The 106,359-nt window shown below is 41.8% G+C and overlaps 1 protein-coding gene across 1 annotated transcript; it reads left to right on the top strand.

Annotated features, from left to right (window-relative positions):
- Window positions 1–26,324: 26,324 nt before the first annotated feature.
- Usp31 (ubiquitin specific peptidase 31) lies at window positions 26,325–90,717 on the top strand. The gene is made up of 16 exons (XM_021168785.2): window positions 26,325–27,111; window positions 57,828–57,965; window positions 58,991–59,076; window positions 59,170–59,262; window positions 59,979–60,114; window positions 62,344–62,488; window positions 64,093–64,270; window positions 66,761–66,872; window positions 67,336–67,430; window positions 69,180–69,257; window positions 70,117–70,246; window positions 74,781–74,900; window positions 77,085–77,310; window positions 83,354–83,512; window positions 85,002–85,154; window positions 86,870–90,717. Exons 1-16 carry the CDS (start codon window positions 26,494–26,496, stop codon window positions 88,441–88,443), a joined length of 4,041 nt encoding a protein of 1,346 aa, XP_021024444.1. The 5' UTR covers window positions 26,325–26,493; the 3' UTR covers window positions 88,444–90,717.
- Window positions 90,718–106,359: the final 15,642 nt, after the last annotated feature.

The following is a 106,359-nucleotide window of genomic DNA, read 5'->3' as shown; positions in this document are numbered from 1 at the left end:
AAAAAAAAAAAAAAAAAAAAAAAAAAAGCACTCCTCCATGGCCTCTGCTGCAGTTCTTGGCTCCACGTTCCTTCTCTGCTTGAGTTCCTGCCCTGATATCCCTTAGTGATGAACTGTTATCTGGTGGTGTAAGCTTAAATAAACCCTTTCCTCTCCAAGTTGCTTTTGGTTGTGGTAGTTTATCATACTAGAAAACCCTACCTGACAATTATTATTTGGAATATATACATATATACATGCACATGTATCAACTATATATTAAATATGATGAGGGTTTTATTTTTAAATTTATTTTTCAAATTGTGTGTGTGTGTCAGAGAGAGAGAGAGAGAGAGAGAGGAAGAGAGAGAGAGAGAGAGAGAGAGAGAGAATATTCACATGAGTTCAGGTTCCTGCAGAAGCCAGAAAAGGCATAGAATCCCTTGTAGTTATAAGTGGTAGGAAACTACCTGATATGGGTGCTGGGAATCAAACTTGGGTGGTCTACATGTACACTGTTTCTAAATATATCGAGGTTTTTTTTTATAAAATGACATTACATGGTCTGCTCTCATATTACAGAAGAGCCCTGTCTTCCATCTCCTGAGGTGTGGGGGCATCTTTCTAAGCCCCTAGGCACATGTACTTAAGCCCATCAAATTATTTACTTGCTCAGTTCATTGCTATGTAAATGGTCTCTAAGTATTTACTAATATAAATTATTCCTTATATAAAATCTTGTGTATATCTCTAATTAGGTCCTCAGAAAAAATTTCTGCTAATGGAATTTTCCCATGTTAATGTACTCGGTCAGTGTAGTTCACATACCAAAAGGGATAGTTAAAAGGTAGAGGTATAAAATAGTATATACACCATAATAATAGTAGATTCTGTATAACTGTCATGTAAGTATGTGTTAAAACATACATGTATTTAAGAATATATGTATTCAAAAGAGGTTACTTCTCAATATAGGTTTTCAAGTGTTTTTACCCATTTTTGTTATTTTGTTTTGTATATGGATAAGTGTTAGCAAGGCAGAATGGGTCACACCTATAGTCAGTGTTTTGGAGGAGGCTAAGGCAAGAGAACCACCATGAATCTAAGGCCACCTGGAACTACAGAGCAAGTTCCAGGCCAGAAACACAACAACAAAAAAATAAACTATTTTAAAAACTAAAGGCTACAATGAAAGGATGTCTGTACTACTTTCTTTCTTTCTTTTTTTTTTTTAAAGATTTATTTATTTATTATATGTAAGTACACTGTAGCTGTCTTCAGACACTCCAGAAGAGGGCGCCAGATCTCATTACGGATGGTTGTTAGCCACCATGTGGTTTCTGGAATTTGAACTCTGGACCTTTGGAAGAGCAGTCGGGTGCTCTCACCCACTGAGCCATCTCACCAGCCCTCTGTATTACTTTCTTATTGCTGGGATAAAGCACCATAGCCCAGGCAACTTACAGAAAAAAAGTAGTTTATTGGGGCTTATACCTTCAGAGGCAAGTCCATGACCATCATAGTGGAGAGCCAACGTCGGCAGGAAAGCATGTAGTAGCTGAGAACTCACATCTTGAGACAATCACCACCAGGAGGCAGAGATAGCTACTTGGGAATGGCATGGGCCTTTGAAACCTCAACGCCCACCCTGTAACACAGCTCTACCAACAAGGTCACACCTCCTAATCCTTTCCAAATTCTGGGGACCAAGTATTCAAATATATAAACCTGTGGACATGCGCACACAGGCAGGCAGGCAGGCATGTGCTAGCCAAAGTGCACAGTGGGAGTCAGAGGACAGCTTTCAGAAATAGGTTTTCTCCTTCCACCATGTGGATCCTGGGAACTGAACTCAGATGATCAGGTTTGGTAGCACATGCCCTTAGTTGCTGAGCCCAGTTTCCTTTGGTACTCACCAATATCAACAGTCTCACGGAGGTCCTCCATTCCCCTGGCTTCTCTGATCTCATGGGTCACCTTCCCTAAAATCAATACCACCTGAAACTCTTTTCTACAATAGGTATAGAGGTTTGAGGTAAGTGTCAGGGTCTCAAGAGATTACAGGAACTACCAGGAGAGCCAACGCTTCTGGCGAATCAGAAGCAACACAAAGATGTGTACGGTTGCTTAGACAAGGATTTCGACATGAGTGTGGAAACTCTGTTGGATAAGGAAGCTTGCTCCCAAGCTGGCTTCTTCCTTGCTCTAGAACAATGAATGGCCTTTGGTTCTTGTGAACACCGTCTTGTGTCCGAAGGATGAGAGCAAGTTTATCTGTTCAGTCTTGTTCTTTGACGACGTCTCTTTTAGAAACTGATTACTGGGGAGTCAGGATCAGGGTCTTTGATTTTTAAAGTATGTTCTTATTTATTCTATTTCATGGGCATGAAAGTGTTGCCTGCAACTATGTCTGTAACCACATGTGTAGCTGTACTACGGAGGTCAGATGAGGAGGGTATCAGATCCTCTGGAACTAAAGTTACAGAAAGTTGGAAGCCACCATATGAGTGCTTGGGACTGAAACCCAGGTCCTCTGGAAGAGCAACGACTTCTCTTAGCCACTGAGACATCTCTCTAGTCCCTTATTTATTTTGTGTATGTGGACACTTAAGTGCTATCTGGAACATTTGGGGAGGTCATATTACAATTTTCAGAATGGGTTCTCTTCTTCTGCCATGTGGACCCCAGGGAACAAACTCAGGTTATCAGGGTTGGCTGTAGGTGCCTTCACATGCTGAGCCATCTCACCAGCTCTGGACTGGGGCCTTCAGATTCATCGTGTGGATGCTGCTTCACCCGCAGGAGGCGGGCTTTAGGCAATCAGCACCGTGGACAGCAACCAGGCAGCTTCCAGCTTCTCGGGACTTTTATGCGGGGGGGGGGGGGGGGGGGGCTCTAAACAGTTGCCAGTCACCACAAAATGGCATTCACAATCTGAACACGGATTCGATGAGAAGGATGAAGGGGCTGAGCTGACACCCTCCAGTCAGCCTATCAAGTCAATATAGATAAAGTCAACCACAGCTAAGCTGCCTATATAACTAGAAATATGTGATCATATTTCTTTCGCTTGGGTTGTCTGTCTGTCTGTCTGTCTGTCTGTTTTGAGACAGGGTTTCTCTGTGTAGCCCTCAATGTCCTAGGACCCACACACTGTCCTCAAACTCAGAGATCAGTCTGCATCTGTTTCCTGAATGCTAGGGTTAAAGGTGTGTGCCGCCACCACCTGGCTGTGCCATCAGTTCTTAACTCTCCGTGCTATTTAATGACCTATAGAGTTGCCACACATCGATTGCCAATACTGAATGATCTCCCCAAGGTAAAAATGTAGAGCTTTGTTGCTGAAAGTCTCTGGTGCAACATTCTCATCAACTAATCCATACATGACTATATACAGTTGATTTGCTTACACTGAACTCAAAAGGACCTGGAGCACAGCTCACTCCTGAATAAAGTTTACATAATATATTTTATTGGCAAGCAATATCGTTATCTTATAGATGCACTTTAGTGCCATCTTTTCATAGGGGTAGGCATTGCAAGCAGCGAGTGCATGGATAAAAAATAAACAAAACAGCAGCAGCAGCAACAACAACAAAAACCCCAGTGGTGATAGTGAGACTATAAAAGGAACATTTGCATATAGTATGAGAGTTGATGACAAGATGACCCCCTTTTGCCCTCTGTCAGGAGAATGCATGCTGCTCTGTGCATCTCCCTATGAGTACCTCAGTACTGGTTTTAGAGTTACACTTCAGTGGTTAAAAGAATTTGCAAATATGGAAGTTGTGGGTAATGAGAATTGATTTTATTGTCTAGTCCCTTCCTAAACACTTATTTATTTTGTGTCTGTGTTTGTGCTGGGGTGTCCATAACAGCATGGTGGTCTTTTTTTTTTTTAAAGATTTATTTATTAATTATATGTAAGTACACTGTAGCTGTCTTCAGACACACCAGAAGAGGGAGTCAGATCTTGTTACGGATGGTTGTGAGCCACCATATGGTTGCTGGGATTTGAACTAAGGACCTTTGGAAGAGCAGTCGAGTGCTCTTACCTGCTGAGCCATCTCACCAGCCCCCAGCATGGTGGTCTTACGTGGTGCATCCGTGGAGGTCAGAGAGTGACTTGGAGGGGTAGGCTCTCTTTTTGCACCATGTGGGTTCCAGAGACCAAACCCAGTTCCTCAGGCTTGGTGGCAATGAGCCACCTTTCTGATTCTTGTTTACTTTCCTTTAAACCAGCAGCCCTCAACCTTCCTAATGCTGTGGCTTTTCAGTGTGGTTCCTCACGGTGATCCTCAACCATGAACTAGTTCGTTGCTACTGCACAACTGTGATTTTGCTACTGTTACGAACCATCATGTAAATATCTGATATGCAGGATATCTGATATATGACCCCTGTGAAAGAAAGGGTCTTTCAAACCCCCTGCAGTGGTAGAGACACACAGGTTGAGAACCACTGCCTTAAACCAGCTGGACTTGTTCCTCTTCTCTTAGATTTTTTTCCACTTTAGGTGTGAGAAGAAAGAAGATAGGGTTTACAAAAGCCACAGTCCTTACAATGGCCCACACAGCCCTATACATCTTGTGGGGCCTTCCTTTCTCCTTGTGTTTAGGGTAGACAACTACATTATTCATTTGCAGTCTTTATTTGCTTTAGTGTAAATGCTCACAGCGGTAAGTCTTCTAATAACTGAGCTACATCTCATTACACCTGATGTTTTGTGTATTCACTTTCACCTGTCTCTAAGTATTTTCTAATTTCCCACGTGGTTTCCCCTTTGATCTAGATTGTTTGGGAAAAGCTTCTTTATTCTATATTTGTGCCATTTCTGGATTTACTTCTTTGAATTTCCACTTTTATTCCCTTGTGATTGGAGAACTCCTCCTGTGGTTTGGGTCAGTGCCAACAAAGACCTGACTGTTAAAGACTAGGTCTGGCTATGTAGCTAATTTGAGGCCATACTGCACTGCATTAGACTGTAGTTACAGTTTGGAGAGAAAAGGCACAGCTGAATAGAGAGAGGTGGGTACTGTGGGAAGGAGGATGAAGCAGGGGGCAAGTAGGGTCAGCAGAGTGGGGGAACAAGAAAGAGGGACAGGAGGATGGAGAAGATGATGGTTAAGGAAAAGGTTGTGGTTGGAAGAGAGTTGGGAGGGTGGAGGATGTGGGGAGATGCAGGCATTCAGGAGGTGGGACTGGGAGGTTCATTTTAATGGAAAGAAAAGTGGCTAATTGCTCTAAAAAGCACTAACAGAGGCTACTGGGCTCAGGCCTTCTTAACAAGGAAGGATCAGAGCGAGACTGTGGCCTAGAAAGTTCTAGCCCTGGAGGAAAAACAGTGTCAGAGAACACTCATTCCATTGCAAGTGATTTGGTTGGTTGGTGCTGGGGTGGGGAGAGGGGTGTTGACTAGTTGGCCACATATATGTCATATCGACATACATAGTGTGCACATGTGTAACATAAATGGCATATATGAAATCCCTGGATTGTTATTTATCTCCTCATGAAGCTGATGGAACTCAATGGTTTGACCAACAGTTCATTTCGCAATAGCTTCACCAAGTTTTGTCACGTTTTGAGGTGATCTCTTAAAGAGATATTAATTCAGATTATCAAAAGAGAGTTTTGCTATTCTAATCAATATTGATGTTTTTTTCAACCATCTCTTTTTTAGGCTTAGATTTTTCATTTTAATTTGTGAGGAGGGGCACACACCACAGGATATGTGTAGATGTCAACTTTGTGTAGTCAAGTCTTTCTTTCTACCTTAATGTGGATTCTAAAGGCCAACGATCTCAGGCTGTGCATCAGACATTTTTAACCACTAAAACATATTGCTGGCTTCCATGTTTTAAAACATTGAAACACACTTGAATTTTTAAAATATTTCCCCAAATCTTCTTCTCTACAGATATTCATTTATTTATATTTTATGTATGTGGGTGTTCTGATTATATTTGTGTCTGTGCACCTGATGCATGCAGTATCCATGGGGGCCAGAAGAGGGCGTCAGAGCCTCAGGAATTGGAGTTACAGGTGGTTGTTCTGTCATGTAGGTGCTGGGAGTCAAACCCAGGTCCTCTGCAAGAATAGCAAGTGTTATTGAGTTTAAGTCATCTATCTTTCCATCCTCTGTACTTGAATTCTTTAATAATATTAATCATAAAATTCCTAACAATTAAGACAAAATCAAAGTATTGCTTAATTAGTATATGCCCCAATACAAATGACCTTACTAACAATTTTATCTCTTATTTTAGACCTTAAAAGTTGTTATGTAAATAATATTTTTATTACCTAAGCAAGCTCATATTTTTCTGAAATTTTTAAATTTATTTACAAACTATGTGGTCGTTCTATGGAAGTCTGTGAATGTACTTTATTCTTTGTTTGTGTGTGTGGTGTATGTCTGTATGCATGAGCACATGTGTGTGAATATGTGTGCACCTACATGTGGAGACAAGAGGTTGATTTCAAATGTCTTCCTCAGTCATCCCTGCTTTAATGTTGAGGCAAGGCAGAACCAGACCATTGAGCCTCAGGGACCCTTCTCTCTCGTCCCACTCCTCAGGGCTGGGGTTATAAATGTCTTGTTCTTTTTAACAGTCATGTAACATTTCCAATATTTCTTTCTTTATGAAAAATTTTTGAGCTGGTTATGGTGGTGCATACCTTTAATTCCAGCACTTGGGAAACAGGCAGGTGGATCTCTGAGTTCAGCCTGCTTTATAGAGTGAGTTCCAGAAAAGTCAGGGCTACACAGAGAAATCCTGTCTTGAAAAATTGTTTTTGAGATTATGTCTCCTGGAAATGTCAGAGATGCTACCTGGAAGTCCTACCAGCATGCCTGCCTAAACGTGGACTGAACAACTGCACCATCAATGGACATGCTAAATGGAAGGAGGAAAGCTCAGGCCTGGAGAGATGGCTCCGTGGTTAAGAGTACAGGCTGCCCTTCCAGGGGACTCAGCACCCACACAGCAGCTCACACCTGGCTGCAACTCCAGTTCCAGTGGATCTGACACCTCTGACACCCAGGGGTCTGACACCCAGACATGTATTCAGGCAAAACACCATCGTATATAAAATAAAACTAAACAAGGCTTCAGTCCCAGAGAAAGAACTACAGGCAACAAAGGCAAGCTGAGAGTGGGAGAAATAGCCTTTCCCAGGGAAAAACACACAGTTCTTGTTTATCTACAGATACTTCCCTTCTCCCATTCAGCTAGTAATTTCCCATGAGAACATGATATAAATGAAATTATGTTGTTAAAGTGAAACTTCCCAGGTTTCCTTCAGGTCATCCTTGTTAACTTCTTTTCCCCTCTAACTAAGTTCAGATAGTTAACAGGGGCTCTCGTGTTTTCTCTTAAGATTCTACACCACAGTGCTTTTATTGGTGCCCCCTCCATGTTGCACAGGATACAATTAAGACACATTTAAGCCTCGTATGGCAGTGTACACCTTTAATCTCAGCACTTGAGAGACAGAGGCAGGCAGATCTCTGAGCTCAAGGCTAGCCTGGTTTGCAAAGCTAGTTCCAGGACAGTCAGGGATACATAGAGAAACCCACTCTTGAAAAACAAAACAACAACAAAAGACTCCATTTGTCTCTGGTTAGTTGTATCTAAGTTAAAAATGCACCTGGGAGATGCCACTAAGGCTTTGTGTAGTGGAAATTTATAGCACTGATGGACATATTTTAAAAGACTATTTCCAGGCAAAGATGCAGAAAGACTGTACCTGCTACACATTGCTGATTGCAATACAACATGATACAACCTTCCTGGAAAAGAGTTTGGCATTTTCTTATGAAACTACACATGTGCCTGTACAAAATCCAGCAGTCATATCCCTGGGCAGAAAAGTGTACATGTATATTCAGGCAAATGTCTGAATGTCAATGTTACCAACATCTTTAATAACAGTAAATCATGGATATTTCAGGCATCTTTCAGTAGGTAATAATTAACCAAATTTCAGTATGATAATGGGTGTGTGCTGGCTGATTTTGTGTGTCAACTTGACACAGGGTGGAGTTATCACAGAGAAAGGAGCTTCAGTTGGGGAAGTGCATCTGTGAGATCCAGCTTTGGGGCATTTTCTCTGTTGGTGATCAAGGGAGTAGGGACCTTAGTAGGTGGTGCCATTCCTGGGCTGGTAGTCTAGGGTTCTATAAGAGAGCAAGCTGAGCAAGACAGGGGAAGCAAGCCAGTAAAGAACATCCCTCCATGGCCTCTGCATCAGCTCCTGCTTCCTGACCGGCTTGAGTTCCAGTCCTGACTTCCTTTGGTGATGTACAGCAACATGGAAATGTAAGGGGAATAAACCCTTTCCTCTCTGGCTTGCTTCTTGGTCATGATGTTTGTGCAGGAATAGAAACCCTGACTAAGACAATGAGATACTAAGTCAACAACAAAAAGTACGGAATATGGAAGTAAAACATGTAATGACTTGGATAGACTTCAAGAATACGTGCTTGGTGGGGGTGGGGTACAACTCCAAATGTTATCTAATCACATCTTCATTTATATAACATTCATTTTGGTATGTATATTTGTGTGTGTGTGTATTCACTTGTGGGGGAAGCACACGTGAGTTCACATGCTCATGTACATATATGTCAGAGGTTGGTCTCAGGAGTCTTCCTCAATTGAGCTCCATCTTATATACTGAGGCAGCATCTCACTTGAACCCAGAACTCTACAAGTAAGCTACTTTAGCTAGACACTATTATGTGGGGATTGCCCATCTCTGCCTCCTGGGTTCTGGGACTTCAGGCAGGCACCATGCCTGCCCGCCTGGCACTTATGTGGGTGCTGGAGATCCCAATTCTGGTCAAACCTCTGACAAAACCACAGAGATTGGTGGCTATAAGGTCCCGGAATGGAGTCCAGAAGGGAATGGGCGAGATAGGAGAGAACTTTTTTGTAGAGACAAGCCTGTTTTGTGTTTGGCTGTGGAATGATTACAGAAATCTCCACATATTTACAAAGTGTGCACACTAACACTGTAGAATGACTACAGAAGTCTCTACATAGTTAGAAAGTGTGCACACTAACACTGGTGAAAACCAGGGATGAAAAGATGGCTCAGCAGTCAGGGGCACCTATTGTTCATGCAGAGGACCCAAGTTCGGTTTCCAGCACCCATACCAGATAGCACAAGGGTACCTGCACTAATGTGTGTACGTACACACACACACACACACACACACACACACACACACACACGCAGACACATGCATACATACATATACAACTAAAATAATTCTTTTTTTTAAGATTTATTTATTATTATATCTAAGTACACTGCAGCTGTCTTCAGATGCACCAGAAGAGGGCATCAGCTCTCATTACGGATGGTTGTGAGCCACCATGTGGTTGCTGGGATTTGAACTCAGGACCTTCGGAAGAGCAGTCGGTGCTCTTAACCACTGAGCCATCTTTCCAGCCCCTAAAATAATTCTTAAAAAGAAAACTGTCGTAGTCAAATAGGACCTGAGTTTGGTCAACAGTATTGGCCAACATGAATTTCCTGGTTAAGAGGTTTTGCTTTACTTGTGGGAGGTGTTGCTGTGGCTGGAAGATGAGAGAAAGCTCAAGACGCTCTATGTGCTAGTTTTATAACTGTCTTTCTAACCACGAACGTGGGATGTCCCTCTAGCTACTTAGGTTTCCTTCATTTCTCTCTGCGGTGTTCTTAGTTTTCAGTGCAGACCTTATCTCTGTCTTTTCATATCTATTTCTAGTTATCTGACAGATCTGGGATGATGTCTGGCCTGGGAAAATATGGCCTATAGGTCAAAAGTGACACAAAGGTGGTAGTGGCCAACCACTCTCTGATTGTATTTTAAAGTCTTTCATTTTTATCTTACTACTGCCTAGAAGTCAGTGCGATTGTTCAAAAGTGTTACAGAGAACCTGTCTCCTGTTTTTGTTGACTCTGATGCTCTTAGCATGTGATTGTCATCTTCGGGATCACAAGATGGCTATTGTATTACCAGGTCTCAAAAAGGAAAGGAAGAGGAAGAAGGAAAGGAAGAGGAGGAAGAGGAGGAGGAAGAAAGAGATGAGGAGGAGGAGAAGGAAGAGAAGGAGGAGGAGAAAAAGGGAGAAGAGGAAAAGAAAGAGGAAGAGGAGGAAGAAAAGGAGGAGGAGGGAGAAGAGGAGGAAGAAGAGAAGGGGAGGAGGAGGAAGAGAAGGAGGAAGAGAAGAGGAAATAGGGTAGAGGAAAGGTAGTATGTATAGTGCGTGAACCAAAATCAGAGAAAGAAAACCCTCAGTTGATGACATGACATACTTTAGAGGCAGAGGCAGGCGTATCTCTGTGAGTCTAAGGCCAGCCTGGTTTATATAGAGAGCTCCAAGACAGCCAAGGCTACATAGACAGACTGTGTCTCAAAAACAAGAATGCTTTCCTAGAATCCCAGAATTTTTTGTGTACTTGCATTCCATGTCAGTCACTAGTACTGGGTCTGGCTATTCCTGTAAGTGAGGAATATGAAAAAAAAAGACTCTCTGCTGGGTACGTTGCTCTTTCAAGCACAATCAATACTCTCCTGGCAAGCCATGAAGAGGAACTGGCACCAAGGAGGACCGAGTACCAGCAGGCTGGCGTAGAAAGCAGTGCATCTCTTTCACAGAGCTGTTTAAGGTGGTGTCTGATGTAACTGACCATGTAAACATTCTACCACATTGATCTGTGTCGTGTGCTATAATCACATTTTTGTCTCTTGTTAAGCTCCTGCACTTTCCTTAGGGTTACAATGGATTGCTTTTGTTTGCATGGTTTTCTGTCACTGTACTCAATTCTCTCCAATCTGTTCAACAGTATTTAAAAATTCTGCTAGTTTCTTTTTTGTGTGGCCAGACGCACTGTTCCCTCCTTCCCTACCTGATCCATCCCTCTTACCATCTTCTGGACTTGCACACAGTCTACACTGGTGATTCCTCAGGCATTCTGCACTTCTCTTCAGCCACTCTGTTGGATTTTCTGTATCCTGGCTTTCTGGGTAGACTTAAAAATTAAGCCTTTCAGTTCAGTCAACTCTGTTTTTCAATAGCATTTTGATCAAGAGGTCATGTAAAAACATGTGTGTTGTATGCATGTAGTGCACATGTGTGTGTTGATTTTTTGGGGGGGGGTCAGAGATAAGTATTGAGTGTCTTCCTCTGTACTTCATTTTCTGGAACAGTCTCTCGTTGAATCTAGAGCTCATGGCTTTTGTGAGATTAGATGAACAGCAAGTTCCCAGGCCCCACCTGTCCCTGCTCCCTAGAACTTGAGTTTCAAATGTGTGCCATAATACTTAACTTTCATGTGGTCCCTGGGGACCCAAGCTTGTGTCCCCACACATGAGCACGTTCTCCACTGGACCATCTGGGTAGCCACAAGAACTACATCTTTTGAGTCATCGCACACAAATAACTTTATTTTAGCCTATGCTTAGTTGCTTGCTTGGAAATAGTTTTGTTTCTTTTGTCTTGTTTATTTGTTTGGGGGTTTGTTTTTGTTTTTTGGCTTTTTGTTTGTTTTAGTTTTGAGACAGAGTTTCTCTGTGTAGCCCTGGCTGCCCTGGAAGTCACTCTATAGTCCAGGCTGGCCTTGAACTACAGAGATCCACCTGTCTCTCCTGAATGCTGGGATTAAAGGTGTGCACCACCACTACCCAGCTGGAAATAGTATTCCTTTTTATTTTGAGGGCATGGTTTCATTGTGTTTAACTTTCTGTTTTGTTTTTAATGTTGATGGAATTCTGATTTTTCATTTTGTATGTGACTCTTTGGCCTCCTTTTTATTGTAGAGGTGTGTGTGTGTGTGTGTATGTGTACTGGTGCATATGTATTGGTGTGCATGTACCCATGTACATGAGCATGTGTAGGCCACAGGACGTCCTTGGGTGTCATAAATGCCACCACTTCCTTTAAGACAGTCTCTCAGTGGTTTGGAGCTCAACAATTAGGCAAAACTGGCTGGCCTGTGAGCTACAGGACCCACCTGTCTGTGCCACCCTAGCACTGGGGCTCCATGAGCATGGCCACCTCCAGCATGGGCATGGGTCCTGGGGATGGAACTCAGGTCCCATGCCTCTGAGGCAAGCACTTCACTGACTAAACCATCCATCTACCCCATCTGCCTTCTGCTTCCGATGATCCCTTGTAGAATCTCTTAGTCACTGGTCTCATTTCTTTTTATGATTCTTTGTGGCTTTCTATCTTCTTTCTAGTTTTCCCTCTCATCCTGGTAAAATGGTGTGGAGGAGAAGAAAAGGCATGTGTTGGATTTGTGTTACTAGCACTGTTCTCCAATCTTACTTCTTTTTTTTTTTTTTTTTTTTTTGGTTTTTTGAGACAGGGTTTCTTTTTATAGCTCTGGCTGTCCTGGAGCTCACTTTGTAGACTAGACAATTACCCATAGCCCTTTACATCAGGCCTGAATGGCGACAGGCAGTCCCTTCTCTGTGTCTGCTGGCTTTTTGGTTTTCTGTGCTTCTTACAAACCTGCTGTACCTGACACCCCAGGTGCCCCCTGCTCCTTGTCTCAGGCTATCTTCTACTTTGACCACACCGGTTAGCTGGCTTCACTTGATGATGCCAAACTCATTCCCAACATAGTCCTTTTGTATTTCCTCCTGCCTCTGTTGGTAGTGGTGGTTTAGGTACCCACAGCAGTTTCTGGTCCAAGTGTGCCCCTCACAGAGATCTTTTCAATGCTTGATGCTACTATTTATTTTTAGTATCTTTAGTATCCCACAGTCACATCTCTGACCCATAATTGTTCCTATCTGAAAGAATTACAGGGATGGAAATGGAGAGGAGCCTGAGGAAAAGAAAGTCCAGCAACAGACCCAAAGTGGGATCTAGCTCAAGGGGAGGTCTCAAGGCCTGACACTATTACTGAGGCTATGGAGCGCTCACAAAAAGGGATCTATCATGACTGCCCTCTGAAAGACCCAACAAGCAGCTGAAAGAGTCAGATGCAAATATTTGCACACTACCAATGGACAGAAGGAAGATGGTCCCTGTTGTTGAATTAGGGAAGGCTGAAAGAAGCTGAGGAGAAGGCCGATCCTGTAGGAGGACCAGCAGTCTCAATTAATCTGGACCCCCAAGATCGCTCAAACACTGGACCACCAAACAGACAGCATACACCAGCTGATATGAGGCCCCCAACACACATACAGCAGAGGACTTCTGGGTCTGTGTTCATTCAGAGATGATGCACCTAACCCTCAAGAGACTGGAGGCCCCAAGGAATTTAGAGGTCAAGTGGGGTGAGGAGTGGGGACAGCCTTGTGGAGACAGGGAGTGGGGAGGAGGTATGGGATGTGGAACAGTTGGAGGGTGGATGGGAGGCAGGGAATAAAATATGGAATGTAAAAAGAAAACTTACATTGTGTTACACGATCTAAGGTGGTTGAAGGGTTGTAAGATGAGGCAGCCCAGCTCATTACAGTAGTACAACTCAGGTATAATGCGGTTCGGACATATTGTTTAAGGTTCATTAAGTGGGAACTCCGGGGGACTTGCAGGATTTGAAACGTGGACTGTTCCTAGAAGCCATAGATTTTATTAAACAAAAATTTCAGGGGGCTGGCGAGATGGCTCAGCGGTTAAGAACGCAGCCTGCTCTTCTGAAGGTCCCGAGTTCAAATCCCAGCAACCACATGGTGGCTCACAACCATCCGTAATGAAATCTGATGCCCTCTTCTGGAGTGTCTGAGGACAGCTACAGTGTACTTACATATAATAAATAAATAAATCTTTAAAAAATAATCTCAGTGCCAAAATTTTTTTTTTACTGACTTTGCTCAAGACCTGTTTATTTGCTTGCATGTGTCTATGTGAGTATACATGCAGGTGCAGATACCTGTATGCAGGTGCAGAAACCAGAAAAGATACCAGGTATCTCCCTCATACACTCTCCCACCTATTCTTCTGAGGCGGGGTCTCTCCCTGAACACGGAGCTGATGTTTTCTTGGCTAGGCTGGAAGCCAGCAAACCCTAATGATTCTTCTGTCTCCTCTTCCCCCTCAGAGCTGGTGCTAAGGATGTGCCCAGGGTAGCTGGCTTGTTATGGGGATGCTGAGATTGGTACTCCAGTCCTTATGATTGGGTAGCAAGCAATGCTAACTGACGAGCCATCTCCCCAGCCCTTCATTTATTTTTCCTCCAAACAGTTATCAGTAGCTAAAATGAACACTATTTATTTGCTTATATTCTGCTGTTTATCATTAAAAAGGAAAATACTTTGTATTTTCATGGCTGCACATTGGAATCTTGAGCAGGTACTGAGGCGAATACTTCAGTGTCTGCTGAGAGCTTGCATGTGAATGATTCTCACAGTTTTCTTATTTGTGCAGAATCTTTATGTTTCCTCTTCACGTGAGGTTTCAGTGTCTCTCAGGCAGATAGAATTCTGTCTGACCTTTGGAAGATTCTAGAAGAGCAGTTCTCAACCTGTGGGTCACAACTCTTTGGAGATGGAACAACCCTTTCACAGAGGTCGCCTAAAACCATTGGAAAACACAGATATTTACCTTGTAATTCTTCAGAGTAGCAAAAGCACAGTTATGACATAGCAACGAAAATAATTTCACAGTCAAGGCTCGCCACAACAGGAGAGTTGAGAACTGATAGTCTAGAAGTTTCAGGTGTGTAGCATGTTATTCCTGACTCCTGAGATGGTCTCTGGAGTACCAGGAGGAATCCATCCTTTATGACTTCTTCTTACCACCGTCCTCTTCCTTTCTGACCCGTGTGCTCTCAGAGACCTTGGTATCCTCTCACACCCAATAAACATATCAATTATCTCTGCAAATGCCGAGCGGTGATGCTGCCCCTCCTCCCCCCAGGAATAAATGCTACCCGAGTCTTTCTCACGGTGTTTCGCTTATTACATTAGTTAACAGTATTTTGGAATTTACCATTCTTTTAAACATTAAATGTTTTCTTTTAATGTTTTGTTTCATTTAGTTATTTTTTGTTGTTGTTTTAAACAGGGCCCCATGTAGCCAGGACTGAACTCAAAGCTGCTTCATAGCTAAGGCTACCCTGTAATTTCCGATCCTCCTGCTTCTAACTCTCATGTACTGGGAGGAACAAGCAGTGCTTCTTCTATGCCTGGCAACTAATGTATCTCTTTTCTAGCCAAACAGTCTGCTACTAAGTTGCATCCTTGACCCTGTTTTCACTTTGACTTTTGAGTCAGAGTGTCAACAAGATACCCACGCTGGCTTCAACTCCATCTGCATCTGCAGCGGTGGCTGGCCTTGAATTTGTGATCCTCCTATCTCAGCCTCCTGAGTATTTGAGATTACAGGCAGGCAACAGCAGGCCAGCTTAAGTGCATCATAACGGACTTTTTATGTTGCAGTCATTTTATATTTGCAAAAAAGAACACAGCAAATTCTTATATTCTCATTTCATCTTCTTCTAGTATTAATCTCATATAACTATATGTCCTAATGGCTTTAACTGTCAACTTGAGAGCATAGAAATCACTTGAGAAAAGCCTCAATGGGGAATTTCTTAGATCAGAATGGCCTGTGGGCATGTCTGTGGGGAACTTTCTTGATTGATGATGAATGAATGAGGTCTCAACCCACTGCGGGTGGCACCGTTTCTTTGGCAGGTGGGCCTGGTCCCTATATAAAAGCTAGCTAAACATTAGCCTATGGGTCAGCCAAGAAGGATTTCTCTATGGTTTCTGCTTTAAGGTCCTGCTTGAGTTGTGGTTCTGACTTCTGTTATCAATAGACTGAAACAAACCTCTTTCCTCCTTATATTAGTCAGGGTTCTCTAGAGGAACAGAACTTATAGTAAAATATATATATATATATATATATATATATATATATATATATATATATACACACACACACACACACACAAGATAGGGATTTCTTTGAGTGGCTTACAGGCTGTGGTCCAGCTAGTTCAACAATGGCTGTCTACAAATAGGAGTTTCAAGAATGCAGTAGCTGTTCAGTCCACAAGGTTGGATGTCTCAGTTGGTCTTCAGTATACACTGGAATCCTGAAGAAGGAGGTTCTAATGCCAAGGAAGGAATAGATTTGCTATCAAGGGCCAAAGCAAGCAAGCAAGCAAGCAAGCAAGCAAGCAAGCAAGCAGAGAGAGAGAGAGAGAGAGAGAGAGAACCCTTCTCCTCTCTTCTTTATAGAGACTGCCAGCAGAATGTGTCATCTAGATTAAATGTGGATCTTCCCACTGCAAAAGATCTGGATGAGAAGTGGGTCTTTCCACTGCAAATGATTTAACTTAAAATCCCTCACCGGTGGTCCAGCCATTTGGGCTTTAGTTAATTCCAAATGTAGTCAAGCTGACAACCAAGAATAGCCACCACGCTCCTGCAAGTTGCTTTTGGTGAGAGCATTTCACTGGAGCCTCAGGAATATGACTAAAATACCACTGTACCATGGTCCACTTGTTAAACTATGAAATTCACACTCGTCTAACATTTATAGTTTGTTTTGTGTTGCCATAGAGAATATACGATGTTGGGCAATGACTATGCACACAGAAGGGGTTTAGTTAGCCCACAATTCTGGCGGCTGGAAAGTTCTAGCAGTATAGCGGCTGATGGCAGACCGTGTCACAACATGGCAGGAAAGCAAGAAGCGAATCATGCCATGTGTGGAGCCTGCTCTTGTGAGAACTATTCCAATCACACAAGCCACAACCCAGCATTTCCAGAGAGGCATTGATTCATTAAGCCCAGGTAACCTCCAATGACCTCCATAAGGCGCCTCCTCCTAAGGGTTCTACCCCCTCAACACTGCCACACTTGGAACCAAGTTTCCCTAACAAGAACCTTTAAGGGATAAATCAGACTCAAAGCATCACAACACAAATAGCTACATCCTAGATTTTTATTTATATTTCATTCAGTTTTCACTAATGCCCCTTTCTGTTCTAGAATATAAGTCTGAAAAATGTGGTGTATTGAGTTCTTCTGTTTCCTGGTCTTCTCAGACAGCCCTGTGATGGTTTTTCAGGCTTTCTTTGATTTTCCTAACCTTAGCAGGTATTTTGAAGAGTGTCTCCAGATATAGATTTTCCTCTTATCTGCCCGGGCTTATGGTTTGGGGAAGAGAGCATCACTAAGGTGAAGCAGCATCTCTATCATTTCCTGCAGGGGTCCTTTGATATCACGGTCCCTTTGGCTATTCATGTGAATGTTGCTCTCTTGGCTCAGGCAGGGTCTGCCAGGGCTCTATTATCAAGCTGTTCTGTCTCCCTTTTCACTGTTAGTTCTTTGGTAGTGAGTCATCAACTGTAGCCCACATCTCAGGAATAAAATAAATATATTTTAAGAGAAAACTTCCCAAGATGACAGCAAGCAGAAAACTGGTGTTACTATAAATAGAGGGCAAATGTAAAAGTGGGTAGAGAAAGACAAAAGAATGCAATTAAAATCTCTTATAACACCTGACTGCCATGCATAAGGCCCTGGGTTCATCCATAGCATTGCAAAACAACAACATAGTATTGGGGAGATGGCTCAGTAGTTAAGAACACCTGTTATGGGTTGGAGAGATGGCTTAGTGATTAAGAGCACTGGCTGCCCTTCTAGAAAACTCCACTTGGGGTTCCACTCCCAACAGCCACATGGTGGCTTACAACTCCAGTTCCAGGGGATCCAACACCCTCTACTGGCTTCCAAGGGTTCTGAATGGACATGGTTCACAGAGATACATGCAGACAAAGTAAAATGAAAACCAATAATAGCTACATAGATACCTGTAGTGTTTCGAATAGGCATGCCCCCCATAGACTCTTGTGTTTGAATGCTTGGCTCGTGGGGAGTTGCACTATTAGGAGGTATAGCCTTGTTGGAGTAGGTGTGGCCTTGTTGGAGGAAGTGTGGCACTATTGGGGAGGGCTTTGAGGTCTCCTATGCTCAAGCTCTACTCAGTGTGGAATATAGTCATCTTCTGCTGCTTTCAGATTAAGACTTAGAATTCTCAGCTGCTTCTCCAATACCATGTCTGCTTGGATGCTGCCATGCTTCCCACCATGATGATAACAGACTAAACCTCTGAAACTGTAAGCCAGCCTTAATACAATGTTTTCCTTTATAAGAGTTGCAGTGGTCATGGTGTCTATAAGACTCCCCAGACAAGGGAACTAGAGCAAGGTCCTGGAAAGAGTTCCTGCATCTTAACTATGCAGAGAGCTCTGGAATATGAGTCACCCATCTGAACTTGTCTCAACTGGAGAAAATGAAGATGTCGTCCACACTCCTGTATCCAACATCCAGTGGCTGGGAACCCTCAGGTGAACAGGCCTCTTTTTGGCTCCCCATGCAACCCTTCCTTAGCTTGCCAGTAGCCTACAGGCAGCACTCAGAAGAGACATGTTTGGTTATCAAAAGGAAGCAAAGTATGCAGGAGCTGGAGGATGGATCTGAGGGAAAGTGAGAAGGCTCTCAGAGGAAGATGGGCACAGCTGTCACATCGGCTGCAACGTGAGGCACAGGACATAACTTGGAAGGAGAGGCGCATGAACTGGGGACACCAGTGAGAGTTCCAATTGAGGAATGCGTTTAACTCAGTTCTGTGGTCTTGAGCCAAAAGAGATGACAGAATAATAATAATCATTCTTTACATGATTTCACTAATGAATTAGAAAATCTAGGACATTTTCTAGAAAAAAAATTAGAAGGACTAAAATTAACCTAAAAGGAGAAGGTGGAAATTTAGATATGATAGTATCTTAGACTTAGAAAACGTTTCGGAGAACTGCCACGCTGTTCAAATAAGTTGGGTGAATTCTCAAAATCTTTGAAGATATACTGTTTCAATGATTCTCAGTCAAAGAAAATAGGGATACTTCACAGTTGGGTTTTTAAAGAACTAGCAAAATTGAATAAAACTTGCCAAGGATAGTAGACCAACAAGCAGACAGTCCGCCATAGACACGCACCAACAAGAAATAGGCTCCCCTCCTCCACCATGTGCATGCATGCGTGTGTGTGTGTGTGTGTGTGTGTGTGTGTGTGTGCGTGCGTGCATGCATGCATGCTTTACCAACTGATCTGGAGAGATATTCCCAGCCTAAGCTGGCTTTTTTATATGGATATAAAATTATGATTAAAAAGATAAATATATTTAATGTTATCAATAAGGCATCCTACACTAAATTTGCCAATTTTGGTTTTCCAGCAATGAGTAGTCTGCCTTTAGGGAAGCTTCACTGGAGGTGGGGGACACTATTTTCTCTATTGTGACGGCTGGGGGGAGGTGAGGCTCTCCTCTTCAAGTCCCAGCTGCTAGGGACCAGACCTAAGATTTCCTATCCAAAGTGTTGCTTCCTCTTTGGGTTATACTGAAGAGGCTGCAAGAGTTCAGAGACAATGGCAGATCCTTCAAGGGTATTTACAGAGGCTTCAGAATCCACAGTAGGACTACACTCTATGACAGTGCATCTTGGTGGCATCAATTTCCTTTACAGTCCAACAATGGCATCTTAAGCAGCAATTCTGAGTCCTGCCTGTGCTTTCTTCTTTGGATTTGCAAGTCAGATTTTCAAGCTTTTCTAACAGTTTTATACATTCTTCCAGTGAAGTCCTAAATCCAAATTAGTAAAAGCAACTTAAAATGTTTCTGTGTTAGCTACTGATTTTATTGCTGGGACTCAACACCTGACAGAAGAAACTTAAAGGAGGAGGGGTTTGTTTAGGTTTGTGGGATGTAGTTTGTCACGGCATGGGAGGCATGGTGCCTGGGCTGTGGCTCCAACTGTTGCATCTGGAGCTTATGGCTTGGCTTCTTCTCATTCTGGCAAATGAAGAAGTGGAAAACTGGATTAGAAGTGGGGCTAAGCTGTAACTGTCAAGGTGGGGCCCTACAGTCCTACAGCACTAGCTACTTCCCAAAACAATGTCTCCAGCAGGGGATCAGGTATTGGAACACACACAAGAGCCCACACAAGAGCCATTGGGAGACCTTTCTTGTTAATCCTATCTGCTGTTTGTACCTCTGATGGCTATATAATGTCAAAGGAAATGGGAGTGCAAACTCGGGTTTTATGAACACACAGAAGGCGTTTGATAAAGTTTAAGATCATTTCTGATAATGATCCATTCTGAGTAGAAATAAATGGATACCACTTTAAGGCAATAAATAATATATATCAGCCCCAAACCAGCAGGAGCTTAATGGTGAAGTCCTGGGAGCACGGCCATTAATGCAGGCTCTTTTTTTTTTTTTTTTTTTTTTTTTTTATTGTTACAAACAGAGCCCTGGAAGGACAATTAGGCAAGAGAAAGGGATGGATGGGCTTTAAGAAGAGGTAAGATTATTAGCTCATGCATTCATGTGAACTCCTGAAAAACTCATGAGTCAACTGAAAATTATGAAAAAGAACTCAAGTTTACCAAAGGTGGCTGTTTAAATGTTGATAAACATCACAAAATGTCCAGTTTATGATAGTGACAAACAGCTGTCATATTGTGTGGGACCTATAAAGACACTGTGTCTCTAAGAGAAAGGTCCCTGTAATGGTTTTCTTTTTTCTTTTCTTTTTTTTCTTTTCCTAATTGTTTGGCAGCGCTGGGGCTGGCACTCGGGGCTGGGCTGAGGAGATGGTTGAGAAGGCAGAACACTGCTGTGCACATGTGAGGATCAGAACTCAGATCTTCAGAACCTACGTGGATGCTGGGTGGACACAGCAGCCTGCTTCCAGTTCCAATGCATGGAAGGTGGAGCTGAGGAATTTCAGGTGCAAGCTAGCTAGGTAGACTAGCCATGCCATGAGCTCTGGTTCAGTTTAGAGATGCTACCTCAGTGAACCTGGGGGAGAGTGACTGAAGAGAATACCAACATCAGCCTTCACATGCACAAGCATGTGTGACTGCACACACATGTGTCCACATTCATGTAAAAATGTATACACATGTGTATACCACAAACACATATATAGTGCTGGGCAATGTTCTACCACAGAGCCACATCCTCCCCTCCTTCCTCTATGGTTTTAAAAAGACATACGTCTTTCTCAGATAGGTTAGAAACTGTGATGACATGACTTCTTCCTAAATTTATCTATGTAACTTAGGCCCCAAATGATTAAATTGATCTAAGAGGCTGAGTAGACTGATAACTAAGGGAGGATGGCCTAGTAAATATTTCAATATATCCTAAATCAATCTTACTCTGGAATATAGACACATACTGATAGCATAAAGCATTTCCCCAAAGACAACAACAACAACAACAACAACTAGTGTTTAAGTGAGATGAAAGTGGAGTTTTAAAGCAATGGGGAGAGCTGTGTTATTTTAAAAAAATGATGCTGGGCCATGTGGAACAGAGCAAAAGGAAGATTCTGTCTTAGAATTTTTCTTTTGTTATAACAGAATATTCGAGTCTGGGTAAATTGCAAAGAAAAGGGATTTATTTGGTTTGTTTTGGAACAGCGGCTACCCTAGTCTGCCTTTGAACTTGCTCTGTAGTGGAGGATGATCCTGAACTTTTGGCACTCCTGACTCCACCTACCCGGTTCTGGGATTACAGGAGTGTACTGCTTCATGTCCCTGGTTTATAAGGCATTGGGATGGAACCCAGGGCTTCATGGATGCTAGGTATGCACTATATAAACTGAGCTGCATCCTTAGGGCTCTCCTGGGACCTGGAATGTCTGAGATACGTTGTCAGTCTCTGGTGGGGTTCCCATGCTGCTTCAGCTTGAAGTAGAAGGGTGAGTGGGTTGTGGAAGAGAAGCACATGGAAGCCAGAGAGTCCACACTTGGTTCAGGGCAGCCTGCTGTCATGGGAACTAATCCAGTCTTATAAGAACAAGCAGGAGCTCACCCGAGAATGTACTCAATCCCCGTGTGGGCTCCATGCTTAGGATCCACACCCTTCCCACTGCCCTCCCAACACAACCATGCTGATACCAAACTTCAACACACAGCTTACCATTCTTGCCATCTCAGGGCAGGGAAAAGCTGTTTGTCTAAGCATGACAAGTAACCGTCTTTATAGAAGAGATGGATCAATTTAAATACATAAAATAGTATATGTGATATGGAAACACTGAAACGTGGTCGTAAGGTAACTAAATGATTCAACATAGACAAAGCGGGTGGTGACACATGCCTATAATTTCCGTATGTAGTTGAGGCAGGAGGATCACCATGAAGACCAGGCTATCCTCAAAAATTGAAATATCAACAACATTTCATATGCAAATTACTATTGTCTACCAGCTCATATAGAAGGAAAGGAAAATGCAAATGCCTGTAGGTAGCTCACCCCAGTATACATTTAAAAAGTGCTAATTAAAAGGCTTGATTACAGACAAAAGAAACTGACACCAGCTAGTTTCAGCAATAAAGGAGTTTATAGGAAGCCTATCAGGTTAGCTCACAATGAAAACAGAGCTGGAGAAACAGGCTTGGGCAGAAACTCAGGGAGGCAGATACCAGTAAGAACTTGCCAGCAATGTGGCCAGCAGGACACTGGCTGCAGCTGTGCCTGGCATTATCCCTCACTGATGCTATACTGCTGAATGCATAGCTATGGGGTTTCATGATCTAAAGCATTACCTCCAACTCACATGGTTTCTACACGTTCAAAGTCTGAGACGGGGGGAGACCCCTGACTGGGCTTCATTAGGTCCCTGTCCTGGGTTCTAGTTGACAGGGGTGGGAAGGGGAACAGATGCTCCCTAACCCCTGCTCTGTTTCATTTCCCACAGTGGAAGCTTGAGATCTCTTCCCTAATTTGTATCCCTTCCAAACTGGAAGTTGGTTTAGGACCTAAAAGCCCAGCTTGTATTCAAGATCATTCATCTCAAAGCTCAGTAATATGCCAGCTATAATCACCCCACTTCTTTTCCTGTTTGTTAAAATATATTGCTATCTACCTGGTGACTCAGTAAAGTATGAGACACTTTAATACACTACCAGATATGTGACTATCCACCCAATGTGAAGATAGGCATCAACAATCCTTTCCAGAGGCGGGAAGCTCATTCTTAAAGGAACAGAATTCCCCCAAATCTCTCCAGTTGCTCAAACCTGGCCTTGTGACGCCTAAGAATGGGGAGGCCATCTGGTTTGTTCTCTCCCTCTCCTGCTCCCCATTCCCCCTCCTTCCTCTCCCCCTTCCCCTCCCCCCTTTTGTTAAGTCAGCACCATCTCCTCGGTGGGAACTGTGTTCTCTACTCATTGTTTGCCAGGTAAACCTGTCCTGAGATAGACTTGACAGTATGTAAAATGCACAAGCTCCCTGACCTGGGTTTCAGCCCAAGGATAGTTACAAGATTAATGAGAGTATAGACGAGGATGCTCCTTACTGTGCTCTTGTTTCTCATTTGTGTTTCCCTTGGCAAGTGCAAGGGTGGGGCAGTGTGATATTTATTGTGGAATGCTTCAGATAAGTCTTAAGAATGAACATACTGGGCTGAGACTGGAGTCATAGGCATTGGCTGCCCTGTGGGTGCTGGGAATTGAACCAAGGTTCTCTCAATGCACCAGTGTTTATAAAGACTTCCAGTACACTGCACATATATGATGCATAGATATACATTCAGGCAAAACATATTTATACACATAAAAATAAATAAAATCACTGGCAGTGGTGTCACACACCTTTAATCCCAGCACTTGGGAGGCAGAGGCAGGTGGATTTCTGAGTTTGAGACCAGCCTGGTCTACAGAGTGAGCTCCAGGACAGCCAGAGTTACATAGAGAAAACCCTGTGTTGACCAATAAACAAACAAACAAACAAATAAAATCATAGTAGTAGTAGAAGTAGAAGAAGAAGAAGAAGAACAACAACAACAACAACAACATATTAGTGCTCCAACAAGGGACTCTTCAAAGCCTGTTCTTGATAAGCCAGGATTGGATGGTTTGGGTGTTCCTAAAGACCAATAAGTCTAAACTAGTAGGAGAAGCTTGGAAAGGCAGTTCTCAGATATTCCTCCAGAAACTCAAATGTAATTTAGATGTTTTCTTGTAAAATAAGCAATCTTAACTGAGTATCCTGAAACAGTAAAATGGGAGAGGGTCTTGTAGATCAAGCCTGCAGTTTACTGAAGTCTGTGGTGGCTTGAATGAAGGTGACCCCATAAGCTCACGTATCTGAATGCTTGGTCCTTAATTAGTGGAACTGCTTTGGGTTTGGGGAAGAAGTAGGAAGTGTTGCCTTGTGTGTCACTGAGGGTGAGCTTTGAGTTTTTGAAAGCTCACACTAAGCCCAGACTGGCTCTGTCTTTGTTTTTGTCTCTGTCTTTCTCTTTCTCTCTCTGTCTCTCTGTCTCTGTCTCTCTCTCTTGCATGCATGCACACACACATTCTTGTTCTTGCTCTCATTCTCTCTGCCTCCAACCTTTGGGTGAGATGTAAACTCTCAGTTACGGCTTCAGCATCATCTCTGCCCACTTGCTATCCACAATGATGATAATGGACTAACTCTGAAGCTGTAAGCAAGCCCCTAATTAAATACTTTCTCTTACCAGTTGCCTTAGTCGTGGTAACTTTTCAGCAATAGAAAACAACTAAGACGGTGGCTCATTGTCTGTTGAATTCCAAAAGGGTCAAGTTAATGGTATGGCCAAGAGGTTCTAAGAGAGTCTGCAGGAATGATGCAATTAATGAAGGCAAGATTTTAGAGATGAAGAGAGGCAAACTAAATGAGGAAGTTCAAGGAAAGATACCTGGAGCAGATGGGTCAGCTTGGGTAAAGGTTCACAGCTGGGATCAAATCGCTAGAAGCAGCAAGCATGTGTGCAAAGGTGGAGGGCCACAGGCTTCAGTTTCTATTGTGATCAAGTGGCATTCTTTCTGATGCTACAAAGAGCCCAAGGTACAGCTAAGATAGATGTTTTAATTAGGAGGTAGAAGTGGAGGGGATTTGAGCCTATTCAGAGCAAACCAAGAGCATCATTACAGGATACCATATTTAGTATTGAGTAGAAATCTAGAGGCCAAAACTATTTGCTTTGAGATGGGTGTAGGGTGGCCTTTCTATCTTTAAAATGTTATGGGCTTTCCCCCCCCCCCGTTATCTGTTTTTTGCAGTAACGAGGGCGCAGGCTCATCTCTTAGCAAAGAGAACATACAAAGAGAAGGTCAGAAACCAGTGGATTTTGAGTAGAAGGCAGACTTAATGCACACTGTTCTCCCATGCAGTTTTTTTTTCCTTTTTAAAAAATTGAACCAACATTTAAAAATAGAATTTCCACCTTTTCTCTAAAAATCAGCTGATCTGGCAACACTAAGCCCTCATTCTCACATAGGAACAACTGACTGGAGGTGAGCGAAAGCCATCTCTTTAGAAGAATGTTAATTAGCAGGTTGCCGCTGTCCACAACATTTCTTCTATTCCCAAGACATGTGAAGTATGACCTGATCAGCAGATGACCGACCCTTCACCAGGATTCTTTGTTCATTGTTATGACCTCTCTAGCCTCTGTGATAGTAGTGCATCTGTGACCCTGTTTAAAGGTTAAGTCTTTGAGCCAAACTTGGGTTTAAATGAGATGTCAAAGGCACTGAACTGAAGACCAAGGAAGGTATTCCATGATTGGCATAGTGTGTGGAATACAGAGGTAATCATGAATGAATACCTATTGAGAGTGTACACTGTAGGAAGGCAAGCAGAAACTCAGTTTCAGTCTTGTCGTATCCTTAGAGTTTAGTACAGTATTTGGCAAACAGCAAGTGTTCAGTTGCTATTTACTGAATGAATGGATGGATGAATGAATGATTGAATGAATGAATGAGTAAATGCTCAGTGTATTGAGTGATTAAAGGGAGAGCTCAGAGGATTTAAAGGCTGTATTTTACAAAACTTTTCAGCAAGGCAATGCTAATAATATTACTTTGCTGAGACCTCAAGGTACATCCTGAAAGAAAAGCCCACCAGAATGTGCCAGCTCCGTGACCACGTTTGGGTGGGTACGCGGCAGTCCCTCGGGAGCCAGGCTGAGTTAACTCGCCTGGGACAAGACAAAGCTGTATCTATCAGCTCCTCTGCCACCTGGTACGTGGCATCTTGATTTCAGTACTTTCTCTAGATCTTTTCTATTTGACAAGCAAAGACGGAGACCCACCCCTAAAATCCACCATCCAGCGCCTCCTCCAGCGTGCAGGACCGTGCCCATACTAAACATGGCCAGTCTTGAGCTTCAACACGCAGAACCACGCCCTGAGCCGAGGGAGTCCTTGAATCAGGGTTCAGGGAGAGAGCTGTTCCCACAGTCAATATGGCGGCCTCGCAGCTTCAGTGCGGGGCGGGGCTGCGATGCCAGCGGGTCACGTGAGCTGCCCACTTGGGCGGCCGCGCGACGCACGCGCGCCCCTCGGTCGCCGCTCTCTTGCTCGCTCTCTCCGCGGCGCTCTGAGGTGGTGTAGGGCGCGAAGCCCCCCGGGCCGGGTGAGGCGCAGGCGGCGGGATGCGGCGGCGGCCGTGGCGGAGTCGCGGTCCGGGCGGACTGGCGCGGTGATGAGCGTCGGCAACCGTCGCCATGTCCAAGGTAACGGCGCCCGGGCCCGGGCCGCCGGTGGCGGCGGGCGGGAAGGAGAAGCGCTCGTTCAGCAAGCGGCTGTTCCGGAGTGGCCGCGCTGGGGGCGGCGGCGGCGCTGGCGGCCCCGGGCCGGCCGCGCCCTCGTCGCCCTCGTCGGCGCGCTCGGTGGGCAGTTTCATGAGCCGCGTCCTCAAGACGCTGTCCACGCTCTCGCACCTCAGCTCCGAGGGCGCCGCCCCGGACCGCGGCGGCCTCCGCAGCTGCTTCCCGCCCGGGCCGGCCTCCGCGCCCACGCCGCCGCCGTGCCCGCCGCCGCCCGCCTCGCCCGCGCCTCCCGCCTGCGCCTCGGAGCCGGTGCCCGGCGTGGCGGGGCTCCGCAACCACGGCAACACGTGCTTCATGAACGCCACGCTGCAGTGCCTCAGTAACACCGAGCTCTTCGCCGAGTACCTGGCACTGGGCCAGTACCGGGCGGGCCGACCCGAGCCAGAGCCGGAGTCGGAGCAGCCGGCGGGCCGCGGGCCGCACGGCCAGGGCGAGGTCACCGAGCAGCTGGCGCATCTGGTGCGGGCGCTCTGGACGCTGGAGTACACCCCGCAGCACAGCCGCGACTTCAAGGTGAGCCCGGGGCGGGGGGCCTTGGAGCTCGGGCGCTTCGTGGGCTCCTCCTCTTCGGGCCGGGAGGATTTCTGCGCTGGGTGCTCAGAGAGTTCTGGAAGATAACCCAGATGACAAAGGAACGCATTCCTCCCACCATTCATCCAGCCAGCTTGGCTTCCGAGCGCCAGAACATGGGCGCCAGGTCCTGTGATCCGCCTTGGGGATGGATGTTGCCAGGAGCAAGACCCTGCCTTCATGGAACTTCAATCTTTGGAGCGGGCATTGGTGGGAGAGTATCTATCCATCTGGGTTTGAATCCGGCTTCTGCTTCTTAAGTAGTAAACCACTGAGCCTCTTTATGCTCCCGTTTACCTGGTACTTACTCATAGCAAGTTGACAGGTTACGTTGGACAGCGAGGTTACCCAGTTTGGGCACTTTTAGGGGGTTCAGTGTGATACATAAAGTGCATCAGCTATGTTTAGTGCCGTACATGCGTAGTGCTTTTTTTCTGTTCTTAAGTACAATGAACCAGGTGTTATGAGATAGTACTTTGAAGAAGGCAGAACCTGATGATGTAATAGATGTGGTCCTGGCCCTTGGCTTGCAGCTGCTGGTGGAGCTGCCCGTGTACTGAGAGGATGAGATTGGGGAGCAGAGGAGTTTGCTGGGTCCAGATGGTAAGGGTCATTTAGGCCATCCTAAGGAGTTGGCTTCTTATTGTAAGCTGAGCAGAGAGGTGATTGGAGATTGTATGAGGGCAGGTATGATATTAGCGAGAATGGAGTCGGACAGTGAAAAATAAGTCTTTCCATTCCTTCCCTCATTTACTCATGCTTAGAACTCCACACTTTGATAGTTACCCCCATTTTTTGACAGCTTTCTCACCTTGATTTTCTACCAGCCTTCTCTATTTTTTTTTTTTTTTTTTGGAGACAGGGTCCCACTATGTAGCCCAAGGCTGACTTTCAACTCGAGATCTTCCTGATAGCCTTCTGTGTGCTGGGATCAACCTATCCCTCTCCACTGCTCTTTTAAAGAAAACAAGTTTCAAGTTTAAAGACGTTGGTAGACAACATTAAAAAATATTTACATAGGCGTGGAGTATGTGTGTGTGTGTGTGTGGGGGCTCTTGTGTAGAGGTCAGAGGACGATTTGTGGAGTCGGTTCTCTTATACATTTATGTGGGTTCTGGGGATTGAACTCAGTTTGTCATGTTTACCTGATGGTCCATCTTGTCAGCCCAACAGTAGCTAAATTTAATAAGGTTATTATGCTTTTATTGAGTTTTTTTTTTTTTTTTCATTTGTCTTCTATTTATGGCAAGTGGTACTGGTTTTCCACTGTGCTATCAAGTTTCTCTCTAAAATACCTTTCTCTAAGTCCTGATTGGATGGCAGGCCTGAATGATGATGTAGCTGAGCAGTCTGCTTTGGCTAGGTCCTGCCTTCTTGCTGAAGAGCAGCACTGCCACTGCCTACCACTGCCTTTTTAGTTGTTTTTGCTTATAATGTGATAATATTGCTTAAAAAGAAAAAGCGCTAGCTGTTTGATCTCGACATTTTGAATGGAAGTATTAGTCTGGAACGAGGACTGGAGAAACAAAGATTAATGTTAGAGGTCTCCAAGTAAGGAACCAGGAGAACTGCATTTGTGTAGGACCCCTCTCCTTGGTTTATAGTTACCCACAGGTAGCCTCAGTGGAGGGGAGGTTTTCCAGGCAGGATCCTAGTGTGAAGTTTGCAGTTTCTTGGCGTGCCAGCTTCTTAGCATGTGAACATTGCAGTTGTTGTTAGGAGGTGCTGCTCCCTTCTGTATCTCTACACTGTGAGAGCAGAAATAGGTTAGGAATTCTAGGCGTGCAGGATGATTGCTAAGCATACTTGAGCAAAGTTGAATGCATTCTTCGATGTCGTTCCCATTGCTTTTTATGAGGCCGTGCTCACTTTTACATCCATTACGACCATTAAGTGGGTCGATACTTTTAGAAGAATTGAGATTTTTAGAGGCATATTTGGCAGTGTTGTGCTGGTTCTTGGGAGCCCTCATGTTTGAAACACTGTAATCTTTTGAAACTTCAGTACAGTTCAGTGTGTATTCATTAATTCACCTTCCTTTTAGTGACAGTTTACTCAGATAGGAATGCATTCAACATCAGGAGGAAGATTCCTTAATGAGAGCCTTGTGAAGTAGAAATGTTGAACAGGCTGGCACAGTAGTCTGGTGGTTCTCCAGAGAGTTCATGGACTCACTGCTGACGCAGACCGTTCTGTTTCCTCTCTGTTGTCCTTAGCTGTTATTGGGATTTTCATCTGTGTTTGTTACCTCATGGTTGTCTGACAGAGGCACCTGCGGCACCCTGTATTCCAGTAGGAAGACAGGAAGTCACAAGAGAAATAAATGTTCTCCTAGGAACCCCCAGCAGACTTCTGCTGACATCACAGGTGACATACCTGTCAGTTGGCTGCCATGAGGACTTAGAAGCAGGTGTTTTGGTTTCTGCTTTAATATAGCAGATGAGTAGGGTTTTGTCTCTTAGGCAGCCCACCCAAATGACCTCATCTACAATGGGCCAGACACTTGCTATGAGGGGTAGATTCCAATGGGACTTAGGTTCCCTGAGAGCTCATCTTGCACTTGAACTTGTACATGACTCACATTTATAGTTCACTTGAGTATCTTGTGATTAAAGTAAATTCTGATTAGCTGGAGTGGGGCCTCACAGTTTGCTTTTCCAACAAACTCCCAGGTGATACCGCTGCTGCTTATCTAAGGATTATACTTCGAGTAATAGTGGGCTTCAAGGAGCCGAAGATAGGACATAACTGAACAGGAGGCACAAAAGTTTCCTGGGCCAGGAAGTGATAAGGGGTAGTGTGAAATCACATATGCTTTGAGGAAACAGACATTAGGTAGTTTTGCACCATGACAGCCATCGTGGTGCAGACCTTCTTTGGGGAATGATGTTGTGAAGAAATTGTGAAGGGCTTTGTAGGATGCTTTGGACTTTCTCTTGGGAAGTTGGGAGCCTGAGTTGGTAAAGCAGGAGAGTGTAGGACTTCTCTCTTTCTGTCTTCCTCCCTCTCCCTCCTTTTGCTTTCCCTTTCTCCCTGTCTTCTGTCTCTTGCTCTGTGGAGGGTTGGTTGGAGACGGATGTGAGGCGTGTCTGTCCCTGATCCCCTGTCTGTGGCCCTCATGGAAACTTATTGTGTGCTTTCCATATTCAGGTAGCTCATTGACTCTCAGAGTCCTCCTTAGTTCTTGGCTCCAGGCAGCCATCACCCGATTGGAGTTGGCAGAGGAGATAGAACCAATTGGCCTTCTTGGTTTTACCTTTTAGTCTAGAAGAGCACTCACTAGATTTGAGTGCGATCTTATCGTGTTAAGCCTTCCAGGTAACTCATGTTTCTCTGTGTAAGTTTTCAGTTAGAATTCTTCCTTCTAACCATACTGATTTGAGCTTAAAGAACTTGCCAGGTAGATGTGGTTTTTGTTTTCTTCAGTTTTATTATTTTGTTTTATTTTGTTTCTGGTTGCACTATGGTTGCAAACTGAGTTTTATTGACTAGAATGGCAAATTGGCTCTACTTTGATATGCTTCAAGAAAGTTCTCTAGCTGCAGCCTATATATATATTTTTTTTAAATAAAAAGTATCTTTTAATGCTCTGATACTGTTCATGTACTGGCTTTTGATGAGAGCATTTTTACCTTTTCCTGTGCCACATACCTCTCACCCCCTGGGACATTTGTCTATCTTAGAAGATATTCTTGGCTGTTACACATGAGATGAGACTGCTATTGCATCTAGTGGGCATATTTCAGGGAATCTGTATGCCACAATGTGAACTCTCCTCCCCCCATCATTCAGCCCAAGATATCAGGAGTGCAGAGATGGAGAAGCAGTTTGTTCTCAGCTTCCCTAACTTTCCCAACCTCTAGCTTGTTTACCTTGTAGATTTGGTACATGTGTGTGCACACAGACTCTGTGTGTGTGTGTGTGTGTGTGTGTATTCACATGTGCGTGTGCACAAGCATGCTCACTAGGGTAAAACTTGGGTGCAACCCTTGTGTTAGCCACTTTCTTTATAAAACAGTAAGGTAAATAAATGATTTTGAAATCAGAATACTCATTCTGGTGTTATAAGGGGAATCAACATATTGCTTTAATTTTACAAGGAGCATGAATGTTCAGGTTCTTAGGATACCTTTTGTTATACTCCGTCCTCCTTGTAACAAGTGTAAAAAAGACAGATGGGCCACTTTCATCCAAGAGAGGTAAGTTTTATACGCTCAGTTTTCAAACCGTGGTCCCAAAGAACAACTGCAGCAGAGTGATCTACTGATAGAAGTGATCTGGAGACTCCAAGTTTGCAGTAATCAAAAACACTTGGCCTGTAGTGGCCTTATCAGCACAGCCTCTGACATGACAGGGCTCAGTGGAGTGCTTGAGCAGGCCTAGCGGACATGCTGAGACGAGCAGCATTTTTTCACTCTGAGACGGTGGTGCTGAATTGTAGTGAAAATAAGGTCATCTGCAGCCAGCTTTGAATGTATGCCATTCCTCCTGAGGATCAGGTACTTTCAGAAATCGTGCTTAAAAACAACCCTTTCCGACTCTTTAGATGCATGAGCTCATGTATATCACTTCTTATCAGGCACAGGAGGAAGGAAAGACGTTGCCTAAGTAGGCTTCTTGGGGAATGAAATACATAGACACTTATTGAACTCAGTGTTTGTTGATGTTCTGGTTCTTTTTGCTAGGATAATACATACACTGGCTGACTTCTAAAGAAATGTATGTACTTTAGAAGTTCTGGAGATGGGGAATCCCAATGTTGAGAGGCCCACATCTGTCAAAGAGGATTGATTCTTCCTCTAGCATCCTATGGCAGAAGAGGTCAGGAGATAGAGCTTGTGAGTTTGCAGGGGGTGAGGAAAGAGAGTATAATGGAGTATAAACTTGTTCTTTTATCAGGAACCTACTCCTGTGATAATGACATCTATCCATTCTTAAGGGCAGAGCCCTTATGCCTAATTGCTTTTTAAAGGTCTCAGGGTTTGTATTGGGGATTACATTTCAAGAACAAGAGCTTTGGGAGTCATGTTTAAAACATGGCATCTGGCTTAAACCACACCAATTATTCTGCAGTATTGTGTTTAAAGGAGCTAGTTTAGGTGAAAGGTTGGGAATAGAGGATTTAGTGTGCAGATTATGGAGCAAAGTTCTTGCTGTCAGAGGACCTATCTGTTAGAGGGAAGCAATCTTGAACTATTAATTGTAGGTTCAATAGGAGTTCAGAAAAGGACCAGATTGTAAGCAGAAATATAAGCAGAAGACTGATTCATCTTTTAATTCACTGTCAGGAATTAACACTTCTACAAATTGGAGTTCCTGACACTAGCTACTCTTTGGGTATATAGTGTTTAAATAAAATGATACAGCAGTGGTAAAATAAAGAAAGCAGTAAGCAACATGGTTCCTTCTCAGAACTTGTCACAGAAGAGGCAGATATTAGTCACCACTGACTGACAAGTAAGAAATTTTAAATCCTAAGACCTAAGAAAAAGATAAGGTATATGCGTGAGAATAATAAATTTGCCAGAAGGATTTGGGAGCAAAATGGACTCAAAAAGACTATATTGTGGGAAAGACCTGGAGGTATATTTAGAAGTCTGACAGATCTTGTTTGCAGTGCAAGGAGGCACACGAGGGGGGCAGATGAGGCTGGAAAGGGACAGGCCTCATTGGACCTTATAGGCCAAGATGAAATATTTAAGTTTCATTCTGAGCAAAAGCTGGTTGTTACTGGTTTCAAGCAGTGTTCTGGCGTGATTATGTTCAAACATGAACTGTTCATCCTGGTGCTGAATAGTGAGCAGAAACCAAGCTTGAGACCAGGCAGTAGGCTTTTATAATGGACCTGCTGAGCACACTGCGGGAAGGAGATAGATTTGAGACACATGTAGAGACAGACTATCTTTTCCTCATCATTGCCAACAATTTGACTCTTTATGTGTATGTGCAGTATATGCTCTATATGTTTGTCTTACTGTCTGTGCCACACTGTTTTGATGACTATGACTGTGTAGTAAGTTAGAAAATCTGGTGTAGTACCTTCTTACCTTTATCCTTTTCAGGATCCTTTTATCTTCAGCGTCTCTTGATATTCTGTATGGACTTAAGGACTTTTATTTCTGGAAAAAAAAATGCTGTTGAAATTTTGACAGGGATTATATTCATCCCATAGACTGCCTTGGGTAGCAGTATCATTATAGTGATACTGAATCTTGCAGTTCATAAAAATGGGACAGCTTCAATCATGCCACTTCTTATTTCTTTCAGCTGTGTTTTGAATTTTAGTACAGTTTTTTTCTGCCTTATTAAAACTGACGTTTTATTCTCAATGATGCTATTGTGAAAAGAATAGCTCTTTTTGGTTTGGGAATGGGATCCAAGGCCTGCACATATCAAACAGGTTTTCTGCTGCTGAATTGAGAGCTACACTCTCAGCTGCATAAGTTGACTTGCTAATTTCTTTTTTGGATTGTTTATTAATAGTGTATAAAAGTATGTAATTGATATAACTTTTGTCATGTTGATTCTGTATTCTGCAACTTTGCTATTTAACTTATTCTAGCAGATTTTCCTAGTATCTATAGTTTTCTACATAAAAGGTGATATCATTCATAAATAGTGATAGGCTTCTTTCCAATTTTGATATTTTTAGTCCCCCCCCCCCTTAATTGTAAACTGGGTATCCTTGTCTCATTTCTTGGTCTTAGAGCGATGCTTTCAGACTTCCACCATTGAGAGTGCTCACCCCTGTCCTGAGGCAGTATCCTTTCCTTTCTGGTTTGTTGACCCTCCCCCCTCCCCAACCCTCTTAATTCATTGAAAGAGTTTTGGTTTTGTTAAGTGTTTCTTTTCTGTATCAGTTTGAGATATTCCTGCCCCCACCCAGAATTTTGTTAATGTGTGGCATTTTTACATTGCTTAATGTTTAGTATGTTGAAACCACATTTCACAGCAGGAATAAATTCCACTTGGTTATGCTGTCTACTCTGATTTTGATCATTTTTCCTGTTCTGTTATGTTCTTTAGTAATTTGGAGTTGACTGTGCTCATGTGATGTGGATTTACACTGAGGCTTGTGTACTTTGGTAAGCCGTAAGGTAGTGGCCTCTCTTCTAGCCCCACTCCTCTAATTACGGTGAGACCTTGAGGCTTACATCTCTGGGCTTTACTCCCTCATCTGCAGAGGAGATGACAGTATATCTATTTCCTAAGCTTGTTTTGGAATAAATGAGAGAAGAACCTGGCAGAGGGCCTGCACACAGTATTCAGCAAGTGCTAATGGATGCTGTTCTCATCCAACCTTATGATCACCCTGCTTTTGTTCAGAAGGCTTCTTTAGCATTTGATGATGTACTTGTGAATTTTGCATTCTGTTTCACCAGTTCTATTGATATCAAATATTGCTTATTCTCTTTCATGCTCTTCTTTAGAGTTTCTCATTTTGTCAAGTTAAAAAAAGCAGTTATTCTCTGTGAATTTTACCCTTAAATATCTGTATTAATTTGGGATAGAGAACTATCCCTACTGAATACTTCTATGCCATTGACAAATATCAGTAGCCTTCAACAAAATGTCAAATACACGATATAGTGAGAAAGCCTGCATCAGCGAATAACTGAGAAGAAGTGGGATAGTAAAGAACCACCTGCTCCTCAGAGGATAACAGGACTGCGTGCACTGATGCATACATTCTTCCTAGGCCCAGATACTCCCTACGTTGTATGAACTGTTGAAAAACAGAGAACTTATCCAGAGACACGGGGATTCAGATTTCTTAACCCATTGTTTTTTTTTTTTTTTTTACCCAGTTCCCTGTATGCAGTGGGCAGCAATTAAGTCTTATTCAGTATCACGTTCTTGATCCTGGCTTGTGGAATGTGCACACTACTGGTTAATCTGAACTGAGGAAGCCGTAGCTAAGGACAGCTTGCAGACTAGACTGTTAGCAATGTGGATATGCTGTTGTAGACTTGGAGCAGACCTCATTTGCGGCTTTGAACTTTCAGAGAGCAGGGAAGAAATCAGAGATGGCGTGGCAGGCCTCAGTACTCAGGACTTATGAGCAAATAAAGCCAGAGAATGAGTTGCTGTGTAGAAGGGTGCACTTCCTGTCACCAGGCTCCCTTAAGCAGTCTGGTGACAAGGGGCTGCATGTCCTGTCCTGTCCTGTCTCTTGCCTCTTTCCTTAGGTAAATGTGGGAAGACTATGCACTGCAAGGTGAGTTGACAGCATTTGGCAGCTATACAGGGAAAGGATGAGGTAGGAAGAGTTGAAAATAATATGGAGGGTTCTTGAGACAGGGTATCTTGGGGTGGCACTTTTCAAGACTGGTAAAGTGGAAAATGGTTTTGGAGGTGAGGGAGAATTTAGTTGTATTTGAACTTTAGAAACCTAGGCAAAAACCATTTTTAATGCTGTCTTTCTTCATTGTTGCATTTTCAGGAGCTGTACAAAGTGGGTCATATAAGTCAGCAGTTCTCAACCTGTGAATTGAGACATCCTTTGAGGGGGTTGTCAAATGACTCAACAGGTGTTGCCAAGGACCATCAGGAGACATGACTCATATCAGCAAAATTACAGTTATGAAGTAGCAACAAAAATAATTTTATGGTTGGGGTCACCACAACATGAGGAATTGTATTAAAGGGCTGCAGCGTTAGGAAAGCTGAGAACTGGCCTGTCTGGTCTGTCCATAGAACAAACACCTTAACCCAAACATAGTTGACATAACATAGATGCTTGTTCCCAATGAATTGTTTTACATTTTCCTTTGTGTGCTTCAGAATTTTGCTTTGACTCGGCCACTTCTGTTTGATATGTGTGGTTTGATGAATTTTTCCTGTCCCTTTATACCCTTGTCACAAAGAGAGGTAACTAAATGGGGCAGTGTTTTCTGTTTGTATAGTTCCCCACAGCTGTTTCCTATAGTAAAACTCTGGAAAACAATGACCTCATAGTTTCCACATACTCAAAACAAAACAAAAAAATCCAAGGTTTTTTTTTTTTTTAATTTTTTTTATAGTAGTGGGAGAGAAGTCATTAAAAACTTGAGTAAAACCTGTCATCTGTTGCCTCTTCTTCCAAAAATTATTTGCTCTGTTATTAATTGTTCATTCTCTGTTCTTCAAATGATCTTTTTTCTTTTCTGTATAACAAACATTTTTGCAGGGAGCACATGGGGTTATCTTGAGTCTTTTGTGTTATGATTGTTCCTTGTCTGTGTAGAACCATTGTTCTGTGCCTGCACTGAGGCAGTGCCTAGAGGAACTGGCTAGTCACTGAACATCTGTTGCTTCTTCCCTCCAGTTGTCAAGCTCAGATGGAGCAAATAGTACATCCACAAACAAATAATTCATGCTTTAGAAGATTCCATGGGGCTAGTCAGACAATGACCTTGTTGGTATCTGCTCCTACTAAAAGAATGTTGATGCTTATCATCAGATCAGTACATTTTAACTCTTGACATTCTTCTAATCTTTAAGAACAAGGCATAGATATTTGGTTTTTGAGAGCATTAAGAAACAATCATGGGACTGGAGAGATGGCTCAGGGGCTAAGAGCACTAACTGCTCTTCTGAAAACCAAACCAAACCAAACCAAAACCAAAAACAAAAAACCCAGAAAAACCTGGTTTAATTTCTTGCACCTACACGGTGCCTCACACTTTTTGCAACTCCAGTCCCAGGGGATTCTGGCTTTGTGGATATCAGGCATGCATGTGTACATGTGGGGAAGACACCTATACACATAAGTACAGATTAAAACAAAAACAGAATCATAAGAATTCTCTCTCTCTCTCTCACTCTCTCTCTCTCTTTCTCTCTGTGTGTGTCTGTGTTAAGCCAGCTTATTTACAAAGTGATTTTATACTTGATTTAAAAATTTTTACAGCAGCTCTGAAAAAGAGGGGTTATTGTTCTTTTGTCTTAAATTTTGTTTTGGGTATTGGGATTCTGTGCTAGTGAGTAGCAGAGCTGGATTGCAGTTCTACATGTATTTTTTTTTGAGCATTAAAGGAGAAAGTATAAGGAGGGTTTCGTGAAGGACAGTGGTTCTCAACCTGTGGGTTGTAACTCCTTTGGCAAAACCTCTATCTCTAAAATACTTACATTATGATTAATAACAGTAGCAAAATTACACTTAGGAAGTTGCAATGAAAATAAATTTATGGTTGGAGGTCTCCACAACACATAAAGTGGTGTGTTTAGTACACTTTAGTATAGAAAGTGTACTGAAGGGCTGCAGCATTAGGAAGCTTGAGAACTGTAGGTCTAGAAACTAGTATCCTGTACATGTCCCAGAAATGATGGCTGGGATAATACAGGTCCTTGCTGTCAACTAAAGCCACCTGAGTACCTTCTTTGAATCCAAATACCCAGAGTGCAGAGATCAAACAGGCTGTTGGAGCCATTCTCCATACTCTGTGTGGTTTGAGAGTTCTTGGGCATCAGATGTGCTACCCTTCACTGCTGCACTTGGTCACTGAGCAGCTCTTTCAGGTCAAGTTCTGAAGTGAACTTGGAGGTTTCCAGGTGTCATCCTAGTCGAAATGTTTATATTAGTGGGTCAGATAAGGTTCCAGTAGGGATACTGGTCAAATTTGTAAAATTCTGAAATGTATTCCTTCAAGTTATATAAGATAAAACTATCTGTAAGATTATAGTAGAAATGGAATAGAATGTTGTAGCTATATTTTGTATTTGGGTCTTTAGCAAGCTGCCCATGGGTCATATGTGAAGGACCCTGATTTATTGTGTGTCATTGGCATGAAGCTTAGGCTGATCCGATTGTCAAATAGGTATATAGTGTTTTGCTGTCAAGTGAGTATCATATCATAATATGGAGAGGTAATTATTCTATTCTCAGTAGACCATACCTAAGGGTTAGTGTTTCATTGTGGGATCCTTAGGCTAGGACATTGTGTAATCTTGACTGAAAAACTGCCACTTCTGCAGTCGATGAAGAAGCAGAGAAAAGAGATATGGCCTAGGAGAAGTGACTTCAAGTAAGGTAAGGGAGTTTACTTTGAGGGAAGGCATTTGGTAGCTCTTCTGCACACAATTCCAGCTCCTAGTTCTGGCCACCTTACATTTTAGTTATATAATTGCTATAGTCATCCTACCTTCCTCATTTGTAAACTCTGCCACTTCCAATTTAAGTTTGTAATGCTGCCAGATTAGACTTCTTAGAGTTTACTTTCCATTACATCTCAAAAATCACTATTGCCTTTCCTGTCACATACAGAATGCTGTATGTGTTTCTTAGCATTTAAGCTTCTTCATGATGTAGTCCCTTTTAGCCGAAGGGCTGAATAAAGACTAAGAGACTTTGGTTCAGATCCTGAGGTCTGTGGCAAGGGACTTTTCCTCTTAGTTGAGTTTTATTTTATGATACTGGTATAATAGTAATACTTTTCTTGCTTGGCATGGTGGCTTATTCCTATAATTCCAGGCTTTGAGAGGTTGTGATAGGAGGATCACTAAACTTGAGGCCAGCCTGGGCAAAGGGGCCTATCCATCCAGGTCAGCCTGGGATATAGCTAGATCTTGCCTCAAAGGAGGGAAAAAAGCTTTCTTTATAGAGTCAATACCATGAATAAGTGAGAAATATCTATAAAGTGCTTAATACAGTGCCTGAAAAGAGACCTGGTAGCCTTGTTCTCCTCAGCCACTTGCCCCCACTGGCCTTCCCTACTTTCTCTTCTTTGTGGGTCCAGGGAATATAATTCCTCAAGACCCACTTTAAAATCCAGTCCTCTATTAAAGCGTCCCCAATCCCTGTGAATGATAGTACTAGCCCCTTCATTGAAAGCAGGTAGGTAGCAGTTTTCATGGAACTCTTTAGGCGCTAACGTTCTCTTAGTTATGTTTAAATAACAAATCTAGCTTGTGAGGGGAGAATGTTGAGCCCACATGTGCCTGATTCTCAGCTTTGCTAGTTACCACTTGGTGACTGTTCTTATTTAATAACCATTGCCTTTCTTTGACTGGCTTTTGAAGTGAATTCCAAGCCATTACTAGTTCAGTATCTGTCCTGTGTTTTAAAAATCACTGTTCCATCATCCACCTAAGAAAACGAACATGGATTTTGTAACATCATCATTCTATACTATGTGTGTTTCTTTTCACACACACACACACACACACACAGACACACTCACTTTTCTTTTTCTTTTTTTACAGTTTATATATATTAGGATTAAATATGGTCCTAAATTGTTAGTGGATTAAGTCATTTAGTTCTCTCATAATTTATTTATTTTTTTCTTCTTGTAATTTCTGTGCTGTGTGAACTGTTCATGTTATTATCAGTGTTTTTCAGATTATTTGTGTTTGAGGACAAAGTTTTAAAAATTTCAAGCTGGATTTGGCAAGATGGCTTAGTGGGTAAAATTATCTGCAGCAAAGCCTGATAATGTGAGTTTAATCTCCAGAACTCACTGTACAAGTAGAGAACTGACTTAAATGTTGTCCTTAGACTTCCACACACATCTCATGCAATAAACACAGACACAGACACACACACACACAAATAAAATTTCAAATTGTTTTGAGCTGATGTGTAATGTGGTGCATATTAAGTACTAGAAAAATGAATCTAGCCGGGCGGTGGTGGCACAAGCCTTTAATCCCAGCACTCGGGAGGCAAAGGCAGGCAGATTTCTGAGTTCGAGGCCAGCCTGGTCTACAAAGTGAGTTCCAGGACAGCCAGGGCTATACAGAGAAACCCTGTCTGGAAAAAACAAAACAAAACCAAAAAAATTATGAAAAATGAATCTAAAACAGCTTGTAAGACATTTTGGGCTGGTGAGATGGTTCAGTGGGTAAAGGCACTAGCTGTCGGTTTAAGTTTTATTCCTGAAAACTACATGGTAAAGGAGATAATTGGCTCTGTATCACATGTGTGTACACATGTACACATACAATAAATAAATAATTGTAAGATTTTTAAATGCTTTCATCTTAAAGAAACAGTTCAATTAAAAGAGTATTAAGTTTAGCAGTTATTGTTCATTTATCCATGCTTTTTGTAAGTGCTTATTGCTGGTTTCTGCATCTCATGGTCATGATTTGAGAGTTCTATTCTGGAGGTTTCTATAGTCTTTTTTCATGTATTCATGGAGCTTCAGCTGAAATCTTTCTCTGTCCATATTTCTTGTAAAATGTTGTTAGGTCTACAGTTTAAGAAGATTAAAGTTCCCCTTTTTGGTGATCCCTTGTGTCAGTGGTGCTGTTAGCCTCCCTCAGGGTATCTGTCTCTTTGGCTGTGTCTTTTGTAATATTGGCAGTTGTTTGTAATTATTCCCTGTTCCGTTAATTCATTAAGGGCTGAAGAATGGTGAGTTTAGTTCTGGCATTCATTTTTTATGTTTCAGTTGTGAATACTTCTACAGAGACACTTGTCCTCTTTGGTTATCCTAATGTATATTTTGTAAAATAAAGACAACATGCTTAATGCCTTTGCTTTATCTTCCAATTTTAAAAATAATTGATTTCCTCATAATGGTTTTTATAACTATGAACTCAAAGGCTTATTATTTTCTCTTAGTCATAATGTCATAATTACTCATCCCATCTCCTGCCATTCTAGAGTTTCCCCTTATTCGTTGGCTCAAGGGGGTCTCTCTGACCTGTCTTCCCAGGTGCTAGGACATAAGCCACTAAATTTGCCTACTGGTAGCCTTGTAGATACATAAATTTTTGGTTATTTTTGGCCAATAGGATGAGTCCTTTTGACACAGTACTTGTAGTTGGTGATGTCAAACTAGAGTGTAAGGAAGTTAGGATGTTCCTGGCTTATTGTAAATATTTCTTGTACCAGGTCTGGATTCATCCAGGTTGTTTAAGGAGTCCTGGCTCTTCAGTTCAAATGATACTGAGATACCACACTGTAGGAATGTATTGTTTTAAAGCTAGATCATGAATTGAAATTCTAGTTGAGGGTTTCAGGGGCTTTTGCCTCTGTTGGACTTAACCTTTGTGTCTCCTTTCTCCTTCGATGGAGATCCTCTTTACAGCATGTGGATTCTTGTTGCTTCGTCACACTGTGCACTTATTACAGTAACAATCCAGTGTTGTGCTAACAAGGGGCATTTGAATCGCTTTCTGATGTCTACACCATAAATCCTTCTGGGTTCTGGGTCCCTACTGTGATTGAAAGTCACTTGGAATCATTTCCTGTGTGGTTCTGTTGTCAACTGGCTACAAAGTTAAAATCTTGCTGTCTGAAGTTTACTTTTGCATTATTATGTGAAAAGTATAATTTATGACTTGAAGTCAACTCTGCAAAGTAGATCTGTTTAAAAGTTGATCTTTTTGTCTGATCCTTATATCCTGTCCTTTCTCTCTAAATTTTATGATTTATTCATCCACTGTTCAAATACAAGTAGATGTGTGTGTATGGTTTGCATTGCTCTCTCTCTCTGGCTTGGGTAGTAGTTGCATGGGGGTGTGTTCGTCCTTGTGTTCTTATGTGAGGAGCACACAAATGTCTACAGTGTCTGCTGTACAGGGGATTGTTTTATATTCCTTACAATATTGTAAGACAGATTTGCACAGTATTACTTGCTTTATAGATTATGCAAAGAACACTTTCTGTACAGACTTCTCATTCCATGACTCTGCTGCCACATGGTAACTAGTTCTGCTCTTTGCTCTGAGTACCACTGGGACAGAAAGATCCTCTTTTAAACTATAGGGAAGGGCGTTCATCCTTTCCTCGAGAGCCATCCTTCTAGCAGGAGAGTGGTAATGGAAGACTATTTCCTGTGTATATTTGATCTTAGTAGTTATAAAGACACATTAAGTTGGACTAGCCTTCAATCTGCCCTAAAGTAAGAGTCCCCTTTTAAAAGTTCAGTGACAATTTGGTAAATTTCCCTGTGTTAGTCTTTATTTACTGGACGTCAGTAATTAAAAGACAGATTCCTTTGAAGTCAACCACTAATCATGGGAAATACCTGTGAGTAGATAATTTGGGAATTTTAATAGTTCAGGAAAGAATGGAAAGAGGCCTCACTTTCTGGTTGAGCAGTGGGTGCTCTTTCTCTTCATGTGAGAGGACTCAGCTGCCCTTTTCACACTTGTGAACTTAGAGAGTGGTTGGGTGTTGTAGCTGTGACTTCTTCCTGGATCCTCCTTGTTTATGTGGTCATCATCAGATACCATGCTGGGTTGAGGGGAAGGAAGGCCACAGTTGAAGGCTACTCCTTTTCTTTAGAAAATGCTGTGAACCTATGCATTTGACTCATCAGAATGCTGGAGCAGCTGAGATCTTGGCAGGCCATTGAGCCCCAGTTTTCTTAGCTTTTCTTTCCTTACCATACATATGTAATTAAACTCATAGATTGTGGGTATTGGATGACTTAATATGGCTAATTCTTAGTGTGATATATTCTGTGCCATTGACTTGTCAATATATGATCTTTAAACACCAACTGTCCTGAAGATTTTAAACTTTTTTCTTTAAATGGATGGCTGAATCACATGCTGTGCATATTTTCCTAGATACTTTGTGCTGTTTTTGATCAGAGTTCTCTGATATGAACATTAGTTGCTGAGACCCCTCATCTTTGACATGAAGTGTTTGTTTGGGGCCATACAGGTGAAAGGTTCTAGATCGCTGTCTTGTGGTGCTTGCTCCCATTGATCTGCACCAGTGCCGTTCATGGTTCATATTCTCTTTCTGTGTTCTGTTCCTGGTAGCCTGTCACTTGCTGCTTCACATCTGTATTTGACAGTTCCTGATCTGCTCCTAGTTAAGTATCTGGGTGAGTAGAATCTGTAAGAAGTACATATAGCTAGAGCCCTATAGCTGGAATGAGGTGTGTGTGTGTGTGTTTGTTTGTGTGTGTGTTTCTTTTTGAAGGTAACATTAAAGCTTTTATAGAATATTGCATACGTGCAAAAAATGCACAGGTCATTAGTGTACAGATTGATGGATTATCCTAAAGTAATGAATTGTCACCTGGGTACAAAAATAAGTTACCAGCACCCTGGAGGCTTCTGCTCTCCCTTTAGTGGCCTTATCCTTTACAAAGGCAGTGTATCCTTTACTCATTTTGTCTCTCCTTCATCGTTATTTCAAATTAGATACTAAGTATTTATTGGTTTAAAAATCAATTTTATTGAGATACAATACTTACACTAAATCATGTATTTTATGTGTATAGGGACATAAACAAGATTTGAGATTTTTCGGGAGTTTTGCAACCACCACAATTCCAGAAACCTACATTCCCTTAAGACTAGTGGTCACAAGCTGGGCGTGGTGGCGCACGCCTTTAATCCCAGCACTCCGGAGGCAGAGGCAGGCGGATTTCTGAGTTCGAGGCCAGCCTGGTCTACAAAGTGAGTTCCAGGACAGCCAGGGTAACACAGAGAAACCTGTCTCGAAAAACCAAAAAAGCCCAAAAAACTAGTGGTCACTCTACTTCCTCAGCTTTATAGCCTTACTTATCTGCTTTCTGTCCCCATAGCCATACTTGTTCTGGATACTTCACATAAACTTGTGATATGTGGCCTTTGTTTTCTGGCTTCTTTCATTTAGCATGTTGCTTTAAAAGCTCAGTGCTTTGTAGCATGCATGCACTTTATTTCTTTGCACAACAGAAATAATTATATATGAACAGTCCATTTTGTTTATTTGTTTGGTTTGGCTTCTTGTGATAGTTTATGTAACCTAGTCTGACCAGGAACTCATTAGGTAGCCTGGTTCAGACCTTGCCTTTTCTATTTAGCCTTTCAAATGCTGGTATTTCAGGTGTGTCCCTTCTGTCCTCACCTGTATTTATGTTGTCTTTTCTTTTTGGTCCTTTGAAAGACAGACTGCATACATGGTGCTACTAGGAACATTGTATTCAGGTTTTTGAGTGGATGTATGTTTTTATTTCTTCCGGATATGTACTAAGAGTAGAATTGCTGGGTTGTATAGTAACTGCATAACTGGCCCAGGAGTGTCAAACTCCTCTCCAACATATCTACACTATAATTGATATTAATCCATTGATGTATTTATTTATGTTTGTATGTATAATTTTGCATTATGCAATTTCTGTTTCATATTGTATTTTGAGTAGTTTTGTCCAATAAAATTTTTGTAGCTCATTCCATGAACATGTAGTATCTATCTGGGGACATTTAAGTGACTTCTAGTCATGATGAACTTTTTTACGTACATCTTTTATTCATTTCTTCAGGCTAGTAATGGTGACATTCCTGTCAGAAGTTACCTTAAATCATGTTGTTACCCAGTTTTACAGGGTTGACTGTCCTCTAGCAGTTGGAAAGAATGCTTTTTTGAAATTTAAAAAGGAATCTTTTATGTTACTAAGTGGAAACCATTTTACAGATTTAGTGCAGATCTGGGGATCAGTGTCAGAACATCATACATAGGAGGCAGGTGTCCTGATACCAACAAAGTCTAGAAAGTGCAAGTGGATCTGTGTGATACTAACATTTTGCCATTAGGTATCACTCTATTTTGACTCCACAGGCTTCCCTTTGCTAAGTATCCACAGACTTTCTTTTGGAAAATGACCAAGACATAATCAAAATAAAATTGGTCAAGATTGGGCCACACCAGATTTAGGCTGTGGGAAGATTCTAAATTGTCTTTTGATAGGAAAAAAACTTGGAGGCTCTTCATCTGGGCTGGTTTTAATGAGATCACATTGTAAAGTTCAACAAGCAGAGAGAGACTTTGTCTCCCTGAGCCTGAGGAAGTTGGCCTGGTTTGACTGACAAGCATGCAGTGTGGGGGGTGGAGAGAGATGCGTAACCTGTAACTTAAAAGCCGATTAAGATTTATTGGGTTTACCGTGGGTTTATGGCATTATAAATGTATGATGTATTGTGAAACTTTATGGATTTACTTAGGAATACCATCTCTTGGTGACTCCTAATAAATGTTTCAGCTGTAAAGAGGCAGTAGAAGCAAAAGGATTCAAAGCAAGAGTCTTTTTTTACAATAGTTTGGATTCCTTGTTTAAAAAGGTTAGTCAGAAATACAGGTCAGGTATCAAATGTCAGCGTCTCCAGAATCAGGAGGGTATATGCTGTGTGTGTGTGTGCATGCATCTGTCTGTCTGTCTGTTTGTTTTTCTTTCCTCTTGTATGAAATAGTCTATTGTCTGGTAGTCTGCGTTCTCCAGAAAGGAGAAAAGCACATGTGTAGCCAATGTGTACGAACCCCCTACTCCCAATTATTGTTCCCGAGACAATACAGTTCTATACCAATGATGTACATTGTATTATATCTCATGGTAATTTAGAGATTAATTTATATTAGGATGTCCATAGGCTAAATGGAAGTACTAAGCCATTTATTTTATAAGGTACTTGAACATCTGTAGTTTAACTATCCACAGATGCTGTGGAACCAGTCTCCAGAGGGATAATTATATGTGCATGTTTGTACCGATGGGTAGTTAAGCAAGGTTAGCCTTGCCTATTTCTTCCACTCTTTGCCTTTTCCACTTACTCAGCTTCCTAAGTGGAATAGGTTGCTTCTACCTCAGGAAGCACTGACAGGGTTATGCTTCTCTCTGGCTTCCTTCTGTCTGATCGGGAAGCTGACACTGCTGTGCTATTTCTCTTCCTGGGACACTTAGCTGTATTCCTAGCCTCTGGAAGCCAGTGAGTAGATGGAATTCTCTTTCTCTTTCCCTCCTAAGTTGCTCTATACTGGCAGCTGTCACTTTGCCCCAGAAAATTTTAGTTTTAGGCTTTGTAAGTCTTTTTTTTTTTTTTTTTTTTTGAAGTTAAATGCTTTATTAAAGTACCAGTTCTTTTAAACTGTATAAACTTAAATTGTACATTTTGATGCTTTTAAAATAAAACATTTTTATATTCTGTGGTAGCAATATGTACTAGTTCCTTAAATATTTAGATGACTTTTTCAGTTTTCTTCTTTGATGCTTAGATGGTTATGACTAATATGCTTCCCTTATGATTACCATTTTGTTGTGTCAGGTTTAGGCGTTTGCTTTTAAATTCCAAGCCAAAATTTCTCACCTTCCTTTAAAAAAAGAAAAAGGCCTTGTTTTGCTATTGTTGGGAGGAATTGTACATTGTATTGGGAAATACCAAGGAGGAGAAAAGAAGACACTTTTGAATTACTTGTTACTTAATTGGGATATATAAATATATTGTGGTGAGCTGAGCTGACTAGACCTGGAGTCAGCTCCCTCCGTATGCAGAGGTCAGCAAGCATGAATCTGTTGAGGCAGAGCAGCTTGAACAGTATGAAGTGCAGAGCCCCTGCCTTTACTTGGCCTGATGAAAGAAGAGGGAGGTGTCTGGTTGCTCTCTAGAATCTTAGGATGCTGGGCAGAGAAGTAGTCACATGCTGCCACTTGGTTCTCCTAAATATTCTGAATGCCTCCTTACTTTTTTCTTTTTGTTTGTTTTGCTTTTTTTTTTTTTTTGGAGCATCTTTGGATTTAATAAGACATGAAATGATTTTCCTATACTTATTTTTTTCTTGAAAATATATTTTGATTTCACTTTCCCTTACCACCAATTCCTTACAGATTTTTCCAATGACCTATTCACCCAACTTTATGTTCTCTTTCTCTTTCTCAAAATGAAGAAAACCAAACCAAACCCCCCAAACCCCAAGAAACAGCCCTCAAAGAAGTCAAAATAAACAAGCAAAAGGTCAGTACGACAAAAATGTCAAAAAAAACCAAACTAAGACAAAACATTGGAAACATATAATTGATCATGGGGCCTGTGCTGAAGTATCCTTAACATACCCAGCATGGCTGCCCTGTAGAAAATGATTTTCCCTCTGTCAGCAGGCCTCACATGCACATAGCTTCTCGATTAGGGGTGGAGCATGTGACCATTTCCCTTCACAGTGCTGAGACTCCCCATCTGGCTTAATATGTGCACATGCATGCTGCCACAGTCTCTGAGAGTTCATATATACATTAAGTCTTGCTGTCCTGGAAGATACTCTTTCCTTGGTGTCATCACTTCTGGCTCTTACAGTCTTTCTGCCTCCTCTTCTTTCAGACTTCTGAGCCTTGAGGGAAGGGATTTCACGAAGTCACCACATTTAGGCCTGAGTATGCCAAAGCCTTCCACTCTCTACACATCATTCAGGTGTGGGTCTCTGTGTTAGTTCTCATCTACTTCAAGAGGTAACTTCTCTGATGAGGGCTGGGCAAGGCACTGATCTCGGAATGACTTTTTCTAACTCTATCTATTTACTTGTGAAGTTCATCATTTCAATTCTTTCCTTTTCTCTCTCTCTCTCTCTCTCTCTCTCTCTCTCTCTCTCTCTCTCTCTCTCTCTCTCTCAGAGAGGGAAGAGTTTATTTCATCTTATATCTTACAGTACATTATGAGTGGTAGTCAAGACAGGAAATCAAACATGAACCTGTAGGCAGGCACTGAAGAAGAGGTCATGAAGGAATAGAATTACTATCTTGTGCAGTCTGATTTCTTATTCCAGCTATTCAGGGATGGCACAGTCAAGAAAATAATGACCTTTTGCCTATTAGACAGTCTGATGGAGACTTTTTCTCAACTGAAGTTTCCTTTTTCAGTTTGATTCCTGTTAGATTATATTTGATAAAAAACAAAGAACAAAAGGAAGAAGGAACAAGAAGAAGAAAGAACAAAAGAAAGAAGGAAGTAAGGAGAGAGAGAGAGAGAGAGAGAGAGAGAGAGAGAGAGAGAGAGAAAGAGATTGAGAGAGAGAGATTGATTGATTTTTCTGGATTCTTTGTATATTCTTTTTGTTTCTACTTGGTTGATTTCAGCCCTGAGTTTGATTATTTCCTGCCATCTACTACTCTTAGGTGTGTTTGCTTCTTTTTGTTCTAGACCTTTCAGGTGTGCTGTTAAGCTGCTAGTATATGCTCTCTTCAGTTTCTTTTTGGAGGCCCTCAGAGCTATGAGTTTTCCTCTTAGCACTGCTTTCATTGTCCCATAAGCTTGGGTATGTTGTGCCTTTATTTTCATTAAATTCTCAAAAGTCTTTAATTTCTTTCTTTATTTCTTCATTGACCAAGTTTCATTGAGTAGAGAGTTGTTCAGCTTCCATGTGTACATGGACTTTCTGTTGTCTTTGTTGTTATTGAAGCCCAGCCTTAGTCCGTGGTGATCAGATAGGATGCATGGGATTATTTCAGTCTTCTTGTATCTGTTGAGGTCTGTTTTGTGACGGATTATATGGTCAGTTTTGGAGAAGGTACTATGAGGTGCTGAGAAGAAGGTATATTCTTTTGTTTTAGGATGAAATGTTCTATAGATACCTGTTAAATCCATTTGGTTCATAACTTCTGTTAGTTTCACTGTGTCTCTGTTTAGTCTCTGTTTCCATGATCTGTCTATTGATGAGAGTGGGGTGTTGAAGTCTTTTACTACTATTGTATGCGGTGCAATGTGTGTTTTGGAATTTAGTAAAATTTCTTTTATGAATGTGGCTGCCCTTGCATTTGGAGCATAGATGTTCAGAATTGAGAGTTTATCTTGGTAGATTTTTCCTTTGATGAGTATGTTATCCTTCCTTGTTTTTTTTTTTTTTTTTTGATAACTTTTGGTTGAAAGTCGATTTTATTCAATATTAGAATGGCTACTCCAGCTTGTTTTGTGGGACCATTTGTTTGGAAAATTGTTTTCCAGCCCTTTACTCTGAGGTAGTGTCTGTTTTGACATTGAGGTACGTTTCCTGTATGCAGCAAAATTCTGGGTCCTGTTTACAGATCCAGTCTGTTAGTCTATGTCTTTTTATTGGGGAATTGAGTCCATTGATGTTAAGAGGTATTAAGGAATAGTGATGTTGCTTCCTGTTATTTTTGTTAGAAGTGGAATTATGTTTGTGTGGCTATCTTCTTTTGGGTTTGTTGAAAGAAGATTACTTTCTTGCTTTTTCTAGGGTGTAGTTTCCCTCCTTGTGTTGGTGGTTTCCATCTGTTATCCTTTGTAGGGCTGGATTTGTGGAAAGATACTGTATAAATTTGTTTTTGTCATGGAATATCTTGGTTTCTCCATCTATGGTAATTGAGAGTTTTGTTGGGTATTGTAGCCTGGGCTGGCATTTGTGTTGTCTTAGGGTCAGTACGACACCTGTCCAGGACCTTCTAGTTTTCATACTCTCTAGTGAGAAGTCTGGTGTAATTCTGATAGGTCTGCCTTTATATGTTAATTGTCCTTTTTCCCTTACTGCTTTTAATATTCTATTTTTGTACATTTGGTGTTTTGATTATTATGTGACAGGAGGAATTTCTTTTCTGGTCCAGTTTATTTGGAGTTCTGTAGGCTTTTTGTTTATGGCATCTCTTTCTTTAGGTTAGGGGAGTTTTCTTCTATAATTTTGTTGAAGATACTTACTGGCTCTTTAAGTTGGGAATCTTTTCTCTCTTCTAAATCTATTATCTTTAGGTTTGGTCTTCTCATTGTGTCCTGGATTTCCTGGATGTTTTGGGTTAGGAGCCTTTTGCATTTTGCATTTTCTATGACTGTTGTGTCAATGTTTTCTATAGTATCTTCTGTACCTGATATTCTCTCTTCTATCTCTTGTATTCTGTTGGTGATGTTTGCATCTATGACTCCTGATCTCTTTCCTAGGTCTTCCATCTCCAGAGTTGTCTCCCTTTGTGATTTCTTTATTGATTCTATTTCCATTTTTAGATCCTGGGTGATTTTGTTCAATTCCTTCACCTGTTTGGTTGTGTTTTCCTGTAATTCTTTAAGGGATTTTTGTGTTTCTTCTTTAAGGGCCTCTACCATTTACCTTTGTTCTCCTGTATTTCTTTAAGGGACTTATTTCTTCTTAAAGTCCTCTATCATCATCATGAGATATGATTGATTTTAAAATCACAATCTTGCTTTTCTCATGTGTTGGGGTATCCAGGGCTTGCTGTGGTGGGAGAACTGGGTTCTGATGATGCCAAGTAGCCTTGGTTTCTGTTGTTTATGTTTTTACCCTTGCCTCTCGGCAGCTGGATATCTCTGGTGTTAGATGGTATTGGTGTCTATGACTGTGGCTTGGGAGACCAGTTTTCTCCAAGATGAATTTGGGTATTGAGAGCTGTGGCACAGGGTCAGCTCCAGGTTGCAGACGGAAACCTGAAGGATCCTGTCTCTGGGCTGGTCCCTCTTGGGCCAGGAATTTGAGCAGAAGTGCTGGTGTTACTTGTGTTCACAGGTGTGCCCGCCTCCTTACTGTTAAAATACTATCCCCATTAGATAAACTGCATTTTTGTTTCAGGCTATATTTTGTTTGTTTTGGGTTATATTTTGCTTGTTTGTTTATTAGTGTGAGCATTCCCATATGCCTAAGTGCCTATTTTTTGGTAAGTATTCTTCTTACCTTTAGTAAGTTCTAGGACTTGAACTCAGGTTATTAGTCTTGTACAGCTATTATTGTCTTTACCTGCTGAGCCTTCTCACTGGCCCTCTAGGCTACATTTATTATAGGAAGAATACACTTAAAATAAAATGGAAACAGATGAACAAAGGTTTACTTAAAATTAGCAAATAAACTTCTAGAAGCCTCCTGGTGAGTGTAGCTGTTCAGTCTCTAAACATATTGTTGACTACACAGACGATTGACATTCAGTGTGAGAGAATTTTAAGTCCTGTGTCAGCCTCAGTTGACACACCGGGCTACGATTGTTGCAAGATGCTTTGCTTTATTTGTCAGTGGAAAGTCATGGTCAGAAATGTCTAAAGGCTGAGTGTTTGCTTTGGACAAGCTACTTCATAGTTCTTTCAAATTTTATTTTTGCTGTTGATTTTGTTTTTGTTTTGAAACAAGGACTCTGCATAGCCCTAGCTGACCTGAAAATCACCTGTAGATCAGTTTGCCCTGAAACTCAGAGATTTTTTTTTTTTTTTATGAGGTGGCTAGCTGTATACACACTTCTTCTTTTTTTTTTTTTAATGACGATTTTTTTTCTTTTTTTTTTAATTAGGTATTTTCTTCATTTACATTTCCAGTGCTATCCCAAAAGTCCCCCATACCCTCCCACCCCACTCCCCTACCCACCCACTCCCACTTCTTGGCCCTGGTGTTCCCCTATACTGAGGTACACAAAGTTTGCACGACCAATGGGCCTCTCTTTCCACTGATGGCCGACTTCTTACACATGTCTCTGCCTCCTAAGTGTTGGGATTAAAGTGTGAACCACCACATCATTTGTGACTACTAATACTGTAACGTGGAATTTTTCTCAGGATGGATTTTGTAGGGAATGACACCCATAGTTACTTTGAGCCCAATACAGTATATGCACTCAGTAAATCTTAACAGTTAATATTGTCTTAAGTGATACACAGTTATGAAGGGGCCTCTGGAGCTTCTCATAAGATTTGGTGATTTAAAAGTGAAATCAGAGCTTTTCCAGCCTGTTCCCATTTGGTCTGAGTCTCTTTTCACTTTAGATGTAGAGTCACTAGAAATATTACAGTTGACAAAGACTTGGAGTGCTCAGGTTGTGCCATAGACTAATGATGTTATATCTCTGCTCTTGTCAGGAGATGAGCTTTGTTTGTCTGGCTTGATTTGGCAGTTTCCCAGATGACTGTGATGTGTAGCCAGGCTTGGTAAGCTGTGATTCAGATCCTTCTAAGGAAGGAGAGTAAAGGTTAGAGGTTGCAGTGGAGACTTAGTATGCCAGAATGTACAGACCTTAGAGTTTGTCTTCCAGGGTCTGTTGCCAGATTTGTATTGGTAGGCTAAAGGGCGGCCTCCACAGAGGAGGTGAGGGTGAGGGAGTAGATGAAGGACACAGTACTGTTTGATCACAGCCCCATTCTGTACCCTGTGTGACATACTGCTATGTAAGTACTTTGCCTTTTTCACTGTTTCCTTGCCCTTCTGATGTGTAGCACTCACCCATTCTCACAAAGATCAACCCCTAAGGCTTAGATAACTTAGTAGTTATCCCAAAAATTAGATTAAAAACAGACAAATGCTTAGTTATTTCTAGCATTAGTTTAGAAAACTAATTTTACTTTAGATACTATCTGTGCATTTAGATGCTCATATTTCATATATTTCTTTAAAATAGTAGATACAAGTTGAATATCCTTTATCTGAAATACCTAGAATGAGAAGTGTTTAGAGTTTCAGATTTGGTTTTGGATTTAGAAATATTTGTGTATATAATGAGATGTCCTGGGGTTGTATGCTATGTAGGGTAGACACAGAAGGATCTCTAGGGCTTGCAGGCTCCTATCCTAATTCTAGGTTGAGTCAGAAACCCTAACTCAAAAGAAGAAGGAGGATGCCAGAAGGATGGTGGTGAGTGCCTTTAGTCCCAGCACTGGGGAGGCAGAGGCAGGCAGATCTCTGAGTTTGAGGTCCAATACAGTCTACATAGTAATTTCAGGACCAGGCAGGGCTATCATTAGGCCCTGTTTTGACAAAGAGAGGGAGTAGGAGGGAGGGCAGGACCTTGGACATCTCGTTGCCTCTGCACCTGCACAGGCATGCACATTGCGCATTTATGCATATATACTACACTACACACATACTATACCACCACCACCACCACCACACACACAGAGACATACAAAATTTTTATTTTGGAACATTTTAGACTAGGAATCCTCAATCTATGTACTTGTCCTTCTGAATTCTGTGACTGTTTTCAACATTCTATTCACTAATTTTGTGTGTATATGGATGTCAGAGGACATCTAGTGAGAGTTAGTTCTCTCCTTCTATCATGTAGATCCTAGGGATCAAACTCAGATTTATCAGGCTTGGTGGCAAGTATCTTTACCTGCTGAGCCATATTACTGGGCCAGCTCCCCAAACCCTTAGGAAATAAATTCCATTTTCTTTTCTGGCAAAGAAAGTAGATAGTGATTGTTTGATGAATCTTACAAAAACACTGTCCCCAGGTGAGTAGCTCAACTCCTGATCAGTCAGTCATGTCAGATCAATATTATGTTATCTGTTTCCCATGAAATGAAACCGACATCATTACTGTGTTTATTGTTTTTGTCTTGCAGTCAGATAATGAATGTCTGTGACCAGTCAGTGTTTTCCCTCGGGCATGAGATGTTGCTGCCTGTTTAGGGGGCTCTATGAGGATCTCTCCTCATAGAGCCTCATGTCTGCAGGTTTATAGTTCTAACTGTGTAGACTTTACTTTGAGCTATGTTCCTAATTCATTCTGTTTGTTTTGAGGGGGAAAAGAATGTTACTTGGTTAAAAGATATTATGAAGCTTAAGGGTCTTGCAAATGTTTTGACTTTTATTTGGTGTCTGTAAGGATCATCAAGTTAGGAGACAATTGGTCTAATTATAGTAGGAAATATAGGTCTTAAACCAATAGACTCTGTTTAATATTTTCCAAGCAGAAATACCCAGGTTCTACAAAGCAGACACAAGTGTGTGAAGTTAAGTTTAGGGAGGTTCATGTTTTACTTTTCACAGAAGCAATGTATTGTGTAATTTTAATGCTTCAACATATGCTGTCATTCAGCAGAAGCTAGTGATAATAAGCTACTAAAAACTTCAAGGGCTGGAGAGATGGCTTAGCAGTTAAGAGCACTGACTGCTTTTTCAGAGGCCCTGAGTTTAATTCGCAGTAACCACATGGTGGCTCATAACCATCTGTAATGGGATCTGATGCCCTCTTCTGGTGTGTCTGAAGACAGCAACAGTGTATTCACATACATAAAATAAACATCTTTAAAAAAAAACCTAAAAAAATATAGTGACTAAATTTAGGACATTAAATAAATTGAGACTTAATAGTGAAAAAAAAATCTTAAAAGACAAATGAAGGTAGGATTAGATATGACTTAGAACATGATGAAATCACTTGCCAGGGCTGTGGGCGTTGAGACAGTTAAAGACTTTGACCACCAGGTTCTCTCTTACTTGCTTATTCAGTGAATCAGACATATCTGGTAGCTGGTGGCACTTAGGTGACTTGCTTTTTTTCTGAGGCACACACTCAATAATTATTTTTTCTATTTTGTTTTGTCTAGGGAAGAGGTAAGATTAAATAGTCCCTTGAGTGTCTTTGGGTGAGATGTCACCATGTTGAGGGGCTAAAAGTGGCAGAAAGAGGAGCTTTTGTGTTTGTTCAGTGGGGTTTTCTTTTCCTTCAGTTCCTTCAGTTTCTGATGTGGTGATTGAGGATGGGATTGATCCAGGATAGATTTTATCCTAGTTAGGTTTGATATAGTTCAGTTGCTTGTTCAGCCTTACTTGACAACCTAGTACAGTATCTTGGTACTCGGTAATTGGTGGGTGAGTCTGGATGACTTGAAGTGTTAGCTGTAAGAACTATAAGGAAGCTTAATGCAATCTTGATAAGTTAAATGTTGACCTGGTCCTGAAATTTTAGAGGCTGCTGTATGTAAAGTTTCACTGATACACAGGGAAGGTTGTGATTTTGGTTAATTTGTTTCTAGGATACATGAGCTGAATAAATTACCCGTGTGTTTAGAGCAGAGGGTTGCTGTGCTTCTGACAGTGGCTGTGACCTAGCTACATGCTGTCAGACTCGTTATCTCTCCCATGATACTTGAGAGCTCTTAGTTGTTCTGTTCCCTCTGTAAAGCAAACTATGCAAACTGGTGGAACCAGTATCTTCTCCTAGCTGTAGTTCATCTGTGTAGGACTGTCTTCACTTGCTTCTGTTGCCTGAACCCCTAGCCTGTTGAAGGAGAATTCCTCTACTTTTTGAATATCCCCTCTTTGAGCTGAAGAATGATCTTCAGATCTCTTTTCCATTAGCTGCCTCTCTCTAGGTAGTCACAGATTGCCTTGCTTGCACAGCTCAGCTTCTGGGATATGGAGAATAGTCAGTAGAAGCTGTTCCGTTTCCTTCCTTGTCTTCTGCTTTACTCCTTTGTGATAGATATTTGCTTCACTGAGATCAAATGGGCAAGTGAGCCCAGAGGATGACCACCCCAGTGCTTGTGTTACTTGGCTTTTCTCTGGTATTTTGCATTGTTGCTTTCATCTCCTCGAGGTTCAGTTTGTGTGAACTTCCTTGACCAGTCTCATTTCTTTTTGTTAGGCTCATGTTGTCAAGATCCTGGCCTGGTGGCTGCTCTTCTCACTAGATAGTGCTTGAGCAGTTCTCTTTGCTCATTTGATAGCCATATGCCTTTCTGATTTGAATCACTCCTCTAGATCTTTTTCCTGAGCCATGGGCAGCTGTATTTGGGGTGATACATAGATGCCTCAAATTCAGCTTGTTCAGAACTCTTTGGGTTTCTTATTTTTAGGTTTATTCATGATCATTACCCAAGTCAGAAATAAAAAACCTTAATGACATTCCTGGTATTCTCTTTAGCTTCATCTCCAGCTACCTAGTCATCTCCATTCTTCTATGGCACATACCAATATGACTTTGTTTTGATGCTCATAGGTGAAGGAACAGAAGGCCACAAGCCAACACATTTTACAGTGATCAGGAGAGATCAGGAGGCAGACTTCAGGAGGGTTGAATCTTAATCATTAGACCACCAGGGAAGAGACCAATTTATCAATGGAGATAGATAAATAAGTACAAATAGACCAAGAAAGAAGTCTGACCTCTTCTGGGAGAAGTTGGGTAGTGTAGTGAAGGCAGACCTGTATCTGTCCCCTGTTTCTGGATGACATCTATGTTGTATTCTTATAGCTCTGTTTGTTATCAGGTCCTTCCTCCACTATTTTTTTTTTTTTTTTTTGAGACAGGGTCAGTCTCTGTAGTTCAGGCTGGCCTTGAACACACACAATCCTCTTGTTCCAGGCTCCCAACTGATGAGATATTTGGTGTGAACGTCCCTCTCTTGTTTACTGGTGTGCTTTATTTGTGTCACATGTATTATTTCTCATATCTCTTTGACTCTTTCTCCCAAACCTAATCTCAAAGTATTTTATAGTCAACTTTTTTTGTTACTTACATGTAATTGTCATCAAGCTGTGACAGTTCTTTACAATTAAATTACATCCTGTTTCTTCTTTCTTTCTTTTTTTTTTTTTTTTTGGTCTTTATTATTTTTCTTAATTGGAAATAAAGCAGACAGTTTGTGATTCTCATTCTCTCTCTCTCTGTGTACATACTATGTCATCTATGTACACATACTATGTCATGTGTACCTGTGTGATGTGTGTGGGGATGTGTACATACTATGTCATCTGTGTGGAGGTCAGAGTACAACTCTGTAGCGTTGGTTTTGTTCTCTCCACCGACCTTTACATGGGTTTTGGGAATCAAACTGAGGTTGTCAGGTTTACATGGCAAGAGCCTGCTGGGATATTATCTCTCTAGATCCAGTTTGTAGTTGCTTGGTTTGCTTTGTCATTCTTTACCTTGTAGGCCATTTCCCCCATGAATCTCTTCATTTGACTCTTTAGACATTGTGCTCTTGATTTTTCTTGGCCACAGCTCTAGTGACTTCTTTTCTCAGTTTCCTTTGATATCCTCCCATACCTGAATATATGTGTTTTCTGAGTTTTCTCCTCTGGCTTGATGTCTCCTGATATCACTGGGCAATCTCAGTGGTATCTGTGATTACAATCACTCATCTGTGACTTTTGTATTTTTGTTTTTAGTGTAGACTTTTGCACTGAGCCCGCATGAGTACTTCCTTAGTTGTCTGCCCTGCCCTCCTCTTAGAGGAACCACAGAACTTCAGGCGTAGTAGATTTGAAAGAGAATTTATCATCCTCTTTCTCTTTTTCCCTTCTGTCTTGATGTATGTAAAAATTTGTCTGAACAGACATGGGTGGCATAGAGGCCTACTTCCTAAGTCTCTAATAGGCCACAAATTCCGTTGATTATGACATATTTCTAAATCTCTTGCAAATTTGCCTTTTCATGTATGTCTTCACAGTGTTGTCTTAGACTCATATTTTCTTTCCTTATTTTGTTTCCCAACTGCTTTACCACTGTGTACCACCCCCTACTCCAAATTAAACACTCATTTGCTAAAGTTGGAATGCAGTTTGTCTCATTTATCTGTAAAATGTTCTGCATGCATTATTCTGTAACAGTTCCCAAAAGTCACTTCTTTATACTTAAGAATAGTCCATCTTCTCAGAGCATGTGGTCTTAGTTCACTTAAAACCATTTCCTGGCTTCCTGTATCATCTTTGATTTGCTTTCTAAGTTCTTTCTGAACTAGTCTCGTCTTTACTCATTCCTCTTGCTCTTCCTTGCAGACCTGCGTTTTCAGGTCTCTTGGACTTCTTGGTCTTTCATAAAGGTGCCATACTTCCTTACTACTTTGTCTGCTTAAATATGTTTCTCTGCCCCCACCCCACGCCCTTGATTCCTGTCTTTATCCTTTAGGGCTTAAGGGACATGTCTTGAGATATCATTATCCTCTAGCTTGTCTTCTACTTCACGACACCTTCGCTGTACAATTACTATATTAATTTAAAAAACATATTCCTAAGCTTTTAATTCTTAGAATAATTTTAAATTTACAGAAAAGTCAACAAAAGTAGCATAAGAGTCCTTTAAAAGTCTATTGGTTTTCTTGTTATTAGTACCTTATGCCAGTATCACAGCTAAGAAGTATCTTGCTGTTGAGTGAATATAGTTTATCAGGATATTCTTCTGGTTTTGTTTTTCTGGAATTTTTTAGGACACCCTTGAGATTTTATATTCCTCTTTCAGAATTATGATAGTCTTTAGAGCTAGAACTCATGACTATTTGTGCTGATTATTTACTTGCAGAGTATTGTGTCAAAGAATGCGTTGCAGTATCGAGGAAATTCCCAGCATGATGCCCAGGAGTTCCTGCTATGGCTTCTGGATAGAGTTCATGAAGACCTCAATCATGCTGTAAAGCAGAGTGGCCAGCCTCCTCTGAAGGTGAGTGCATGTAGTCCCTGGCTCAGTCAGGGAGCAGGGAAGAGGGTAAAGAGAGAAGGAAGTCTTCTCACAAATATTCACTGGGCTTGTTGCATTAAGTAGTGACTAGCTCTGTGTGCATATAAAACTAAGTGGACACTTTATGGGATATTTTACCTGCTTATTGCGTTGGCAATGTAAGGTAAAGACAACTGTCCCTAAGGACCTTACAGTCTTATGGGGGTGGGAGTGGGGAGTTGGTTGCTTTCTAGTCCAGTAAGACACATACTTTGTAATCAGTAGGACAAATAACATAGCCAGAAAGGAAATGTATGAATATCTCTGCTGTTAGACTTGGATTTGAGCATAGGAACTGAGTCCAGAATGGTCCTACTGAGAAACATAGTATTTCTTACTCAACTTCTCTATGTGTATCCTCGATATGATAGATAAAGTAGTTCATATCATGGGAAGATTATTTCCCCAGGGAGCTTTTGAAGTTTGTGACAAGTCTCTTCTGTATTTCAAAATTTCTAGTTTTAGAAACTTGGTGGATTATTCTGATTTAAGGTCCTTTTGTTCCTGAACACTGTACTGTCATAGAACTATGTAGATATGGCTGACTTACTATATGGGAACAGCCTAAAGACCAGGCACTATGTTACTAGTCCTTGTATCCTAACATCCTATACAGTATTCTCTACATGTGGTAGCAGATGTTTAGTAGTTAGGGACATGAAGAAGTTGAATAAAATATGAAGCAAACTGTGGATTAAGCATCAAGATAAAGGTTGAAACAACTTAGGGAACAGCCGGCCTGTCTCTCAACAGGCTAGAGAGTGATAAACATGGTGTGCAGTAGTCTGTTTGAGGGAATGAGTCCATGTGCACTGTGTTCTGTTTACTTTAGCACAGTATGTTACAGAGCATCTAGGTTCCATATACAGCTTATAAAGGACTTTGAGTGTTTGTGACATTTTAGGCTTAACTTTACTCAAGAATTGGTACTTTTGGCCTGTGACTTTTCCTTTTTTTTTTTTTTTAAGCCACCATCAGAGACAGATATGATGCCTGAGGGACCTTTTCCTGTGTGTAGCACTTTTGTACAAGAACTTTTTCAAGCCCAGTATAGGTAGGAGCAAATGACATGTTCCCTCTTGTTTTGTCTGCCTGATGTAGTTCTATGTTATCTTAATGTGAATGTTTTACATTTTTGTTTTCAAAGATCTTCCTTGACATGTCCTCATTGTCAGAAACAGAGCAACACTTTTGACCCTTTTCTGTGCATTTCTTTGCCAATTCCTCTACCCCATACAAGGTAAGAATATATGTGTAAAATTAACAGTCTGCTGTGATAGGGTACTTCTTCCTCTGTAGCCTCCAGTTAAGGCTTTTTATGTATTTAGTTAAGTAATAGGTATAATAGTAATGTTAAATTCTTGAAGCTAAGTGTCTGTCGGGGTGTGCAAGCTGAGCAGGCACCTGATAGAGGCAAGCCCATGCCATAGTCTTTTTAAAACTGGTTGTCCTAGATTCTCTGGAGACCCTGCTTGTACTTATTTCAGACTTTAAAGAGTTTGCAGAAACTAGACAGTTTTGAAGGAAAAGACAGAATCAATTATGACTATGTTATTTTTGAAAAATATTTTTATGTCATAGCTTTTTCAAAGTTCTTTCAACTTGTTTAGTAGTTCTATTCCCATTTGGCTTCCAGATAAAGGGAAGTCCCCTATCCCTCAGTTTTAGATAGAGTCCTGTGTATCACAGGCTGGCCTCAAACTTGTGTGGTTGAGAGTGACCTTGAACTCTCACTCTCCTGCCGTCAGGTTCCAGGTGCTGCAGTGGCAGGCAAATGACACTGTTCTGGTTTATATCATATTGGGGGAAGGCAGGGCTGTGCATGCTAGGGACCTGAGCTGTGTCCCAGGCCTCGTTTTAGTTTTTGTGTTGATTTCAGGTCAGGTTTGTTTCACTTCTTCTATATTTGAGCTAAAATAAATAACTAATGGGAAGATCTGACTTTGATCTGCACAGGCCTCTCTATGTCACTGTAGTGTATCAAGGGAAATGTTCCCACTGCATGAGGATCGGCGTGGCTGTGCCTCTGTCTGGGACTGTTGCCAGACTTCGGGAAGCTGTATCCATGGAGACAAAGATCCCCACTGATCAGGTAATAACCTGCTAAGACCAAATTACACATGAGTCATTAAAGTGTTGCATTCTGCTTATATGGATTTTTTTGCCCCATTTTCTGCTAAACATGTTTGAAATTTAAAATGGCTTGCATTTAGTGTTGAGAGGCAGATGGATGGAGGAAATCCAGACTCAAAGAATCTAATGTATAGAAGACTGTTTCCTGCTTCAATTAATTGTGTATATAAAAGAAAAACCTGCTTTTATGTAAGACCTTATGGATTGTAAAGTATAATTACTTAGCCTTTCAGACTGCTCCTGTAGCATTTAACAGAGGCTTGGGAACCCCTTTGCCCGTTTTGGTGGTGAGAGTGGGCATCTCTCCAGTACAGTGCTCTGTATATAGCATATGCTTGTTGGGCTTCTTCTCTGACCCCTCTTGTGGGGTTTGGACCCAAGACCTTATTCCTTCGAGCAAGTGCTCTGTACCTGAGGTATATCGGCCAGCCTGTTTTGTTTCCTTACTTAAAGATCAGATAGGGGAAAGTTGGGTGTCCCCTTTTGGGAGAGGGGACACATCTTTGATAAATAGTTATGTCTTAATTGACCAAAAAATGCTTTTGGCTTGTGGTGACTTAACATATTTTACACACAGTTTTTACTGGAAAAATATCATGGGAAACATTTCTTAGGATTTATAAGGAAGAATGACTTACCAGTGAAATAGCTTTTCCCTGGATAGCTATTGGAAATGTACATGTAATTAATTACTTGAATAATAATGGTATTTTGTCCTTTGGCCTCATTTGGCCCCATTTGGGCAATTACACTTAAAGCCATGTTGCTTTAATGTAGCAGATCTCTTCCATTTTCATAGGCTGTGTTCTGGCACAATGATAAAATATTGATACTTTCTTTAAATTGCTGCTTGATTCTTTTTCTGTCCAGGATGAGGGGAGGGCAGAGAGAGGAGAGGTCTTGGCATCCAAGGCAGATGCAGCTGTGTCTTTAAAGCCTCAGTGGTGTCTCACTATTTTCTCATGTGGTATAAATTGGTGATATAATTACTAGTTTGCTTTAGCTCTCAGCTTTCTGGAGAGGTGAATTATACTTCCATGCTTACCGGGAGAAAAACAGCATACGCATTAAATTCCTTAGAAAGAAATGTGGGAGGAGCTCCCCAGGGCCATTTGTGAAACAGATTACAGACCTTTCCACCTCATGGACTTGTTTAATGTTGGTAGCAGTGGGGTGGTGGTGGGGCAGGCTGGCAGTTGGTGCCCAATGGTGCCTCTTTACCCCATTGTAGAAGGCCCTGTTCAAGGTCACAAGACTGGTTGATGGCAGGTGGTACCTGGAACTTTCTCTTGCTCTGCCTAGTCTAGTACTTTTGCCCTGGACAGCACTGCTGAACATGAAGCAGAAGCTCTAAATGTGGCCATGGTTTTCTTCCCTGCCTTTTGTTTTTCTGTTTCATCACAAAAATACAACTTAGAAATTAAAAGTGTCTTAAGCACCAGTGCAAACAAGTAAGAAGGTTACTAACTTTAGTGCTGTGTTATGTAGCATTTTTTTTTCCTGAGAGAATCCTATAATCGTTTCTAAAAATAGAATTATTTGCACGTGTTATTCTTAGCTTTGCTTTTTGTTTACTTAGGGTTTGGCTTCATAATATAGATACTCTACAGGTCATCCTTTCTAGTATCTTTCTGAGTCTGTAGGGCTGCATTAAACTAGTTTCTAGCATTGGGCATTTGAGTTGATTTTGCATGTTTCAATATAGATACCCATGGTCATTTGACTTTTTTTTAAACTGAAAAGAGAATTTAATGATATGAAAGAATGTCTTAGATTCAGATATAGACCGTCCTCTCCTAGACCGAAATCATATGGATTGTGTGGAACCTCAGGCAGGTCTCTGTTGCCTTCTTCCTCCTGTGAAACAGAAAAATGAGTAGTTCTGTTATTATTTATTACCTATCCCCAAACTCGGAGGAACTCTGGATTTAGTGCCATAAGTGGTCTGGATTTAGAGTGTATTGTTAGACAGTTGTAGAGGTTACTATACTTCTATATACTTCTAAGAGTCTTTCATTATCAGCAATTAATATGATAATAATATTAATAATAATAATTAGAAGCTATCTAATAGTCCTCACTGAACATTTTCAACATGATGGTCTTCAGAAAGTCAGCATAGAGTTAGAAAATCATTTTATATTGAATTTCCAGTTATACAACTGTTCACATTTTCTTCGTTTTTTAGATTGTGTTAACAGAAATGTACTATGATGGGTTCCATCGTTCCTTCAGTGACACAGATGACCTGGAGACGGTTCATGAAAGTGATTGCATTTTTGCCTTTGAGACTCCAGAAATATTTAGGCCTGAAGGAATTCTTAGTCAAAGAGGTAAATGGCCATGTTCTATAGTGCGTCTGAGTTTACAGATTTCACCACTGTGGGCATTGATGTGTTCTATGATAGTATACAGTTTTAAAAATAGTGATTAAGTACACATACTGTTGTGTTTTTTAGATTTTTTTTATTATCTTTAGTTTGTTTTCAATAAAATCTATTTTATTGCTACTAGTGATTCTTCTGAACACCAAATCTGACTCCTATGTATTGAACATCTGACTCTTCACCTGCCTGTTATACACAGTTCTTTACATGCCTTCATACTATGTAGAGGCCCATTTCACCAGCTTTTCTCCCTAAATACTTTAAGCCACTTGAATTCCCTAGGGTGTGTGTGTGTGTGTGTGTGTGTGTGTGTTTGAGTTTTAATATCTCTATTCCATTTCTTTTCCTAATTTATTGGAAACTTCTGAACACATTGTAAGGACATCCTTCCTCACATTACTCAGAGAACAAGGCTAATTTCTTCTTTTGTTAAGTGTTAATAACAACTGTTTTATTTGACTTCTATTTTGGACATGAATTTGCACTTGCATCCTTAGATGCCCTTCTTCCCATTCAGTCAAGTGGATTTTTTTTTCTTTTTAAACCATTATCTTTAATAAATCACTGTTCTATATTTAATTTCTTTGTTGTTTTTCTGTGTCCATCTTATTGCCACATGAATTTGTGTTCCTGTGCTCAATAATAAATAAAAATATAAATAAATTTGAGACAAAAACAGAAGGGAGAAATCTCAAAACTAATTACTAAAAATAAAAAAAAATACATAACTAAAAGAATAGCCCCAACTTCTTTTGTAACTAAGTAATAAATTTATTTGTGCAGAGTCAGGTACCAACAAAGACAGACAGACAGACAGTGAGTGAGTAGAAGCAAGGTCCCATCCCAACGACTGCTTCCTCTAGTGAAGCCTCATTTCCCTGGGTGGGCACTGCGTAGGTGACAGACTTTTGAAAAAGTAAATTAACAGATACTGCCATTGATTAGCTGCAGAGCCTTGTGATAGCATTGAAGACCTAGATGGCCCTAAATAACAGGAAGTTCTGCTATAAGACACTGAAGATTTGTGCTGTCTGTCAGGCATTTTTGTTCTTGCTAATATGGGTTGATATGTTCTAGTTATGTTCTCACAACAGCTCTTGATTAGTAAGTACAGCTTCATCTCTTGTTATAATAACCAGGGATAAGAAATTAGTGAAACCTTGTAGATGAGCCCAAATGTTGTCTGTGTTGCTTCTGGAATGCATTTGATTACTGGTTACTAAATCTAATTTTAAATTGTATTTGTGGGTCATTCTAGTAAACTTGCTCTTCAAAACCATGTCTGACTTAGATTCATGGAGAGTTCTAATTTCCAGTTTAAAAGATAGGGAAGTCTACATTAAAGGAAACAATGAATGCTGATACCTAGCCTGTTGGCTAAATGAGTGATCTTATAGGGTGTCCTTATTTTAAATTGTAGTTTAAATTATAAATGACAGTTGTTTAAAAAATTATTTCTTTTTTTTAATTATTTCTATTTCTATTCTTTGTAATGAATGAATGAGAAGGATCTTGAAGAGCTAAGTTGAGCTGTTTTTATTTTGTTTCAGGCATTCACTTAAACAACAATCTAAACCACTTGAAATTTGGCTTGGATCATCACAGACTGTCTTCCCCAGCACCAACAGCAGCAAAACAAGGTCGAGTAGACTTGCCCACCAGAGTGGCAAGCGACAAGATTGTTCTGCTTGTATGTAACCGGGCCTGCACTGGGCAGCAAGGGAAAAGGTAAGAATCAGCTACTTCCTAGTAAATACTGACATTTTTGAGACTAAATGCTTTAAAATCGTTTTTGAAAGTAGGGATGAAGAATCTACTTTTAATGGTAATTTTGCTTTGTTTTTGAGGTAGGGACTCCCTATGTAATCCAGGCTTCCCATGAACTCCCAATCCTCTAACCTTAATTCCCAAATGCTGGAGGTGCTGACGTGTGCTATCATGCCCAGCTGCAGCTAGTGTTTGGTTCTGATATTCAGAAGGAATCTTTATAAAAGTTGATTTGATCTGTTGGATTGGGAAGGGAAAGACTACAAAATTACGGTTAGAATCTGAATAAGAGGTGCATATTTTAAGACTTATGTAGCTTTTGAGAGCTTATATTCTGTGTATATAAGGCTATTCTTAGAATTCTGAACCTGTATCTTAAAACTTTATAGCTTACTGTGTCTGTTTGGATGGTACACGCTCCTCAGACTTATGTCCCAAACTGAACTTATTATCTTTCTCTTCCAATGTTTCCTGTCTTGGAAAGTTGTACCATCATTCATTGAGCATTGTAAGTCAGAAATTTGGGAGTAAAAAATCTCTCTCAGATTTCTCTGCTGCCCTCTTTAAGAATTTATGGGGACTATAGAATATCTTTCAAAGTAGCTTTGTCACCTAAGTGTCACCTGGGTGAGAACAGATGAATGTGTATCAGGAGAAGGACTTAGGTTTTGTGTGTGTGTGTGTGTGTTTAAAACTAGTCAAGATAGCCATTAATTTCACTTTGAAATAAGTTCCTTGGGTGGTAACATAAACATAAAAGATGTCACATGTATTAATGATATCAACAAAAATGCTGATGCTTAGATGCTTATATTCTCTGGAGATATAGACAGGTTCCCTGTTTTCTTTTTTTTTTTTTTTTTTTTTTTGGTTTTTCGAGACAGGGTTTCTCTGTGTAGCCCTGGCTGTCCTGGCACTCACTTTGTAGACCAGGCTGGCCTCGAACTCAGAAATCCGCCTGCCTCTGCCTCCCGAGTGCTGGGATTAAAGGCGTGCGCCACCACGCCCGGCTGGTTCCCTGTTTTCATGAAGTTGGCATTCTAGTTAGGACAGGCTAACCCCAAACAAGTAAATGCATTTAACCTCAAGTAGTTGTCACCATGTAGAAGATGGTGACACCAACTAAAATGATAGGGTGTGAATGAGTGAGGGTTCTGGGTCTGCATGTGAACCAGAGTATGGGATGGTGCCCCAAGGAGAAGGAGTGAGCTGTGGTAGCATCTGAGGTGAGGTCATGTGCAGAGGAGGCCCCAGTGCACATTAGGAGTATGATGTGTTTAAGGTACAGAATGGCAGGGAGCACATGGTATTTTCATTGCATTGCATTGATGCCTATGAAAACCCCTTTGTGGTACCAGGCTTTTAAGAGTGGAGTCATTACCTGTGATAGGAAGCTATTTGATTCATGGGGGCTTTCAGACAAATAGCTTCAGTGTTACTGCAGTGGGGAAACCACTAAGATGGTCATTAGGAATGATTTTCTTGGTGTTTTTACCACTCTGTGTCAGCATCAGAGTTCATCTTTTAGCTAGATTTGTCATTATTGCATTGACATTGATTCAGCAGCTTCTGTTTTCTACTTATTGGCTGTTTAGGCCATGAAGGTAAGTAAATTTCTTTCTTGCCATCAGTCTATTGCTGTCTTAGTTAGGATTTCTATTGCTGTGGTAACCACCATGACCATGAACAACTTGGGGAGTGAAGGGTTTATTTTATCATACAACACTTAAGTTACATTTCATCGCTGAGGGAAGCCAGGGCAGGAACCTGGAGTCAGGGTCTGGATATGTAGAGGAGACATTCAGGGATCAGTACATAGATTTGAGCAACTAGGCCATGAATGAAGCTGAAGCCAGATGTCTTCAACTTTTAACTGTGTATTAGAACTACCTGGGGCCTCCTCAGAAAAACCTCAGTGCTAGATCACATTGCATACATACTTCACCAGAATCTCTGGAACTAGCCTGGGCAACAGTCAGTTTGATGTTTCTTTGGGGGTTTCAGATGTAGCTGAGGCTGAGAACTATGTAACTGCCTCTGGTTTTAAGTGATGTAGGAATCTGGCAAAGCTCTGCTGCCTTCTACCCTAGTTAGGAACTGCCTTCAAGTATCACTTGCTTGCCAATTCCTCTCTTGTCAGTACCAGAGTATGGCTGCCTGCTTCCTGGGCCCTCTGGCCTTACCTGTTGCTGACACCTTATGTCTTGATGTACACAGTTGGATGCCTCCTTGTTGCTCCACAGAAGCCATTTGTTACCTAAGAGTCCTGAGCAATTCTTTTGACCTTATTGTCTCCTGATGATAATGACCATTGTTAGCTTATTTTTTTCTCTGTTTAAGAACTGTCCTAAAACCAGTTAGATTGTGATCCAATCTAAGAAGACTAAGACTAGGGGATTGCAACTCTAAGGGGATTGCTGTATTAATGTGACCCTATTGTTTGTGTTGTAGATTTGGACTGCCCTTTGTCCTGCACCTAGAGAAGACAGTAGCATGGGACCTTCTGCAGAAGGAGATCTTGGAGAAGATGAAGTATTTCTTGAGACCTACTGTCAGCATCCAGGTTTGTAAGCGCTTTGATATCCCAGTAGAACATGATTTTTACTCAGAAACAGCGGTTAGTACAGTGAAACTGCTTTTGTTGGGGTTTTCAAAACTGATAATTTATCTCCAGTTTCTGAAAGGAGTTGCCACTGTAGAAATTCCCCTTGAGTTGCTTTGTGTTCCTTTATGGTGCCAATCTAGTCCATATGATCAGTGAAGACACTATAGAACTTCTGTAATTTTAAGAATTATTATTGCTGTATTAAGGTATTCATAGAAAACCATTAAATCAGTGTCTAGTGAAAGCAATGGAATGGTTACATACTTGATAAATAAGTTGCATTTGAGTGCTTTGTATTCAAAGTGGAAAAGTATTTTGCAAGGTGAGCTGTTTGCTGCCCGCCTGATCTGTTTTGAAAATGCTGCTTGGAAACATGCCCTTGACTAAGCCCAGCCTAATTCTCATTTGACATTTGATACAGGTATGCCCATTCAGTTTGCGTGTGGTCAGTGTTGTGGGAATAACTTACTTGCTGCCTCAGGAAGAACAGCCCTTGTGCCACCCAACAGTAGAAAGGTAATAGACAAACACAAAGCATCTTACATGTGCCATTTAAAGTAATGTCTAATGTCTGCTATGATTTCCATGTAAGTGTCTCAAGTTCTTTAAGCTCATGTAGAAATTAAGTACTTGTTTTACTTTTGATTCATGGTAGGTACAAAGTTGTCTTAGGGTTACTATTATTGTGATGAAACACCATGACCAAAAGTAAGTTGGGAGGGCTTATACTTCCACATTATGTTCATCATTTAAGGAATTCAGGACAAGAACTAATAGGCCAGGAACCTGGAGGCAGGAACTGATGCAGAGGCCATGAGGAATACTGCTTACTGATTTGCTTCTCATGGCTTGCTCAGCCTGCTTTCTTATACAACCCAGGACTACCTGTCTAGGGTGCCCCCACCCACGGTGGCCTCAGCCCTCCCACATCAATCACCAATCTAAGAAAATACTACAAACTTGTCTACAGCCCAGTCTTTAGAGGCATTTTCTCAACTGAGGCTCTCTTCTTTCCAGTGACTCTAGCTTATGCCAAGTTGACATAAAACTAGCCACCACAGAAGTATTTGTTCTTCCTTGAAATTAGAGAAGCTCATGTTAGGAAGGGTGTGTGTGTGTGTGTGTGTATAATGTTCTGGGCATGCCGAAGTCATTAGTCATTACTTATACCTGGTGACTTATGGTCTAGAAGGTAAAGCCCATGCCCCATAGTTTGAACTCACTCATCTTTAGTCAGGTCTCTTTGCTATTCCTTTCCCCACTATAGCAAACCTGTCTTTGTTGTCATTGTGCTGGTGAGTGCTTGAACACATAACATCGTCTTATATATGCTTTGCATGAATGGTTTCTGCTGTCCATAATTTCTTTATTAAGAAAACATTTATTGGTCCTAATCCTGATGGAATTAATTATTCTACTTTACTACTCCTGTGCTTTTATACATAATATTATTCTATTATCTTTATACTATCTATTGTATTAGCAGATATATATCTATAGACTGTCCATATGTGGCTATATAAATATGGAAAATTGTACTGTGTTTTCAGCACATACTGTTGAAAAGCACACAGCTCCTCATGATGATACATGCCTATAAACCAGCACAGGAAGGTCAGAATTTGAAGGCTGTTCTTGGCCACATAGTGATTTGAGACCTAGGGTGTATGAGATCCTGTCTCACCCCACCCCCTCTTTTTTTTTTTTTTTTAAACAAACACAGTCTTGTTTGGTTTTAGACTTGAAAGTAGGTGAGATAAATAATCTAAACTATTATAGCATATGCAAAAGATAAAAGATGAATTATATTAGCCATTAGTGATGAGTGTCTCAAAAATTGGTGATAACCAATGAGTTGGCTAGTGTGCATTAATGGAGAAGGAAGGTGCAGGGGAGTTGTCATGGGCATAAGTTAGGCATAATGGGGTGGGGTTGAGCAAGTGTGAGAGCAGACTGTTCATAAGAAGCTGCATCTAGTCTGTGTGGGTCAGACCTGGACAGAAGTTGGAAGGATAATAACATCTGAGAGTGTACAAGGAAACCTATAGGGTGATTTCTTATACTCTTATTTCTGTATTGCGTGTTTTATGATTTTTTTTTTCATTCTGCTTGTAAACTAGTTACAAAATCAGGCTACATTGGTCTCATTAAAGACTTTCTGATGGGGAACTATAAAGATTTTCCAAGAGTCTAGATAGAATATAATTATATTTAAGTAAACTCTTTCATTTAGAAATAATATGTGGCGCCACTCTCATTCTTTAGGGCATTAAAGTCCTGTGGACCAGGCGGCACAGCTCATGTGAAACTGGTAGTAGAATGGGACAAGGAGACGAAAGATTTGTAAGTTACTTCTCTCTCTCTCTCTCTCTCTCTCTCTCTCTCTCACTCACCCACTCACCATTTTAGCAGCATATAGATATTTCTATTTAGCTGGAACATACAAGTCTTACCATTAGCTCAGTATCTTAAAATGTGTTTTCACATTTTACTGAAGGAGTTTGTTATTCTTTCCCCAACTTCTGTCCAAGGCTCAAAACTTTACACAACTTATTGCTGCTGAGAGGAAAGCCATATGTTCACTAACTGCCATGTAGGTTAGTCTACTTTGATTTTTATTTATTTATTTATTTTTTTGTTACAGGATCAGCAGCTCTTGTAGGCTTAGACAGGATCAGGTGTGTTCAGGATTGTATGGCTGTAAACTAGTAAGCCTGTATCAACTACATGTCCTTAGATGTCATGGACAAGAATGATTTAGGCAGCACTGACAGAGAGGTAGTTCTGGTTAAGAGCACACATTACTCTTGCAGAGGAACCAAGTTCAATTCCTAGCATCCGTGTCAAGTGCTAACAAGACTAACAACAGCCTGTAACTCCAGCTTCAGGAGATCTGACATCTGACCTCCATGGGGACTTACACTCACATGTGCTTACCCACACATATATGTACATACACATAATTTAAAGCCATGAGAATAACCATGGACAGTTGAAAAACGCTAACTCCAAGTCAACTTTTGAAATTACTTTGCTGATGGAGACATTTCCAAGGACATTTTGGAATGTAGAAGAGTTGAATGACTACTGTTTGAATTGATCTATTGGGATATGAATTTATAGCTACTTTAAAAAGCCGTTGTTGTGTCTGTGAATGTTTTTATAAGACATTCTCTGAAAGCTGCTTTCCCCTGAATTGTAGCTTGTTTGTAAACACAGAAGATGAGTATATCCCTGATGCAGAGAGTGTCCGACTGCAGAAGGAGCAGCATCATCAGCCACAAACCTGCACTTTATCACAGTGTTTCCAACTCTACACCAAAGAGGAACGGGTAAGATGCAGGGCCTGCAAGATGACAGTGAGGAGATTCATCATGCCTCAGGAATTTTCATTCCCACAGGCTCCACACATTTAAGTGGGCATTTTTAGTGTTAGTCCTTTTAGAACTTTTATAAGGAGTGACTTAAATTTTTGAGTATTTGGAGTGTGTCTTAGTTAGGGTTTTACTGCTGTAAACAGATACTATGACCAAGGACAACATTTAATTGGGGCAGGCTTACAGGTTCAGAGGTTCAGTCTATTTTCATCAAGGCAGGAACATGGCAACATCCAGGCAGGTATGGTGCAGGAAGAGCTGAGAGTTCTCCATCTTCATCTGAAGGCTGCTAGCAGAATACTCTCTTTCAGGCATCTAGGACTAGGGTCTTAAAGCCCACACCTACAGTGCCACACCTACTCCAACAAGGCCACACCTCCTAATAGTGCCCCTCCTTGACCCAGGCATATACAAACCATCACAGAGTGCTCTAGAAACAAGTCTTTGTAATTGTTTTCTTTTTAATGACATGGTTTTTTGTTCATTTCAATTTGAAATTCTTTAACTATTTTTCCTTAGTAATGAAAACTTTTCCCATTTTTTTTCCGTTTTATTTTATGTTTTTGTTTTTGAGACAGGGTTTCATGATATAGTCCTAGCTGCTTTAAAACTTGCTATGTAGAGCAGGATGGTCTCAAGCTCAAGGCAGTTCTCTCCCTGTCCCTCCTGGGTGCTGGGATTACAGGCATGGCCGCCAACACACCCAGCTTTTCTTAATTTAGTACACATGTACCATAATCACAGGTGTCAGAATCTAAATCAAACTTAGATTGAGTAATTAAGATAAAATGAAAATTTTTCTTAGTTGTGTAAACTCTATCTCAAATGCTTCAGTGACTGTGGCTACAGTACAGAGCAGCGCACATATTATGTTCTGTCGGATCATCACAGTAGTTTACATAGAGTAGGGATTCAGTAAATATTTAAATGTTGAATGGACAGGTAGATGATAGATAAATCTCCGTGGGGCCCAGGCCTATGGGAAATCTTGACCAGAGTGTAGAGTTCATCCAATCTTCTGTTTCTATTCATGATCTGTGTTAGTCTTTGTATAGCTGTGACAGAACACTTGACATACTCAAGATAAACAACGTAGGAGAGGAAGATCTATTTAGTTCCTGGTTTCAGGCCATAGTCCTTTGTTCTGTTGATTCTGGGTCTGTCATGAGACAGACTATCCTGGAGATGGAGAGTATGTGGAGGAGAAGGCTACTTGCCTCATGGTTGGTGGGAAATAAAGATATGAAGGGGCCAGGAAAAAGATACCCCCAAAGTTCTGTGGTGGGTGACCTACTACCTCCAGCCAGATCCTTCCCAAGGTTTCCAGTACCTACAAAAATAGTGTAACTAGGTAGGGGCCAAATATTAAGTGCATAAATCTTTGGGGAACACTTGTATTAAGCTATAGCAGGATCTTAATTTTGACCATTAGTTCACCCTTTGCTCTTGTACATATGGAATTAGACACCTTAGCATTAGAAGGGACTTTAAAACTTCCTTTTTCTATTCTTCTACCTGATTTAAAATGAATGATTGTTCTACCTGCCAGAGTGCCTTCTGTTATGAGGACTTTACCTACGTAAGACCTGGCACTCATTTGGGTCTGATAGGGACTGCAATTAGCCTGAAATAGGGCCTCTGGTCAGTCTACAACAAATAGTCATTTTCTTCAAATATGCGGCAATAAGCTTTAAAGCCTAACTGAGTTCTCTAACCTGTTTGTAGCAAGTTCCTTCAAAAATAGTTTATCAAAAGACATATGTTTATCAATTTTTAGCTTAATTATAAAGTATCCAGTTGGCTTTGGAACTAGTTGATTGAAGACTCTTGGTTCATCCTGTCGTTTTTACTATTTGTGTTTAAAAATTGACTTGAGAGATGTTTGAAAGCTTAGGGATTAGCAGATGTGTCACTGGCAGCGCTGGATCTGCAAAACAACTGGCTGCCTTGGATTGAGGGGTTTGTGATGGCAAGAGAGGTTGCTCTAGAGGCTCATTCATTTAAAGGTTTGTCAAGTACCTATAGTGTACTGGGTCCTGTACAAGGCAGTCTGACACTTAGGGATTAAGGCAGTGTTCTGCCTTCAGGTTGTTTATACCCTAAAACAAGAAAACAATTATATAAGGTTCTAGAATAGGAAGGAGCTTAGCATGGTTGAAGGCAAGTGTAACCATTGTGGCAGGAGCACAAGAGCTAAGGGAGAGAGTTAGGATAGTTTGAGCCCCAGTTAGAGCTGTGACTTATCTGTCTCTCACTAACTATCCTTGTATCTGAGAGAGGTGCTTGGCCCATAGGACATGCTTAATAAATATGTACTGGAATGTGTATGTGATACTTGGGGAGGTCAGTGTGGGGCCAAAAATAACAGAAGAGAGATAGAGGAGGAGGTGGAACTTAGCAGTTGGTTGTGTGACAATAGTTTGGGGTCCAGCTGTCTTCAGGCTCAGTACTGATGAGCAGCATCTCGTGGGTGTGAGCCATTGTTCTGTCCATGGAGGCTTTAGAAACAGTGCTGGAACTGTGATGGTGCTGATGCTGCTCTCTGTCACCTCAGATGTGTATTGTTAAAGATGACAGCACATTAGGACACAGGTGAGGGAGAGGGTGGGGGTGGTACTTCTGAAGTCGTGAGACTGCCAAGAAGATTTTGATTGAGGGGGTGGGAATATCATAGTTAATTGGGGACACTTAGACTGTCCTGTGAATGAGGTGTTGGACTTAGTTTTATATAAGGAATGTAATGGTTATTCCTGGTTGTCAATTTGACTATATCTGGAATGAACTACAATCCAGAATTGGAGGGCTCACCTGTGATCCAGCTCTTGAGGCTAGAAGACACACGTTTCTGACCTGGATCTTGGCATGGAGATCTTGAGGTATAGTGGCCATGAAAAGCTTAGGCTCAGGCAAGGTAGTATATGCTTTTTATCCCAGGACACTGAGGCAAGGAGATCTCTGGGGTCAAGGTCAGCATGGAACAAAGCAAGTTCCAGATCCAGGCATGATGGTTCACACCTTTAACTTAGGCCATACCTTCTGCTGGAGGCCTACATAAGGACATTGGAAGAAGGAAGAATCACTCCTCTTTTCCTGCTTTCACTTGCCAGCACATCTGTCGGAACCTACTTCTACAGAAGACCAGCTGAAACAACTAGCCTCATGGGACTGAGCAACTACTAGATTCTGGGACTTCCCATCCACAGCTGACCATTGTTGGGTTAGTTGGACTATAGACTGTGGGTCATCACATAAATTCCCTCAATATAGAGAGACATTCTATAAGTTCTGTGACTATAGAGAGCCCTGATTAATACAAGGAACATAATCTAAAGGTTGGAAATACCAAAGAGAGTGCTCTTGTCTTGCCATAAGGAAGATCTGTAGAAGACTGACTGACTGTATTCCTGTAGAGCAAGAACCTTCAATGCCAGGAAGACTTCATAGGCCAAGGATTCTCAGAGTACAATCACAAGGCCAAGGAGCTTTCCAGCAGTTTATAGTCAGTACAGAAACCAGAGAAATGTCTTAGAAATGATCAGTGATTAGATATTATGACATTAATACTACAGTTCATAAAAGTATCTGTTTATAATATATTAGGATTAAATGGACAGAAACCTATACTTTTGACACAAGTGTGAGACTGTATAGCCACATAAGGGGAATTTTGATATGCCACATGAGATGTGGGCTAACTAGCTGATAGTTTGGGTTCCTTTCATCTGGCTTTCTGACACTCCTATTTACCTAAGTATCTCCTCTTTTGTGTCCCAATCTTTTCTGTGAACATGATTGAGTTGCATCATCATGAAAACAGATCTCATCAATTGCGCTCCCCTTTTTAAGTTACCAGACTGGTCTTTCTCCTCTGTTTTACCCAAATTTACTGTTGGTAGCCCGTTTGTTCTCCAAAGACTTTCCTTGTTTATCTGGGAACATATGGGGAAGACTGCATGGAGCAGTTTAGTGCTGCCAGAGAAGAGAAGAGTTAGGAAGTGTGGCTAAGAGTGAGCAAGAAGTTGGAGTGTAGTGGTGTTCATGGAGGTTAGTGTGCAGAAGAGACAGGCTCAGAAATGAAGGGACGTGCGGTAAAAGGAAGAAGAAAATGGGAGGAACCTAGGTCTTGGCGTAGTCCCCTATGTTCCAACTTGGTGGGCAATAGTATGATTTGCTGAGGTAAGATGGTCTAGACCAAGAAAGTGCACATTGATGCAAAGGTAATACGCTACAGTTTGAGGCAGTGCTGGGCGTGGGGTGCATCTGTTAAGGGCATTTAGTCAGCCTTCTTTGGGGGAGGTTTGCTTAGCACTCATCCAGTGTCCACAGCAGCCAGGGCTACTTGTGCTATCCAATTGGCTTTCCTCCTGTGCAGTGTCCAGAGAGATGCTGAGGTGATCCCAGGCCCTGGCAAGAACGTAGTTCTGTTGTCTGCCATGACACAGGCTTTCATTATGTGATGCCTAATGGGAGTCCCACTCCTTGTTTCCAGCTTGCTCCAGATGATGCCTGGCGGTGCCCACACTGCAAGCAGCTGCAGCAGGGGAGCATTACATTAAGCCTGTGGACTCTGCCTGATGTGCTTATTATACACCTCAAGAGATTCCGCCAGGTGAGAAAATCCTGTCACTGGAAAAGCTAGCGTGACCTTGTTTCTCTTGACTCTTCTTAGTGGCTTGTGTGGGTTCTTGGTTGGCCCTGTTGGATTCACCCACTGATGCTGTCTGAATGTGCCCGTACATGTTTGACCGAGCCTATCTGTAGTCATGTTTTCTAAAGAATAATTTGAGTATCCTGTGATAGTTAAGTCTTGAACATTGTAGTTCATGCACATGTTTTACTTCGTTCTTGAGGGTTTGCTTTAGGCTTGTAAATGTTTTGCTTACAGTTTAGTGTGTTTACTTTAGGACTGTGAAGTAATCCTTTGTGAGAGAGGTAGAGCTGTATTTCTACCTAATGTACTAAGCAGTGTTGTCCTGCTCCAAGCAATTGCTATGTAGTTGGGGAGGTGAGTCATACATAAATACAAACATGTGCTTTTTGTTACACACCTTTATGAGTCACTTCCCCAAAAGTCTGTCTATCTCTTGAGGTGAAGAATGTCTTGTACAGCCACAGTAAGAGAGATTAATGAGAGGTGAACCTTAGTGAGTCTTTGTGGCCTGGATTTAAGAGAGTTTGTGCCTGAATAATGAGCAGATATTTGTTAGACGAGAAGAAGCAGGATTGTGTCTTCGTGTGACAGAGAAAGCAGTTATGCTGAGCCTGGGGCCTGAAGAGGCTGAAGCAGGCCAGTGGGATAACACACTCCAGAAGATGGGGTAGTGGTGGGAGCTGAGGTGGGTAGAGAGCCGCTGTTCAAGCAAGCCCTTGTAGGCAGAGTCAGGTTTTTAGTGAAGTGCTTTGAATAGAAGTAGCAGTTGCCAGATACATACTTTGAAGTGATCGTTTCAGCTGCTGGGTGGTTTTGTGGGCATTATAGAGGCTACTACTGGCTTAGGACAGAATTATAGCAATAGGGATGGAGAGATGGGAAGACCTAAGAGGGAGTAGGGGTGGCAAGGGCTATCTATATACACCTAGTCCTCAGTCCTGGGTTTTCCTAAGCACTAAGGTGGAACTTGAGGGATGATCCCAAATTCCCAAACCTTTCTAGATTTAGAGTTGGGCTTCTGTGGTAATGAAACATGGCATTTGTCTTGGGCATCCTGTGTGGACTCTGCAGGTGGAAATTAACTGAGGTTTCCAGTTTAGCTTTCTCTGGTTTTCCTAATGATAACTAATTTCCTTCACCGTTTCCTTCCAGAATCCCAGACTTAAAAACTTCATTGTCATCCTGGGCATTCCTTCTTGTCACTCTAATTTAGGTGGCTACTTGCCCAAGTTGACTTGGCTTTTCCATGGATTTCTTGTGTGTTTCTCCTGCTTGCTGTCACCCTGCCACTAAATGGTTTTCTCTTATTGTTCAGACTGATGCAGTTGCAGTCTTTTAATTGATTTCTAACTCTGTCCTTCCTTTGTGTTTTACACACTGCTCACAGTTCTTCACTCACAATTCAGGTGACATCACTTCTTCCCTCCAAACCTCAGTGCTTCTCTCTGCACTACAAAATAAGGTCCCCGTTCTTCAGCCTGGCCCTCATTCAGAAGCATCTCTCCTATAAATGTGTATTTTCCTTTAATAGATTCTAAATCCTTAGGATTGTCACATCCGTGTCTGATTAGGTTAAATGTTCTCCTAGACATAGAAAACAGGAACAATATCCATTCAACAAATTTTTATGTTTCAGGGATATTCCACATGGTTTAATAGAAAATACAGATTATTAGATTGTTGGCTAAATAGCTAAGTTCAGCCAGGTAAATGTGCATGATGGGAAAGTAGAGAGGTCACGGTTTCTTGAATGCCTCTCCTGTGCTAGGTATTGAGGTTTGCCCTTTACTTACATAGTTCAACTTTATTAATCTTGAGACATCTGACAGGGTGTCAGGATGAACCGCCTGAAATTGTCTCTTTGCTTCTAAGTTGCCTCCCTCAAAAAAGCCTTGATAGATAAAGAAATGAAAATCTAGAATTCCTTTCCCCTCAGGTTGGCCCTCACTGGTTCTACTTAAGTTGTAGTAAATCTTGTCCTGTAGTTCTCACTATTAGTCTGTTTCTGTTATGTGTCTTGAGAAATATCAGATAAGGCAATTCAAAATGATTTAACTGACAGGGCCCACATTTCATGCTAAACTGATCTGCCATCTGCTTGCATTAAAATGTCATCAGAACTTTTTTTTCCTCTTGCAACAGGAAGGAGACAGGCGTATGAAACTTCAGAATATGGTCAAGTTCCCCTTGACTGGCCTGGACATGACACCTCATGTGGTTAAGAGAAGCCAGAGCAGCTGGAGCTTGCCATCTCATTGGTCCCCATGGCGACGGCCCTATGGACTCGGGAGGGACCCTGAGGACTACATCTATGACCTGTATGCTGTGTGCAATCATCATGGCACCATGCAAGGGGGGCACTACACAGGTCTGCAGTGTGAGAGGCTGCGTGTCTGTACTGACGCTTCTTTCAAGCTGTTTGCTTGTGGCTTTTGAATCTCCAACTTCCCTTTGTCTTCCAGTGTGCCTTTTGCCAGCTCTGAGAATAGCTTCATCCTCCAGATCTCTGTCCAGGATCAAATGCATGAACCTTCTTCTTTTTTCTGAGTTCATTCATCTAGTAGTTAGCAGACCTGATGGGAGAATGTTTATACAGTGCAGCTGAGGGGCCACTCTTGTTTACCCGGCTGCCTCCCCATTATAGCTATGCAATGCTTTTGAAGTTCTAGCATCTCCCTATCTTAGAATGGTCATGAGCCATTTTCATGTCATCTATTCTTTTAAGAATAAATTTACTTTAAATTATAAAAGCAACTCTGTTCAGCATGTGAAGTGTAGAAAAAGGTGGAAAGAATGCCATTGTGAAATAGGCTTATCAGGCATATCAAGATAAAAGTTACTAACATTTAAATCATGGTTAAAATACACATGATTAAACTTAGCATTTTAGTCAGTGTTAAGTGTCCAGTTTGGTGGCATTGAGATCGCATTGTTGGCCATCACTATCTATTTCCAGAACTTTTTCATTTTCTCAAACAGAAACGTATTAAATAGGAATATCCATGCTCTCCTCTTCTAGCCTCAGAGAGCCATCACAGTCTGTCTCGGTGAACTTGTTAATCTAAGTGCCTCTTGTATGTGGGACCACATAGTAGTATTAGTTCTTTAATAACTGCAATATTTTATTGAGCATAGTGTCTTTAAAGTTCAGCCATAGTAATGCTTTGATACATGAGATACATGCTCAGTGTTTTTCATATTTTTTTTGCTATTTTACACTGATTTGATTATATTAGTGTATTTTACTCATAAATATTATAAACAACTTTGTAGTTAGCTTGCAGTGGACTCACATCAGAAGTGACTAAATCCCACCATGTATCTTCTAGGAGTAGAAACAAGTAGGCAGAGATGTAGATACAAATAAAATTCAAGGGCAGTACAGTGTGTGTGGTAATTGGTAGTGGAACGAAACCAGGGTGGGTGAAGGGTGTGGCAGGAGAAGCTCTCTGAGATTGGAAACCTGTCTGTGCTCTCAGAGTGAGAGCCACACCTTAATGATGGTACAGTAAAGATGATACTGCTTCATGATATGGTAACATCTTAGCTTGGGTAGTTACACTGATGTTCTAATGACAGATTATCTAACATTTCATTTCTCAGAATGTATTTCTCTTAAGTGACATGACTAGTAATCATTGCCATTGCTAAACCTATATTGCTTCTGCTTTTAAACTTTTAGTCTAATATTGATGACTCTTCTTGTATATACTTACTTTTTTTCTCAATTTTGATTCTTCATTTCTTTGAGATTGAGTCTTGAATTAAGGGCATATATGAACCTTGGGCATGTATGAACCATGTAAAGGCAGATTTTAGAATTTCTCACTTAGACATCTGTTTACATAAGGATTGATGGGGGGTACTATTAATTGGTTATCTGTACAGGTCCCTAGAGTCATATTGCTATATCCTTTATCTTCAATATCTTTGATGAACATGCCTCTCACGAGCTTAATTTATCAGTGCAGCGGTTTTTCTAACAAGACCCTGGCACTCTAATACTGGCCATTGGCTGGTAATGGTAGATGGAGATGAAGTGGGGTTGGGGGTATCTGCCAGAAGGTATTTAAAATTCTCGAGATTCTTCTCCTAGCAGTTAGCCAGCCATTGGCTCCCTTGTGCAGTGGCTACGTAGTGGTGATTGTTGGCCTTCCCAGCCTTGCATGCCCTCTCAACCTGCTCTCTTCCACTCCAGGAGGGCAGGAGGGCAGGGAGATGATGAGCTATAACCTATAGCCGCTCATTCTTGAAACCCTTTTAGTCTAACTCTGCAGGTAACTCTCTGTTGTCTCTGAGAGGAGCAACACAGCCTCTGGGCGTGTTCTTGATAAAACAGTCTGGCTTCCGCTTGTTTGGGAAGCAATTGCCAGGAAAAAAGAGGCTCCCTTGGTGCTTTCACATCACAGAAGACATTAATAGCTTAAATATGTTTAACCTTGTACTTTTGTTTAAACACTATTTAGATGGCAATGCAATGTTTGTTGTTTTATCTATTTTTACAGCAGCCACTTGTGCGATTTTCTGACATTGCTAGTAATGTCTGTGTTCTTAAATACATAGACATGGGACAGACATGGGATTATGTATTCTTTACTCTTAAAATGAAGGACTTAAAAGTAATTGAAATTTACTAATTACTTGCTGTATGAACACCTTCACCAGCATTCTTGGTTGATTCTTAACTCTGCTTCAGCTTTGGTAAAGAAGTCATTTTGTAAACTAGGTCCCTGTTACTGTGTAGGCAAGAAATTGGAAGGGGAAAATAGGACAGTGTAAGATTTCAGAATATTGTGTTGTTCTTTATTTAGTACAGACTTTGAAAACCTCATGAAAACCCTTGGAAGCAGTGTAATTAGTGAGAGGAGCTTGGGTGAGATTATAGACCTATCTTCCTAGCTCTGAGGACTTGGCTAAATATCTTTACTTGGACCTATGAAGTACATTAGAGTATCTGCTCATTGCCCCCTACCTAGGAGGTGCTTACATGGTCTGATCAGTGGTTCTCAACCTTCCTAACGCTGCCACCCTTTAATACAGTTCCTCACGTTGTGGTGACCCCCACCCACAATTATTTTCGTTGCTACTTCATGACTGTAATTTTGCTACTGATATGAATCATAATGTAGCTATCTGTGTTTTCCAAAGGTTTTAGGTGATTCCCATGAACGGGCTGTTTGGCCTTCAAAGAGGCCGTTACCCAGCGGTTTAGAACTGCTGGGCTGTATTCTTTCTTTTTTCCTGTTCTATGTGTGTATTTGGATGTGTGTTTGAAGGCTAGAGGACAGCCTTCCTCAGGCTTTGTCTACCTTGTTTTGAGACAGTCTCACTGACCTGAAGCTTGCCAGTTAGGCTAAGATGGCCATTGAGTCTCAGGTATCTGCCTGCCTGCCTGCCTCTCCAGCAATGGAAGTATCACCATGTGCCACATGGACCAGTCTCCCCAAGCCCCTCCTTTTTTTGTTCTTAAAGTAAACTGTTGCTTGTCTCATCTCTAAATGTTTGAAGTTGCAGTTTAGAGAAAACAATCCTTGGCCTTACTTTTTTTTAAAGTTACATTCATTCATTCATTCATTATTTGTGTTGAGGGATAGCGATTCCTATGGATGTCAGAAGACAGCTTGTGTGAGGGAGCTTGTTCTTTTTCCATCACGTGGGTCTCAGAGATCAAATAGGTTGTAAGTATCTTTACCCGCTGTGCCACCTCACAGCATTTTTTTAGTTGAAGATAGTGCTTTTTAAGTTTTTACTAGAATATCTTTGATATATTCTTGCTGTAATTGCATGGCACATATATGGCTAACTTGTGCAAGGATTTTAGAACAGAGCCTCTCAGTTTTTCTAGATAAAGGCCTTGCTATTTTCTATTTTAGCATTTCAATCCTTCATTAGCCAATTTTATAAAAATACAACACAAATGTTAGCGCTGTATCATATTGCTAGATGCTTTTGAATGTCCACAAAAGGAAGCAACGAAACAGGGATAAACATTCAAAAGCATCTAGCAATATGCTGGTGTCTGAGCCAGAACTTGAGTAGCTCTGGTCTCGAAAACACTTTGGAAGGCAGTGTTAGATAGAAAAGCAGGTAGATAAAGTAGTTATAAAATAGTTAGCTGGGCGGTGGTGGCGCATGCCTTTAATCCCAGCACTTGGGAGGCAGAGGCAGGCAGATTTCTGAGTTTGAGGTCAGCCTGGGCTACAGAGTGAGTTCCAGGATAGCCAGGGCTACACAGAGAATAAAATAAAATATTTAGCATATTAGTTAGTTACTGTGTGGCCTTTCCATGTCACAATCAAGAACAGACCATCCTGACAGGAGGCAGACTGAAGGAGAGCAGGGTTCCTCAGTCTCCTGGTGGGTAGGTGTGTCCACTGTGCAGTCTCCTGGTGGGTAGGTGTGTCCACTGTGCAGTCTCCTGGTGGGTAGGTGTGTCCACCGTGCAGTCTCCTGGTGGGTAGGTGTGTCCACCGTGCAGTCTCCTGGTGGGTAGGTGTGTCCACNTGCAGTCTCCTGGTGGGTAGGTGTGTCCACCGTGCAGTCTCCTGGTGGGTAGGTGTGTCCACCGTGCAGTCTCCTGGTGGGTAGGTGTGTCCACCATGCAGTCTCCTGGTGGGTAGGTGTGTCCACTGTGCAGTTTCCTGGTGGGTAGGTGTGTCCACTGTGCAGTTTCCTGGTGGGTAGGTGTGTCCACTGTGCAGTCTCCTGGTGGGTAGGTGTGTCCACTGTGCAGTCTCCTGGTGGGTAGGTGTGTCCACTGTGCAGTCTCCTGGTGGGTAGGTGTGTCCACTGTGCAGTGCTGCTCCTACTCCCCTCTCCAGAACAGCAGCCTCCTCCCAGACGGGCCTGGCCTGACACCAGTTGCCCAGCCAGTGCTCTTGCTATGATGTCTCCACTACATTCTCTATGGTTCTGGTAGCTGTACACGACCTCCTTCCTATATTTTGAGCCTTTGCTTCTCTTTTGGGACTTGTCTAGCCAGCAGCAATTCCTCACCTGGGTGGTTCCATACTTGGAAAAGTGAAGTGGCCTAATGAGAGTGCCACTCATCATCACTCTCAGAATTGTGTGTGTCGTGTCCTTGAAGGCCATCCTAAGTCTGTGTGAGCATTTACTGGATATTTCAGCACTCATCTGCGTTCAGCAAATGGATAGTTTTAGAAATGTGATGATAATGTGCTTTTCCAGGTCAAGCTTCCTAAGGTTCCTTGATCTAGCCTTGGTATGGCTTGGCTTCATGATCTCATAGTTTGGGAGTAGGTATGGTGTTTGTGATTGAATCCAGGTTCTTGGGCACATATTGTATTATTGAGCTATACTCTCAGCCCTAGACTCTTAAGTTTTTATTGGCTCTTGAGGGTTCTTTTATTTGTATATGTCAGGTTTAGAGTTGCAGCTATAGAGAAGACTCCATGCATGTATTCTTAATTTCTGTGTTCTCAAGTTTGCCAGGGAACTTACATAGGTTGTTTAGGCTTTCCCTGAAGAAAAACGGTGGGGCATGTTAGGGCTTTAAGTACAAGCCAAAGGATTAGATGCCGTATGCTCATATGCCATATACAAAATGCCATATATTCATCCTTCATCAGTTGCATGACCATATGCTAGGCAGTCTTTGTATGAGGGTAATATGGCTCTATTTGTGGAGTTTGTGTGTGGAGGCCAGGGGTTCTTCTTGGGTGCACCCATTTTGTGGTTTTTGTTGTTGTTGTTTCTGTTTTGCAAATTTGACTAGACTGGGTGCTAGGGATCAAACTCACGGCCTCATCTTTGTCTGATCTTTTCCCAGCTGAGCTATGTCTCCAGCCCCATAAGTCGTCTTTCTTAGCCTATGTAATAATGTACAAATTATTGTGAGTAATTTGTAGTAATGATAAATCTCAGGATAAAATGAGATGTTTAGATTATGGTAGGTCTTAGATGTCAGTGGTCCTTTCATATTATTTGATATCCCTAATAAACACTAAAGTAATACAACAACAAAAATCAAAGTTCTTTACCCTGCCTTTTGACAGTGAGACTGGATAATGCAATGTTGTATAATGTTTCGTATGCATTGTGAACATACCTGGTCTCTACTCACTAGATGCTGTTGGCCCCACCCCACCCATTTGTGATAATCAAAGTGTTTTCACTCGTTGTTAATTATCTCTAGCAGGGAAAAAAAATACTTATACTTAGAAGTATAATGAGTTTTTTGAGATGAAACTATTATGAAATTGAAATATTTATGAATTTCTTAAAACATCCTGCCTGGGTATAAGTTGAAATTTGGATTTGTTTTTTCTGTTACTGTGGGCAATTTAAAATGCTGTTGAATTAATTACATAAATAAAATATAAAGGATGGTATCTGTGGATAGAGTACCCAGTGCAGCCTTGCTGGTACTGACGGTGAGCTCTTTTTGGCAGCCTACTGTAAGAACTCCGTGGATGGTCTCTGGTATTGCTTCGATGATAGCGATGTGCAGCAGCTGTCAGAAGATGAGGTGTGCACGCAGACAGCTTACATCCTTTTCTACCAGAGGCGGACAGCTATCCCATCATGGTCAGCCAATAGCTCAGTGGCAGGTAACCTAGTTCTTGGATGTTTTTTCACAGAGCAGGAGGTTGTAATTCGTGGTCCAGAAGATGTCTCAGAAAGCTTTATTATTGAAAGCTTAACAAGATTAATTTTTATAATTCCACTTAATCTGGGCTCTGATATAATTTCAGTCAAGGAAGTTTGGGTGGACTCTGAACTGCCATGGACCAGCAGCAGGTCAGAGTTCACATAGAGGTAGGGCAGAGCCTAGCCAAGCCATTCACAGTCTTTATGTGTTGGGTAAGTGCCTTGGAGGAATAGTGTTAACTGCCTGAGGTGCTGTTCTGACATCTGTTTAGTTTATCTTGGAATATGTCCCATCTGAGCCACACGATCATCTATCTCTGATATGGATGTGGTCATCGCACCTACTCAGTGGGGCTGATGTTTGTTTTAACATTGTGAAGGTTTGTGAAAGCTTTCTGTAAACAGTAAAGGACCATTAGAAGGAAAGAGCTCTTTCTCTACAGTAAGAGTAATCTCTTCTGTTAGAGTACACATTGGTGGCTTTTAACTGATTGAGGATTTAGTTTTACAGATGAGATGGAATATATTATGTTAATAAATGTAGAAATGAACCCCCCCCAACATGGATGCATGCTTCCTACTGCCGAGTATGAAGAAAAATAGGGTAGCTTGAAATGTGTGTGTATGTGTGTGTGTGTATATATATATATATATATATTCAATAGGGAAGGCAGGAAGTGACCTACATCCCTTTCCAAGGCCCTACAGTGGTATGCTCAAAGCAGCTGAAGGAAGCTTCACTCTAGCAGAGTCACCCCTGCAGGAAACAAGCTCTACCCAGTGGGTAGGCTGCTCACTTGACTGGATGCTGGATGAGGGAACTTTGGCACTCCTTTCCATTATCTCAGATGTACCCCAAAATAACAGTCTCTTGAGGTCTGATTGAGACAGGCTGCTTCGTGTAGTCAATTTCAAGAGCACTATCTATTGCTCTAATATAAGGGTACTCCTGGAATTGACAGGACAGGCTGACAATCAGCACATTTATATTGCTACCATGTTTATGTGTGTGTATGTATGTGTATGCCATTAGTATGATAGTGGCTTAAAAATGTCCAAAGGACATTGAAGCTAAGAAAGACAATGTCTGTATTATCACTCTTCCTCTGGGTGGTTCAGCAGCACTGCCAGTGTTGAGAGCTGTGCACATGGTGAATCCTTGTAGAGTGAGTGGATGTGTGTCCCTGGTCTATTGTTCCCTTGCCAGGATTAGGTGTTACTTTTGGAAACATTTATTCTACACTTGCATTTTGTTTCCATGACCTTTCTCTATACAGAAATTGCCTGAAGTTTCTTCATCTTTGCTAGGGATACTCAGCTCTGGGGGTGGGTCTTAACTCTGGGGCAAGGAGACAAGTCCCTGGCTTGACTGGCAGCAAGGATGTGCCTTGACAGGATGTGTGCAGTGCAGGACCCTGGCTGACCTCAGGACTGTCTCTTCTTCTTCAGGTTCCACAAGTTCGTCTCTGTGTGAGCACTGGGTGAGCCGGCTCCCAGGAAGCAAGCAAGCCAGTGTGACTTCTGCAGCCTCCTCCAGACGCACGTCCTTGGCCTCTCTGTCTGAGTCTGTAGAGATGACAGGGGAGAGGAGTGAAGATGATGGTGGGTGTTGGTCATGGTGTCAGATTTCCAAAGTGGCAATGCATAGACAAAGGTCTGATGGCTGGAGAACTCAAAGGAGATGGGGTGCAGAGCTCAGTTACGGCTTCTCTGTGACTTGGGACTTTTTTCTTCCACTTTATTATTTCCCACTTTTATATTCTGGCATATAGATTAGAGCTTTAACTCCTAGTAAAATACACTTTTTGTTAACTAGGCTGTAAGGATTCAGATGTTCTACCATGCTTGGGACTCCCTCATATAGAGTTGCTGTTCTCTGCTTAATGAGGATACCCTTGGCTCAGCCTGACCTCTACTCTAAACATAGTCACAATATCAATTCTGGACAAAATCTGATTAAATATTGAAGTGGGTTTTGTTTTTGTCTTTTTTTTCTTGATATCTTTCACTTACTGCTTGAGTATTGACAGGCTAGCCCTTAGTACTCTTAAGGAACCCCAGGTGGCATGGGATGGATTGTGTAGCCAAAGCACTAAGAGCTGGAAGGGGGGAGGGTGAGCTCAGCCTCTGTAATGAAGACAGTGATGCACCTTCCAACGAGGTTCACTCTGCTGCCAATTTTTCAGTTGCTTTATTCTGCTTCTAGGGGTGATGGATAATTCTGAGAAAATGAAATGGAGCCAAAACTAAGCCAAACTAGGAGAGCTGTGGCATGGCTCTGGCTCTATCTGCTTTAACATTTTACTTCTTTTTCTTGTGAAGCAAGAAGATAATTGGTGCTAAGCCCTTCTTCATTCTAGCTTTTATGAAAAGCTGACAAGTGAACCTGTGCGTGTTTAGATGGATGCTATTTTCATCACAGCTTTGTAAACTTGGAATTTGTTGTTTTAACAATAAACCCAGAAATGGTTCCCTTAATCTATTTTTAAACAGTCTGGTTGGTAAAATCAATATCTTCTTAAGCATCATCATCATTTAGTCATGCTCAGTGGTCACACAGAACAGAGCCTGACTCTTAGGAGTCACAAAGACCATAGCTACAGCAACAAGTACATACAGAATCCAGCTTGGAATTGTCTTGGGAAGGTTTAAGTCATTGGAAATACTACTTGCCAGTCACTTGAGGTAGCATGTATTATATCCAGGCTCTAGTTCTTTCCACTGATACCCTTTCACTGTTACCTGTTAGGGTAATGCGTTCTTGTGTCATTTTGTTCAAGGAGTTTATTTTGTGAGCCCCAGGTGTCCTTCAGGAAGATGAAGAAGCTGGATTAGCAGCCCATGTTTAGTGAACACTTGGGAGTGCCAGGATCTTTGGTTGACACAAACTTCTAAGATTTTATTTAACTCTTTAATTAGACCAGCAGTCTGCAGGTCACATGTGGTTGGCTGGTTTTCCCAAAGTTTTTAGAACATAACCATTCATGCTTAGTTGTGTGCCACTTGTGGCTGCTTTCATGTTAAGATGGCAGAGCTGAGCAATTGCCTAACATTCTGACAAAGTCTGCTGACTCTAATGTAGGATGGTATAGATGGAGAACATTTTGCTGACTTCAGAGTTAGCATGACCCTATTTTGTGGATAAGGGAACTGATCTCCAAAAGGTTGAAAGCACTCTGCTGTCCTTGACTACAGCACATAGACTACTTTGAAGGTTGTGGTCCTGTCGTTACACCAGGCTTGCCTTTGCTCTGTCTTCAGTGTCTTACTAAATGTTTTTGTTGGTTTAGCCTGACAGAATTTTCTCTGCCATGCAGGAGGCTTTTCTACTCGACCATTCGTGAGAAGTGTGCAGCGTCAAAGCTTGTCATCCAGATCTTCTGTCACCAGCCCCTTAGCTGTCAATGAAAATTGCATGCGGCCTTCTTGGTCCCTGTCTGCCAAGCTGCAGATGCGCTCCAGTTCTCCTTCCCGCTTCTCAGGGGACTCCCCAATCCATGGATCTGCCTCCACCCTTGAAAGGATTGGCGAGGCAGGTGATGACAAAGTCTCCATTTCTTGCTTCGGTAGTCTGCGGAACCTTTCTGGTAGTCACCAGGAACCAAGTGACAGTCACAATAGACGAGAGCACAAGGCTGTGGGCCGGGCCCCACTGGCTGTCATGGAAGGTGTGTTCAAAGATGACTCAGACTCTGGAAAATTGAACTCCAGTGTTGTAGACACACCAAGCAAAAACCGAGCACAAGGGGATCACTTGCCCCCCGTCTCTGATCCTTTTGATAATAATAACCAGATTGCGTATGTGGATCAGAGTGATTCTGTTGACAGCTCTCCAGTCAAAGAGGTGAAACCTCCAAGCCACTCAGATTCTCTCACAAAGAAGCCGGAGAGCACAACCAAGAGCTCCCCTAGTTCCAAAGGCACTTCTGAGCCAGAGAAGAACGTGCGGAAGGGGAGGCCAGCCTTGGCTAGCCAGGAATCTTCTCTGTCAAGTCCATCTCCTTCTTCTCCTGTTCCTGTAAAGGTTTCCATGAAACCTGCCCGCTGTCGGAGCAAAGCAGATTCTTCCAGGACAAGTGGAAGGCATTCATCTTCCTCCTCTACCCAACCCAAAAAAGAATCTTCCCCCAGGTCCCAGGAATCCCTGTCATCTCCTTCACCACAGAAGCAAAAGTCTGCTTCTGCCTTTACTTATTCCTCCTCATCCATATCTGCCAAAAAAGCCCCAAGCCCTGTCACCAGGGGCCCCTTGCCTTCTGGGAAGAGCAGGACTTCTGACCGGAGCTTGAGTAGAGAGGGTTCCAGACAAAGCTTAGGCTCTGACAGAGCCAGCGTCACCTCCACCTCCACCTCCAAACCCAGCTCCCCTCGGGTGAATCAGGCCAGAGCAGGGGACAACAGAGTGGATGGCAAACACGTCCGGAGCTCCTCCATGGCCAGCCTGCGTTCACCCAGCACAAGTGTGCGCTCTGGGTTGAAGAGGGACAGCAAGTCTGAGGATAAGGGGCTGTCCTTCTTTAAGTCAGCCTTGAGACAGAAAGAAACCCGGCGGTCAACTGATCTTGGCAAGACAACCTTGCTATCCAAAAAGGCTGGTGGGAGCTCTGTCAAGTCAGTCAGTAAGAGCACTGCAGATGACAAGGCAGAGAAAGGCCATCAGCCTCCAGGCTCACAGCAGCCAAACACAAATGCAGTTGGAAAGGAACAGCTTGTCTCTAAGGACCCTGCTTCTGCTAAACATTCCTTGCTGTCTGCTCGCAGATCCAAGTCTTCCCAGCTAGACTCCGGAGCTCCCTTGTCTCCCAGTAGCAGGCCGGCCACTGAGAAAGGCTCCAAAAAGCTGTCTTCTAGCATGCAAACCTCTGCACGGCCTTCTCAAAAACCTCAGTGATCTTCTGCAATCGGGTGTTTTATCTGTACAGATGTTTATTTATTTAGAACCCCTCCTCTCCCACACCAAAGCCCTCTATGCTTTTATTTTGTATTTTTTGGGGTCATGTGCCTGACTGTGTGAGAGTATGAGTGTGTGTGTGGAGTTCAAATTGTTAAAAGTGTCGCCTTATTCTGCCATTGAACCAAATAACAGCCATAGGCAAAGCATTGATACCAAGCTAACTGGAATAATTGTAGAAAATAATCTGAATAGTCCCTTTAGCAATCATCCCTATTTCTTTCCAGAAAACTCTTAATGACTTTATTGGACATTAAGGTTTGGAAACCTGTGAACCAATTAAGCTATCAGTGTGTAGACAGATGAACAGTCAGCCTTGGGTTTCATCTGAGCAGAATTTATCTTCATGTGGATTGTTGAGTGGCATCAGAAGCTTAAAAAAACAAACAAACAAAAACTGATGCTAACAACAAAATAAACTGAGGGAAAATTTGCTTTCTGCACTTTGGCCCCATCTACCAGTCTTTGTAAGGGCAATATCTTAACACTAATGTTTCTCAGGTATATATACTCAGCTAGTCCAGGATGGATGCACATTACTAATAGATGGATTCAAGAGGAAGGTGACATGGGGTGGCGACTATCCTGCTGCCACAGGTAGAAGCTTTACAGGTAGGCATAAAATCTTTGCTACTTTCATATCTGAAGTGATAGCCTGTCTTGACTCCTTATATATGTTCTAAGAGCTGACAAATTTTGAATAGTCAGAAAGCCAGTCACTAATTAATTTTTTTTTCATTCTCAGTTTGCTAGCTAAGGCCATTGGAATTTTGAACTGTAGCAGAGTAGTTAATGCCTTTGAAAGATTCCCAGAGAAAAAATTTTATTCCAAACTGAAGCCTGAGTTGGTACCATTTTCCTTCCCTGATGCTGCTTGTTTTTGTTAGAAATTGAGGATCTCATACTGCCTCGTGTGTGCATGCTCATGCCTTGTCTTGTTGCTTGGAAAAGAAAGAAGTTGCCTCTTGCCAAGAGCTACTGATGGTCTGTTGATGTGGGGTGAGGCTGAGCGCTATACATGCAGTGTGGACCCTGGTGCCAGTCTTCCTTTTGACTGCTTTCCAGTAGCTTATTTATGTCCACTCTGCTCTGAAGAGGTAGTCTCTGACCCAGCATTCAGAAACAGAGTCTGGCATGTGTTCCCCTGGCATGTAGTTACAAATTACATTCTTACTTATGAGAAGGGGAACCTCACTGAACTCTCACAGATAAAGAAAACACTTTTCCAAGGCTTGTGGAAATCTCTTAGAAATACTTTGCAGCTCAGTTTTTTTCATATCCTCTTTATTTATTTATTTTTTAGTATCAAGAGAATCATGGTTGTGATTCTCAGAATAGCGTTTGTCATTTTGTCATTAGATATAGCATGTGAGTTTGTAGTTACTAAATTCTAAGGCTTGTGGTTCCCAGGCCTCACTCTTCAGTATTTCTGTGAAGGGACTGCAGTGCATATGTGCATGCAGTTTTGATTTTTTTTTTTTATTGTTCATCTTTTAGGAATACCTCTTGGGAAATATTTCCAGTAGGTTGCTTAAGTTTATTTTGCTGCTAATGTTGACATTAGCTGGTAGCTTGCAGGTTGAGGGTGGCTGGAACTTTGAGCTCTTGTGGTATTTGAGGCTTAGTTGTTCAGCCTTGTGCACATTACCACAATGCTGTCTACCCAGTTCAGTGTGTGTAAGCCAGTGCCCATGACGCTCAGTCCTGCACTGGCTGCTTTTATACTCCTCCTGTCCCCATGCCCCATTGTGGCTTCCCAAAGCATTGAAGCTCTCTGTCCTGCCTTGGTGTGACTGAGGTGACTGCTGCCTTACATGTCATCATTTATTCAGTGGCACAAGGTGAGCCCTGTTAGCGTTTAGCCACCAATCTTGTTTTATTTTTATTTTCTGAAAAATCATGAAATGTTGAGACCATTAGTATCAGGAATTGAGCATTTATGTCCTTTGAGCCCCTGAAACAGTCTTAGAATTATAGTATGATAAAACAAAGGACTTTAATAACAAGCTGTTTTGCCATAATTAAGATGAATAGAAACTAGTTTAATTTTCACAGTACTATATCATTTTATTTTTGAAGGCAGTTAGGAGTGGATCCTCTTTTTCCTGCATATCATGTTTTTAAAGACAAAACAGAAAAATTCTCTACTGGTCTTTACTTTTCCATGGGATCTAGAAATACATTTTTTAATAATATAATAAAATCTAAAAGCTACATGAATATGGAGTTTAGTGCTTATTTCATAGTTAGTTCAATAGAAAAAAATCAGGAAGTGTCATGGCATTATCTAGGCTGTGAAACTGTTATGCTTGTGAGGTTGGTTAACGGTAAAATCTAATTCCCAACTAGTGGGATCTTTTTAAGACATAGAAAATACTACTTTGAAGGTGCTGCCTACAGTGAAATGGCTTATGAAAATATCACTTAGTTCATTCTGTTCTGAGGCGGGGTTAGGGACTTGGTTATTAAAATCTTTCTCCCAGTGATTTGGGCACAGTGTACGTGTGTACTTTGGGGCCAAACTCAGATGGTAGGTCAGAGTTTCTGCTTAGCCTGGTAGGGCAGTCATTCCCAGGAGGCACACAGCACCAACCAACAGCGTGATGAATTGGTAATGTTGTTTTGCTGTTAAATAAAAATCCTTTTTATTCTTGCTCTCTTTTCCTGTAAACATTGTGTGCATGAGGCTACATCATTCCTTAAATCACCCTTCCACCTTGCTTTAACAACTCCTCAGATGATGTGGAAGGGCAAAGCTCATATGCTCCTGTCACTTGAGACCCTGGCCAACCTCATTTGTATTTTTTCCTGCTGGCATGAAAAGCAGCTTGAGGGTAAGTAGTGCTGTGCCAGACCTAAAGAGCTGTGCGGTGCCACAGGTGTGCAGCCATCAGGTTGCCTTGATCGCATGGAATCCCCCTTTAATCATTCATTCATTTGGGCCCACTTTGCATCTAGAGGCAGGCAGAAAGCTTGAGCAGCTGTGTCCTGGAAGACACCAAATCAGTGTCAAGGAGGGACAGTTGTCAACAGAAACAAGCTGGTCAATCCTGTCCAGCTACAGTGTCCTTGCTCATCACTGGTTCAGACTGAACTGTCTGTACTGTGTAGTGGCTAAGATGCAGTACCTAGTCACTCCACATCAAATTAACCCTCTATGCTTGTATGAGATGGATGGGAGGCATTGTCAGTCCCTCTAAACTTACTATAATAAAACTAATAGGATTGGTATGTAAAGGGAGCAGTAGTGGCAGTTTAAGGGAATGTGGATTAAAGAGTTATGAACAAAGCTCATTTCAAATATGAGTAGATGGACATGTGACATCACATTTCATTTTGACATTACTAACTAGCTGAAGTTACAGTTTCCTCTGTAGGTTGTCATTGAATACAAAGATAGTGTTCTGGGTTGGGTTTTGAGCTACGTTGAAAATCATAAGCACAGTTTCCTTAAAACACACTTTGGAGGTGCATTGATGCTTATATCTTGGAGTTGAGAAGGGCAAAATTTACTGACAAACCAGTGCCTACTATAAAAACAATTTAGCTGCTAGTGTGCAGGCTGCTTTTGCTTTAGTTTTATAAAGGGTTCATTGATGCTTAACCTGACTGCACCTTTCAGGTGGGACATGATGCTTTTATTTCTGTGACTGCTTGATGTCCCATGCTGCCTTTTGATCAGACCCCAAGCTGTTTTTGCAGCTGCCTTTTGAGCATGACCAATCATTTTGTAAGGAAAACAATTGTGCATGCCCACCATCCAGCTCAGAAAGCATGCTCATACTACCTATGCAAGCAACTGATTAAAAAGCATACAGAGAAACTACGCTAAACATTGCGTCTTAGAAAAGGGACAACTCTTAGATTCTAGAGTTCTATTTTTGAATTTGTGATTTTTAAAATGTGGCTTAATCATCAGTGTGGGTGAACACGAATGTGAGTTTAGGTTGCTTTGCATATATTTCTTCGCCAATCTCCTTGGTCATTGGTAAGATTGTGTATAAAATAGTATTTTGCAAGCAGGAGTGGATTGGACATGTTGAACATACACTGGTGTATATACTGTATTTAGCCTGAAGACTTTCCTAAAGTATTTTGTTCTAAGAACTAACCTGCCATTTTCTATAGATTTTAATTTTTTATATCTTCTAGTATTCTTTCATCATCACATGGAGAGGTGTGGCTTTACACAGTGCTAACTATTTTTAAGTGCTTTTATAGCGACTTGGAGCTGCTAAGGAAGATTTGGGAGCTTCCCACCTACGGGCGTCAGTAAGATAAAGCATGTGGGATATGTGATAGTGTTGTACGGTGGATTCAGGTCCAGATCCATCTCACGTTTATTTAAAACTATTGTTTCCCATGGGGCGGGGGCAGGGATAGGAGCTTCATAGCATATATAAGAGGTGTAGACTCTCCCCAGGCCATTCTGGAGAATTCCCTGAGATCCCCAGTATCCCCAAGGGCCGTGGAATGCCTGGGCGGCTCCCAGGCTTTTGATGCCATTTAGCACTGCCTGGGTTCTGTGACTTTCTCTTTTTGTTTGCGGTGAGAACTGAAGGATGTGGTACACCATCTTTTTGCCAACAGTTTATGGTGAGAATCATCACTGCCATGCAGGGCACTCAGGAAGAGCTCCAGTTGCTCTGGACAAGAAAATTAAAAGGTGTCAGTCCCTGACTTGGAATCAGGGTGTGTGGGTGTGTGTGTGTGTGTGTGTGTGTGTGTGTGTGTGTGTGTGTGTGGTGGGGGGCTTTCTGACTTCAAGGCCCGAATTGGATGTGTGAAGTGTTTTATGCCTGATGTGTCTAGGTATTGTCCTTATTTGCTGGTGGCAGGCCGAGTGCCCTGAGGGGTCTGAATTAATTCCCACAGCCTCTCTCCAGATTCTACTCTGGGGCTGACACCGACCCATGCAGGAGAGGGAAAAATGTCCAGGTTAAAAAATGTGGTAGAAGAGAGTGGAAAGTTTCCTGCCTAGCCTTGCAAACCCTGACCTGCTCTGGCAGCACCATTGTAAACCACAGGCAGCACTGGGCCTCCTGCTCAGGTTCACTCCCCTCTAGGTCTTTTCTATGTAGTTTCTGGAATCCTTTTTAGTTTGAAACAAATGTGAAACATTTTATTCAAATTATTTTGGAGCCTTTGTTGTTTTTTAAATGTAATTAAAAAGATCATGTAATACTTAACCAGAAATGTGGTAGTATATGTTACCTACAGAGGCACATGAAATTTGGTTTTAGTCTGTGGTGAGCCAGGCACACTATACCATCTTCAAAATAATCCACTGTGTTGTGTGTCCTCATCCCATTGAGCATCAGACTGCCTACAAAAAGTTTATCTGACATGGTCCATATTTTAAGGCTATCAGGAAAACATCAGAGCTGGGACAGCTTTGGCACAGCCACCCAGAGTGGAGCTCTCTGCTGCTATGAACTCTGCAGCGGGAACTTTGCTAGGTGCTATTCCAGACTGGGGGGCTGTGTTTCTGTGCTTGCGGTTCTGTTGGGTTTTCCTGTAGGCATTTGTGTTGTATAGGTTTGCTCACCAACTGTGCCTCTCACCACTGGTTAAAATTGAGTTCAGGCCCATTACCAAAATGTGTTTTTTTTGTTTTTGTTTTGTTTTGTTTTTGTTTTGATTCTCTTGTGTTTTTGCACCGGCGTCTATTTCTCCAGTTGTCTTAAAAGCTGCATGTCATGTCACTGTACACAAAATGCTTTGGTGTCATTCACGAGCCACCATTAGTGAGCTCTGTATAAGTTTAATTTTGCAGTAAAAGGACGGCAGAGTATCCTTCCTGCAGGCTGGAAGAAAGTGTATCCTACATTTTAAATTATGTTAGGCCAAGTGCATGAGGTGTGGCACTGCCTTCTGTTATTTATTTGTATATTTTATTATTCGAGGTGTACGCACTTTTAAGAAGCAGAATTTATATTTTTATGTTGAAAACGTTTTATTTCTGAGACAGCAGTTGGTTGTATAGTATACAGTTGGAATTAAGAGAAAACTGGAAAATGTAACAAAACATAATAAATTTATTACATGATGCCTTCTTCAAGATATATTTGTCTTTTCTCTCCCTTGCCAAACCAGTTTTTTAAATGTTGAATAGTGTTTGTACTGCATAGGTTTCTCTAACAAAAGGCTTTAAAACAGCAGTGTTTGAAGTAAAACATCAAGTTACAGGATACTGCCATGCAGTTTGGCCAGCTCCCCATGCAATTACTGTGTAAAAAGATCACATCCATACTTGTTCAGTGCTCCCAGTCAGCAGTTATATGAGATAAGAGACTATTTGTCCTGGGCTACAGAGCTGGCCTTGAGAGAGCTCACATTCTGCCCCATTTCCAGCAGATTCTCATTGTTCTTCTTTGGTCGTAAGAGGAAGCTGTAGCATAAAAACATTCTTTCCTCAGCCTTCTCTCACCCCATATACACATTACCTGCTTTATTATTTTTATGTGTATGAAAGTTTTGCTTGCATGTATGTAAGTGCACCACTCGTGTGCTGGTGCATAGGGCCTGGGGGAGGCTAGAAGTAGCTGTGCTCCACTATGTGGGAGCTGGACCGAGGCTCTAAAAGAGTAGCCACTGCTCCCAACCGCCGAACCATCTCTCCAGCACTCCAGGAACTGACTTCTGAGGTGTTTTTGTTTGGTTTTGGTTTTGGTTTTCCCATAGCTATCTGGCCAACAGAATGCTCTAGTGGGACTGTCATATCACTTACAACCACTTGGGGGCAATAGAGCTCAGCATTGTATTTTAAGTCCAGTTTACCGATTTTAAACTTCTCATCTGAGGGTAGAAATGCCTGAGGTGAATTGATTCCTCATCTGGTAAATACTCCAGCCAGCCATCACTCCCGGAGAGTACCATGGAACAGGTATCTTTCCATTGCGAAGCACAACATCATGGCTGGGTTGGGGTAGACCACATGCTCGGTCATCCAAAATAGCACTTGGCTCTCCCTCTAGTTTGGAGTGGTAAAATTTCTCCTTTAGCTTAACCACAGCACACTGTTTACTAAAGAGGTTTCACCATGGGTATAAATGTTCATGTATAATATATAGATCTAATATTTGCATAGATATTTAAGGACCACTTTGACGCCACTGTATTTGGAGGATTATTTTCAAATACTTGAATGCTTACTGTCTCCACAACATGTTTTAGCCTCTTAAGTCTTCCTGAAGAAAGCAAAGGCATGGCAGAGCTCCTTGGCCTGGTCTACTTACTTGTCCTTTGAGTTAAAGCCCCCATGAGAGAGTTGAAGCCTATGCCCATAGAAAAAGGTTGAAAACCTATCACCCCAAGTCAGGGCCCTTCCCAGGTGGGCTCCAGACTTGAGCAAATGTTTGGTGTTGCCAGTGGCTCGCCCCTTTTCTTGGCATCTCCTCCATGTGGGTTGCCCCAGACTTTTCCTGATCTGGTGGATAGGGTCTTTCTCCTGCGGAGCCCTCTGAGATTCTGTCTTAACTAGATTGTGGCTCACCACATTTCTCTCTCCCTGTCAGCATTCACTACACAGGAAGAACAAGGAATCTCCTCTCTTGGAGACAAATTTTACATATTTAGCCCAATGATCATTACCCCATTCTTTATAGTTTCCAGGGCTATGTCATTAATTTGACATGCTCTTTTGGTTTAAGCAGCTCCATTCTTTTCTCAATTTGTTTTTATGTGTGTATGTATGTGTGTGTGTGTGTGTATGTATGTATGTATGTATGTGTATGAGTGCTTGGCCTACACATATGTTAGTGTTTCATATATATGCCTGGTGAGATAATGAAGATCCCCCTAGAACTGGAGTTGCAGGTGGTTGTGAGCCACCCTGTGGGGGCTGGGAATTGAACCCGGTCCTCTGCAAGAGCAACACATGCTCTTAACCTTTGAGTCAATTCTCCAGCTCCCCTATTCCTGAGGTGAAGGTTATATGAGGCTTCACTATTTAGTTAAGACCAGACGTCTCATATTTCCTAGGCCTTCCAGTGTTTAAGGAAAAGAAAGAGAGACTCAGATCTGATTCCAAGGACTTGGTCTGTGTAGAATGTGAATGGATCTCATTCATACAACATCACATGGGGGGAGATGACAGTTTTCTATCACCCCAAGACAAGAGTCAGGTCCCTTGTAGCACTATCTTCTGTGGCCCAGCCATAGGGTCTGTCTAGTCACAGGGTCAAAGTAGCCAATGTGACATTTCCGCACTGTGCTCATCACTGCTCTTCAAAGCATTCTGCCTGCCAGCTCAGAGACACAGAAACGGTCCATTTCTTCACCCTCACATCGTCTCCCAAATACCTCCTTGCTTCAAAGTCCTCCTGGATCTCCCTCTCAAACGCTGCAGTCCATGTTACAGTCTACCCCCTCCCTGTCTTACGTTCTGCATGTCACTCACTCAGCTGGTGCCATATATGTTTGAGGGAGACGGGTTGTATTTCTTTATCTTAAGGATGGCACATGGTGGTAACTTCCTGAATGACCAGCTGGCTGACTTGTCTGAGTCAACCATCCTGTCTGTGAGGTGGAATCATAGAGGTTAAAGGGGAATGATGCTCTTTAAGCCTGACCCACTGTACTGGGCATAGAGAAAATGTTCAGTGAGCTGTCATTGTAACCATAGTGATGAAAGAAGTGCTAACCCTGGAGGACTTGCAGGATAGCTCTCATTCCACACAAGGGAAACTCTACTTTTAGAAGCCACAGGAAGCCCTTCTCGGTCAGGGTAAGAAGCAACTGAACAAAGGAATGTGTGATCATTCCAAAGGAACCTCCTATGACCTGCTGCCCGTGTTCTCAAGTAAATGACAATTAGGAAGAGTTTAATTTAGGGGAAGAAACGAGATCCAGTTTAAGTCATTTCATAGTCACCATGACAATAATGTGGCACCTGAGAGGTGAGTTAGGAGCTTGCTGCAAGCATCTGGGTACAAACTGCGGAAGGGGTGACCTAGAGCTAAGGGGGGCGGGGAGGGGGAGAGGACCTATGCAGAGGAGGCTTGCTGCTAGGTTTGAGCCCTGCTACTGTGACTTGACGGTTGGACAGTCTGGACACGTTACTCAACTTCTCTGTGCCTGGGAGTCGTCTTCACCTGTGGAATGTAGGTAAGGTATCTACAGGAGGAGGTGTTCATGAAAGGGGTGTTGGATACACTTATACTTACTGTAGTTACTAATGTGTTTGGTTTATCTTACTGTTTCTTTGATGTTTGTATCACCTGCTTTATTTTAAAATTATTTTTTGGTTTGTTTTTTTTTTTTTTTTTGTTTGGTTGGTTTTTTTTTTTTTTTTTGAGACAGATTTCTCTGTGTAGCCCTGACTGTCCTGAAACTCACTCGGTAGACCAGTCTGGCCTCAAACTCAGAGATCCTCCTGCCTCGGTCTCAAGAGTGCTGGGATTAAAGGTGTGCACAACCACACCAGGCTTTTTAGTTTTTAGTATGGTGCCTACCTTCCTTCCACCCTTCCATCTTCTCTCCCACCTGCTTTATATCTGTCTCTTCTTTCTTACTCTTTTAAAACACCAAGCACTTGTGCATATATAGGTGTGTATATATGTGTGTGTTCATGTGTCAGTGTACATGTGCATGTGGTTGGACATATGCGTGCTTATTGAGGGGCCGGAGGTTGACAGCAGGTATCCTCAGCTGCCCCCACATTTCTTTTTGAGACAGTCTCTTACTGGTTTCACTGAGTTGGCTACCAAGCTCTAGGGATGTTTCTGTCTCTGTCTCTTCAGTGCTGAGGAAAGTGTGTGGTTATATATGCCACCCCACTTGGTTTTTCACTTGGATGCTGTGGATAAAAACGTGGGTGGATCCTCTGGTTTGCACTAAAGATACCTCGCCTGGCCGTGTTCTTACTCTTCTCCAAACTGGTCTCATACTCAAAACCCTGCCTCCACCTCTGATTTTAGTTGTCATTTTGTTTTTAAAGACAGGGTGTCACCAAGGACTTCATGCTGACTTCCAGTGCACCCATATCCACCCCAAGTGCTGAGATGACAGGTAGGTGCTGCCTCAGCACTGCATTCTCACCCTCAGGTCTGGACAGCACTTGATTCTCTTGCTCTTTCTGACCGTTTACTATGTGCATGTCATCTGACTCCATCTACACTTAACACGACAAACATCACAGTCAATGTTCACCTAGATTTATAGGATGCTTGCTGTCATTGCTTCTTGAGCCTTTCTGTAGCTCACCCTGGGATTGGTGCGCTTGAAGAATTCTGTTAACATTTTACTTTAAGCCTGTGTTAATGGTGCATTTGCTCAGTTCTTATTTGATTAGAAATGTCTTTATATTTTTAAAGAGGAAATCATGTGTGCTTATTGATCCATGTATGTTTTGTTATTAAACGATAGTTAACCTTTTGACTGAGGGGTATCTGCTTTAGGCATGACAACCAGCAGCAAGGATCTTCTATTTTCTAGCTGAAAATGTTTCTTTATAGTTAAAAGAAGGAAGGAAGGGAGGGAGGGAGGGAGGGAGAAAGAAGGAGAGAAAAAGGAAGTGAGAAAGAAGAAAGGAAAGAAAGAGAACGAAAGAGAAAGGAGAAAAAGGAAAGAAAGGAACTAGAACAAAAATTTTTCTTCTGCGAGGTAAATCTTTTCATCCAGAGATTAGGGATATAGTTCAGTGGTACAGTGTGTGACTAGCATGCTCAAAACTGTAGGTTACCCCCACCCCACCCCCACACACAGTTAGTTGGATATTGGATATGTTTCCTGATTATTGATATGCTCTGGCTAGATTTTATGTCAACTTAACACAGGCTAGAGTAATACTGGAAGAGAGAATGCCAGTTGAGAAAATGTTTTCACCATATTGGCCTGTAGGCATGTCTGTGGAGCATTTCTTTAATCAGTGATTAATGCTGGGGGGCCAAGTGCATTGTGGGTAGTGCCACCTTCTGGGCTGATTGTCCAGGGTTGTGTAAGAAAGCAGGCTGATCAAGCCATGAAGAGCATGTCAGTCAGCAGCACTCCTCCATGGCCTCTGCACCAGTTCCCACTTCCAGGTTCCTGCTTTGAGTTCCTACCACAATTGCCCTGGGCCACAAGATGAAATAACCCCCCAGCTCCTCAAGCTGCTTTGGTCACACTTTAGCACAGCAGTAGAAACACGAAGACAACATGCAAACATGCTGCATTCCTGCCTGTCCTCTGCAGACCCACCTCTGCTCACCCCAATACTCTCCTTGCTGGGAGTTGTTCCTCACCTCACTTCTCCTCTCCCATCCTGACCATCATCTCCACAGCATTACTTATCTTTGCATCTTCCAGAACACCAGGCTCTGCCACTGTTCTTCATGCTTATCTGCTGCTCTCATTCTCTGCTTGGCTGGCTTACATATGTGTATCCTTTGGGTTTCAGCCCCCACCCCGCCCCCAGTGTATCTAGGATGAGACTCCCAGATATGCAGGTGTGGTAATCACTCTGCCTCTAAGCTACATCCCCACCCTATTTTCAGTTTTTATTTTATTTTTTTATTACACATTCACTTTATATACCATTCACTGCCCCCTTTCTGGTTACTCCTTCCCACAATTCTTCCCCCTTCTCTTCTCCTCTGAGCAGGTGGGGGGTCCCCCTGGGAATTCCCCCACCCTGGCACATCAAGTCTCTGCAGGACTAGGTACATCCTCTTCCACTGAGGCCAGACAAAGCAGCCCAGCTAGAAGAACATATCCCACAGACAGGCAAGAGCTTTTGAGATACCCCAGCTCCAGTTGTTCGAGACCTATATGAAGACCAAGCTGTACATCTGCAACATATATGCAGGGAGGCCTAGGCCCAACCACCATGGTTGGTGGTTCAGGCTCTGAGAGCCTTAAGAGGCTTCCTCCTGTAGCCAAACAGGAACCCCAATGGAGCAAAAGGAACACCAACCCACCCACAGAACTCTCCACCCAAAACTTATCCTGTCTACAAGAAATGCAGGCATAAGGGATGGAGCAGAGACTGAGAGTATGGCTCAACAATAACTGGTCCAATATGAGACCCATCCCATTGGCAAACACTGATACCTGACACTATTAATGGTACTCTGTTATGCTTGCAGATAGGAGCTTGTTGTCCTCTGAGAGGCTCCACCCAGCAGCTGACTCAGACAGATACAGACACCCACAACCAAAGAGTGGAAGGAGCTTAGGGACGCTTATGCAAGAATAGAAGGAAGGATTGTGGGCCCCGAAGAGAATAGGAACTCCACAGGAAGACCAACAGAGTCAACTAACCTGCATCCTATTTTCAGTTTTGAAGGGGATTTTCCCTAGGGATAGAGCTCTAGGTTGGAGATTATATTCTTTGATTCTCATTCCATGGGCTTCTTCCATTGGCGAGTCTGTGATCAGTCTTATTGCGCATCCTCAGACAATATGGGTGGGGTGGTTCCTTCTGGATGCTTTGAAGGGATTCGTTTTCCATCATCTTTCTTCAGATGGGCTAAGGTGTGGGTTTCTTGTTTTTATTCTTCAGGAAGTGAATCTGACTTGGAAACACCGCCGTCATTTGTTGCTTTAAATATTACTTCTGGCACATGTTTGCTTTCTAGGACTCGGCTTCATGTGATTTAGACGGTTCACCAAGTCTCAGATGTCTCTTTCATTTGCTTTTACTTGTTTTCTTCCTAGGATTTTTTTTTCATCCTTTTAAAAATATCATTCTGTATTCTGGATATCTCTAGCAGAATGAGTCTTCAGCTGTGTCTGAGCTTTCTCAGTAAAATAAGGAGTATCTCATTAAATAGGAACATCACATGAACAGTGGATACATTTTAGAATGTCTAAAATTTCGAGTGGGGCATATTTATTCCAGGCTTCTGTTGTTTGTCTGAAATTAAAATTAAACTGGGCATCCTCTATTTCATTTGCAAATGTGTCAACTCCTAACTGTGTCAGTCTGTTCTTAGGCCTTCCTCGCTGTGTTGTCAGCTTCGACTTAGGTGATTACCTTTTCAGTTCTAGAATTTCCATGGATTATTTATAGATTTGGGTGTCTGGTGCTGTTTCCCACGTGGCTGTCAGTTTTCACAGGCGATGTAGTTACTTGAAAGCCTGTGCCTATGGCGCTAGTAACCAGTTCCATGTGCATTCCCTGCTATAACCCGTTTGTTCCACTTCTTGGCATGCTTTATTTTTTTCTCATTTTACATTATATATTTATTTATTTATTTTGGTGGCAGGGACATGCCCCTACATGCTTATGGAGGTCAGAGGACATCTTTCAGGTGTATATTCTCTCAGGTTGTCAGGCTTGGTGGCAAGAACTTTACTCACTGAGATATGTCTTTTGATTTGATGCTAACTGGTGCATTAGAAAATAACATGGAGGCTTTGGATGGTGTTGACATTTCCCTCCAGAGAAAACTTAACCTGTTTCTAGGCTGGCAGATGGGAGCTAATCTGACTGAAACCAGTGTGGGAGCCTTTAAGACTCCACGTCCTTCCAGGTCATTGAACATAGACTCAACATTCATTCCATTGGCCTTTCAGCAGGAATGTGTGGAACAGTGCCAAGTATATCAGTGAGCAAGCCAGAAACCCCACCACAAAATAAAACCTTTCCTTAGTGCCCAAGAGACATAGGAAATGCTAGTATTTGACTTTACTTGAGACTAGCTTCCTGAATAAATTAGAGTCCAGGTAAGTTAGTATTTTAAAAGTATAGATTTGTACACTCACACACTCCACACACTACTAGACCCAGGCTTTCTGCCTCTGTAAATAACACACCCATCCTGACACTCCTTGATGCTTCTCTTCCACAAAATCTCATCTTTATAGGCCATGTGTGGGCTCCATCCAATTATTCTTTCCTAGTTATGTGCTAAGTCTACCCTCTGTCTCCACTGCTGACCCTATATTTCAATTACCATGGTCTCCAGTCCAAGCTCTTGTATGACCACATACATCTGTCTACTTAGCCAACTCTATCTGGCTCAGTCCATCCCAATGCTATAACAAAATGCCTTTGGCTGAGTAATTTATAAACAATAGAAATATTTCACTTCTAGTTCTAGAGGTTGGGAAGATAAAAGCATCAGCAGATACAGTGGTAAGAGTCCATTTTTATAGGTAATGCCTATCTCATGTCCTCTCACGGTAGAAAGGGTAAAAAAGCTACATCACTTTTTTTCCTATTCATTCATTCACTCATTCATTCATTTACTTTATATCTCCATTGCAACCCCCTCCCTCCTCTCTTCTCAGTTACACCCTCCATCTCTTCCTATTTCCCCTTCTAGTTCTCCTCAGAGTAGCATACCTCTGCCAGTACCACATCAAGTCTCATCAGGACTAGTGCATCCTCTCCCATCGAAGCAAGACAAGGCAGCTCAACTAGGAGGAAGGAATCCAAAGGCAGGCAACGGAGTCCTAAGTCAGAGAGATAACCCCCACTCCAATTATTGGGGAACCCACAAGCTGCACATCTGCTACATGTGAGAAGGGCCCTAGGTGCAGTCCACGCATACTCTTTGGTTGGTGGTTCAGTCTCTGTTAGCCCCCATGGGCCCAAGTTACTTGTTCTGTAGGTCTTTCTTATGATGTCCTTGACCTCTCCAGTTTCCTCACTCCTTCCTGGACTCTTCCACCAGACTCGCCGAGCTCAACCCATCTAATGTTTAGCTGTGGGACTGCATCTGTTTCTGTCAGCTGCTGGGTGGAGTCTCTCAGAGGACAGTTATACTAGGCTCCTCTCTGCAAGCATAACAGAGTATCATTAATAGTGTTAGGGATTGGTTCTTGCCCAAAAGATGGGACCCAAGTTGAGCAAGTCATTGGCTGATCATTCCCTCAATCTCTGCTCCATCTTTTTTTTTTTAATATTTATTTATTTATTATATGTAAGTACACTGTAGCTGTCTTCAGATGCACCAGAAGAGGGCATCAGATCTCATTACGGGTGGTTGTGAGCCACCATGTGGTTGCTGGGATTTGAACTTCGGACCTTTGGAAGAGCAATCGGGTGCTCTTACCTACTGAGCCATCTCACCAGCCCCTCTGCTCCATCTTTATCCCTGTACATCTTATAGGCAGGGCAGATTTTGGGTTGAAGGTTTTGGGGGGTGGGTTGATGTAACACTCCTTTCACTGGAAGTCCTACCTAGCAACAATGGGTGGCCACTTCAGGCTCCATATCTCCCAGTGCTAGAAGTTTTCAGCTAGGGTCACCCCATCCCACCAGGAGCTTCCCTATTCCAGGTCTCTGGCTTGTCCCAGAGATGCCCCCTCCTCACCAGTTTCCCTTCTTTCCCAGCTCTCTTACCCCATCTCTGCTCTCCCCTCACCTGATATCCACCCCGTTCCCACTCTCTCTTTCTACCTCTGGTGTCTATTTTATTTCCCCTTCTGAGTGAGATTCAAGCATCCTCCTTTGGGCTCTCCTTCTTATTTAACTTCTTTGGGTCTGTGGATTGTAGCATGGTTATCTGTACTTTGTGGCTAATATCCACTTATAAAAGAGTACATACCATGTGCGTCTTTTTCTGTCTGAGTTACCTCACTCAGGATGCTATTTTCTAGTTCCATCCATTTGCCTTCGAATTTCATGATTTCCTTGTTTTTAATAGCAGAGTAGTACTCCATTTTCTTTATCCATTCTTCTGTTGATGGATGTCTAGCTTGTTTCTAGTTTCTGGCTGTTACAAATAAAGCTGCTCTGAACATACTTAAGCAAATGTCCTTGTGGGAGGGTAGAACCTCTTTGAGTGTGTGCCCAAGAGTGGTATAGCTTGAGTCTTGAGGTATAACTATCCCCAGTTTTCTGAGAATCCACCAGATTGGTTTCCAAAGAAGTTGTACAAGTTTACAGTCCTGCCAACAATGGAGGAGTGCTCCCCTTGGTCCATATCCTCACAGCATTGCTGTCACTTGAATTTTTGAACTTAGCTATTCTGACTGGTGTAAGATGGAATCTTAGAGTTTTGTTGATTTGCTTTTCCCTGATGATTAAGGATGTCAAACATTTCTTTAAGTGTTTCTCAGCCTTTAGAGAGTCCTCTGCTGAGAATTCTGTTTAGCTCTGTACCCCATTTTTAAATTGGGTTATTTGGATTGTTGGAGTCTAACTTCTTGATTCTTTATAGATTTTAGATATTAGCCCTCTGTCAGATGTAGAGTTGGTGAAGATCTTTTCCTTTTCTGTAGACTGCCATTTTGTCCTATTGGCAGTATCCTTTGCCTTACAGAAGTTTTCAATTTCATTAGGTCCCATTTATTAATTGTTGGTCTTAGTGTCTGAGCTGTTGGTGTTCTGTTCAGGAAGTTGTCTCCTGAACCAATGAGTTCAAGGCTATTCCCCACTTTCTATTCCCCACTTTCTCTTCTGTTAGATTTAATATATCCAGTTTTGTTTTGTTGTGTTTTGCTTTGTTTTTTTTTTTGAGACAGGGTTTCTCTGTGTAGCCCTGGCTGTCCTGGAACTCACTTTGTAGACCAGGCTGGCCTCGAACTCAGAAATCCGCCCGTCTCTGCCTCCCGAATGCTGGGATTAAAGGTGTGTGCCACCACGGCCCGGCAATATATCCAGTTTTATGTTGAGGTCTTTGATCTACTTGGACTTGAGTTTTGTGCAGGGTGATAAATGTGGATCTATTTGCATTCTTCTACATGAAAACATCTAGTTAGACCAGCACTATTTGTTGAAAATGCTTTCTGTTTTCCACCGTATAGTTTTGGATTCTTTGTCAAAAATCTAGTGTGTGTAGGTGTGTGGATTTACTTCTGAGTCTTCAATTTGATTCCTTTGATCAACCATTCTGCTTTTATGCATATACCACGTGTTTTTTATTGCTTTTGCTCTGTAGTACAGCTTGAAATCAGGGGTGGTGATACCTCCAGAAGTTCTTTGTTTTAGCTATTCTGTTTTTTTTTTTTTTCCCATATGAAGTTGAGAATTGTTTTCCAAGGTCTGTAAAGAATTGTGTTGGAATTTTGATGGTAATTGCATTCAATTTGTAGATTGCTTTTTGTAAGACAGACTATGTTAACCCTACTGATCCATGAGCATGGGAGATCTTTCCATCTTCTGGTATCTTCTTCAGTTTCTTTCTTCAGAGACTTGAAGTTCTTGTCATACAGGTTTTTCATTTGCTTGGTTAGATTTTACACCAAGATATTTTATATTATTTGTGGCTGTTGTGAAGGATATTGTTTACCTAATTTTTTTTCTTAGCCCATTTATCATTTATATAAAGAAGGGCTTCTAATTATTTTGAGTTAATTTTTGTATCCAGCCACTTTGCTGAAGGTGTTTATCAGCTGTAGGAGTTCACCAGTAGAATTTTGGGTATCATGTATACTATCATGTCATCCATGAATAGCAATACTTTGACTTCTTCCTTGCCAATTTGTGTCCCCTTCATTTCCTTTAGTTGTCTGATTGCTCTAGGTAGAATTTCAAGTACTATATTGACTAGATACAGAGAGAGTAGACAGCCTTGTCTTGTTTTGATTTTAGTGGAATTGATTTAAGCTTCTCTCCATCTAATTTGATATTGGCTGTAGGTTTGCTGCACATTGCTTTTATTGTGTTTAGGTATGGTCCTTGTATTCCTGAACTCTCCAAGACTTTTATCATGAAGGGGTGGTGTATTTTCTCAAAGGCTTTTCCAGCAGCTAATGAGATGATCACGTAGTTTTTTTGGTTTTTGTTTTCTCTTTAGTTTGTTTGTATGGTAGATTATATTGATGGATTTCTGTGTGTTGAACCATCTCTGCATCCCTGGGAGGAAGCCTACTTGATCATGATGGATGATTTTTTTTGATGTGTTCTTTTTTCCTTTCCTTTCCTTCCCTTCCCTTTCCCTTTCCCTTTCCCTTTCCCTTTCCCTTTCCCTTTCCCTTTCC

This window comes from Mus caroli, chromosome 7 (assembly GCF_900094665.2).
Source record: "Mus caroli chromosome 7, CAROLI_EIJ_v1.1, whole genome shotgun sequence".
NCBI lineage: Eukaryota > Metazoa > Chordata > Mammalia > Rodentia > Muridae > Mus > Mus caroli.
Note: the sequence above shows the minus strand (reverse complement) of the source record. Positions and strands in the feature narration are given on the sequence as shown.

Excerpts from the sequence above, each read along its gene's own strand:
- Usp31 (XM_021168785.2), top strand. The coding sequence starts at position 26,494 with ATGTCCAAGGTAACGGCGCCCGGGCCCGGGCCGCCGGTGGCGGCGGGC. Across the intron at positions 62,489-64,092 it reads AGGAATTCTTAGTCAAAGAG|GCATTCACTTAAACAACAAT; the intron begins GTAAATGGCCAT and ends ATTTTGTTTCAG. Across the intron at positions 67,431-69,179 it reads TGCCACCCAACAGTAGAAAG|GGCATTAAAGTCCTGTGGAC; the intron begins GTAATAGACAAA and ends CTCATTCTTTAG.